The 144,179-nt window shown below is 37.8% G+C and overlaps 1 protein-coding gene across 1 annotated transcript; it reads left to right on the top strand.

Annotated features, from left to right (window-relative positions):
* The first annotated feature begins 39,301 nt into the window (after positions 1 to 39,301).
* Positions 39,302 to 117,294, top strand: HHIP (hedgehog interacting protein). Its single transcript, XM_065061959.1, has 13 exons — positions 39,302 to 40,119; positions 47,407 to 47,602; positions 54,825 to 54,981; positions 55,758 to 55,959; positions 90,193 to 90,344; positions 90,802 to 90,975; positions 92,415 to 92,558; positions 93,472 to 93,593; positions 95,651 to 95,774; positions 96,426 to 96,556; positions 97,154 to 97,235; positions 107,254 to 107,402; positions 109,765 to 117,294. The coding sequence occupies exons 1-13, from the start codon at positions 39,853 to 39,855 to the stop codon at positions 109,956 to 109,958; spliced, it is 2,094 nt and encodes a 697-aa protein (XP_064918031.1). The 5' UTR covers positions 39,302 to 39,852; the 3' UTR covers positions 109,959 to 117,294.
* The last annotated feature ends 26,885 nt before the right edge of the window (positions 117,295 to 144,179 follow it).

Here is a 144,179-nt window from a genome sequence, read left to right as displayed (position 1 = left end):
CAAGGGACACCCAGGAAATGCAAGGGCTAACTTGTACTTGTTCCTTGGAAGTTACCAAAAAGAGATGAGGCGAAAGCTATTTACATGAATTTTTCTGATACTGGCAGTCAAAGTCTGATTATTCATGAGACTGGTGAGACTCTCCAGGGACTTTCTGAAGAATACACCCTATCAGTTTTTGAGAAATGTCCAATATACTGCTCACGTAACACCAGGTCGCAATGTTCTACTCTTTCCAAGTAGTAACAGAAAAGACTGGGGACTGTAGCCCTAGACTACACATACAAATGTAGGAATAAATGTTCTCATTCAGAGGTTCTCTGGAACAAAAGAAACACTTCGACACACGTAATAAAGACAGCAAAAGCATTCCACAGTTTCAGTCCTTTCTTTCTCTCTCTCTCCTTCCCTCCATAGGTCTACATTTCAGGATATTTTTTAATTACCAACCTTTAAGGTCTTAATGTTTGTTGGGTCTCCTGCACTGGAGCTGTTCCACCTTGTGTTAACATTTATATATTTATCAAAGTGAGAAAAAATGCTTCTACAGTACTAGAGACTCAACAAGGCAACTCAACAAGGAAACAATTCCAGTTCTACCACGCCAATAACTGTGTCAGTTCTCTGGCCCTGCAGGCAGGACAGAGAGCACAATGCTCGTTTCACAAATCCTGATGGGATGTTAGCACGAGCAATGTAGCTATTTATCCAGGTCAGTCAACACTAAGGCGATCGTAGACTTGAATAGAGCACACACTCAGAAGATTGTAGAAGTGAAAATTCAACCACCTGTCGCCATTGCACACTCTCAGCAGTAGCAAAAGCTAAGAGTTTTGCTTATAGAAACTTCAGAACTTATAGAAACTTTAAGTTAACAAAAGTGAGCTGCCAACACCATACAACCATAACAAAATTAACGTGTTTCTGGGTCAGAGAATGGTCTACTGAGCCTGCTGCTCTGTTTTCAAAGTGGCAGTAGCAGATGCCATTTCGGTAGACTACTCAAGCCTGGCCCTTTTCTATGAGTACCTTTTTTTAAGGCCTTGTTTTAATGACATTCGCAATATTGCATGCTTTTTCTTCACATGCTTATTTATGAACTAAAAAGAAGCTTGAAAGAAACCATACATGAGTATAAAACACAAATCAATTTGCAATATAAAGCAAAAGGATTTCTCTAGGTGTTTCCATTGAAACCTAGTGTGAACAAAAATTAGCCTTCTAAATAGAAATATAACAAGTACAACCAAAGATTGATTTGATAACAGATATTTGAAAAGCAGCTATGTTAAGGCAGCTGCAATAGCTTAATAAAGTCTGGGTCCTAAAGGTATATTTAAGATATAAGTAAATAAATCAAAACATCAATTTAGATCAGCATTTATGAATACTGCTTATCAGCATTTTCATATGTTGCTTTCATTTTACAAATGCTGCTAAAATACAATGGAATTTCAGATGCTCTCCACATTGACTTAACTCATCTGTTATGGAAATCAATGGGGGATTCTCCTGAATGTCCCACTTACAAGAGAACAATTTCACCAGCTCATCCATGTCTCCAAAAGCCAGAGTTCCAGTGTAGTAGCTTGCTGTTACAATTCAAATATTTCCATAAAACCAAATGTCAGAAGATTTTCTGAATATGTAGTGAAAATTGAAAACATGTTATAAACAGACTGAACTACTGTATAATTAGGATTTCCAGGAATGCAGCTTGCAGGCTAGTCAGCATTTTAAAGATGCAGAAATAATAAATAATGGGATTGTTCATGTACTAACTTCCAAACAAATACAATGCAGATTCAACTGACATGGATCCAACATTTTACACCTTTTCTAAATCAGTATTTCTTAGTCTGTGATTCCATCCGCTTTATCAAAAAACAGTAGAGTATGAAAATAGTCTATCAAGATGAAGTTCTAAAATAGTATGAAATGAACAGAATACTGTGGAAATTTGTGCTGTACCATTAACAAGTGCAGGTGGCTGAACACAGATGTAAAGAACATTTTTCAACTAATTCTCATTATATATTAATATATACCACTTACTTCTATGTTCTACCTCTGTAAAATACAGATGTGCTCCTGGTCTGATCATACAAGTTTAAACTTGGTGAGCTCAGCTCAGTCAGAAATCTGGAGTTAAAGGATATTATATGCTATATGGTGTAATATGGAGATACATATCAGGCTCCTTCACTATTTTTTGAGCAGCATTCTCCTCTTGAGAATCTCTGTCTGCCTCAGTGGCAGTTTTCACTCAGCTGAACTGTAGCAAGACGATATTTTAGGATTTGTTTGATCTGACTAATCTCCTTGACTTGCTGTTGGCAATGAACCAGGATCATCCTTAAGAAGCTGTTAACAAATAGATTCATTAAATTGTTTTAAGTTTTATTTCTCAGTCTGCACTTCAATAAATTAAAATTATAGAGGAACTGTGGGAATGGAAAACAATAATTAAAGTTTACAAATATAAATTGACTTCCGATTTAACTTGGCTAAGGAATACAGTCCACCCTTTTGCTTGGTTTATCGGGACAATGGCTGTCAGTCAATGCAGTGCAACTATTTAAGAACTTAACTTATTGCTGATATAAACTACCAAATAATGCTTTGTCACTAGACTAAAAAGTGATACATGCAGGGTACTCCAGGGATAAGCTGACTGTAAATTCTAAAAACTAATGACTTCCTTGAAAATGCTCCTGTAATTTCAGTGGATGTAAACCTTGGAACGATTTTTAAATCACTCTAGTACAATTTATTTTTTTCTCCAAGCATAAATTTATACATAAGAATAAATAATTACCAGTTCTTGTGTTCTTTACACATTAAAAATAGACAAGGATTATGGTTATTATTTCATTGCACAGAATCTTAACTGTCAGGGCTGGTGTTGTTTGGGTCAGTAATTTGAATATAGTAATATGTGTAGCACTTTGCTTTTAAAATACAAAAAGAAATGAAAAGCATAGAAGAGCTTAATCCTGCCATTTTTTTAAGGCCATGAAATATCACAGATGTTAAAACTGCAAGGTGTCGCAAGAGTAGGCTGTAATACGCCCGTCATCTCACTATACTATTTACTACACATCTCGGGAGATGCATTGCACTCCCAATAACCTGTCCCTAGCAGTACAATCTCTGTATATCACATCTTCCTCCAGGGTGATGTCTCATCAAGTGCAATTGCTCTTTCTTTCTCTGAGGTGGTGATTGAAATTACATAGTCCTGTACTTAAATATGAAGCCACTAGAACAAATCGGAGTATTCACATCAAAAGGGTCAGGTACTGAATGTATTAATCCCAGAATTACAGGGATTTTTATAAATCAAGCTACTAAACCATGCCATGTATGTCTCTTAGGGACACTGTAAAGTTGGCCACTTTTGTCCATCTACCTGCCTCTGACATGTAAGCAGCAATTTGTCACTTTGTCAGCCTAGAACCTTATCTGTTATCATTCTTCACACCTGGGACCACTACCATACTGGCCCTTATTGCATCTGCTGAAGCAGCATGTTCCTATGACTATTCTTATTGTGTCTGACACTTCAGAAGGTATTTTGTCAAATAATATTTTAATGCACTTATATCAGTTATGTATGTAGCAGCCATGTAAATACAACTAATTTTCATAATTTCTTCCAATTTTGGTGCTTCTTACTTTTTAAGCTACTAAATCCCTTTAATAGTTTATAGGAGTAATCATGTACAGGATCTGGTTTTTACCTGGTAGCCATGTGGTCAATACATCAAAACTGCAAGCAAAACTTGCACTTTCCAAGCAAGCAAATGTGCAGGTACATATCGCTATTAAAAATAGCTTCATGTAAAACGATAAGTAACAAAGCACACAGTAGAAAAACGCAGCACCCAGCCAAAGATGAGAAACACCGAAAGTACTCTGAGATACCAAAAGTACTTTACATGAACCACCCCTTTAAATGTTTCACCTATGTTTTTGAAAAGGGATTGATGGTGAATCAAAGGAAAATTATTCTAACTATTAACTGTCAGATACCAGGAGCGAATGCTGCCATGAACAGCAATACACTTTTGAAAGGTGAGTGAGGAAAGGAAGAAGAAATGACAGTAAGTTCACGTTGAAAGCTAAAAGCAGCATTGCTACTAAGCAATGAAGAATAAGATAATGTCTGCATCTTGTGGACCTTTCTGAAGATCAGAACAAGATCAGAGAACCCGAGCTGACTGATTTTCCTCATTTGCATGTATTTGTTTAAATTACTTGTCACATTACTGCTTTGTGAGTAGTAAGGAGGGGGGAACCTTGCTTTATCTCTTTGACATGACAAAAGCCAAATACCAACGGCATATATGATCAGTAAAAGAAATTCAGATCTACCAAATTGGGCTAACACGAGGAAACAAAATGTGAAGTTTCATTTTAAAAATTGTTTTCCTACTAATGTTCAATGCCTGCACAACTTGCTTCTAAAAACAACACTATGTATCAGCAACAGCCAGAACCCTTTTTCTGCCATGGTCATCTGTTAGATAAACTGATACAAAAGTTGGAACGATTTATTACCAACACGATCTTGATATTTAGTCAGAGTGATATCATAGTTTTGACAACATTTTCCTTCAGTTCCAAATTCCAGTTATTCACTATAAAGGCACTTTGACAAAGATTAACCTCACACTCCATATCAATTGTTAATCTAAAGAGTGCCCAGCACTGACTGGCTCAGTATTTCAAAACTCTTCTTAGTAGTGGATACAACACATACTGAGGTCATAATTTTATTTTCCTACAGATAATTATTCAGAGAGCATCCCCTTTATCAACACAAGGAAATAGATGAAAAAAAAGAGTTATGCATGTTGGTAAATGTTAATGGATTTAGGCTTCTATTATATTTATGTTTCTCCAGAAGTGTTTCATTATTAAAAAATAACTAAAATATGGTGTAGTAAAGCCCTGCATCTCCTCGTCCCATGTACCCTGCTTAAGCCTCACAATTTTTCAGAACTATTTTTAAGCAATTTTCTATCTCCCCAAAGAATCAGTTGGCAGTGATGAATTCAATACCCAAAATTAAGTGTTTGTTTTAATGTAAAAGTCATTTAATCTCTAATTTGCATATTTTGTTATGTCTTTTTAGCTGCCAAATTTACAACAAAGTGAAAAATAGAGCCTCCTAAGGGATTTATTTCAATTAAGCTTGGCTTCATGGTGGTCCCTATTTCAGTCAAAACTAGAAAATTGATGCTTGATTTCCAAAGCTAAAAGCACACCAAGCTACACAAAAATAATTCATTCTAACATTTTCCAGAGTTTCACTGATGCGTGTTCATGGTATATTCCACGTTTTATTAATTGTTTACGCATTTCAGTACTGCATTTCTAACAATCTGTAAAAAAATCTTTAAATGTGGCTGTAAGAAATAGCACAGATGACATACCCTTTAATTTCTTTTTCTTCTAACTTGGATTATTTCAGTGAACCTTCGTCTAAGCTAACATAATGTGACTTTTTTTTGTTAAAGGCTATTACAGAGTACTAGAAAACATTCAAACAATTCATGAGACTAAACCATTAAAACTTTTTTTCAGTCAAATATCTCCAGGAAAAGAACAAGCATAAGGAATCAAACTAGAAAATTTAAGATATTAGAATACAGGAATTACGGTTTAGTGTTTAAATGCAAAAGAAAATCACAACATTTTTCCAGCTTATTTTAAATTGCAACATTACATTTCATGAAAATGTTTTTGAGCAAACGTGATGGGTTTCACATGAGTTGTGATGTTTCTAAACATCTTCATATTTGTCATAGAGTTAGACAACAACAGTTACCCTCCCACCTTGCTTCCAGTACAATATTTACAAATTTGTTGAATGTTTTCATCTGACCGGAAAACATCAACGCAGTAAAAACTACAATTGATTGGCCCCTCTATTCACAATTGCATTGCGAGTGTATTGATGACAGTTGAGGCATACTAACTTGTCCCTGGATTTCTTTCATGTTTTCATACATATAGCATATGTTTCTGAAGTCTACCCTTCATCTATTCTGGCATATCTGTGTGTACATTTTATTTGAATGTTTGAAGTTGCATGCATACTTCTCTCTCAGATCAGAGGTTGTCCATTCTTTTGGGCCAGGTTTTCTAACATGAATTAAAGATCTTTAGTACTTACAGAAAACTATCGCTAGCTCCTTCATAGATAGCTCCAAAATTCTGCAAGATACAAATGGGCTAAGACAATAGTATACAAAATTGTAATTTACCCAAAGAGCCATTCCTATGGCCATATATAGCTGCTTCATAGCTTTAGCAGATAATAGAAACTACTAAGCAGAGTTGCAGAAATATGAAGATATACACAGGCATATATTGCATATGTACATACTTATTTTGGACATAAAATATTTGCTTCTTGGCAGCTGTGTCTCTGGCCATCAATTCACAGTTCAATGTTACACTTACTGGTGCAATTACTATGCCTCCTGGGGGAGGAAGAAAACCATTTCAGTCTCCTGCATAACTACATCTCTACACATGTAGAGATGACTTTCAGAAGTACAGTGATTCCCATGTGGGTCACAGAACATAACAAAACAAAGTGGCCATTTCTGCTCCTGTGATGAGATCCCTCCATACTTTGTGACAAAGCAGTTTAACTCCAGAGCTTTAATATTCTGCTTCCTTTGAACAACAGTATTGGCTTCAGTAGGAGGCTTGACAACATGACCAAAGGTGATAAAAATCTTTCTTCTCTTTTATTAATGCTTTTAGATTAAATTTGTGGAAGTTAGCACCACCTTGCATACTGGAAACACCTGGGTACAAATGCTCCTATTTGGCCTAAACACTAAGACCATATGAGTATAATCAGATAATAAAGCTGCTGAATGTCATCAATCCACAGAAACAACTGATCTTACATCCAACTTGATATCCACAAAAGTACATGCTGTATTTTAAAGAAATCATGTCCTTTGGATCTAAATGCCAATGTTCTAGAAAGTAATGGTAAGTTTTCAGGGAGAGGACTAAAACAGAATTGTAGCATTTACTGATGTCAAAGACATGGTATTATCAGTTTATGTCTTGCCACAGTTTGTAGAGCAATACGCCCATTTGTTTATAATGTAGCCAAATAAATATTTATCTTAATTTTTGTCAATTGAAATAGTCTCTCCAACTATCTTAAATATTTTGGCTTACCCTGTAATACTCTTTCTAGAAGCAAGTATTAAAGATTTTAACATTCACATTAAAATGGCATTTTTAGTGAAATGAAACAGAAATTTTAAGTAATTTTCTGTTACTCCAATTTACTTAGAAGTCATAACATGAAGATTTAAAGATTAAAAACTCCTATATGTTGTAATGCTATTGCTTTAGCAAGTGTCTGGCTCAAAATAAACAAGTCTTCTAGTCATGATTAGAGAAACAGACTTCAAGAAGTATTACCTGACATGACTATACATCAAGATCCCAAACACTGTTTCATCACCTACACCAGTAATGAGTAACTGCACAACATTACAAACAGTAGTTTCCATCTGTTCGATTTCTGCCAGAAGACACAAGAATGACTTTTCCAGATAAAAATTGAAACAGTAGAAATATGTCCTGTGGTATAAACAGAGAAGCTCCAGGCACATGCCAAAGAATGAAGATGTTACATTCATCTCTCAAAACTAATTCTGAACAAAATAAGCCCTTTACACTTCTTAGTTCCCATCTCAGAGCTGAGCCCAATAGGACTGAAGTCAATTTTGCTAGTCATCAGCTTAGCTGGGAGAAGCATCATGCCCAAAACATGCCTTAAAATATTTTTCATGCCCGAGTTCCAAATAAACCATATGGGATGTTTGATTCTAGGATAAAAACATCAGGGGCAGAAAAAATGCTACAGATAACCACAAAGAAGGAGAGCAATATTATTTTGGTACTTTCAGTGAGTGTGCCAGAAACATTGGTCAAGCATATTCGCTTTTACTCTCCAAGTGTTTCTGTTCCAACATTTAATAGGGATGAGCCAGTCATGAATGGCTGCAGTGAGCTTTCTTCTTCCTGCAGTTCCCACCAGCATCACTGCTCTGTGTGTTATGAGATATTACGGGCTGGCAGAGTTACAAGGTCACCTCAACCAGCCCCCATCCATTCAAAATCTGTTTCTCCTGTTCACTTGCACTCTGTCCTGAGTAGACTGAAGCAACAGGACTTCTCCTGATTCCTACAGAAATTTATTCTTTAGGCTCCTAGGGAGCGTTTTATTTTCTCCTTGATATTTTCACCTTTCATGCATTCTGCTCTATCAGACATTGTCACATTAACTTTCTGTTCATTCTTTTTAAGACTCTGCTCATCATTATGGCATTGTGTGGTATGATTAACTTCTATGTTTAATTGTTGAAAGTGCTACAAAAAATTTTCTCTAAATATCTGTCCATGTTTTAAGATAGTTTCTCTGCATGACGTGCTGATTGTACTGAATGCAGCCACATTAGGAGTCTCTGCCTTGATGATCAGGGTGGGTGGGTAGGAACAACTCTCATTAAACTTTACATGCATCGCCTAGAAGAAGAGCATTGGCCTTACAAGCTCTAAGTAGCTGCCTAACCAACATCCCAGACTGTAACAATCCAGCTGCAACTGCTTGTATAGGAGGGGTAATGGGCTGTTCTGCATCTTAGGTCACTGTGCGTAAAATACCATAAAAGTATCCTGCATTCTAACTGCACAGTTTGGATCTGAGGATTCAAGAGGACTTGAATCAATAACTTGAACAGAATAGCCATTTATATACCGAGACAGCCTTTAAGATAAGACAGTAGGCCATTTCAAAATGGCCGAGTCCCTGTTTTCTCCACCCACAATTTATTACCCACTCTTCCATTTCCGAGATGAATCACCACCAGAGTGTGGTTCCCAGGCTGTTTCGCTGCTCAACTCAGAGAGTCATAGCCCACCACTACTTCTGAACAGAGCCATGGACACTCTTTTCTTCTCCCTAGCACTTCTTTATATTTGCACAATGCAGAGTTCTTACATATATCCTCGTCCTGCTCTGGTTGCTGCTGTTCATTCCCTGCAGCAATTCCATATGAACTAGGAGATTAGGCACTGAACTCTGAGATGAAACAGCAGATCTCTGGTGTACACGGAGCCCTTCTCCTAAGACACTTCTTGAAATAAACTTCCTAATACACAAACTCCTAAGAACATCCGCCACAGACAACACTGATAAGATGACCAAAATGAAGGCCTGTATAGGAGTCTGTCCAATAACAACGACAGCTAACTGAGATTAGTCACTTTATAGCCGAATATGCCACTTTGCTGATTATTTCAGGTCACAAAAGTCACGTAGGAGAGCCAAATGTTTAGGGTCAGCTGGTCCAGTTAATTACACATTGTATGGCAATCATCAGAAAGGTCAAGGACTTCAAAAAGTATCACAGGAACTTATGCTACTTGGCCAGGTGCCATAGGACGTAGTAAACTAAAAAGGAATAAATAGCATAGTCTGTCTGGAACGAAGTAACTGCCTTTGAACCAGAAATTTGCAGCACTGTGTAAAGCCCACTGTGGTGACTAGACTCCAGAAATGGCACTCTTCATACCATAGAACTGAAGACTGCATAGGAAAAAGATGGAGGATGTGCATCTGGGTTTTTTCCTGTTTGATATGCCTTCTCTCGCAGGTAACAAGAGAAATAACTACAAAACAACATGGGCATATGCAGCCAATAGTGTGGCCTACCTTATGTAATCCAAAGTTGACAAATAATGACAGCTTCCCCAACATAACCATTGTCTCCTCACATTCATTTCCGGGAAAGCAGCACCAGCTTATTGTGAAAGTTCTGGTACATGATCTGTTCAGATTATGTTCAGAATAAGCCACAGGAGATACTGTACAGTAAAATGTGCCTAAGAAACGATACCACTATGCATAACACATTTTCACGACCTGAGAGCAGATAAACAGGGTAGCAGAACAGTTGGAAATATCTGCTGCCTGGAGGGCACTAACAAAAATGTCAGCTTGGCTCAAGCATATCTCAAGGCTGGGCTGGAATCAGCTTGTACACAGATTCCAGAAAACTGACACAGGTATGTAAAATAGGGGTTGGTATCAGAGACAGTAATTATATTCATACCATATGTCCACTATCATCTGATGAGGCCACAGCTGGGATTAATGGAGTATTCTAATACTTATTCAGGTCCTGCTACGTGTCCATACTATCCCCAAATATTGTCTTTCCTGAAAATTCTTGTATGGTCAGTGTTCAGTTTTCCAAATGCCCAAGGAACTTGATTTGTTCCTCTCACTATTTACTAGTTTTTTAAATTCTCCAAGCATCTTACAGGCCATGGATTAATCAATGTGGACTGATAGGCTGTGCAGGGCAACACTCATCAAAGACTTTGATGGAGGTAGTCAAAGGCATCCCAGAACTGAGGGTGGGCCTGTTCCACAACTAAGCTCTGCATAGCCTCAGTTTGCTCAGTAATCCTATTCAATTCAAGCCTCCCCTGTGGGGCTGGGAAAGCCGGAGTAGGTGGCCTGCTTGTCCTCTGCCAAGCTTGTTTCCCCAGCTCCTCCAAATGACCCGACACAACTAAAGGAAAACATACTGGATAAGTCACCAAGTCTGCTTTCTCCTGCTCTTTCCACCCACTGACCCCCCCTGTCCCATACCTCTAACCTGAGTTTAGATGCTCTTGTATCCAGTCTCATAGTCAGTCTTACCACCCCACCTGTCTCTTACACAGTACACACCTTCCCCCCATATCCCTGATAGATCTGCTGCTATTTCCCAGTCTATTCCATCTCTCCTAACACATACCTTCTGTGTCTCTGCTCAAACAGTCTGCTAACCCAAAAGCCTGGATGAGCATGAGGGAATAATGGCTTTTATACTGGTGGGCAAGCCTTGTTCCCAGTTTGGGAGCCTTGGTTCTGATCTTCCTGGGTGGGCTAGTCATGACCCTGTCTTGACAAGAATTAAGGACTTTCCACATGGGTTGGGCAATATTTAAGCACGCGGCATGAGGGAAATGAATTAAAACAGGGATGGGTGGAGGACAGAAGGCTGAGTTAGCAGGGGAGAATCGTATGAATGTGAGAAAAGCAACTCAGAAGGCCAGAGAACTTTAAAAATCTCATTGTGGATGGCTATCTGACTTCGATGAGTAGTGCATCCTTGGGAGGTGAGGTTCAGCAAAAGAGGATATGGACAGCAAGACTTAGCTACTGACCTTCACCTAACTAGCTATACGAGAAACAGAATCCTAATATTAATGTCAAGAATCTTTGCCAGGAAAGCATATTACTCACCCAGTTATATTGAAAACATATAATCTTATCTTTTAAAACATTTCTGTAGCCTAGTCTCTTGACTGCATTTTCCAAGGTTTCTGGAAATATGATGCTTAGAAGTAAGCTGCAGTTTTCTAGGATAAACACTATAATCTCCCAACATCCATGAAGATACATGCAGTGTACAAATTAACTATTTATGTTAACATTCATATTGCATTCATTTCAGCAAGTACTGACCATTATGACCAACAAACTAATTTGAAACTTAGGTATCAGCGAAAAGCAAAATTAAAATGTGTCTGTTATAATAATTTGCATCAGAAATTAGAATTTAAGAGAATTACAGCATGTATTTGACCAGGACACAGTGGTAAAAGTGTATGCGTTTTCTGACCACTATTAGCCAAATAAAATAAACTTTAAAAATACTTTTTTTTCAAACAGCAAGCCATATTATACTCCATATTTATGAAATGATTTGTTAATAGCTTTAGTTTCAAAAAACTATACTTAAGATCATTTCACTCATTTATGGATATTCAGTGATGGTTTTTTTTCCTTGGCAAACTTCTCACTACTATTTTTCTTTTAGCTATTCAATTGGAATCGTGTTAGCATCAAACAGAAATTGATCCATCGTACACCGAAAACATGGTAGTTTTTCTGTGGACTCTGAAGAGAACTGGATTAGGCCCACAAAGAAGAAATATTTCCCCCTCACTCCATGATACAGTTTATAATCTTCAAAAGTGAATTTTCCGTTTCCTATGAGCACTTCCACTGATTATGCAGTACCCATTTACAACTTGTTAGTTCATTTTTTATTTCTCCATCCTCTCTAGAGCAAGCTGTTCATCACAATTCAGACACAGCTTCACAACTAGTTTATTTCACAATCCACGTCCAGGCTGCCACCAAAAGGGAAAGTTCTCCCTATGCTCTTAAGCTCTTGGCCCCTCCTTTGTGCCAGCACTGGATTGCTGGGATCAGATGGATTGACTCTATTCAGCTGAAAACTACCAAAATTCATTAATTAGTTTTCAGGCAGATCAGCTCGCTGATCCAACCAATTACACAGCTGCATGAATGTTGGTGCCAACAGAAGAAAGGCATTATAATGCATTGCCTCGAGCGGAAAAGTGGTGGGACAGTAGCAGAATAGACTTAAACTGGTTTACACCAATTGTGAAACTGCAGCCATGTAACCGGACTGAACATACTGATCACCATCTTCTTTAATTAAGGGGGTAATAAATAAAATGGGAGCTAACAAAACGAAAGATTCAAACGAAAGAGTACTTTGAATATTAAATAGTCAATTAAATAGTTGTTAATGTGACGGGGCCAATCTGTACAAACTAGATACTAACATGTGACTTTATGAAGCACTGTATCACTTCTTTATTAAAATGCATACTATTTTACATTCCTCTTTATTTTACAATTTCACTGAAAAAGGGACCTTTTAAATAAATTTTTGCTCCTCATCTATTTTTTCTGCTTCAGAAACATTAATATTTATACCTTCTTACTAATACTTACCTAACAAAAAAATGCCAGGATTGCCCTTTCATTACACAATGAAAATGTTAAATAAATTTTATCCTCATCTTACACCAAGTCAATTCCCTTAAAAACAATTGTTACTGTTACTATACATACAACAGCTCTATCTTTTAAAAAAATATTTGGAAACATATTGTTTTGATGAGTCCAATAATAATCCATATATTCATTAACAGGTTTCACTGTTCCTATGTTTTGCTTTATTTGTTTCCATAATTTTTGGCCCCATTGAAGATCCTAACAGGTAAACATAAAGGGATATTGCATATATGAAATAAGAAAGAGGTATCAAGTAATGTAATTGACCAGGATAGACAGCAGTAATTTTCTAGAAATGTACTACTCCTATATGTTGAAACTATTTTGCTTCTAAAAGAAAAAAAATGTTCAAACTCTCTTTTTTATCCCTTTCATCTCAATCATATGACACCTGGGATTCACTACTGGCTGTTGTTAATGTCCCTCAGCTCAGCTCTGGACCATCAGTTTCCACCAGGCCATACTTTAAGTGAGTACCTCAGAATATTACTGCAGTGCTCTGGTGAAAAGTCAAAGTGGGTTTTCTCAAGGAACATTGAAGACTATTGTCACCTATTACATACTACTAGGGGGAAGTTTGTCCCCCACATATACTGATGTGATTAACAAATCACTAGCTTCCTTTTCTCAAATATCAGATTCCCAGCTATTCTGGCAATAACTTTGTCTTGTTTAATTCCTCCTGTGGACCCCCTAGACCACCCTACCTAACATACTTAAAATCACAAAGCTACTTGACTGTAATTTATATCCTTCTACTCTACCTAATTCCTTTACAGACCTATAAGACTTGCACTGATATCAGCATATTGCAATCAGGAATTTTTTTAAAAGCCAAGAAAAAAAAATCTGAAAAGAGTAAGGGATTCTGGCTGTAGTTTTTCCATTTCACCTTAAAATGCCAGAAGTCATTTGTCACTCTTACTGAATTACCTCATATATGTTCAAAGTCCGCCAAGTCCTTTTCACTATTATTTCCATCAGCCATTTGATGTGATGACTAATCTGCTGCAGAACTACATGATGTAAGACAATGGTTAAAAATAGTAAGGAGTATCTTTGCTTTCTTTTATTGCCAGTCATTTCCAAAGTTCTTCATGCCCTCATATAACTTTCTGTCCTTATAAATTTTTAAGCAGCTTTATGTCCTTCAGTTACACTCATCAATTTGCATGCTCACACTATAATGTGTATACATGCATGCATATGTATAATTACATACATGAAAAATTAAAAAATAATATTAAGACCACAACATTAAGCACTGAAAAATTAGGAAATACTGGAGCTAGTCTTGTTGGTGCAAGCCTACTTAAAATGTTAGTGACAGAGGCCTTACAAAAATCTCTGAAAAAATGAATAATTCTGCCTTCAGATGAGGATTTGAAATGTCTGCAACAAGTAGGGCTTAGGGCCATACACATTATAAGGGCAAAGCAATATATTTAATAGCTGTTAATTAAGTGTATCCTGTGTGAAGTAGGAATTCTGTGGAAAAATTGTGTAATCTCACAATTAAGTAAACATACAAGGGACCAACTTTACTCCATCAAAACCTCCCAGGATTTTTCTCCTTCCTTTTCCCTATCTATTACTGTAGCTCTGTTATCACTACTGTCCATGCCTCTCTAGTTCTTCTCCCAGTTTATTCCTCACATTTATATGTGTTTCGCTTCCCCCTCTACATTCCACCAAGGTAACTCCTCCTCTATGTTTCCATGGAGGTATGTGCACAAAGAGCACGTGCAAAACAGATTCCCTGATCTGTTCAAGCGACTGGACCTAGATCCAACCCAGTTTAAAACAGGGCACGAATGAATGTATACAAAGCAGGAGTTCGGTTCAAGATTATTACATCTAAAGAAGAACGTAACTGAAAACTTGATTTTGTCACAGGTTGTACTGAACAACTTCAGTAATATGCAATACCACCAGCTCACCTTCAGCAGCAGAAGTCATATCTTTGTGTTTGTCTGTTCTAAGCACTGTCGAACAGAAGTCGTGAGGTCATGTAGTTAAACATGGTGCATACACAAAAGCTCAAATTGAGCTGTACAGGTCATGTTAATATATTAAGTCCTATTATTTTACTGCTGAACTTGGCAACACTAACAGTGTTCTTTAATGCAGATTGTGTATGTGCCTGCCTTTGTACGTGATTTGTTTTACAAAAAAAAAGATTTATGTCCTTGAGATGCAGGAGGCTTGATTCTCTTCTCACACTGCTTTACATTGCAAAACTACTTTGATTTCAGTGAAGTTATTTCTGTTGCATATTAATCTGACAGTAAATTACTGCTTTCTTTTCATACAGATAAATACCTGTACACGTACATCAGGTTTTATCCATGCAGTTGTATACGTACACACACCTGCATACTCAAATACGATAACAAAGAGAGTTAACAAAGCAATTTATGTCTGCTAAGTTTTGCATATTGCCATGTTTGACTACATTTGTTCTATTGTGTTTTCTGGATCATTATCTGGCTTGCTGCCAGAAAATTTCAGCTTAGCACTAAACCGAAAGCTAAACTAAGGCAATAAACTAAACTCACCTCTTACTCCTGGAGGGGGTCTAACAAAAAAAAAAGAACATAAAGGCTGCCTGTTCAGCTGTGTCACTCCTCTTTTAAAGCTATTGTATGACTGCCGTTATTTCAGTGATGCATGCTGCCTCTTGGAAGGTGATAGTCTGTCATATTAACTAAAAGCAGTTTTGGTACTAAACAGTCTTAAGCAGCTAACTAAAGACTGTGACATAAATAATGTATGACATTATAACACATGAAGAATGGTTTTCAAGGTAGTTGCCAACCAGTGACCCTATCATACAATATTTTTACAACACAAAATGGGCAGAAAAATATTGAAGTACAGGGCAGAAGCTTCAAAACTTCTGAATGTCAAAAGCCATCCTTCCCAGGAGTTGCATTTGATTTTGCCTCTCTTTGATAACTGAAAAGGTACACAATTTTGCAAGCTAGAAGCTTTCTATTAGCTATGCCCTTTGAGGGACTCATGATAATTGTTTTATCTAACAGCTTCTGCATCTGATTAACTGGTTTTTTAAGTGTTCCTAACTGCTGATCAAAACATGAAATAAATTATGCTTTGTTTTTGAAGTACTTATTTAGTATACCTTTTCGGGGGGTAATCTTCTAATGCATTATTTTTTACACAGCAATAAAATAAAGACACAAATACCACCACTAATTTAAATTACAAAAAAGTCTGTACGAAAGACTGGAGTGCAGAGATGCCCAGGCTCATTTTAAGCCAGCCACAAGAAGCCATTCTGCTGTATGGCTATGGAGGAACATACCAGCTTATTTCTTTCCAAAACTTCCATGCTTCCCCAGCAAGATTTCTTCCAGTAGTTAAACTTCCTTATTTATCCAGGTCTTTGAATACCTACACATTGTAGTGAATGTACAGGTTACATTTACACATCTCTGGCCCTCCCTAAATTTAACAAGACTTCTTGATTTGGCAGCAGCTGCCATGTTGCTGCTACTATAAACTTGTAAAGTTTCCCTTGGTGATCCCTAGTATGCGATCCTGATATTTGGTTCACATACACATTTTAAGTTCATAAACACATTAAGCATTATTTTTTCTTTGCTCTACCTAACAATGGTGCATTTACTGGGTTATCACCATTAAAAATGCAGCAGATTTCACATATCTTCCTTTGAACAGTAAAACACAGGACCACATATTTTATTTCGTAGTGTCCCTTTAACAGTATAATTCAGAATATTTTATGAGGCTAAATATTAAACATATTTGTGTTCATAAGAAAACCAAACAATTGCTTTGCAAAGAAAAGAAAAGTTGGTTTGGCTGCATAAGAAAACTGCAGGTGAAGAAGAAGCTCTATGGAAGTCCTCCTTACAATATTTACAGTAAAGCAAACCTGCAGCTCTATGGCTTGAGAGTATGGCAGAACAAAGAGACTTGATCGCTGCTTAGCTGAAGAAGAGTATGAAGAAAGTCAAGGGGGGCTGACAGTAGGAGCGCAGAGGTTGAAAGGAAGTCCTAAAACAAGCTGTTGCAGAACTTGAAAAGAATATAAACCATTGGAATTGAATGGCTGTGAGACACAGTGCTGCTTATTGCTCTCCGCAAAGAGATAGACAGCAATGTTTGACACTGATTGAAGTATAGAAATGGTAGGTCTTCAGATCATGCAGAAAGAAAATACAGAGGTCTGAGGAAAAAAAGAGATGAAAGCTTAACGTACTGTCTGTACTACGTAGCAGTTTTCACATTAAATTCTGTTTCTTGTTCCTAGAAACGCTATTATCATTAGACTAAATAGAACAATTTCTGTAAAGCAATCAAAAGCACTCTCATATTAATAACGCAAGTATTTTGTGGGTAACAACTTGGAATTTTAAACCTGGACAAGACACGACTTAGAATGACTGCTGCTGACAATTGTTTTGCTTCATCCTGCTTCTGGACATTGTAGCTGGGTGGTATATACTTCCTTTCCTGTGAAACTTTGAAATGTCAAAAAGATTTCTTCCCCACATTAGAATTAACCCTAGAAGTTTCAAAGTTTTTTCCACATAAAAGCCAGGAAGAGAGACTCCAGAACAGCAAAAAAGGCATTGTTGTCAGCGCCTTTATTTTAAAAGTCAGAGCAGGGATTTGAAGCTTAGCCTTCTGCAACCCAGTTACATTGCTCCCTGCATTTTTTGTATTTTTCATTCATTTTTTTCCTTCTTCACTCCTAGTAAAAGTGTTTATGAATTAGCATTTCCAGACAAAAAAAAAATCACTCCCTACAGCTTTCATAGAAACAAAGAGCAAAAATAGCCAGGCATTTTGCTTGCTCTTACTGCACCACACAAAAACAGGTATGTAAAGAAACATAACCATTTGCTTGGCAAAATACATTTATTTTAAGCAACTTGAGAATATTAATCTAGTCAGTTCTAAGCTGTGAGTAAGGATACAAAATATTCTGTTAAGTAAGATACTAAAATAAATCAACATGCTATTAACAACAATTTCAAATATTCTAAATTAAATTGAAGAAATCAGTCTAAGTATTAACCAGGGAATTTTCACCACTCGTATGAATTTAAATTATTTAAGCCAGTTTCAACATTTGAAGAACTTTCCTACTCTGAAGGGAGGTATTAAACGTATACATCAGTAATTCACAGATTTCTGCAGCTGCTATGCATCAGAATCTGGCTTTAATTCCATCCAGTTAAAATTTCTCTTCAAATCAAGAGTGCTTACCTCACTAAAAACATCTCAAAATCAAACAGTGAATAAATAATCTTACTAAAGGTAGACAGACTAAAATGATATCTTCCCTTTAGCACCTGAGAAAAGGAGGTGCCTGATTATCCAAACTATCTGGAGAGCAAACTGTAACTTAATTTACATAGCAGTAATGAGCACATAGCTTTCGTATGACTTCCTGAACCATTTGCACACTGAGCTGACTGAACCTGGAGTCTAGAGAGTAAGGAATAGGACACTACACAGAAAAGGAAAGAGTCTAAGCAGAAGGAGGCAATAATAAACATATGGATGCAATTTACATGGGTGTGAGGAAAAAAAAATGGGGTCGTGCTGTAGCAAAGAGTTCAGTGATCTTCATTTCACACCCTTCACACCGTCTAGGGCTACTGTAATGCTGTTCTGTTCCCAGAAGAAAGAGAAGATGAAGAGAAGGCAGGGGTCTTGCCATCTCGGCCTGTGCTAGGCAGGGCTCTTGGCTTTGTCGTCTCTTCTTGGACGACAGTTTGGTTTCAGAATGGCCAGCGGAAGATGTTAGATCATTAATTTGTCCGTTCATTCTCCTCAGCTGTTAATCAGGTAGGCAGGGGCTTGCTCTTTTTTTCTCTCTGAAATTCTTTCGTACCATTCCTCAATAAACCTTGCTATCAAAGACAGATTTCAGAACAGTCACCAACCATGGAAGGGACTAACAAATCATTTCAGTACTACACGGCTGTCTTGAGGAAAGGGGCTTTATACCCAAGATCTAATACATTTGCTGGAGATACTGAAGCTTACCACACTATGAAACACCACAGAGTTTTCAAGGAATGCATCGCTACGTAAGAACTAATTTACGGTTTTATTTATTGAACAGCAGGCTAAGTCACTCCTTTTTGATTTCTTTCTCAAAATGAGACCAAGTGTCAGCTAGTATTTAGTGGAACTATGTTACTCTTACACCAGATGGAGACCTTTATTTGACGCAGAGAGCCAGATACATGTTAAAAACTCCCACTCATATTTTGTTCCCAGAAAACAATTTTTTGTTTTCTAGAAACTCCTGTTCTATGAATGAATCTGGAACTTTCTATAATGTTAGGCAAATAATGCTGTCTCTAGGAGTCTTCTAAACCTGTGTGTGATTATACACTTTGATTTTATGGATTTAACCCCATTTCTGCAAAAGAACCAATAGAGAAGCTTAATTACACTCTTCTGCTCATGTTGAAAAATTCTTACAGCTGTTTCACTGAAAGGGTCTTCAACTTCCTTTCTTTGAAGAGAGGGCTTAAAATTTGGCAGGATGCTTTCTGCTGTCACTATGCAGTCACACCCTGTTTGGACAAGCTATGAACTTCTGACAAAAATCAAAGAGTTTGCACGTGCTCAATGGAAACTTGTTAGAGGGTATCAAGCAACATTCTTTATGGAGTCTGTTTTCACATTTTTGTCTTCCAGAACTGAACAGAGCTTTTCCTTGCAACAGCTCCTCATGGCTGCCAGAAACAATTATGGCACTGGGCACTGGAACAGAAAAGAGGCAAACAGTCTTCCTGTGTTCTCAGTGTTCCTCTTATTATACACACAGCTCAGAGAAAGACTCACTTGGGTTGGAAGACGCAGTGCTCATAAAAAAGTGAGTGAAAAGTGGATGGTAAGGTCTCACAGGAGAAAAAGGACTCCCAGAAAATATTGCTGGCTGTGTGAGATGTGCTAATGGACAAGACCAGAAGGAGCAAACTGGTGGGAAGACTGTGCAAAAAAATTAACTAGTACTGCTAATTACAACTTAGTACGACTAAGTACAACTACTTCCCACAAGAACCTGGAATATGACACACAGTTCTCAATTTTCAACATTACTCTGCTGTAGGTATATGGTTGGGAAAGTCACTGCTGAACTGTATGCATCTTCTCCGTGCTGGGGCCAACCCACAAAAGAGATGAGAGCTTATGGTTGTTGCCAAAGACTTCATTTGGAGACATGTAAGAGTCTGTGCTACAGGTCTGTAAATTCTCCATTTAATATCAATGTAGCAGTCTGTAGAGCTCCATCTAATGACAATTCCATCTTTCAGGAAGGTCTTATTTTGTTTACTGTACCCTACTTTGCAAGATAGGATGACACATTAAAACCTGTATAAAATACGATACATGCTGCAAAATCTTATTGAAAATTGAGAACATATCAGCATTAAGTTCACTTGTTTAATTGCTTCCTGCATGCATAATGATTGTAATTTTTTTTCCACAAATATATTTTCTCCCAGATCCCTACTTCATTCAATATGCAGGAACTATAGTGTTTAGGGAAAGTCAAAGATTTAGGCTTTCAGTAAGGATGTTGTCATTTGACATCTGCGTCATTTGTTCCAGAAGGCAGACAGTGTCCTGGAAGGACCAGGCGAAATCAAAGATTGGTCTTCTCTTCCAAATGTGAATTTTAAAAGTCTGTGTTGAGCTGAACAGGAGGAGATCCAGAGGGAAGGATGAGCCCTATAGCCACTGAGGAAGTAGACTCTGTCAAGAGAAAGGCAAGGGATGAGAAGCAAGGTTTCCCACTAATGCAATGGAAGGAACTGCATTCTGTCTCTGAAGTCTGCCAGAAGATCTGAATTCCTACAACAGCAGCATAAGTCAAGAAGAGCTCTGTTTTTCCCACTTCAAGCTCTATGAGCAGCTCCAAACCATATGAGCAATCAGGCCCAAAGTCTCCTGCATTCTGAGGATTAGACATTTCTGATAAAAAGGATTTGCTCTCTCAGTGTTTCAAGGACACAGATACTTCTGTGGGGGCATGGAAAGCAGCTTGTTTTACAAAATAAATTATTTCTTGCTTGCAGGGAACTCATTTAATATAGCACTAATTGCACAGAAAATCCCACATGGAAATTAGTTACTCAAAGTAGGGTTTGGCTAGAGGTCACAAACAAAGCAAAAGGGGAAAACATTGATTATGCAACCACAAAGCTATGCTGTGTTGTCAACTCAATTGAGGTATATTTAACTGGAGCAGCACAGTACCATATACGGATAGACAAGCTTGCTCTCCACAACAGACACTGCTCCCTCTGGGCCAAAACACCCTACTGCTCTATGGGGCTAAGGAAATAAAAGATGCCTAAACTGATTAAAACAAACTTATTGCCCAAATTTACTGATACTCCTATAAACAACAGGTGCATGCTAGGAAATAGGAGGTGGGGCTACAGGAATGCAACAGGACTAAAACATTCCCAGCTCCCACATCTGTTGCTGGGATTGTCAGCTCAGAAGGAGCTAAAATAATAGTGTCCTCAAATACTATTGCTTTTCTGCGCATTCAGTTTGGAAGCAGATGAACCCTTAAATCTCTGCCCTCCACTATAATCTGCTGCACCAGAACATAAAACTACAACGTGTGTTACTCACATCATGAATAACTTGGAGATAACATGGAGATACAGTATGGATTACAATTCTGTCTCTTTTGGAGAGTGGTAACTACATGTGATTTCCTCATATGAGTTACACTTGAAAAGCACAACCAGCAACTGATTTAGTAACCTGTGTTACTCGGACAGGAGTAAATTCTGCTTATTGCAAAGAGTCCTGAATTCACAGAACGTTAAACTTACAAAGGACTGTATTCATGTCTGAGGATCAGACTGTTAAGGTCCAGGCTGAGTAAAAGTTGCTTACATGTCTCTTGGCTCAACTGAGGGACCACAAACATTGTGTACGATGGAGCCACTCAACATAATCTGAAGAGAATATTTCCTTCAGCATAGCTGCAAAATACCATAAATAGGCATTTTCTCAGCTTCCCTTACAAAGAACAAAATCTCAGACTTGGCTCAGTAAAACATCTGCTTCACTTGGGGGAGAGAATCCCCTTAATTTCTTTCCTACAACTATTAGTATGCAATAAAAGCAATATTAAACAAAAAATATATATCTAAAAGATGAGTCTACATTTTGCTCATCATCTATCTTCATTTATATCTGTAAATAGATTACAACACCATACTGGAGTAATTTTCACTCCCTATATGCCCTCAAAGAATATTTAATGCACAGCAAGGAAGGGGACAGAGTAACATGGAGATCCAAGGGCTATTACGACCATTCTCTGTCCTACTTGCCCAAATCCTTTTATGGCTTGGAAGCTAAGGAAGGTTTTTTTCTGTCAAGTGGCTATTAACTTTGACAGATTAACTTGTCATGAAAATTGTTTAGGTATATACATTGTAGTAAGAAGGGACATACACGCATAGTTCAATCAGAAAATGAGACTATTTATGTTCCTTTGTTTTTCAATAAAGAAAATGTTTTCATCTATTTTATTTTTCTCTTCTTTGAGACAACAATTGAAAACAGTTAGCATTTAAAACATATCTTACTCTTCATTCTTTACGTGCAAACCACTTGAAGGACACCACTCGTTTCCATTCAGACACTGAGCCAGACTGTAATTCTCTGGCTGTGCCCAGTCAATTCCTTATCCATCTAACAGTCCATCCACCAAACCTGTATCTCTCCAATTTAGAGGTGTGAATGTTGTGAGGGACCATGTCAAAGGCCTTACAGATGTCCAGATAGATCACATCAATAGCTCTTCCTTTATCCACTTGTGAAATTACTTCACTGTCGAAGGCCTCAAGATTAGCCAGGCACACATTGCCCTGGGTGAAGATTTGCCCTTGGTGAAGCTATGTTTGCTGTCTCTTACCTAATTTCTGTAAAATGTTGCTTACCTTGTTGATGCTTTAGTTAAAGATATGCTTCCTTCACCTTAATTTAACAAAACTCACAGTACTTGTGTGTGTGACACCAATTCCTAGCACAATACTTCCAGAAAATGTGACTTTCAAGAAGAAAAATGTTCTGGCCACAAAGATTATGCTACTCAATTATTCACCATGCTGGGAAACGACAGAGGATTCATTGGTATTACTATCAGGTTTCCAGCAAGCAATACACTGTTAAAATACATAATCTTTGATAGCCAATGAGGAGTGACTAAGATTTTAGAAATGCTGGTGAAGCTGCTAAAATAATATTTTATTTTGGAAATCGAGTCTGTGCACATACTGCAATTGAAAAGCTTGTGACATTTTTATAGGACTGTTACTCCAGCTATGCCAGTGACTGGCTAGATTCTGCCTGGGGCTGTGATTTCACTAAATCAGGGTAACAACTCTGAGAATAAATTTCTGTTAGAAAACATAAGTAGCAAAATCTAGACAAAAACTGCGGATGTTCTCACCAATAAAATTTTAAAATATTGAGAAACCACTGTGCAATGGGTAACCATGACCTAAATTCCTCTAGTTGAGCACTTTCTGCCATCCAGACAAGGAAGAATTTAATCAGTATGAACCATATTCTCTTTCAAACCCATTGGCTTCCTAGAACTTCATTGTCTTACCCAGATAGTTCTGCATCCTGCCTGGAATTAGCTTAATGAATAGTGTGTGCCTGGTACCCTCAGTAAGCTAGTTCTGCTGCCATTTCCACTGCTCCTGTTTTTTCCATCTTGTGTAACAGAATAATCACTGCTTGTTTCAGCTCTGTGCTACTTCTGTTTTTTAATCTCCTCCAAATAATTGATGCAGGATTTTATTGCCTCTGATTCACCATCTTTTCATATTTCATGTACAGCTGCATAGTTTACTCATCTTATTTCTGTATTTATTTATTTCACTAGCCTCTCCTTATCCTTCAGTGCCATTTCTTTCTCCATGAACATTTCCAGAAACACACACTCTACAACTGTTTGATAAGCATATTTAATAACTATAACTATATCTTGCCATCTTCTTAACTTTTACCTATTTTTAATATGCTATCACATAGTCATTCTACAACATTGCTGCCTGTAGTTTTCAAGTAAAATTCAGTTTCACTAATGAACAATTAGCCATAAAAAAATCAGTCCTTTTTGTTGCTCTTCCTGTTTGATGCTTTCATTCAATTATTTATTCCTGAACAAACGTCTTATCTGAAAGTTAGGCTGTCTGAATTCCTTCAGCTGTTGTATTCCCTTCCTCTTTTCTGTCACCATCAGTCATCTCCGAGATATAAGACAATGTTAGGAAAGAAAAAGGAAAATAAAGAGGGGTGTAGAGTAGCGCAGCAAAGTGAACACGGCAGAAAAGGGAAAAGACAGACTGAAGAATATGAGGAAAAAAGTTGTGAGGAGAAGTGGAAGGAACACCAAAGGAAGACAGAGGTAAATCAGTATGAAAAGTGGAGCTGAGTATGAAAGGGGAAGAGAAGGAAAAGGAAAGAAAGACTTGGGGAAAACACGGTAGCTATAGATAGCATAAATAGACAATGAGAAGAACAGATGAAGAAGAGACAGAAAATAAAGGAGATTAATCAAGATCCAAAAAAAAAGCCCTGGGGAGATGATCTGTATCAGAAATAAGGGGTTTTCTTAACCAAAATTGGAGATGCAGAGTATAATGGGGAACAGTACAGAAGAGTGTAGAGGGCCTAGGACAATAAACAGAAGAAATATTTTAAAATAAATGAGCACAGAGTGAATAGAGCAGTTGTGCTGCTGTACACTCTAAATAGCAAAGAGGTTATAAGCTATGAACATTAATCTGGTGTTTCTCTACATCCTAAAAGGTAAGCAGGATGCTAAAAGGCATTAGCATAACACTAAGATGTTGTATTATGGTGTGTCATTTTTTTTTCCCTACTATATGCTCTTTGGCAACCCTGTGTGCTACAGTGTATTGAATATTGATACTAAAACTAGCAGGGCTCTGCTGTCATCACACAATGTCATATGGTAACAGTAAATGTACATTTGGGTATAATGCTCCTGATTGCTTATTTCAGCCTTTTGCCAAGCTGTAGTCTGTCCCATTCCTGCTAAACATTGTAAATATATTTAATGGAAATGGTGTACTTATTGAAATATGCAATATTATTGTTTCACGAGGCACTGGTTATACCTTACACTTAGTTGGGCTCATTTTACTACAGAAAAGTTACTAATGTACAATATAAAGGACTACATGGGATAAATTCAGCTTAAGAGATAATTTTTTATGAAGAATTGCATGTTGACAGATGCACTGATTTCAAGTGAGGCACCCATGTGCATCTGAAGGTAAAGATATTCTCCAACAAAAAAGTGCACAGTAGGCAAATGAAATCCTTTAAAATTATATTGTCAATTTGACAAAATATACTTGGTTCTCATGGTGCTTTCAACGCATTGTGCTCGGTTATTATTATGCTCATCTTGCATAAGGGAAAAAGACAGAGTGACTTGTCAGAGGGCACTTATGGAAGTCAGATGCAAAACCAGCAACAATACCATGGATTAATAACATCAACTTTGTTGAAGTTGATACTAAAATTCTAGTTAGCTCCAACTGTCCCGGGGCTTAAGAACAGTTTCCTGTCACTCTGTCTATTTATTTATCAGTCTAACCAGGAAAAAAAACAGTGACCCAGCTTTTTTAGGGACAGCTGCTAGTTCCCACTTGTAGCACCCTCTTTGAAGATTGTTTTGAAAGGACAAACCAGGAGTTGGACTTGATGATGCTTATGGGTCCCTTCCAACATGAAATGTCCTACGATACTATGGCAACTAGTCTCTCTAGACACCTGACTGCCCAGGAAAAGGGATGTCTAGTGCCAGTCTTTTTTTTCTGGGTGGAGATGGCACAACAGTTGGGATTTAAGCATGGTTATGCATCTGAGTGATAGGTAACATTTTCTTGTGAAGACAGTGCCTGCCCTTACAGGCATTTTCTAGCTCCTCCTTGGCAAATGCAGCAGGCCAGATGGAACTGTTCCTTGAGCTGCCAGTTGGACCACCCTGGTTTGTACCAAACAGGATTTTAAAAAACCCAGGGGGATGGAAAAAAGTCTGAAAATTAGCAACTAAAAATAAACAGGAAATGAAGGCAGAACTGTTTCACATGAAGTGCCGTAAGTACATGAAATAGAATTGTCCTGTTAAAATTACTGAAATGATGAATTTAAGTAAAAACACTGAGAACAGGGAAAATAATGCCACAGCAGAAGGGAAAAGAAGAGTTATATTTAAACAAAAAATCCTGAACAACCACAGCTACAACAACTAGCTATCACTAGAACCACACATGGATATCTGCAATTTTGAGATAAAGTAATGTCTATGGGATTTTGAAGGTCTGAAACATGTTAACTTTAACAAGGTTCTTGTAACCTCCTTTGGAATTCCTTATTTGTTGCAGCAGCTATGATCTGCAGCTTGATTTTTTTTTCCCTGTAAGTAATAGTTTTGAGATATTAAGACTCAGTCCAAGTAGATAAAGGAAGTTTGTATTCTATCACTTGTATGGCATAAGCATGAGCAGTTAGATAGGAGAAAGTTACTGCATCATAATAACAACCAAGACTTAATGAAGACTTTTTTTTCCAGATGGATATAAGATGCTGTTAGTCTTCGAGGACATGTTGTTTTCAATATACACTATTTAACGGAAACGTCAGGCCAAAGAGTAATAGCACCACCTACAATTTTATAGTACTATTTAGAGCTGGAAAAGTCAGAAGCTCTCAAAAAATACAGGGCCCAATTCTGTATTGCCAAGATAAAACCTAGATGATCTACACATGACCTTTTTCCTTCTTCAGGTTCTGTTACCACAAAGACCTATGAAACTGCCTTCTGACCATTCCATTTAACACTCATACCAACAAAATGTAATATAGAAAATAATGGTAAACTCACATTATTTATTGTGTACACTACTGTTGATATACTGAGTAAAATACTGCAATATGCTATTTCTTTCGGTATTTCACTCATCTGAGACCTCGAGACACTAAAGGCTGTGTTTTCTAATTTTGGAGTTTTACACAAATGTGGGCACTGGAGCACTTTTGTTATCTAAACAGTTCCCCAAACAATTTAAATACAGTGAAGCACAATCAAGTCTTATCAGATACATTATTAAGTAGGACTTGCCAGGATACTTGAACTGCTAACCAAAACAACATATGCAGCAAGTTTGTGCAGCCTACTAGGAGCCTAAAAACATCTTCCTGTCCTGCAAGGTGAATTCACTGAATAACACTTTGTTCTGGGGGAAAAACAACTCAATGGAGAGATATTCCTTTCCTGCAGGACATACAGAATGCAAACCATGCAGGACAGGAAACAGCAGAAGTATCACTTCAGAGTTCTTTCGCTTTTGTGAACTCTCCCAACAGCTAAGGCCAGCAATACAATCAGAATCTCAGGTATTTCCACAGCATCTTTAAGTAACCACTTTTTTGGGTGGCTGTCTCTGAAGTGCCATAGAAACAATTTCTCAGTGATTATGCTTGTACACTAAAGCTGTTAAGTTTGCAAGCAAAACAGCACTAGGTTTTTTGGTTTTGTTGTTGTTGTTGTTGTTTTAAGCCCCATAGCTACAAGTATAATCTGAAAATGATACTGTATTTGCCTGGTTTTCTCTGCCTTACTGGTAGTGACAGTATTTCTACGTTTGGAATTTAAGATAATGAGAAGACAGTAATTAATTATACAAGAGGTTGGTTAGTAAAGATGACAACGTCGGAGAATACAAGACTGTAGGTACCAACTGCATCCTGCTTTAGGTGGCAGGCCACCTTTGCTACTAAAATGTCACTACACTTTATACTCTGAAACAATAATGCACAATGTTGTTTCGTGGCTATGGATTTTTGCCTCTCAGAGGAAGTAACACTGAAGGGTCTTTTAGAGAAAGGCCTTGGGGCAGATTCTTAGCTAGTAGAAATCATCAGAACTGAAATCAAGAGAGACATGACAGTTTCAAACAGCTGACAAGCCTCCTCTTTTCTTTCAGGAGTGGGTCCTAAATGTGGCCAGAAGAGGGTCACAGAAAGTCCCATCACAGAATTTCCATGCCACAAACAAGGACACAAATCTGCCTCTGCTAGAGGTTCTAGAAAATGTGCTACTGGTTTTAATGAAACCCAATTATTTTTACTTCTCTGATTGCTGGACACTTCAAAAGATTAGAATTTTTCAACTTTTCTGTACTTTAAAAATTTTCAGTCTGTCAGAGAAGTAATGGGTTATGTTTCCCCTTCCCAAATTTAAAATGTACATTAAGACCTACATAACCAATAAGTTAATTAATCAACCTACCAATTTAACATTTCTTTTTTTTTTTTTTTCAATGACATGCAGTCTTTACTCATTTAGTTAAAATTATTCATAGGACAAAACCAAGAAATCACCATTATGAATATTATCTATAGGTCAGAGTTCACACCAGAGTTCAACAAGTCTCAATTACTACCTACAGGTATTCAATTTGATAGTAGAAGGAAATATGCATTTTCTCCATTTACGACACTATAATAATAAATGTTCCTTCTATAAGCTCTATACTTTCATTTCTAGAAAATTTACTCTAACATTTCTGTACAGGCTAATGTAATATGAATTAGATGACAAAATAAAATGTAGATTGCCACTGTGCAGGGCAACATATACATACAATTTAAATAATAAATTTTATTAAAACAATTGTACTCACCTTTCTGTTTCATTATGTGCCTCATTTCAGTATCATACTGTAGTCAATAAGTTTCAAAAGCTGTGTGATTCAGACACTGTTTCACCCATGCCACCAATAGAAAATAAAATTAATTTTGATGCACATTGTACCAGAAACTCTGTACAGGTCCTGTAAATAGTGTTCTGTAGCAATACTCATATATTTTAGTATCAACTAAAGTTTTTTAGTAAAAATTCATTACCCATTCTCAGTATGAAACATCGATGGAGTTGGCGTGGGAATCATGCTTGGGATGCAGCACTCCTCACCATCTCAGCCAAAATTCAAGCAGCCAAGAGCGTTGGCTACCTGTAAAACAGTGATATCATCATTTCCAATTGTCTCGTTTCTGAAGATATGTAAACAAAGACATCGTATCAACCATTAAGGCTCTTTGCAAAGCTGAATTTCCATGAGCAAAGTAAATTCAAGAAATTGCAATTCCAGGCTATTTTACATGTTTTGAAAATTTCACACTACAACTACAAAAAAGAATGAATTTTTATCATTCACTTGAACAGGAATATTTGAGTATTTACCTGCTTCTGACATACAATGAACCAAAAGAACCTCAGTTCTTTTCTGACAGGTTACTAGTATTATAAATATTCCCCAAAAGTTTATGAATGTGCAGACTCATAATGCATTAAACCTATATATCAAAGCATAAGATCCCTCAATTTTTGTTGCTTTATGTTAAAACAGTTATTCAGGGCACTTGACACCAATGAAAAAATGCATGTTTACCACATTTAATAATTTAATAATATAAACTGCAGTGCTACTGTTCTCTAGTTTGTGTATTGCCATACACAATGACTATATCTTACATGCCACATGAAGAAATGAAACATTATTCTCATTTAAACACTATAGAAAGCTCCAGCACAGCCTGGTTAAATAATTTACCAAGAAGATCTCAGGAAGTTTGGGAATGCAAGAAAAATTTCCTATTACAAACTGTACTTAGCACTTATGAAGTGCTTTGCATTTTCACAATACTCCTCAAACAAGCATGTGTCAACTAAAGTTGTGTGTATTGTACAAGTACACTCACTGAAATGGACAACTTTCTCTAAGATTTAAAAATAAATGTTTTCTCAAATAAGAATCAGAATATGTTGCAATGGTTTCTCTATCAGACCTCAATTGTCCAAAAGTTAAGTGGTAGGTGAATCAATTTTATTTATCAACGCATGACTGAAAATATTACATCTAATGTAATATTAATAACGTAAGTATCAAAATCAATGTAAATATGTAAATAAACAGTTATTGCATACATAGCTAGCTAACATCTTTGCACTCGTAATAAAGTGTCAAGGTGTTGTAATGCTGAAGTTCAGGCTCAGGCTAGAAGCACATAAACAGTAAGAGAACTGATAAATTTAAGGGAACCTGTTCAATGGGCTTTAAAGCAAGCCACAACTGAGACTATAAAGCGTATATAAAAGAACCTTGACTTCATTATTCACTCTTACTTTTCTACCTTGTCATTAATTGTTATCATTTCTTTTTTCTATTTTTCAGTGTTAGCCTCATTTTCCTTTTATTCATAAATTTTTGTTTTCTTCAGATACAGGGGTCATATCTTAGCTTGGCCCAACAATGGGTGAATTGCTGCCTAATTGGAGAAATGACATCAACATGCACAATTAACCCATTTAAATGTTATTTCTTTCCAGAATTTCGTCTCATTCTAATGGCTGTAGGAAGGTGGATCTCAAGATACAGTGTGGAATCCTATTTGAGAAATCTCTAAATTAAGGATCAGTAAGAAAGCAGCACAGGACTGTTTCCCCACCAAGTCCTTTTTCTAAAAGTGTCCTATTTGTGTCCTATACAACTTCCTCCGTGTAGGAAAACTGAAAGGTAACTAACTCATAGTTACTATGTCATCTGCTTGAAATTACATTTTTAACATCATGTTTAAAATTACTATTAAAACTTTTTAAAACTCCGTCTCATACCCAAAAATACTGGAAACTTTTGAATTATTATGTGTCCACCCAGCTCTGTCAAAAAAAAAAAAAAATTCTGCAAACTTCCAGACTAGTTCATTGATTTCTTGGTCCAACAGCACTCTCAGGGAACATACAGCTGTCACTTAGAAGTGTTTCGCAAAGTTTTGTCTGTACAGATTATCCGCTCCTGAGACATGCAAGTGCCCTTGATGTTAAAGTTCAAACCCTCTGGAAAGCCATGCTTGGTGGAGCGATATACAAGCCTCCCAGAAGAACTGAACATTCAGTGTGAGGTTATACAAAAAAACATAGGTCCAGAGAGAACAGCCCACACAGTCCCTCTGCTCCTTCAAGCTGCCAGAGGCACAAGCTTTGAATGTCCTCCGGGCCTCCCTCCATCACATATACCCGAATAAGTTTATCATAAAAAGTTCCACCGAAAGTACAGTGCTAGTATCTCAGACTTTATATTAGGAAAAAAAAAACAAATGCAAACAAACAAAATAATCCTAAACAAACAAAAAATCAACCAACAAACAAACACACACACCCCGAACCCCTACTAGAACAAAGTATTCCCTTGTGAACAACCAGCTGACCCTTGAGTTTCCATAAGAAATTGAATGGCAGCAGAAACTCATTTGACTCTCACCCATACTTGACTGATTTGCTAGCAGAATTCAACAAGTAGTCCATAACACGCACATTGTCGTGCAAATAATGTACTTCCATATTAAAAATCATTATATATCATTATTCCAGTGGATAGGTCTGAAAAAAATGATCCTGATTATCATCCTTTATGGAAGTCAACACTGAATCCATTGATTGCTTATATCATATCTAAGTGTTGACCTATATCTACTAACCTTGTCCCAGACGTAGAAAGTAGTCTGTCACTTTGTACCATCCCTGGAACACTGTGATTCCTGTTTCACATTGACCATTTAGGTTCTACTCTAAAAAATTATATCAGGAGTAGGAAAGGTTAAACTGCCAGAATCATGACTACTTTAAATCTTGTTTTTGCCAGAATAAGAACGGAACCTCTGAAGTAAGGGTTAAGTGCAGTCTGTTTACCTCATTCAAACAACATCTAGTCTGCAGTGACCATTCCTTGGGAAATTAGGGATTCCCTCACATCTGTAACAAATTACGTGGAGCAGTACAGCTCATCCTTAAAGTTCTTTTGATAGTGATTGTAATACATGCCTTAAGGTTAGGACGGACTGCTTAACTCAATCACTTGATTACACAAAGAATTTCAAATGCAGTAGAAGCCTGGCTGGATATAAAAGTTCTGGGAAAGAGGATGACTCACCTGGAGATCAGGGCCATTGATGTTGGTGTCTCACCACAGGCAGACCGCATTCATACAGAGAATACTACTTACTACCTAAGGGGGAAACATACAATAGACTAGAAGTTGTTTTCTATTAGAGCTGTCCAGGAACAGATGGTTCCAGCATCTGCTATTGTGTCTCCTTATCCTGGGTTCTTTATTTTTTAAAATATGGTTTGGCCTTAAGTTCAGTCAAAGTTCATCTGGCATCCACATCAGTGTACATCTTTATTCGAGGATCTTCTTTGTTCATACATCTTAACAGTCAAATGAAATAAATGATTCACACATTGCCACTGCTTGTGAACCTACCACCTACTTTGATTTATTTCTCACCAAAGTTAATGGACTCCTCATCTCAAGGTTTAGAAGAACATACACAGTCCAATCTACCTTTGAAAACCACATTCTTGGCAAAATAGTATCAGCCTGCACAACCAGGGAGTCCCAAAACCTGACAGTTTGACGGCGCTCCATACGGATAAAGCAGCTTTATGACCACATCCTAAACTCCCAGCCAAATGGGTGTCTACATTCCATTTTAATTACAGTGAAGCTGAGCATCGCTTTTTAGTTAAAGGTTGACTACAGTAAATAATCTCAGATCCACATGCTTGAAATTTGCTGTGCATTACAGAGTGTGGGGGAGGGCAAACAGGCCAAACTCAGTCACTTCAATGACAGGTTCCCATAAAAAAGCCCCTGTAAAAAATAGCTGTTTACGAAATCACCTGCTTCTTCCAGCTTTTTCTTTGCATTACTAGGACTCGGACTATAGTTTTAATCCTCTCCAGACTGACCTCATTCAGTCAGGACTTAGGCTGCTACCACAATGCTCCCAATGCCCCTTTAGAGAAGCAAGACAGAAGAAGTTACCAAGGGCAAAATTTGTAACTGCAGGTCAGTGCAGGCTAAAGGGACACTTCAGAAAGATGGTACTATGTCCACATTACAGTGGCACTGACAAGACAGCCTAGAAGTGCACACAAGCCTGCAGAAGCACGTGTGATGCCAGAAACATGAGGACGCCAGAAATGTGAGGTAGCTTTCAGCACCATTCTGGAGTCAACACAGGCCAAAATGACTGATTTTGAGCATGCTGTTAGCATGTGTCTGAGTATGACCAGTACACTAGTACTTTCTTCCACAAGCCAGAGGACTTGGTAGTTCTGAGAATGGTATGTCAGGAAGCCTACATATTTGGGATGAATTCCCTACTCTCTGAATGATAAATTATGCTACTGAATTAGATACACATTTCTATTGCACATATAAATTAGATACATAGTGTTCTAGGAAAATATATGACATCGGTTGCTGACTCCATTGTTATCTTCTACCTGCAGGGGAAAAGTTGTTTTACTGTTTAGTGTTCTACTGTTTTTTACTGTTTGAAAAGTAGAGTTAACGTAGTATACGGTGCCTTAGCATCTATGAGGAATTTGCCAAAGCTTCCATATCAAATATGAATTGACTCACACTGACTTGTGTAACAGAGTGAAATGCAGATGCACTGCATCGACACAGAGAAAACCTGTCTGACACCCCATATCATCGGGCAGCTCAGAGCAGAGCTTTGTAACTGCTTAGTTTGAACACTGCCAGGCTACAATTTCCATCCCCACACTTAGCAGGCAATAAAGAATACTAGGCACAAATATTTAGGCCCATTATCTAGTTCTGGCATGCACAATATCACTTATTCAGAAAGACCATTATTCCTTTGATAACCATTAGAAGTATTTCAGAGTTTCCTTGATGACATCTTGTACAAATTGTTCTTGCAGCAAGTCAAGGATACTTCAAACACTGGAGCAAGGGACAGCATCCATGTCATAGGAAAACTGCAGTAGGCAGTGGGATTACTACAGTCCTGGGTAAGAAAGAACTATTTTCCCACAGCAGCTTCCTTTGTCTCTTTGTAGCATGCATAAATAGAGACACGTTGTTGAGGTGAATTACAGCAGGTAGTGAAAGCATGCAGACCATTGGCAAGGGGGCCTCTTGAGTCTTCATTCCCTCACAAAATGGTTTGCTTTATCTGCCTTATAGTTAGCCTAGCCTATGTTACAAAATTGAACACACATAATTGAAAGTTTGTGTTAGCAGCTGACATGATGTGCTAAATTAATCTGTAGTTCATATTCCCTGATGGGCCAATCAAGTGGAGTTAACATCAGCCCAATACTGCTTTTGTGCCCAGACGGGACTCAGGGGTTTTTTTTAAGTCATGTTCAGAGAGTAGACGCATTAGTTTACAGTCTCAAATAGTCCAGGTGGCTTCAGCTGGTTTAGAGGATTTCTAAGAGCCATGGGGAACTCTGTGGTAAAGACATACCCTAAAAACCTGTCTGTGACTGTCTGGGCACCTATTTTCCCATAAAAAATATCCTAACAAGTCCTGTTCATTCATGTTATACCAGCTTTCACACCTCGTATTTGTGGTATGCAAAGACAAGCAACATGTTATTCTCAACCCCATGAAATGATGTGGGCTATAGCGTATGCTGAATAGAACCAACCAGAAATATTCTGACCAAGCTGAAAAATTCTGTTACATCACAAATAGCAATATAAGAAAAAAAAATATAATGCTTTTATATACTTCTGACTAACCACAAGATGCTTTAATGAAACCACGCCAGCAGTTTTCCTTCTTCATTACCAGAGGAGCTCCTACAGCAAATGGACTTGCAGAGTTCACAGCTGTGGGGAACTCCTGCCATAAAGACTGTCCCGGAGTCAGGGTTTCCTGATATTGCAGCTCTCTGCCTTGAAGCCACAGAAACCCCAGCCCCAGTGATGCAGCAGTGAGCCAGAAAAAACTCTCCACTTCTAATGGGACTCTCAGGACAGTCGGGCTTTCACCGAAAAAAAGCCAGAAGCACCAGGGCCCAGACTGCCAAACCCTGAGATTCCTGCCCAAGTCCTCATTCCAAATTTCCAGATTCTTGGGTCTCCGTCCATCAAGCTGATGGAAAACAGGGAGATGGGACCTGTACGTTTCAGGAGCAATGACTGAGGCAGAAGCCTCAGAGCTTGGACTCTCAAGCTTGGTTGTGTTGCAAAGTAATTTAAATGAACTGACTACTTCAGAAAGATATTTTTTTTTCTACTTTCCTTTCTAAATGAAACATACAAAATTCAAAATTTAAGGCTTTTTTTTTCAGAATTAAATCTGGAAATGGGACTCAAATTTTGAGCATCTACAGTGGAGAACCTATGACTGTTTCTTGCTGGCATATGATATAAAGTGACCCCCAACAAGAACATGAGTAAATAAGAAATAATGTACAATCACTGGCTTCAGAACACATCCCACAGTTTAGGTAGAGTGCTCTAAATAACAAGCATAATGTCATAATGGACTTGGTGAAAAGCGTAACGGTGATGAGATATGGAGTGATTCCACCCTCATTTAATCTGACAATGAAGTGATTCAGGGTGGGGGAAAGCTTTTTTTCTCTTAACAAAATAAATGGTAAGACAAAAGTGCATTTGAGAAGTTCAACTCAAATCCCAGCTAAAACAAAAGCAGAGCCACCCTCCGAGATCTGAAGTCCACCTGCTGCACCTAGTGAAGTGTCCCTGATACAGAGGGGTGATCCCCCTGTACCAGTATCTTAAATACCATAATTCCTCAGATGCAGACCAAGGTGAACATTGACTTGCCTCCTGGCCTGCTCCAACGTTGTAAAGTTCCTCCTCATGGCACAGCACATATTTGCTACCAGTGTGGAAAGACTGAATTTAGCTCTGATATCTCTGCTGAGAAGACATCTCATATTGCATGGGCATAGCTGTAAAAGTGAGGTGACCGCATGTGAAGTTCTTCTGTGAATCACAGGAACATGTAAAGGTGTGCTGTTATACAACACCTGTTGGGAGTTTAAGAATAATTTGATGCTACTGCTTCCTTCCATCAAGCCTGATGCCATGAGATCACTTTGCCCAGCTTCTGTTCCTATCTGCAAATTCATATGATAGCTATTAATTCCCAAAACTGACACTAGCTTCTACTCTTAACTACACATTTCCTCTTGTGCTCAAACAACTGAAGACTTCACTAACTCTAAATCTTGAAGCAGGTTTCTTGGTACAACTAGATTCCCTTGCGAAATATGCATGACTATCTGAGAACAAACATATAATAACCTGAAAAATAATAAGCTCAAGTGCATGCCACAATCAGTCTTATGCTCTTTGAAGGGACACATTTAATTCAGACAGTACAGGTGCCATTATGTATCACAATATAGATAGTAATATAGATAATTAATTTAATGGCATAAATAAGGAGTCTGCTTATCTCCTAGACAAAACAAACAAACAAACAATCTAGCTACATTAAAACACTATAGCAGTAATAGCTTCCTTTTTAAAAAAAACTTTCTAACCCTTTCACAGGCAATTGGAACTCAAAGATTCTCATCTACATCCTACACACTCTGAACAAATTACAGAATTTATTCATCTAATACTGCTACCATGTTTAACCATTTCCAGCAATGAGCTTCATATGACAGAATGCAGGTTGCCTTAAAAAACTGATGTGCTAATTAACTGTATTTCCTATGTATATGTTTTTACTTCATGAGTGCCACCTTATTTCTGTTCATCAGAGGCTGGAAGTTACCTGAGGTTGACACTCTGACATGACATACACTAATACTGACCTTAACTTTGCAAAAACTCTGCAAAAAAGTTTATGAATAAAATCCTGTATCAACTAGTTTTCTCACACAAAATGCCAAGAATCAGCCATTTCTATTCAGAGGTTTAAAAAAAAAATTCAAACTTCTTCAAATCTTGCTTATACATCTTTATATCACTCTATCACTACAGAGCTTGAGGCTTTGAGCACTTGATATTATACCAGGTCAACAGTACATTCCACAGAATTTCTGGGAAGCATCTCCATCACAGAACCCTGTAAAATTTTGATGTACAAATGGACCTTCACAAACTTAGTTTGGCAACCTGATCTAATTCCCATTTTGGGAAATCATTCTCTATTTAATTAATACACCTCAGACTCACCTCCTCTGAGAACTAGTACAGGTATACATAGAATTTGATGTTTATGCAGGCAGCACTTGAAGGAGGAAGAAAGGTTATTTACTAATAGCTGCATTACTTTGATCATACAGATTTATATTCCTCACTTCTTCTCGACTTCAGCAAGAGAGGAACTGTGAGGAATGGGCCACAACTGCTCAACAGAAATTTCCACTGAACATTCGATTTTTCAAGAGGGCATTTCCCCCACAGTCACTGCTTTCTACTGAGTTCCAGTTCCCTGCTCCAGTAAGGGAGATGTAGGGCAGAAGTACGCAATCTGCTTGAAAAGTATGAGCACCTGCCTGCACAGGGAGACATACAGACCTCCAGCTGTGTCCTTTTGCCATTACAACTCTGCCAGCATAACCCTCTGTAAGGAGTCTGCTTGGGAATAAAAGTGACTTTATTCCCATACCGTTATGCTGCTTTATACCAGGACCTTTTTATTTCAGGATAATCTCAGTAGTAATATAGAGTAATAAAAATGGCATAGCTGTTGTAGTATAACTACATTGCTACAGTTCTGCCAGGCAGGTTGCTCGTAGAACAAATTCACATATTGCAAAGCAGTACTTTCCTCTAAAACTAAAGAGCAAGAACACTGTATCCCCACTGCTGCTGAGCCCTAAGGGTGCCATCCTTATTTCACTCACCAGCATGCCTGCTGGGGCCCATGCTGCACCAAGAGGCCGCCCTCATTCATGTTCCCTTGGTTGGGAACATTTTCAGCCAAATGGGAGCCAGTGGTAAGACAAGTGGTGGTCATGAGTTTATGAACCACTAGCCTTCAAGAAATGCACTTAAAGGGAGAGGAAACAGTCTTTATGTCTACTCAGTGATTTATCTGATGTACTGTTTGTCCATGCCAAATTCCTATTTAGTTCAGTGCGGACTGTTTAAGAGTTCAAACGTAAATCTGAAGAGACTAATTTTCTTCAGTTAAAAATAAACACAAGGGGAACAGTAACAGGCCACAGTTGATTTAGAAACCTCACTACCGGACATCAGGAACTCCATGCTATACGTCTCCTTTCTCCCTCCGAAGGGGGCTCTTTGGATGGAAGCATTTTATTCCTCTATTTCAGGGATTGCCAGCAAGTCCCTGGTAAATACACCTCGGGGCTCTATTTGTCCAGCTGCCCTTTACCTCAAAGTCAGCAGCTGCACCCGCACTACAGCTGCCTCTGCAACCTCCCACTCCTTTCTCCTCTGGGGGGAAGATGCTAACACCCCCTTGCTCTGCCCTGGCTCCCTCCTCCCAGCTGCGGGGCTCTGTCCCACCTCCCTCCCGGGGACCCTGGCCTCTGCCCCCAAGGTTTGCAACTTTCTCTCTCCCAAAGTCACTTCACCTCCACTATACCGTTTCTCCTGGCCTTCCAGGTGCTTTCTTGTCACCCATTGCCAGATGCTCGGTTCACGCCAGTCTTCCTACATGCAGGTCTCCCATTCCCAGCACACCAGGAGGACGCTCACCCCTCTACACCCCGCTGCCTCCTACCATTAGCAGTGGTCACAGTTACCAACCGGCCACACTTTGGACTCGGTTGGGACGGTGAGCACAAAGGCGGGAGTGTTGTTCTATTGGCAGACACCTGCACCTTCGGTGACTGCAGCAATGCTGGAGATGGAGCTTGACTAAAAGCCACCGGGCGACCCCGGCAGGTCCCAGCCCTCTCCCCCGTGCGTCTGGAACCTTCTCTGGCACTTGGGGATGAGTCAGGGTTGCAAGACACGGTCACGGCCGAGCAGCCCCAGCGCAGCCCCTCTGCCAGGCTGCCCGAAGGGTGGCTGGGGCAGCCCCGGGCCGGGTACCTCGGCCGGCAGGGGAGCAGGACCCACCTACAGCGCTCGCCTCCCGCCGGGCACGGACGCGGCTCCACCGGTTCCCGCCAGGGCAGGGCCGGCTGAGATCGGGAAGGGGCCCGGCCGGGCACCCCTGCTGCCGTTTCGCCGGGGGGCGGGTGCGGGGCCGAGGTGACGACCCCCGGGCCGCCGCAAAGACACCCTGACAGGGCGGGGCGCCGCCGCGTGCCCCGCGCCCGTGGCAGCTCGCGGCGAGGCGCGCGGCCCCGCGCCGCTCCCGCCCGGCCGCTCGCGCGCGGGCGGGCTCGGGCGCGCGGCCGCTTCCCGCCGGGCCCCCGCGGCGGCGCGCGCGGCCGGTGCCGCCGGGTGACGTGCAGGGCGCGCGGTGGCAGCACCTCCCCGCGCGCGGCTTAAAAAGAAGAAGAAAAGAGGGAGCGAAACATGAGAGCCCTGGTGAGCTGCAGCCGCCGCCGGCAGCAGCGGAGGGGGCATCGCCCGGCCCGGCCGCCGCCGTCCCGCCGCGGGGACACCCTTCCTATGGGACGACAAGTGAAGGGCTGCTGCTGCTGCCGCCGCCGCCGCCGCCCGCTGCCCGGCCCGCCCCGAGCCTCGGCGCCTCGGCGCGGCAGCGGGAGCTGTTAAACCTGTGCCACTTGCACAACTTCGCCGGCTCCGAGCATCCTCCCGCCGCGCCGCCGAGCTGGGGGCTCGGGGGTTGTGCCCCCGGTCCTGCCTTTTCGCGTCCGCCTCTTCGGAAGCGGGGGTGACCGAAGTGCTTTTCCTCCTTAGGCTTTTTAATTGCTACTGTTATTACTCTCCTCCAGACTTTCCCCTTCTGGGAGAGGGAGGTGGTTTCCTGATCCGAAGTGCAAAGAAAAGTCAGTGGGATTCCCCTCCTTCTCCTCCCACCCCCCCCCTTTTTGGGTGCATTCACACGCTCCCTCAGGCATGATGCTCAAGATGCTGCCGTTTAAGCTGCTGCTGGTGGCCGTGGTTCTGTGCTTCTTCGAGGGGGATGCCAAGTTTGGGGAGAGCGGCGCCCGGAGGAGAAGGTGCCTCAACGGGACCCCGCCAAGGCGGCTGAAGAAGCGGGACCGGCGGGTGCTGTCCCCGGAGGCCCCGGGCGGCGGGGAGGCGATGTGCCGCGGCCTCTACCCCCGCCTGTCCTGCTGCTCCCGCACTGACGCGCAGGGGCTGCTGCACGCCGAGGCGAAGGTAGGCACCTCTGAGGCTGCTTGGGTGTTTGGGGGAGGTTTTTTGGTTTGGTTTGTTTTGTTTCCTCGCGGAGCCCGCGCACCAGCCGCTAACCTGCTGCGTTCCCGTGCGGTGGGATGCAGCGGCGGGGGGGGCGACCGTTTCTGCCTGGGAGGTGAGGGCGAAACAGAAACATGACACTGGTGCTGATTTATTTCCTCGGGAGTCGCGGGGAGCCCGGCTGCAGATCTGCTGCCCTGGAGGGGACGGGCGCTCGGCGGGGAGAGCGCTTTGCCAGCCGACAGCCGTGCGTGGAAGTTACTTTTTGTCCGCAGCGGCGGAGTTCCTGGCGGTGGCTGCGGTCCCGTCCCGGGGCGCCGCGGTGGGGCCGGTGCAGCGGGGCCGGGCCGCCCGCAGGTACCGCTGCCCGGGCGCGGCTCCGGGGAAAGGTGGAGGCGCTGGACGGGCTTTGGCTCCCGCCCCGGCACGGGCAGCAGGGCAGCTGGACCGTCCTCCGGCGGTGCTTTCCTGTTTATTTTTCTGGGGTGAGCTATCTTGTCCGGTTTGCTCCACGTGTTTAGTCAGGAAGGTTTTTGGAGAGCAGATGGTGCCGGTGTTGCAAAACTTTATGATCTCCACCCTCCTCGGGCCCTTGTGTTACTCACGAGTACGTCTATCAGCTGCAAAAGACCCACGAAGTTTCCATTTTCGGACCCTGGTCTAACAGTTCTGGCTAATGACCGATGTCTCACACAAGGTGCTCTGAGCTATTCCTCCTTTCAACGTTACCTGGCAGCGCCCCTGCCCAATTTCAAACTGCGGCCATGTGAAGCACCTCCTCTCCTCACCGGATTCTTAAAAACTGTCAGTCACTCTGCATCCTTTAGCAAGTTAAAGCCTGTTTATCAGCCCGTTGCTTAGATTTTCAAACGCGTTGGTACCTAACCCTGCAGGACCGTGTTTGATAAGCTCTGCTGTGATGACCAGCGTGGCATCCAGGGTACGCACAGGCAGGGAAGTTGCTGAATAATGTCATTAAGAATCACTGCACGTGAAATAAACAATCAGGTGTTTTTTGGTTTGGTCGGGTTTTTTTTGTTTTGTTTTGGGTTTTTTTTTCATCCTGGTTTAGGTTTAATTAAGAATTCCTCAGTTAAAACTCTGTAGTTGTCAAGGTCTGAGAGACTCTTGGAAAACTTGTGTTTCACTCTTGCTGGCCCAAGCATAATAAAAAAAAATACCCAGCCTGAATCGAATTTTTATGCTCAGTTCACGGTAGATTTCACTCCATTCTCATGTAAACAGCTTCTACGAATCAACATATGTGTCTGGGTGGTATCTCTCACTTTGTTTTGTAACAAAAAGCCATATTGCATCATTTAATTTGCTCAAGTCATGCAAATAGGAAAAAATCAATAGGACAAAAAGGGGTCGACTTATCCTCCTCCCCACTAAACTGCTGCCCACACACAGAGTCCTGTTGCTTATGGCAAAAGAATAACAACAACACCATTGTGTTTGTTAGTTGGTTCACTAATGGGTGAAACTGGAGAACATCATTCTCCTTCAGTCCCCAGCTCTGTCCAAATGTTCATGCCTTTTGAGGGAGCATTTGTCCTTCCCCCTCTATTCCCAGATGAGTGAGAACTGTCTTACTGCAGGTTTTCAGCTGCAGATCTCTCTTTATTCATACCATATGCAGCAGCAGTTTGAGATTCAAGGCAGATATATTTCTTCATGTTGTCTAGAGACAGTGTCATTAAGCTCCTGTGTAATAACTGAATTAAACTATAAACTAACCACACACACATAACCTGAAAGATCAAGCTGGGAAAAAAAAAAAAAAAAAGAAAAAAAAAAAAAGAATATGGACTGGAAAATATGTCCTTAATTCACCCTGTGTGCAATGGCTCAGTGGCATATATGGTACTGAGATTATTCAATGCTTGGAGATCCTTGTAGTAACTGGCTCAATGCAGTAAATTGGAAGTTGAATTTTGGTTAGTTTTCAATCTCCAGGCAACTGAAGAGTGTATTCTCTTCTTACTATTCCTTGAAAATATCTTTTAATTCCATTTGTTGTTGTTGTATGTTTTGTTTGTCTTTTCTTTCTAATGGTACTAAACACCTGATATAAATGTGAGATATTGACCATATATGCCACAGTAGCTATTTGTGAGCTGTTTAACCTGTTGTTTTTTGTTTAAATATATTCAGATAAAATACACTTTTTCAGGAATACCATTTACAAGGTTTTAAAATCAGACTATTTTTCACCAAAGATTAACATTTATGAGACTCACAAATCTGCTTTATCATATCAATATGTGTGTAGAAAAAAAAGACGAAATATATGTCATTTATACTTGACAGAATGAGGTGGTCATTCCGGAAAGTCAGGCAGCCTATTTGAACAGAATTTTTCAAAAAGGACATTTTTTAAAACTGTGTTCTACTACTGTTCCACAACCAGCTTTTTAGAGTGTTGTACTCCATCATATATCTACAGGATGGAGTGGCTATGACATTAACAGAAATCTGAGCACTAGCTTCTTGGGGGAAAAAAAAAAAAAAAAAAAAAAAAGAAAAAAAAAGAGTTGAGCATGCTCAGTAGACATTTGTATAACAGTTCAGCTAAGATGCTGGGTCTTTGAGAATTTTTGACCAAATTATTGATCTGTGTTTCTAATGAAATCACAACCATTGCCTGCAGTTTTGGGAAATGGAGCTACTATAATGAGCAGATTCAGCATTGCAGTAGCTCAAATCAGATTTTTGAATACTCTTGTTGACATTTAACTCTTTGTCTTCTACTTTTCCGCACCGTCCCCTTGTTTATGAAGGGCTACTACATCCCAGTCAAACATTGCAATATCAGGTTTTCTAAAAGTTTGATTACAACCTGACAGGCAAAGAAGTCCTCTCTACCTTGGATGGTTTCACAGCCAAGGCTGTCAAGGAATGGGTGAAAAGTAATTGTTTTCAAGTGTGCCCTTTTACAATCATTTGTTTGCTCTGGCTCTTTCACGAACAAAGGCTATTGTTGAACACATCCAACTAAACAAATAACTCATCTTGGGGTCCCTTTAACAGCTGCCTTAGTACAATGATCTATTTACATATTACCCTAAAATTGAAACTGAACTCTTTAATGACATAATCCAGCACTATAATACAGAAGAAGCATATGTTCAACCCAACAGCTGAACAATCTCATAAGCATATGATTTTTAGACATAAACGCCTGTATGTCAAATACAGCTTAAAGAAATAACTTATTTCACTGTGGTGTTTTTTTGTTTTGTTTTGTTTTTCTGTTGACATCAAATCTATACTGACTTTCTCAAAGTAGATATGAAAGGGTACACAAAATAGATGACAATATTCAATGTAAAGAATTGCTGTCCATTGTGTCTTCTGCTGTTGCTTGTTCTTTGCACTATTCTTTTTATTGATGAACCAATTTAGTATGCTATCCTTTCCTGTGCATTCCAGGATTTATTTTACCTTTAGTCTACGCATTTTACTTACATGTGGCTAGAGATTAAAGGATCATCTTACAGATGTTGTAAATTAGTCAGCAGAAGGCATGATCATTATTAGGCATGTTGCAATAAATGTTTGAAAGTTTTACATATTTTCCAGAGCACAGTTAGTTTAAACCACTGCAGTTTGATGGTTTCACATACGACTTCAAAAATTGAAGCAGGAAATTAGTTTACATTTGTCCAAAAGTCTAAAGCCATTGTCAACTTTAAGGTCATTCTCAAAGTAGAGATCCAACAGAAAAAGCTTAATTCAAATAAGTATTTCAGCTTTTCCTTAGAACTGGTTTGATATACTCCAGGATAAATACATTATCAATTTACTGAAATTTAGAACAGAACAGTTGTCCTATCTCCTAGCCAGGACAGAGTTACACATCAGACCTCACACAGAGCAAATGTTACCACCCTATTTTGCTTGAGCATTCTAAAAGTTAAATAACATTGTGCTTGATTTTCAGATAATTGATTGACTCTCATTCCTTAATCTTCCGATTAGCTATTATATGACCAAGATTCATTCCAGAAATGACATGAGGGGGTGAATTCCTGTGGTTAATTCCTGGATAGCAGCTGCTCAGGGGGATTAGGATCCTTTTGTCTTAACTTTGAGGACTGAAATGTTGGCAAGCATTGCTTCTCCTGTATCACCAGGCAATGTCAATTACATTTTCCACAAGAAACAGTAAATTAGCTTTTCTATCCTGTTTGGTGTGGGGTTTTTTTGTTTGGTTGTTTTTTTCCCCTGTTCACAATGCATTCTGGAGTCTTCCAGTAGAAGTGCAGTTTTCTATCTGCATCACTGTGTAGGTAATTCAATAAACACACTGAATATTTACCTAGTAATACCTAGTGTTTACTTGTACTTCCAAACACACCATCACACTGCTACCACAAGAAAGCCTACTGCCCGAGATCAGCTTCCTGATGGCAACATCTGAGACTTTTGCAAAGCAGGTGATACCACTGGATGCAGGCAAGCACTTTGCACAGTCTGTAGTCACGGTGCACTTTCCTTTGGTAGAAGCACCAAAAAAGGTAATTTCATCCCTACTTTAGGAGACCTCCCAGCTTCTTGGTGACATAATGTTCTTAATAAGTGGCACTTATGGATAGTGCTTTCAGTTATCCCCTACTGGCTTCAGACTTTGTTCTTTTTGGCAGACAATGACTTGACTGAATTATACAGGCCACTTCCCATCTGAGCCCTAGCAATGCAAGGTAGCAAGGTCAGGATGCCATCACCCCTTAAGAAAGTCCAGCTAATGCAGAAGGTTGCCTCAGCAGTGTGGATTACTGCAAGCATATAAAGCCTATTCTCTACTACCTGGATTGCAATCATAGAATAATTTGGGATGGAAGGGACCTTCAAAGGTCATCTAGTCCAACCCCCCTGCCATGAGCAGGGACATCTTCAACCAGATCAGGTTGCTCAGAGCCCTGTCCAGCCTGGCCTGGAATGTTTCCAAGGACAGGGCATCTACCAACTCCTGGGCAACCTGGGCCACTGTTTCACCACCCTCATTGTAAAAAAATTTCTTCCTCATGTCTATGCTACGCAGTCAAGTTCAAAGTTTTAGTTATTATGTATTTTGGTTATATTTTATTTCAGTTATCATTATATTTGTAGTTCTTGTCTTCAAGGCATTTTTTTTCCTAGATCTGAACCACATCTGAAGCTCAAGAAATGAGACTAAGGTTAACAGTTCTGCTCCTATGGCCCAAATGAGCAATCTAGCAAAAAGAATCTAAATGTTTTCAGGAGAGAAGGGACTGGTGCTGTGCAAAGAATTCCCCAGATAATTCAGGGCCAATGCAAACCTTTTGTCATACATTTAACATGCAATTAATTGATTACTGTCTTCGAGGTTTAAAAGGAAAAGAAGAAAAAAAAAGACAAACCCTTTCCAAAAAAAGATGTGAGACGAAGATGTGAGACAATCAGATTCCCAAGGAAGGTCTCAAGAGAGATAATAAACCATATGTGGCAGATGTTAGACACATTACTTAACTGCAGGTGCTATGAAGCCAAGGATAATCTGAGAATAGATAGTTTAAAGAACAGAACATTTAATGCGTTTAGCGATCCTGGCAAATCTGGAGAACCTCTTTTTGAAGGCAATGGCAGCTCTTCCAGAATATGAGTAGAGGCCAAATGGTGTTCTAATCAGTGGTCCAACTTACACCACTAAACTTCAGTACACATTTCAGATGGCTTTTTGACAATACGTAAGACTACATTTTCCTGGAAAGAGTTTGCCTTTTCAATTAAGGTTCCTTCAAATAGGATTTTGTGTAAGTGTGCAGGCCATATATTATGTAATATTTTGAATACATATCTGTTTAAAACAACAGGGAGTGCACTTCTCTGAAGTGTTGATGTTTATGTAATTATGATCTGTAAATAAAATGCTGAGTTCAGAACTGTATTCTCAGAGTACTGCATCCTAGAAGAGAATTGACCTATGAGACAGCATACCCAAACATATCAAGAGTCTTAATGCATTAAATAACTTATTTTATCAAAAGTAATTTCAATAATTCCCATCCATGTTACGTTGCAAGAGAATGACATTGGAAAGTCTTCTTACAAATCAACTCAGAGATATGAACTATAGCAAAACTGTGTCAGTATTATCAAATGTGCTATTTACAACTATTTACAAGTTTTACAGAATACAAATATTTACCACGTTAATATGTCTCAATATAAGTGCCTTATGGTCTTTGTTTATAACTGCATTAAACAAATAGCAGAAAGAACCTGAACTTTGTATTTGCTTTGGATCAGATTCAGTCCCTCTCAACTGAGAACACATTTCCCATTAGCCACCATTGGGATGAATGATCAAAAAACAATCCATGTGGTTAACAATAGATTAACAAAGTGCACTGCATTCAAAGACTAATAAAGACGACTATGCTGTTTTCCATTATTTTTCACGATTTGATGACATTGTGCTCCTTAGGCTCCTGCGTTTACTTAAACAGATCATCAATCGTGGTTTAGTGCTTCTTCAAGTACTATGCATAATATATGCTTTTTTTTTCAGGACAAAGTTACAGTTTCAATATTGAGACAAACAAGATGTTACGGGTGAATTCCACTTATAAAAAGAAGTGCCTGAAAACATACAACTTTTCCCACCTCCAAGTAGATTGCATTAGAGAGAGCAAAAAGCAGAGCAGCATTTCAAGCATGAAAAATCCAAGGCACCTGCTGAACCCCACAGCAGTCGTTTCAGTAGCCGGACTGTGGTATTGTTCAAGATAACATCTATTTAACAAATACCTAGATATATGGTTTTCCTGATGCATTTTTATGGAAGTATTTTTATTTTTAGTCTCTAAATACTTGAATAGGTCACCTTACAAGTTAGGTTTTTAAGTAGTTCATGTAAGAGAAGTGGGCAGAAGTCCCACTGCTGTAGTTCTTCCTTGTATAAATGACCCCTTGAGTTCAGAGGTTGGCTACGTGATTAAGAGATTGCAGGCTTGAGTCCATAAAATAACTTGAGTACCACGAATCTTATCTGAGAAAGAGAAGCAAGCACTTAAAATCTCACTGTACGAATGACATATTGCACATTTCATGCCAATAATTTTTGCACTTCCAGAATGATGATATGAAACATGATGCACTTATACTAACTGTATTGGTTCTGTTAGCGTTATTTATTACATTAGATCATGCAATCTTTTTTTTTGTATAAGATGGGGAAACAGGTTATATGTTTATTTGTCTCTGGTTTGTGGCTTGCAGATACTTTCTGTTACCAACAACACAGAATGTGCGAAGCTACTGGAGGAAATCAAATGTGCACACTGCTCACCTCACGCTCAGAATCTATTCCACTCACCTGAGAAAGGGGAAACACCTGAACGAGAACTAACTCTTCCCTACCTGTGCAGAGACTATTGTAAAGAATTCTATTATACTTGCAGAGGTCACATACCAGGTAAAACCTATAACAAAATACGGGTCTAAAGGATGTGTGGTTTGAACTGTTGATATTGCCTGAGCGGTCAGGAGATATCCCCATTGATATCCAGGGGATTTTGCCCATGCAAAGACAGCATACCTCAGCATCTTCACAGTGGATCTTACGTAGTGAGGCAAATATTTGCACTTTCTTGCCACCCTCCTATTAAACTCTCCATGAAAGATGGGATTGTTGCCAAAGGCACCTGAAACTATTACCTTTGCTAAAATATTAGCGTGTTCTTCAAATCATATAAACAAGTAGCTGGCCATCCAAAAGGCTATTCTAAACAATAGATAGCTTTAAAATGCAAGATGAAAAGGATGCTGGCTGTTTGTTGTAGATTGTTTTTTTCTGGTTTTGTTACCCTAGAAACTGATGTTTTTTCCACAGGGTTTAAAGCCCATTGAAATCAAAGGGAGCTATTTGATAGACTTCTGTGATCTTTGAATTGCTTCCAATATGCTGTTAACAACCAAATTCTTAACTAAACTAACACTTCCTCACTGTAGTCAGTAGAGTTAGTTGGACAAAACCAAAACCAGAATTTGACCTGTGTTGTCTAAGGCAGTCACCAAATGTGTGCTATCACTTGTAACTATATCAACAAAATAACCACAGATGATGGTTCTTCTAGAAATACGGTCTTAATACACTATTATGTTAAATAACATCTTTGGTATTCTCAATAGTAAATTATTTATATGTTTAAGACTGTCACTTTTAAACTATGCTTTTTTCTCTGTCCAAACACTACTTACAAATAATGCCACACAGGAGAAAATAATTAAACTGGTTAAGATTTTTTTTTCTTTTTGCTAGCAGCGGAGACTGGAAAAAGGAGTTGATAACGGATATGAAAAATGAATTTGTGAATAGTCATTTCTGACATATGAACACAGCTTTGTAATATAATATAAACATATTTGAGTCAACGGGATAGTTTAAGTGGATGAGATTTGGAGGAGGGTTTTTTAATTGCGTGTGTACAGTGTGTACTTGTTTTCTCTGAAATCCCAAGAGCACAGGGATTTCTTGCAGCATTCTTTTAGTGACTTGAGAAAACATTTTGTATTGACTTACTTTTTCCCTTTACTGTGGTTTTACATGTATCTCAACCCATTCAAATATGAAAATATTATTATTGTCTTTATAAACTAAGAGATGTTTCTAAGGCTTTCTTAAACCAGCTGTTTCTTGCTCTTTATCACATTCCCCAAAGCAAAGCAGAATACATCACAGTTGCCAAGACTGCCTGCTGAACAGCGATAACAGATTAGATATTCTAAATGTTTGGCCCATATAAGAAGTCAGCACAAAGGCTTTTTTTGACATGAGTTTGTAGCTAGTGCAAATGATTCGTTTATTCTGCAGAGCAAATCCCTCATAGCTGTTCTGTGAAATTCTGTGTGTTTCTGAGGAAACAATTTGTTTAATTGGGAAAAGTGAAAGAAGGAGAAGGGAGAAATAAGGAGGAGGCGGAGGGAGGGAGGGAGAGAGAATGAGAAAGGGCTGAGCAGCACAGGAGCTGTAGCCACAGGAACCTCACTCCTCAGATCAACATATGTGGTGACGAATGACAAATTTATTTTTCTACAAAGTTTGTGTATATGTAAAACTGCTGAAGTGCATCAAGATGTCAAGTGCTTTGTGTGACCACCCAGGTTGCCTTGAAAGATAACCAGATGAAAGCATAACTTAGCACTGGACAGAGCACTGTGCTTTGCAGGAAAAGAGCTTACATACTTCAGCCCCAGTTAAACTAGGATTTTTCCTACATCAATCAGATGCTAATAATCGTTCTAAATACTTGTTCTGAAAGTGGGTTGTACTAACAGAAAGTTGTTGTATACTTACATCCACCAACAGGGTTAATTTGGTGACTTGACTGGTACATATGTTTCTTGATACCTTATACTAGTATTTCCTGAAGGTTTCCATTAAGATTCAGGTTCCTCTTTTTGAGAAGATGGGCCATAGGACTGCAATATACTTTAATATTCTTACACACTCTAAAATATAAATAATTAAAATAACAACTTATTTGGGTTTTCTATTTTACTTGTGAGACCCATATATCCATAACATTTTTCCTGTAAAAGAAAGAAAAAAAATATAAAATTTGGAAGCTGTGTTTCTAGTTTAGCCTGGAGGATTAGAAAAAGAGCTGGAAATTAACAGCCCCCGGAACCCAAGGTCTCTGGCAATGATTCACTGTGCATTTGTTAAAAAGTCAAATAATTACTCATTCTCTATTAAGGAGCGCTAATTGTTTCTGAACACCAATACAAAGGAGTTTAAGGAAATTGCTGACTACAAAAATAATGTTATCCCTTAAGTCCTGCACAAATGAGAAATACTATTAGCCTTTTAAGATAGCAAGCATCTTTTCTGGAATTGAAATTTTAGCACTACTTATTAACCAAGACAACTGAGCAATTGTACATGAGTTTTTTTGATGAGTTAGCTCCAGAAATGCATTCATTGTTCTGTCTCATTTTGCAAAGATGAAAACTCCAGCAGATCCTTGCTTAACTCTTTTGAAGATAGCAGTTTGCCCACCAATTATGACTGTAGCCGAACTTCCTTTGACTTTTTTAGGAATATCCAAAGAAAAGGTGGACCCAATTCTTTATTCAAACAGAATAAGAACAACAGCTGTTAGGATAGTATGAATATGTTAATGCGGGAGGGTGTAATGTTTCACAAAGCCTATGAGGTTACAACTTCCTTGCTTCATCTCAGGTGACTGTTCTCATTAATTCTCATCTGATTTTTATTGTGAGCCTCAGTTGAAGTGATTACTGATGAGGACACTGGAGTCAAGTGGCTTAATGAAGTATCTTCTAACAATAAAAATTTTAAGTTTTCCAAGGTCATAAGAGAAGGCTGTCTAATATTTATTACGAATAGGGCTAGTAAAGAAAGGCACGGTTGGTTCTCCTTTTAGGCGTGAGCAGAAACTTGATCCATGCCAGTGAAAGTGACACATTCTAAGGAACAAACCTCTGCCTCAGCCACGGTGTGTTCTGCCATCCAAGGACATCTGACAAGTTTTGAACTATGTGCTCCTCATAATTTTCATTTGAAGAAATGGGTTCCAGATGATTGTGGGTGAATCAGATCCAGCCCCAGATCTGAATCCAGGCATTACCAGAACAGATGCCCGATACAGATTTTTTAACTCCAAACAAAGGCACCCCAGCCCAAAACACTGGAAGTCTAAGAAATTCGGCAATCCACGCAACACTTGCAGAAATGCTCATGTCATCAACTAATAGTAGCAGTCACAATAGTCAACCTGCAGAAAAATAGTAGTGGCTCACAACGTTGCTGCTGCTAACAAGAGCACCAAGGGGATTAACCCTGGAGTTGCTTGTGTGCAGGTACATGCAATACATGTAAGAGGGCTGCTAGTCACTCGAAAAACTGTAGCAAGTGATGTGAGCTACCACCAAACTTACTACGTTTTGACAAAGTCTGGAATCACCTCTTTGATTCAGTTTTCACTAATAGTTGAGAAAAGATAGGAGAATGTTGTTTTTGTGAACAAATTCACATCTAGCTGGCAAAAGTGCAAACCAGAAAAACAAACAAACAAGCAAACAAACCAACAACCAAAAAAAACCCAGGCACATGCTGTTCACACAATACTGAATAATAGTCAGTAATAGCAGGAATAAAACAGATGAGCCTGATCTCCAGACATTCTCTAAGGCCATGCAGATCTCCTCAGATGAGTGGATGATATTCCATCCTGTGTGAGGTGCAAACAAGGAAGGGAGTGAAGAGTAACTTGACATGCTGTACAGACCAGGACAAATGCTACCACAACATTTGAGCTGTATATCACAGAGAAGGGTGATGCATATGCAGGGAATCCAGTGAAGTGGAATATGGTGAATGTAGGTTAGGAAGCAAGATAGAGTGTGAGGAAGAACTGGAGTGGAGGAAGGAGCTGAGGATCAACTGAGAGCAGAAGCTTTCCTCTGAAAAGGCTTGAAATCCTGCAAATTATTCCCACAGTGTTTTAAAAAGGCAAACACAGAAAGCCTTCACTATAAATGCCTTAACTGAAAAGTCTGTAGTTTGATTCTTGTTAGGAAGACATGAAGTTTTAAAAGCATTGAAATGCAAGCCTGTACAAAATCGGACATGTATAACTCTTAATGTTTAATCTTCCTTTGTAATTTCAGTTTTCTTTGTTAACATGGGCACTGCTCTGCCAACACATACACAGTTGGGAAGAAATTTGTAATGATATGTATAAGTCTTTTAAAGTAAAGAAGGAAGGACACAAATTCACACAGGAGCAAATGTTGCAGTCCTTATTAGGCAGAGTTCTCATAAAGGACAGTGACAGAGCTGGATTTGAATAAATTCAGACTGCAAAAAATGATCTTTTCTTTTTTTTCTCCAAACAATTTCAGTGCTTAGGGCACTTGTCAGGGGCCATTCTTCTGGACACTGTGCAAACACTAAACAAAACGGCAAACTCTACACTAGCAGAGACCTTACAGTCTAAGCAGGATGAAGAAAACATTACATGGCTACGAGCAGTTAGGAGAGTAGAGGCAAAACGTTTTTCTAATTGCCTTTGGTGAAGCTGTTAGTATGTTGAATTTAGCATTTATAACACAAGCAGATTTTATTTTTTTTTGTGTAAATTACTATGGTTTTTATAGGACAAAATTCCATTCTTAATACACAGGTGAAACTGTATTTACAGAGGTTACATTCCTTCCAATAATGCAACATTTTAGCAATTTAATGATGCATTTTCATAGTTTAATTCAAACTCCACTTTTTAAGAGCATTTCTAAGGAAAACGGAACAGAAGTCTTATCCTTTGTTGGAACGTGCTGATGTATTTCCTCAGTAGCAAAAGGCAACTCCAGTATAACACATACTGCTGAAGCGCATGATAAAACATTTCGTAAGAAAAAGGGATTAGACTTACACATAAGAAAAGGCATTGCATAAAGCATTAGTCAATTGAGTTTGCATCTGATTGTTATTTGAAATGAACATGTACCAAGTAAACAATATGATCATAATATGCTCTCAGTTTTTCTGACTAAAGACAACATTCAAGCCAAGGGTAGCTTGTCTTCAGTAAATAGTAGATGGTATGCTTGGAAAATTATAGAAATTCTTAGAAATTGTACGCCTCTGATTTGCTATTTTATTTTTTTTTAAAGTTCCCCTGTGCCTAGAGAAATAAATTAGTAATAGCAAAACTGTGTATTCTTAAGTCAAATAATTAAACACTAAGATTTTAGATTACCTTTGATTTTGGCATTATTTCTACAAGCCTTGGAATACCAGTCTGTGATTATGTCAGAGTTCCTCCTCAGTTGTTCCACTTGAAATTATATCTCCCTTTTTCTCCAAATAACTACTATAAATTAAAACCAGCTCTTCAGAAATTATATTTACTGAAGCTTCGAATCATGGTAATTAAACTTTTACACCACAACACACTACCATGTGTTTCCAGATATTATTTTGTAGAAACCAAAGGCAGGCTTTGTCATGTTATTTTTCCAATATTTTTAAAGGAAGATGCATATGAAAAGAAGTATAGTTGGGTGGGAAAGGTTTTCCACTCCACAAAAATTCTGGGATCTAAAAAATTTTCCTATTCCACATAAGGAAGAAATTGAACTCTTTTGAAATTTTCCATGAAGAAAGCCACAGAGAGACCACCCCAGGATAGCTAATAAAGTGGTTGTTAGGACATTTACTTGGGAAATGGGAGACTTGGGGTCAAACTCTTGCCTGACAGATGAGGGGCATTGACCTGAATATTCCTCTTCCTAATGAAACACCCTAATTACAAGACATTGCAGTATAGTGATATGAGGTTTACTGTCTGTTTCGCTGATTTTCATTTAGATGAGAAGTTTTAGTTTGGACCAGAAACGTCATGTTAACTAAAATTTTGTCAAAACTGATAATGTTTCTGAAGAAGCTTTGGTTTTAAGAAATTGGCATTTTCCAATGAAACACAGCTGTCCCTGATCAGCTCTTATTGTAAGTTGTAAGCCAGAGGCTTTATAGCCAAGATCTATGGATTACTGCATTATTCACAAGTGATAAAGCCATGCATAAATTAGGCCTCTCATTCCAATTAAGTGCTAATTCGGTGTATCCTATGAGTTATGTATGTCCTGGACCATAGTGCATCCTAACACAGTATGCCAATAATGCAAAGAGGAATGAAGGTAACTGAAGACATATTATCTTAACATCTGTTTTAGTAAAATAGTACATATATAACTAGCCAATTCTGTCTTATATTTAATATTAATGATTAAAAACTGGATAGAAATGACTTTGTGGATAGAAATAGATATTTTTCCTGTCATTAAATATAGTGTAATATCAGTAGTGCTGGAAATTTTCCTCAAAGGCTCTCATTTTACCAACTTTTTGTTTCCCTGGGTCTTCAAACTCCTTCCCATCTTAACCTACAACCTAAAGACTACCTTTCATCCAAGCCAGCTTAAAGCCGGCTCCAGTGCAGCATGTGACATATCCCTGTTGTCAGGGGGTGGGGACTGAGGACATAGACCTCCCAACGGGACACTGTGTTCACCCACTGGAACATCGGGAGTCAACCAGAGGCCAACTGCACGTCACTACGGGGCAGGTTTCAGCAGCGCTTCTCGCTTTCTGAGACAACTCATTATTCACCTCTCCCATCGATGTCCTGTGCTGCCAGCATCCACAAAGTCTTCACTGCATGTCTTTTACCAAAGCCTGCACTGAAATTTTTAGTACAACAAACCACTTAGAAAAAGAAAAGTTAAACGGAAGCTGCTCAAGCTATTTTACAGCAGATACTACACTTGATTAATAGGGTTAAAATCAAGGAAAAGTGTCTCACAGCCTCAGCTCTGAACTTTATCTCTTAATTTTTTAATGAGCAAACTGTAGCGTCATTTTGAATGCATTGGGTTTCTTATTTAAGCCCACTGAAATGAAGGTTTAATACAAATACAGATGACTGAATTATAAAAGGTAACACTTGGTTTGTATTTATTCAGAGCAGGCCTTTTTTGCAAGTAGTGCTTTGTTTAAAATTACTCCTTTTTCCACTCAATATATCATCTATTTAAAAACTGGTTTGGCAGCATGAAACTGCGGACATGACAACACACTAAATATTTGTATGCTCTTTTGCATTTTTAAGGTTTTCTCCAAACTACAGCTGATGAGTTTTGCTTTTACTATGCAAGAAAAGACGGTGGTGTATGCTTTCCAGACTTTCCAAGAAAACAAGTGCGAGGGCCAGCTTCTAACTCTCTGGACCACATGGAAGAATATGACAAAGAGGAAGAGATCAGCAGGTTCATAAAGATAAATGCTGTTTAATCTGAAAAAAAACCTTAGCAAAGCCTGTGGTTTTCACAGTGAACCAGCTCAGTGTGTGCTTATGCTCAGCAGCTGTGTTTTCCAGATGTTACTTTCTTTTGCCGCTGCTGGTGTACGTCAAAAAAGAAAGTTACTTTAGCTTCAATATTTCAGTACCATTTGACATTTGCCTTGCTGAAAAGGTGTTAGAATCCTGGTTTGATCCACCCTCTGGATCTTACATAGTTCTAAGAAGTCATTTCTTCCTGAATTTAATATTCCTAAATGACTACAATAAGTTTAATAGTATAATACTTATTTCATTATTTTTAATTTATTTTTCATGTATTCTTCATTGTAAAAATAATCACATTAGGTTGTCCCATCATAAGCTGTTATTTTTAAATGGGTTCTGGAAGCCAAATTTTTTCAAATTCCTGGAATTTACTGTGCTTATTACACAGTAGAAATTTTGTGTTTATAAATTCTTTTGTGTTTTTTACCAATTTTTTCCCTCATATTCCTCTATATTTCAGATCTAAGATAAATTAATTTTCTCTTTCTTGTATACAAACCAAATTTTGCTCTAGTGAAGTTCAAACTGATTTTCAGTATTATCTGCTTGCTTACATTCAAAGAAATCATTTATTCTGCATTATATAAGTGTGTTTTTAATATCACTGCAGAATGATAATTTTATCTTCTAGGGACATTGTTGTGTCATGGTTACAAGAAAGAAGAAATTTCTCACTATTTTTTTAAATCTTTCCAGAAAACACAAGCACAACTGCTTCTGTATTCAGGAGGTTGTGAGTGGACTAAGGCAGCCTGTTGGAGCAGTACATTGTGGGGATGGATCCCATCGCCTCTTCATTCTTGAGAAAGAAGGATATGTGAAGATCTTCAGTCCTGAAGGAGACATATTCAAGGAACCTTTTTTGGATATACACAAGCTTGTTCAAAGTGGAATAAAGGTTGGGTTTTTTACTTATCTCTATCTGTTTATATTTTAGCCTGTATATGGGGGAAAAGGGAAGAAACTTTTTTTCAGAAATTAAAGAGTAATGGCAACAGACCCTACAGGTCAATCTAGCAAAGAAGTGAAAACTTTCTTGTTTTGGAAAGGGAAACCATAGTGTCTTGTAACTGTCATCACATTTTTCTCTTTCCCTTCATTTATTCCTCACTTTAAATTCAGAAGAAACTATCTAACATCAGCATCCCACAGCATTATCTTTTCATCCTTTGGGCTCATTTCCATCCCACTCAATTCAGCTGAGTTTTGCTGTGATTCTCATGGGAGCAAGTTTGGTTCAGGGCCTCCCCTGACCTGCAGGTGCTGGGTGATGCCCTTGGAGGTTTAAGAGACTCCCAGGAGAGGGGCAGTGGTGTCCACTCCCCCTTGGCTCAACCTTCCATGTGGCACAAGCTGCCCTGGTTGGGAGGCTGCTTTAAATCAGCATGTAAGAAGTGACTGACCCTCCAGATTCAGATCTATGGGTGGGTCAGTGCAACAGCTTTCATCATGTTTAATGGGGAGACTTTCATGGTCGGGGGAGGGAATGGTGAACGGGCAATGATGGGAATACGTTGGGGGGTGGAGGTAAGAAATTACGTCTAGGTATGGGGTAAGTACTTAAGTACTACTGGAAAACTTATAAGTCTGTTGGGGGATATTTTACTTCGGAAATGTTGTAAGTGTTGTTCCATGTTGATTTCTTGTCACATTTTAGAGCGGTAATGCAAATAAAATCAAGATACATAAAGCATATTTTAAATTGTAATCTAGTTTTGCCTAGAACAGGCAGGACTGTACATCATAGAGCCTCCACGGATGAAAGATATATTGACATACTGTATTGATTTAAAATGCATAATCACTTTGTGTTTCAGCTATAAGGTCAGTAAGACTATTTAGGATAGTCTTTTCTGATAGGTGTTGGGTTGTGCTGAAAGAGAGAGAAAAATGAAATATATGACAACTTTTTCAGGAAAAGAACTGATCTGTGAGATTCTGTGATTTCTTGAACACTTCCCTTTCAGCCTCTGTAGGTAACCATTATGTTCAAGATATTATAACAGCAGGGACTTATCGGGGGTATTTTTTAACATCAGTCTAAAGCTGTTCTGTATTTCTTAACGGAAAATTCTGATTGTACTTGTGAAAAACTGACACTGAAACTTTCCACAGAACTGATACAAGTACCAAACAAGCTTTCCTCAAGGCAACTTATATAGCTAGAGGCAAGGCTAAATCAAAAACTGATTTTCCTTGTTCTGAATAGGCAATAGCCTGGTTGATAAGACTCTCAAGAGCTACTCTCAGATTCAGATTCAACTTTTAGTTCTGTTTTAAATCAGGGCCCTGGTCTTTTTAGTCTTTAGTACCCTAACTATCATTTAATACTCCAAGCTGGATCTGTTTCAACTATAACATTTTGTGTAAATAATTTGATGCTCTCTAAGCTAGAAAGTCTAATTTAATTCCCTGAGATAACAGTCCAGTGACTGAGGATAATTGTATTGCAGTGTTTAATGCAGGCTGGCAAGAACGAAGGCTTTGTGTACTTCACAGGTAAGGAGAAAGGGAATGTGCCCAGAAGCAACACTCCAGCTTTCAAATGCAAAGGGGAAAGTACAAGAATTTGAGGAATTAGTACATTATATAAAATAATAAATAAACAGAATAAAACAAAACCCACATAATGCAAATGGTAGTTTTAAACCAAAGGTTCTAAAACATTTCCATGTTTATCCCCTGCAGTCTGATTTCTATAATTATTGTCCACGGTCCTTTACCTACAAGGATGCAAGATCACTGTGACAACAGTAGTAATTATTCTATCAAAATAGACTACTTGAGGGTACTCGATTTTACTTACCTGTTATACACTTTAAAACTAGGAATCAGTAATGGAGAATACTGTGTGGATAGACGATTTTCCAGAAGGCGATGCAGATTGTCTACAGCCAGCAATTAAACAAAAAATTACCTAAACCACTGCATCCATATGCAAAGTGTGAGAATTACTGAATGTGTCTCTGTGCCTACTCAAGAAATGCTTGTAGTGTAAGGTAGATGGATTTGCCTGTATACATTTTACTTGACGTTCTTCTTGTTTAGTGGTGTAGGTGAAAGAGTAAAATGAAATCAATGAATTTTCAGTTGGACCTGATCAAACTTAGGCCTGTATGTTCCAGTGAAGTGTTTTGCCACGGTAACAAGCTGCCTTTTTTTGAGTTCTCTGTTCATTTACACAGATTCATAGATGTTGAATCAAATATCTAGTCAATTCCTGTATCACATCATCCATATAATGTTATTCTTGAATTAGCATGGAGACTCTTCATTGAAGTAAAAAAAACCTCTTCACCTTTTTTTTCCAACACTGGAGCAATGGTAGCAAGAAGTGGCAAATGATTCTTTTCCCCTAAAAAGAGTGGGTTAGGACTTTAAGTGTGAAAATTTTCTCCCTTATATCCAAGTGTCTGAAAATAGCAGTTTCTGTTCATTTTGTGTCAGTATCTGAAATACTAACAAATGCTTAACTCTAGTGACAATAATAAAAATTTTTTTTCAAACTTGTATAGATATATGTTGTACTCAGTAAATAATAATAATTATGCAGCTGTGGTAGAATAAAAGGTAATTTAAATTGATATTCTGAAAAGCATTTTGGACAGCTATCACAAGAAGACATTTTTAATGTTGATAGATGGAGTAAAATAGTGGTAGTTGATTTTCTCTTCTTTTTCTAATGTAAAGAGGAGATTTAGGAGTGATAAAATTGTCATATTGTCACAAAGCAGCAAATCTGTTGCCTGATGATTTTCCAATGAATATACTTAAAACTATCTTAAGGCTGGTATAACCGAGAAACAGAAATGATATGTTTCCTTCATAAAAATAATCGTGGACTTTAGTTCTGATCTCACATGATTTCACTCATCACAGCACTGGCGGTCACATAAGGAGGAAAACACTATGCAAAAACAGAGGATGAGGGGTGACAGCATTGTATAGCAATCAGCCAGGATACCCTCCTAAAATGACGCTGTTTCGTTCCTCTAATGGAACTAATGGTCCCTGTGTTGATGAAATTCATGTGGGGCCCCTGACATTGCTGTGAGCAAGCTTGTAAGGGTTCTTCATTGGTCCTGCTAACCCAAGCACAAACCTAGGATTATCTCGAGTTGCTTCTTGTTGGTCACTTCTGTGAAGGTCTGTGGATATAAGTAGAAATGAAGTAAGAAGAATGGTACAACCTGATGCATATGTTTTATTGGTCCATTGGCTTTTAATGTTCATTAAAGTCATGGGGGTCTCTGCTTAAAACTTGTTGCTTCAGTAAAATCTACTAACAGTTATGTGATTTAGTTTTAAGGAGTTTAAATGAAACAGAAGTGATAATGTTATATGCTGCCAGTGTCTCAGAAGGAATTAGCACGAGTATGTGGAAGTATTTCATAACACGGAGATATGCTTGTGCTTCTTGGAGGCCCGACTCAAGAGAAAATTAGATGCAGGATTGCTGAAGAGTTAAGAAAAAAAAAGCTCTAAAGAGCTTAAGAAACAATTTTTCTCTGCACATCTTCCAGTTTCTAATCCTCTTTGGCAGCACAGTTAGCAGGAATGCTCTTTTGATCTTTTATTTTTCAACTTAGTTATTGGAAGCCATGGATGGATCTTAACGAAGAAGCTGGTAATCCAAAATCTGTGGCCCTTTCCAATGTACTTTATGTCACACTGGCTGCGTAAGTATTGTAGTAGGTGTGGATGGACTGGGTACTTGGTCAAGTCCCTCCTGGCACGCTTAGCCTTTTCTTCACTACCTCAAGTATGTGGAGAAAAGAAGGCAGCTGTGCACCTCAGCCTTGCCCCAAAATTGAGTAAGGACAGGAGTGAGACATGCACCTGTAACTCAAATCTAGCACATGCACCTGGGCTCAACTATTTAGGAATACATGGCCCAGTGTAGCAGAGAAAATACCAATTCCATCCATCATCTGGGCCCATTAATATTACAACGTACCCAGAGTAAGTGGCATGTATGTAGAAGAAAAGAATTAAGCATTTGCCAGAAAAAAAACAAAACAAAACAAAACATACCCTATGAGTCTGCTTCCCTGTTCTAGTGAATTACTGCTCCATTACGTTGTGGTAAAGAGAGTTGTTAGTTACGGAGCAACATTTTACAGTTGTTCCTTCAAAGTTATGTAGCAAAGACAATTTTTATATGAAAATATTATTACTTGTTTTTTTTTTCTTTGGGACTGCTTTTCACTACCATTTTTTTCTTTTTGTTTTAACCTGTTGCCAAGTGGAAGTGAGATGGAAAGTCTGAATGAGAAGCTATTGAACTAATAATGGTAATGCTTTGATTTCACTGGTGCTTACTTGCATTTAATGATTTATTGAGACGTAGCAGTGCTGCATATGTAATTATTACAAGATCAGTCACCTTGTAGTCAAGATTCTATCCAACTTACAGAAAATGCTGAATGCTCCAGCAGTTCTCTAAATGTCCTTACTCCTGTGGCTCTATTTCATCTTATTAACTGTATTATTTCCTAAGATTTGGAAACCTTTAGATCAGTAGCAGCCACCATAAAGTGCAGCACAACCTATTACATTCATTTTCACTCAGTCTTGTGTCATGAGCCCAATAACATATATTGGTCTAAAATGTATTTTTTTTTAATTATTTGGCAACAACAAAAAAAGGGAGAGCCTACCACTTCTCCTGGGAGTTAGAGCTATAATCACCTTTCAAAATACTTTCTGAAAAATAAGTAGCTTGAGGGCTGCCACACTAGAGAAGTTCCCCTAGTCATTAAACCATTTTTGCTGTTCTTCCCTACAATCATTCAACTTTTCCAGCATCCTTTTAAAATGAAGGACTTCAGACCTGGACAAACTAGCCAAGTCTCCATCTTACTACTGCCAGTGGTAAAATCAAGCTCTGTAGTTACAAGGTACTTTCCTACTGATAAATCCACTGACTGAAGTAGCTGGAATTGCATGGGTTTCATGCTCAGTTGCTTGTCATCTCTGTTCCTTAAGCTGTTTTCAGATTATTGCCACTTTCTTTGATTGTGACCAAGCTCTGGTGTGTATCTGCTGACTACAGGGTCATAAATCACGCACCCAGCGAGAACGGCTGCATTCTCTTGCACTTTGCTTCACAAGGTGCCTGGAGTAGAAAGTGCTGCAAAATGGGTGTCCTTAACACTGCCATTATGGTATTACCATTTGTACTTGTGTAAAGATGGTTTTTTTGAGCTAGTGATGAAATATGTGTCGTAGATCTCACGGGAATATTGTGATAAAGGGCAAAGCCTCTGAGGAAGGAAGGGGCAGAGCAGGAGAGGGAAGGGAAAAAGGACAGAAAAATATGTTGAAGGTCACTGTTAAGAATATCTGAGTTAGACTCCTTGATCTCAGTCACTTTCTTCTTTACTCTAAGACTGTGGTTTTACTTGTCAGAAACAAAATTTAACAGAAACTGCCCTTAAATCCTAAGCCATAATCACCTTTTGATTTCACGTTACTTTCAAATTAATCAGTAAGATTAGCTTTATATGTTTTTTTAATTCCCAAAGGTTTATATTGCTATAATATAATATTGCTAAAATATAATATTGCTGTAATGCTATATTCCTATGTAATTCCTTGTAAGTATTTTAAAAACCAAGAAAGATACAGAAATATCTAACAATTATTTTCAGTCTATGCTCAGCAAATTTCAAAGTATTATTCTTAAGAAGAGTTAAAAGTTAGATATATTCCTCACTGTATGTTAGTTGGTTTTTATATCAGAGCAGAAGTACTTTCAGTCCTGCAAAGTCTAATTGATGAGTGATTTAGGTAGGACTCTTCTGTGAGTAGGAGTACAGAGAAGGGTTTTCAGAGTGATGCCATGAAAAGGGGTGGGACCCCTCAATGGGTTTACATATACAGTAGACCCATTTTCCACGCGTAACAATTAATATATCCAGCATAACACTATGAAAGTAGACTTTCAGGTACTAAATATGCTAACTATGATGCTACAAGACAATTATTCCAGAGCTTCTCAGGGTCAAATGAGCACCCTGTCACCAGAGGCAGGTTTTTGCAGGAATGCAGGGTTAGTACTGAAACTCCTACTATGCCTTCATGTTTGTATCACAACATAACATTTAATCACATGAATACATATTAGTCAGATAATTCAATATACAATACAAGTAAAAAAACTACAGAAAGTACCACAATGTCCAGCACTAGCACAGCATGTTTCAGGGCACTTATAATAGGTCATGCAGCCTTTGCAGTGAAGAGTGCTGCTACAGAAAACGACAATAAACCAGTGATAAAATCTATTGAAAACTTACAACCAGATTGTGAATAGTGTTATTTTCTGAATTGTATGCTCAGTTTTATCACTGATAAAACTTTTCACATATTCCTCTTGACAGTGGATATGTCCATTTGTTTTTGCATCATGTTAATGTACACACCTAAGTTAATGCAAACACTTTCTATTGATACCCACGGTATTTATGTTACTGACAAAAGACCCACAATTCACATGGTTCATGCTAATCCTTCCAGGCAAGCCCTGTAATTTCAATCAATTTATTTTCCTTTCAGATCTTAAGTAGATGAGGATGAAATCAATGAACCTTTTTTGAACAACTTCTTTGCCTTAACATCACAGAGCGAGCTGGGCTCTCCTCCTCTAAACACCTGGTTATGCTCCCGGCACAGGTGATCTCTGCTCCCTAGAAAGCCAAATTTATGGTGACTACTAAATTTGTGACCAATTGCTCCCAAACAGGAGTTTCTTTTGACGCGTGGTGAGAAACGGGAGCAGTGGAAAGGTGTACTTGGTTCCAAGCTTTAGGAATGGAAAGAGTATTGGGAGATTCTATCTAAATTTCTTCCATCTTCAGCTTAACAAGCCAGCAGCTCTTCAGAGTTACTCAGAAACATCGTCTACAAAAACTCTGGAAAGCAAACCTTCTTTGTTCTACCAGACCAAGCTCCCATATGTCTGTGAAGAATAGGGATAGTGCTCTAAAATAATAACAGTAGAGTGTAGAATATAAATATGACATACATCCTGTTACGAACAGTGTAAGATTTCATTTTCCTTTCATTGTACAATTGATTCCATGACGCTAAGTGCAAATTCTATTTACTGTCTTGCTCCCATACTTCTAACAAAGACTAAGATACATGCGTAGGCTCAGGCAGAGTGGCAAGGGAAATAAAATTTTTGGTATATACCAGTGATACATTTTGGGGTGTTCTTCGGTGTCCTGAACTCCTCTTTCAGAGTGTGAAAGGGAAGCCTCTAGGATGTCTTTGGTGAGAAGCTGAAATGCGATGTTCACGTTGTTGCAAAAATGACAAGGAAAGAAATGTAGACGTGAACTTTGCACTGGAGACTGCAGAGAGGGACGTGGGGAAGACTGTTCTTCAGCACAGGCTTACATGTGAAGCCATGTGGGGTCACAGGACATGAGGGTTTCTCACCCATTCAAGAGGTCAGAAGAGATGCAATCAGACTTGTAGCACAACAGATGTCGTTTCTGAGGCCATACTTCACCTGTGACCTGCCCACTAGGAATCACAATTAATTGGTTCTAAATACCTTGCCATAAATGAAGCAGGAAATCAGGAAAGTAAAGATAAACCAAGGAGAATGTCCTTGCTTGTAATGACCTTAAACGTTCATAAAATAGACACAATGCACACAGCACAACGGCCTGCATGGCAGTTCAGTCGTCTGTATAAAAGGAAGATTTTTTCTTTATTAGTGATAAGTTCTGTATAATTATGTGATTTTTGAGAGGGTGATAATGCTTCTGTGAGGACTTAATATACTTCAACTATATTCAGAAACTGTAAAATACAATCAGTGTTCTAGCCAAGGACTACATAATGACAGTGAAATGTGCCTGGATTTCCCATTAACCATTTGCAGATTTTGGTTCTAATCCTAGAAGTCACACAATAGTCCTTTGAAAGAGGCTGTACCCTACCACCATATAGCTCTGTTGCTTGCACAGAAAAGACAGATTCTTACAATTCCGAAAAGCATGTGCCAAAAGCTCTAGAGACCTCTATTTCTGTGTGAGAGACTGCACTAGATAACCATATCCAAGCTAGCAATTGTGGAACAGTGCAGTGACGCTCAGGTTGTAAGCTGACCAGATGAAGAATTGCCAGTTTATTCTAAGGAAATTTGAATCAACAAAACATAGTCGTTTCTGTTGATTTTGGGTAGCGTGTCTTAGATTTGAGGAGCTGAGAGGGGAATGAAGATAATACTTTATCATTTTACATGCACATGTGTAGATTTTAATGTTCTGTGTTTCCTTGAGAGGAATCCCATGGTGCCAATTAACCTAACTTATTCCAAAACAATTCTCTGTTTGGAAAGAATAATTTTCATTGTGGGTGTTCCATGAAATTGTATGCCTCATACCCTGTTATTACTGAGATGTGTGCAGTGCAATTGAGAATGCCAGTTTCTTTTCCATGCACTGTATAGATTATAGCTGTATCCCACACACAGTGCTAGATAATCCCTACTTTAATTTTGTTATGTGTACAAATCCTTTTTGAACATTTAGCGGTTTTAAAAATGTAAAAATCCATCATCTTCTGAAAGTGCATTTGTTAAAACCAAAAGCTGAATTTAGAAGTGTTTAAAACCAATGAATAACATGGTAATTATCTAATTAAAAGGAAATTATTGAGTCTGCTGAAATATAACAGGCAGATCATGATATCCAACACAAAATGGCAAAGAAGGAATACAGTTACGCAGAAAATTCCATGGGTTTTAGCCAACACGGTTTCAACCACATGTTTTTCTTTAATGGGAGGAGGTTTAACAGTCCACTAAGGCTCCAAGATTCATCATCCCTTCAAGCTCTTGGACACCCCAAAATCTGTAATGAGGTCCTAGAATGCTTCAGGGAGCCCATGAAGTGCTGGAGCTCTCGAAAACAGCACTCAGTGTCCTTGAGACTTCTCCTATATGTCCATCATAGCGATACGATTTCCTCAGGCGTTATACCCCGTGTACTATGTCATAGCGTAAATGGGTCACATGTATGTCTTGAAAGAGATCCGAAATTGAATAACACATATACTTTCATAGTTAATACAGCCCAACTGCTATTCCTGCATGTGCTTTCCCCAGATGCCACAGAACAATTTTCCTCTATATCCTCTTACACACATTTTCTCACAAGCTCTTAAGTCCTACTCAGGATTGAGGGAGGAACACTTCCTCTGATGGAGCACTGGTATATTATCATGTTTTCCACCTACTTTATCCCCTTTGCAGTTAAAATTGGACAAATGATCTGTCCCTAATTTAACGGCTTATATATAATTCTAGTTTTAAAAAACAGTCAGAACTAATTTTTCCCATTACTGAAAAAAAAATCTCCAAAAGATGAAACCACTTAGTAGCTGACACTTGTTTTTGTTCACTGTCAGGGTCTGCCTGCATTCTCATATTGCTGGAATTTTTAAAGAAATTATTCCATAAATCTCAATAAAGTAATATTCTCTCTTAGATTTAATTTGGAAAATGGAATATACAATCTGTGGGAGAGAGGTCTGCAAAATACTTTCAGCCATTTGTTTTTAATTTACAGCAGATACTTTTTAAAACCTTGATCTAGCTTCACAATCCCTACAGCTGAATTGCAACAACTTTAATTTATGTAATAATCATTATTTTTATGCTAACTGAATGCCCCGAAAATAAATGAAAGGGGAGTAAATCACCAAAAACTTTTATGTTTTTGACATTCCTAAACATTCTGTGAATCTCTGTTAGCTAGATTCTCAATCACTGCAACAGCTCAGAGACAACATAACAGAAGTGCTAGTAGATGAATGGATCTGAGTCACACTGTAGCGTGAAGAAGAAAATTTTCTAATGCAAAACTACATAAGAAAAGTACTTACTTAGACTTGAAGTATCCATGTAATTTTCTGAAAGCGCGATCAGTTTTCATGAGGAACCACATTAGAAGGAAGTTGGCTCCAATCAGGACATCATTACAAGCTCCTCCTTAAAAATAACACATACATTTGCATTACAAATTGAATGCTTAATTGTGACTAATGAACATAAAATAGTATTGTACACTTTACAGGAGCCTAGTTGGAGATGTGACTAAGCGCTATTGACTCTCCTCATCAAACATCAGCCAGTGCTTAGGTATGTTAATGTATGCGCTAAACCTTGAACACTTTAAAGACCTAGTCAAATAAATGGAATTTCAGATTCGAAGAAAGGCAATGCAAAATGTTGGCAGCTTCCATTACTGCTATTTTCTTCCCCCATAATTCCCTTGCAGGATATGACAGGACAATATTATCAGGACACTATCACTACAGTGACTTTCTGAGGGAAAAAGCAATATGGCAGTGGTTTCAACTAAAAAGCACGTGTGTGTGTAAATAATTCAGTAAGAACACATAAAACTTAACAAGCCACCTATGAGATGACACAGATTTGCCCCCACAGTTACTTAACAGATGCCCGAAACAACACACTGTTCCGAATGTCGTGTCTGAAGTTTGAAGGAACAGACAAATCCAAGAGCAGAGGATAGTAGGGAACCGCCTAATAGAAACTGGCCTCTGTGGGTTTTTACCCCCTGTGCTAGATTGCCCCTCACTGGGACAAATCCAAACTGTTTCACAGCCAGTATCCATGTGTCCCCAAAGGTCTGTGGCGCTGGGAAGGCCACACATAAAATTGGATCAAGCCCTTTATTTACAAATGCTTGGTAAAAAAATGTGTAATCAATTACTTAATTTAAAAGTAATTTCAGTTCTTGAAGCAGAAGCATTCAAAACTGTGTTTTTGCTGTAGTTTAATGAGTCAGTGTTTTGCAACTTGCAACATTTTGCACTTCTTGTAAAGATACATTATCATTACACATTACATATATCCTTTAGTATTTTTGCTTTTGAAATAGTATGTTAAATATGTATCTGGCACACCTGAAAGAACAAAAGGAACATAGTTCAATACAATTCATATAATCTATTTTGTATAAAATGTGTATCTATTTCATGAATGTATATAAATTCTGTGATATTTAACTATCTGCATAAATATTTTCAACTTCCGGGACTAAATATTCTAAGGAAAAAACAGTAGCACTTGACTAAGGGAAATTATCTTAATTAGTTACTAACTAGTAACTTTTGAAATCACCTTATATGGATGGTCAAAAAAATCACAAACAAAAGGCATGAAAGAAACTACTACTCTACTTTAGCACTGCTAAAATTATCTTTTCATAAGGCCTGAGAATTCCCACATTTGTTCAATAAAACAAAAATGTACCTTCAAAAATCAGTGAACAGCTTAGAAGGTGAAATGAAACAAAATGAACTAGCATCCTTAGTACTGAATTTGATTCCTCTGATTTTTTTAGGTGCTATAATTCAACAAAAGGCCCATTACAGATGTTTTCACAGAAAATGAGGAGAATATATTAATGTTTGAGGTAGTAGATATACAGTGAAGGAGAGGGTTTTGGGGAAAACAAAACAAAACAAAAACAAACAAACAAAAAGAAAACAGTTTCAAAAATGAAGCACTGGCTTTCAAAACAGAGTCTGCAGTGTGCCAATTTGGTTAGCAAATATGGATTACCCCTTAGCAGTAACCAGTGATATAATAGAAAGTGCAGAGTGTTGCTTGTATTACAGTATCACTCTGTCTGGAGTATTTAAAGAAGCTCCCGAGGCTGTACTGCACAAAACTTAGACTTTGCCCACTGTGTTTCCTTGTTTTCTGTGTTAATTGTTCTGCCCATTTGCCAAAAGGTATTATAGAAAAGTGTTTTCTTAATGCTGTCCTCAACTACACAACTCTTAATTTGCTCAAAAACTAGCGGAATTGGGATTGGTGTTGAACTGATGAAAGGTCCGAGTCCGTGACACCCGGTGTTTCAGTTCTAGCTGTTTGAAACTTCGTCTTAATTTTGAGACTGAACATACACTGTGTTGTTCTAATTGCACTGGCTTTTTGAAAAGAACTTTGTACTGAATTCAGCCAAGTTAAAGGGTTTCCAAGATCATGATCTTGGCTCAGGATAAATGGAGCCAACGAGCTAAACAAATTCTTGCTTTCTTGGTTCCTATAGTATGAGAAAAATAGAAAGAGCAGAATACTTTTACTGCTTTATACAAGTGAAACACTCCTGGAAACTGCAAAAATATAAGTTAACCATGTTTATGTCAGCAAGACACGCAATTTCAGAAACTATTTTTAGCTCTCTTTCAAAATCTGAACCACAAATTATAACATTAATGAAGCAAACATTTCTCACTTGGCAAATTTAAGAAGTTAGTTTTAAGAGTAATCCCTTTGGGATTTAAAACAATAAAGAAATTTAGTCTAGTACAGACAAATATTAGTGTTCTTATAACATGTAATAGTAATAGCTGCCTTGCACTGTGTTGAGTGAGGATACATGGCTATATTTGTTTCCACTTCTGTTACTGAGAATGCTTTTCTAATGAGCTATATTTTAAAATTGGGATTGAAATAAATGAGTAATGGAAAAAAAAGAAAAGGAACTTCTAATCAGGAAAACAGTGTACATTCTTTCAAAGTCGTGTTTATAAGTTCAGAGAAGCAGTGGATCTAGTTCAAAGATAAACCATGTTTCAATCTGCTTTTCAAAACTATCATATAGTTCATTACTAAAGTTTGTTTTCAGTTGAATCTTAGCGTAACGACAACGGGTTACTTGAGATACATTACTGTGCATCATAATGTGCTTTCAGTTGTAAGGTGTCACAATTTCTGTTTAGTACAGGTCACAAAATCATTGATTTACAGTTTGGGTTTCAGGTTTACACAGATCTAAATTAATAACGTACAGAGGCAACTGCTATTTCAATCAGCTTATGTTGTCAAGCAATAAGAGAACCAGTAACTTGCATTTGCTGATGTGAAATAACTGTAGGATATTTAACCTGCAAGAATTCACGCTGCACAAACGTGAATTTCAGCACAGGCAGAGTTAGATGTGTAACTGCCCTCCTGAACATACAGTTTGATTCATGCACACAGGAAAATATTTGAATTTACAAAACTCTGTGTGGTTTCATTGACAATTAAGCCCTTTAGACTTTAGGCACTCTTAAAAGTGCATTGAATAAACAAGTATTTCCTGGTGACTTTCTCATGTATATTGCAGGCATGTATTTTTAAGCCTTCTCAGTATTATACTGGAATAGTGTGTGTAGACACCAAAGAGAATCATTTGTTTACAAGAATTCTAGAATACCGAAAGGGCAAATCTAGTCTTGACGAAGGTCTTGAATGAAACATATGAGTTGATTCAGTAAGTTAACGTGGTTGGGCCACTAAATAAAAGTGACCATAATATAATTAAGTTCGACATCCTCCCGTGGGATCCTACCATGAGGTAATAATATTACAGTACTTTTCAAAAAAGGAAGATTTTTATATTGAGGAAGTTAGAAATAGCCTGAAGGGGAAAGTTAGGAAATTAAAATCCATAGAAGCAGCATGGAGGTTCTTTAAAAGTACCTTATTAGACTCAGAGAATGTATGTATATACTGGAACAATTAGGAATCAAGAAGGTGAGAAATATAGCAAGGTACAAGGAAATGTTCAGGCCCCCAAAAAATAATAATCCTATAATAAAATGGAAATCCAACTCAAGTGACACTAACAGAACAGAATATAAATTGAGAACAGAGTAAGGGTTATATCCTGCCATTGTTTCCCTGGCAAAGTAAGTAGGAGTTTCCATAAACATTCTGAGGTTTGAGAGGAAATTTAAAGAACAAATAGGGAAAATAGAGAAAGTTTTAATAGGTTGTGATAAAAGAATTTCCTCAAGCTAGGTGATGGTCTTTGGCACAGGCTGGTTAGCCAGACCAGTAGAGTATAAAAGCAAAAGACACAGCTTGATCTCTTTGCATAAGAGAGACTGGAAAAGACACATCTATAGTTGGTGTTTAACCTTTTCTGTTTCTCCACGTGTAGGCTGAGAAAAAAAAAGAGCGAGAGAAGAGAAATTATAGTAAGCACCAGCATAAATTGCTCTAAAAATAAGTGCTCGAAAGGAACTGAAAATTGGAGTAGTTGAGATAATGAAGTTGTACTATTTATTTTTACAAAAGTTAACTGTTATCTGTGAGGCTGGCTGTGAAAGGGCTGTGAAAGGGCTCTGGAGGTCATCCTGCAAATTACAGAGAAGTGATAGCCTAGAAAAACCCTAGGTGGGAAAAATTAAGGGAATTGTAAAAGCAGGTCAAAAAAGCATCTTGGGTCAATGTTAATTTGCTGCCATAACCAGAATTCTGTCAAAGAATTGGGTAAGATAATGAATAAAAATAGTTTACATTTCTAGAAGTTTTTACAGTATATCTTGAGAAAGCAGTATGAGACATTCCTAGTCAGAAAATCATTTCTAAAAAATGGTTGTGGTTCAGACTGGACTTGGGGAAGAACTGCTCTATACTGGTGCCTCTGGACATACCTCCAGTATACTGCTAAATTAGAGGTGAAAAAAAATAGAAGAAATAAATAACCAATATCTTTAAAATAATTTTAAAATGTTTAATCTAGTAGTTCTTCTAGAAAATCAGCTGTTACTTTGAAGAGTTCATGATTAAGTGGCAGAATTTGCCAGCAGCATCCTCAGGAGTTCAGCAAGACACAATTGAAGTAAATAGTGTTGAAAAGGGTTTTTGTTTGGTAGCATCTAAAAATATATTTAATTTGGAAAAGATAAGATCTAGCAGAAATAGGTGAAGTAATACATTTCAGAAAAGGCAACATTGCCTTTTCATTCTCGTTCTTCTTTGATGAAAATGTTTAACAAATTGAATTGTCACACATAAAAGGAATGACATTTGAACAACATAATCACTTGTCTGTTACATGCTGCTGCTTTGATAGTTTTGATTCAACACCAATTAATGAAGGATTTGCCTGTAGTTTTCCTGCTACTATAATTTATTATGCAATTGTTTACAAAAATTACAGCAGCCATGTAGCTTTCCTGATAGGGCATTGGGTCATATGTCAATAAAATTGGGTGCAGGTAGGTCCTAGCTCTGCTGGTGTTGTAGTCTACACAACTATCACCTGGAATCTTTCCTTCAGATTCCTTGTCCAGAAACATCCTAGTGTTAACGTCCTTCTTTTTGGCGTGGAGCAGAACCAAGACATCTCAAAATTATCTTTTTTGAGAAACTGAATATGCTGCAAAGCTAGGTGACTTGGGAACTCAGGCTGGCAGACTTGCATGTAAAAGTCTGCTTTATATTAGGGCTGAATGCAATAATAAGCATTTCCAAGGCTATCAACAGTAACTAAAGGGTTGTCAAGATACATTCCAGGGATAGTTATAAAATTGTAAAATATTGGACACAATATACAATAAGATAGATGAAGTTCAGAGAGGCAACTCCAAAGGCACATATAAAGTCAATGTTACTTGCTCATAAAGAGACCTGCTGTGCTACTGTAAATAATTAAATATTGTTTGGTAAAAGAGACTCATTGCTCTGTATTGATGATCAGGGAAGTTATTCAGGATATGCAAGTTACAGACTGCAGTCCCTGCTGTGACTTAAGTGCAGAATTCCTCTTCTGATTTTAAGGAAACTGTTGTTTGGGAACCTTCTCAGGTCAAAGCTAGAAATTCTAGTAAAAAACAGAAAAAATGAAAGTCCATAACAACAAATACAATAGCTTGATAGGTTAAAACTTTACAAGGGATGTGCAAACTGCAAGTATAGCCCTCTAGCTGGAATCAGGCATATTAACTATTCACATGTCTTCTGCTTTGAGAGCACAGATGTCCACTACAACGGGGGGACACAGTTGCAAACAATAGTCTTGTCAGAATCAAAAACTTCTTTTTACTGATTAGGATTTTCCAGCAATAACTGCCACAGAAATGTTTTGCCAAAAATTCTAGATTAGCATTAGTAACATAATTCTCTGTTGCCCCACTCGCTGAAGAAGCTCCCGAAGCCTTCTCTTCTCCAGGCTGAACGAGACCTACTGTCTTGGTCTCTCCACAGAGGTCAAACGCTCCAGTCCCCAACCATCCTTCACTGCACTCCCTCTGGTCTACCAATATCATTCTGATACAGAGTGGCCTATAAACCAGATGCAGTATTTTAGCTGCAGCCTGGTGAGTGCAGAGTAAAGGGAGGATGCTCCTGTGCTCTGCTGGCTGTGCTTGTGTTCACACAGCCCAGGACACTGCTGGCTCACCTGCAGTTTGCCATCTCCCGAGACCCCAAAGTCCCTTTCAGCAGAGCTGTCCCCAGCCAGTTGGTCCCCTGCCTGTACTGCTGAAATAGGGTTTGAAAAAGTCTGCAGTAATCTGTGTCTGTAGTTCTAATTCATTCCTTCTGACTGTGGCTATCCAGTCAGAGGTAGTTGTTCCCCAATGCAGTGAGGATCAAGTTTTCTCTTTAAAACTTTCACTAGACATAGTCTCCCCCTGAGATATCTTCCTTATCCTTCTGTCACTTGTCACACCACAAAAGCCATCCAGTTGCTTTAAGCACTGTAAGGCAGAGAGCTTCGTATCAGGCTGGCTCCTCTCTCAAGAACTTTTCAAATTTCTCAAAAACCAATATTCAAATGAGATTTGCAACTATACAGACGTGCACAGCACTTCAGAAATAACAGATGCTGTCACGCTGTTGACTTAATGGCTGTGAACTGCACATGTACATAGAAGGGTGTGAAAGAAACCTCACCACCAAGAGCATTTCCACTGAAGAGCGTCTTTTAAGGGGTTGATTTTCAGAACTCTTAATCACTGCTGTAACCAGATACTTAGACTTGAATATTTATTATATACATAAGGCATTAAATACTTATGGTTGATTTATAGCTTGGGTTAGGATGTTATTTTTAAATAAGCCATATAAAGTACCTTCAATCCTGTCCATTCAGACACCCATGAGGCAGACTCCAAAATCATGGAATTGGCTTAAATGTCATGTGCTTAAAAAAATCCATTTGGAAACAGAGGGAGTAGAAATTCACTGCCTCCTTACTTTTTAGCTTGATCTGTATTCTCAGAGTTTCCCCTGCAATTATGAAGTCCAAAGGTTTCAAATTAAAAAGCTGAAAACCTACTGCAATGTTTTATTCTACTAATTTCAGCTTTCAATAAACTTCTCATACTTTGCAAGACTTGTAAAATAATTGCAAGCATTGACTATACTACCTACTAAGATGTGCACACACATCTGTGTAGCTGAAAATTCCACAACATACTGAAATATTAGTTGTAATTAACAAGAGACTGGATTGCTGAGGTTTTGTGGCATGCCTTTAAATGTTTGAGCTCACATTCCTTCCAGTCAGCTCTAATGAATTTTGTAACTCCTTCATGCAGTGAGACTGGAGGAAGAGCCCTTATGAGCAGAGAACAGGGGAACCTGCTGGTTTTCCACAGAATATTTGGGTTTTCATCTTCATAAGAGAAAGGGCAATTTTCATATTACACATAACATTTTGTGTGTCCCTGGATGGTTTTCCTCTATTAGTTCCAAGAACAATTGCAAGGAAACATTTGTGAGTCAATGAATTTGTAGAGAAAGTGAATTTACCACTTTTTAAATATGCTTAAGCAGTCATATTTGTATTCTTCAGACATAACAAATTGTGTATAGCTTGTCACTTTTTTCAGTGGTTATTGTTCTTTTACTCCTAAGGGAATATTGTTTTTGTAGCTCAGTGAGGCTTTGCTAATTATTACATACCTTGTATTTCTAAAGATAAATTATGCTTATGTTAGCTATTTTTCTTTCAGGAAATGTTCCATTCAATACTTAAGTATAGATTGTAAATAGGTGAATTCCTTATTCCTTTTTTGGGGAAGGAGTGTAACAGAACATTTTGGCATTTATCAAGGAATAATGGATGAGTATATCACAACATTCTGACAATCTAGTAAATTTTTCTACCCTGAATTTGAATAACTGTCACATTTAGCTAACGTATATTCAAATACAGGAGTCACCATGTGTAAACAATTTAACATTTACCACAGATGCCCAAGTCTTACAACAACAACAAAATCAGGAATAATGAGTAGTATTTACTTAACTTGCAAGTCTATATTAAGTAACGTGATGTATTGTCTGAAAAAGTTATCAGAGGTTTTGGGATTAAATTGGTCCAAATCTTTGGTGTACTGCATATCTTTGAAAGGTGACTGGAATGGAAAGATGTACTTCCAGTTGATCGTTTCATTAAAAATCAACCCATTTGGTATATATTATATTTGTCTAAACCAAAAGTGTGTTAAGGACAAAGATGCTAAGGAGCCAGTTGTGCGATGGAGCGGAAGAGCACAGGTGGTTTGGGGAAGGCAATGGGGATCAGATCTCCCCACCAGCTCTCCTGCTCCTTTGCTCCTTCCCAGGAGTGGAGCGATGGCACAGACATCATTGAAAGGACACCGTGGGCAAGAGACAGAAAAAGCAAGACTTTGTATTCCACAAGTGGAACAAGTCTTGTTTCATGTGCAGTACAACTTTCTCATCTTCTGCATATGTTATTAGCAAATGCTAATAAGAGAGCAATAATGTTATGAAACAACCATGTAAAAATGTAGACAACTTTAGAACTGAAAGAAAAAGGAAGATGAAAGGCATTGGCTGGCCATTCTACATCTATAAATTATCACTTAATAGACAGTATTCTTATTAATGTAAATATAAGACAAAGATTTACAAATATGAGTTTAGTGCTTGTGGTAAACCTGAGACTAGCTTTGAGGAAATACTGATCACTCTGTGATTTTTGTGTATTCACTTTTTAGCTGTTTTAAGTTAAACCTTAAAAACAAGGAATTCTTTTTAGAAATGTCCTTTAATGCTCGACATCTCAAAGCAGAAGCAACAAAAAAAAGAATCCATGTCTATTCAGAAAGATTTTTTAAAGACTGAGAGATTCAAAGAAGCCTTTGCAGGTCAAACTATGATAAATGGGCATATATGACATGGCAGGGAATACTGTTTCCTAAGTAGAACAATTCTGATGATGCTTATTTCTTTTTAAAGAGAGCATCATTTGACAAGCATGGTTCCCTTTTTCAAGTGAGGACTCAGACTCAGGACTGAAATTCTGATTGTTACAGATGATCACATATTTGACAAATTGCAACTGCTGTACTTGTCTCATTCCTGGCCTGTTTTGGGGTAGGTTTGTTTTGTTTTAAGCAAGTTACAAAGATGGCTTAACTTCAGAGAGATTTTCTTAATGGAATCCATTCCACCCAGAAGGTGTTCTCTCTAACAAATGCGAAACATCACTAAATTTAACCCAAAGTCTGAGCAATGGAAAGCTACATAGATGATGTCAGACATTACAAATATTATTTGTACTTGCTAGTTTACTTGAAGGGAAATTATGAGAATGACATCATAATGATGACTAATTTTTATTAGTGTTTTCTCTCTGAAACTCTAGACTTACAGTTATAAAGAAAAACAACTTTTAAAATGCTGAACCTGTTATTCTTTTCTAACACTTTGTGATTTTCTTATTTGTAAAAGATAGTAATATTTTAAAATACAATAGATACTATCAGCTCTTATTCTAGTCATTTGACGTGTCAAATATTTTTTGTCCAAAGAAAAGAAAATATTTAATGCTCATAAAAGATAGGAAGTGATCACATCTTTTAAATTAATCGCTGCTTGGGTCGGCCTATAAACTCTGCTGGAACAGTTGTAGCCAAATTTCTTTACAACAGTTTCATACTATGGAAATGAATTATGCTGATGAAGGGGTGATGACCAGCTTAGGAACAACACTATGTTTCTTCAGTCAGCAAAAGCAAATCATAGGGTGCCACAGCTCTAGAAACATCCAAAATCCGCAGAACCAGTATAACTGTATTTTACAGCAAAACCTGCAGTAATTTGGGGTTGCAAAAGGACTTGGTGCAAAAGTCTGTTGGGTACTTGTGCTTACCAAGAAGTTCTGTATGAGCTCCAGCTCCAAAGGGCATTGGATGTGATCTTCAGAGCTGGAGATAGCAGTAGCCAAGGAGACCAAGAGAAGAGTATCTCCCACAGCAAGGCAAGAAACATTTTTCAAGCCCAGATGAAGGGCATCCCTACAGGAATACTGAGAGGGTCATCAAGGGACTAGATATGCCCATTCAAGTCAGTAGAGCCTCCATAGCTAAAAGCTGGTGGGTGGCATAGCAACTCAAATGCTGCCTCTGGTGGAGAATTCCCCTCCCTGTTTTTAGGAGCTCACCACCATCAGACTGCATTCTCAGGTTCTTTACTAAGGACAAGATTAGGCCACAATACCAGGTAGAGACACATCTCCATGACTATATTAATATCTTTCTCCAAATGCTGATGTCCAATTCAGCACCTCAAAGGCAACGGAATTACCCAAGTGTGGATGGCTGACATTCTAATAGGTGTTTTGTGTACCAGGAGCTTTGTTTATCTATGAAGAATTGTTTTAATGAGAAATGAATATTCATGGAGTCAAAGTGCTTACACACATAAAGGAACTTAAATATTGTGCCCTAATGCAGCCTTCATATTAATGCATTATTTTAATATGCAAAATTCAGGGATTAATTTAGCATCAATAATAACTGCCAGCCCTGCATATATGACTCTGACTCCTGACATAAAGTGATGCATTTGCAGGCTCAGCTCTCACGTAAATAAGAATATGGGTTAAGTGTGCAAAGGCAGGGCTGCAAATGTCCCTCCTATGGCTGAGTTCAAACCCTACTGGTAGAGCAGCTCCAGTGATTTGAGAAATTTCCCCCTTCCAGTCTGCTTTGTTATTCCCTCACCTCAGACAAGGCTGAGTAACTGGATAACTGCTCCCACTTCATTTCAGTGCAAAGCAAATGAAGTTCAGCACATAACTAAGGGGTGATACCTTCACATAGTGCTAGAATTTTTACCTCCAGGGAACCACACAACATCTTGGGTGAATGATACGTATTTGTGTTCAAAGATACCTCAAAATGAGAGGTCTAGGTAGCATCAATGGCATCGTTCATCTCAACACTGAAAGAAAGTTAGTTCTGCGACAGTTTTCAGAGCTCTTGTAAAGAGTTACACCACCAGGTAATGGGCCTATGCAACAAAGAATGCTCCCCTAATCAACCCCATTTGCAAAGGATTTTCAGGATAAAAATGAACAAATGATCTGTAATAGATAATAAACAGCTAATCATTATATCACACATACCACATCAATTAATACAGATACATTTATTCAACTTCTTTTATATATTACTTATATTAAAGCATTCTATTTTATCAAGGATTCAAAGGGATTAGGCTTTAATTTGTTATTTTAGTATACTATACCTTTAAATTGTTGACATATAAGTTGTATAAATAGAAACACTATAAATCTCTTAAAAAATGTACCATAAATTTTTTATGTATGACCTTTAAGTAACAGCAGTCTGTTGCATAACTCTGCAGGGGAAGTCACGTGGTGGAAACCTCATATTTCCTTAAATTTATGGTTGTTTCATGGTGGTCTAAAAGACTTTTTTTTTTAAGTTCCCTTTCAAAGTCGTAATCTTAGTAAATTGTTTAATGTTTGGTCTAATGCAGGTCAATGTAAGTTCTTATCTAGATTTATAATAGGAAATATATAACGTCAGATACCAATGAAGCCTGGCTAATAAAGTCAAGGATACCAGTGTTATGTTTCATTATAATGATGTGAAGATAATGCCTTTAGCCGCATAACCACCACATTAGCTACAGACCATAAAGAAATCTTTATGAAATCTCAGGGTCAGATTCATTAAAAGTCTCCATTTTTTCCAACAATTTTTTTTCCTCAATCAGAAGTATTTTTGATGGATAAATCCCCCCACTACCACTGTATCAGATCTCATTTTCTGACACCAAAAGTCATGTAACTCTGGAGAGAATCAGCTGCCTTGGGATATTCTGGTTTGCACTAGAAAGAAAATCGGTGGAGTTTGTGCACATGCTTAAATACCTGCTGAATTAGGGCCTTATGAAACAAAATTTTATATTAAGGTAATTATCATTTCCATTAGCTGGAAGAAATTTCACTCTTTCCTACTCCAAAGGAGTTTGGTTTATACTCAGAACAGTGTTATCAGCATCAACAGAAAAGGTCTGCTTCAAGTTAAAACATGCAAGTGAATACAAGTTGCGTGAACAAGAAGAAATTATTAGTGGTTTTCCACCTTCACCAAAATCCTCAGGATCCAAAACAGGAATTTACAACGCTTGGCAGAATAAAAATTAAACCCCACTCAGAAATGTCAATATTTAAAATACGTACTATGACCATAATTTAATGAGTTCTTTAAAAAACACAGGCATATACATGAAATGCATATTTTTCAAGACCCTTTTCCCCCAACATTGTGGGCATAACAATATTAACTTATTAAATACTATAAAATAAATTATTTCAGGTAGTTCGAACACCATTTATTTAAGCCTTAATATATGCAAATCAAGCATGAGTGCACTGTTTATTTCCACTCATGTTCTGCTTTTGGAATTACAAAAAAGAATTAAATTTGATGAGAATTTAAACTACAGGGACAAGGAAATCTGTGTTCACCTAAATGCTGGATGCATGGCTATGTTTATATGTGTATGTAGTGAGTATATACATAACACATAAGTGTAAACAGATTGGACAATTCAAGCCTTGCAGAGTTATAAATTCTCACCCGAAAGGCAGATGTGCACGTTCCACAGTAGATGCAAATGAAAGCAATACTCTGCGTATAGCCTTGCAAAGCGTGAACTAATACGGCACAATTCTATAATGGCACTGAAAGAGGTACTAATAATTCATTTTCAAAGAACAAGGAATCCCTCTCGCCTGCCCGCTTCTTCGGATAGCCTGTGTCAACCTGAACATAATCCGTCAATTAAAGACAGGCGATGGTGTGCCGTTAGTGTATTAATAACATTTTATTCAATAGACTTCGAGCATCCTGTCCAGAGATCACAGGTGCATACTAAGAAAGAATGGAAAATAAAAGAATCAAAGTGGACACTTATTTTCCAACTTCTTTTACATTGTGCCTTCTTGGTAAGCACTAAACCAATGAATACATGTTAAATAAATATCTCCAGCAGTGTTTAGTGGTGATAAGAATAATCCTGTTCAGGTATGTCAGAAATCTGCTGAAAAACAAATGAAGAGCAAGATACAATAACAGACAGTTTACTGGCATCATATGAGCATTGCTTAGCTGAGGAACAGGTAATTTGTGTGAGTGTCCTTGAACCTGGAACAGGGTTAATCCAGGATCTTGACAGACATGAAAGACTAACAAACCTTTTTTCTTCTCAATAATTTTATTTTAATAGAGCATTTAGAGCCTGAACTTAGAGAAAGGACGATTGTACTAAAGGCTAGTCTGGAGAAGAAGTCAAATGTGCACCAAAAAGAGAGCATGGAACTTTTTCCTGTACATGCAAGGCATTCATTAGCCTCACAAAAAACAGAAAAATCAGCACTGCTGGGGCTTTCACAAGTAGATGAGGGTGTCAAGGGAGAGGCAAAAATCCACCCCGCAGGCAGCGAGTCTCAGGAACCTCAGAATGCTGGCAATGGCTTCGTTAGAAACCAGAGAGCCTTCCCATGCCAAGAACAGACACTAAAATCTCAGACAGTTAATGCAAGAACGGGATAGAGAGGAGAATATTCTGAGATTTTGAAAACATACTCTCACCAAGTGTGGACTGAAAGGTTCTCAGGAAGGGCCAAATGAAATATTCCATTTCAGTGTTGACATTCTTTTAACTAGAACTAATTTCCAAGCTGAAAACAACTCACTGAAATAATCCAAATTCCCAGTTTTACAAATATTAGAACTGGATGTTTCGTCAATTTCAAAACTATGTTTTTTCCCAAAACACAACATGTATCGCAAGCAAACCTCCCTTTCTATCAGGGATCGCAGTGGCTTAGACAAATCTGCATTTTCAAATACTGTCTTTATTCAGAAAGCTCCTGGCCATTTATACTGAAGACAGTTTTCATAGTAATTTACTGGTTGTCTTAGGACAAATGAATTCTGAAGTTTTAAGTCTGCATCAGCTATTGATGCACACAAACATATTCCTCTAATTATTCCATATGCATGCAATGCCTCACCCTATTTCATTTTTGTAAGTGTGCATGCTTAACACATTCCTTCTTTGCAATGTCCAAAACTATCTTTGCATTCTCAACAAGAAACATATTTCTCATTCACACATCTTGGGCCAAACCCAGATGGTATTAGTTTCCTACAAGGGTATTTCCTGCATGTCTGAATTGTCAACACGGCTGTGGATTGCCATCATTCTCCTCCTATATACAGATTCTAGTCAGGAAGAGCAAACCATATATCCTCCACCACCCTGGTTTTTCCACTTGGCACGTTTCACAAAAATATTCATGTCTCTCTTCAAATTATTAATATTTTTTCGCTACTTTAGTTGAGCGGTAAAGAGGAGATCTATATAAGCGATCCATAAAAATGCTTGATTATTTTAGCTTCCTCTGGTATTGACAAAATGTCTGTGGAAAAATCTGGATTTCTCTGGATTTATTTACTCCTTGTTTTCAGGTAGCTGGCACATTACATATATTTTTTAAGACTTACCGAAAGAACTCAAATTCTACGATTACTGGAGTCAGTATTTGAAATCCAAGCTGTTGCATAACTAAGCAGTCAATAGGTTGCACGCCAGCCTTTCTCACCCAGCCCCTGGGGCACCGTGAGGCTGACAGCAATGGCAAAGCACCCGGGAGGAAAACACTGAGGCACTATCAGACAATTCAAATGCTTTTTTCTTCCCAGCTCCCATTCAGTGCTTTTTCAGAAATGGGAGGGTGCTGGTGCTTGAAAGTGTTTCTGACCCAGGTACAAAACATGATGCACATGCATGGTTTTTGTTGAAAAAAAAAAAAAAGCAATAATAGCATTTTCTCTTTTTTTCTAGCTGCCTTTCTATCAGGATTCCAACAAGTGCAATCTTTATATTCCAAACAGTTTGATTTTGGATAACAAATACACTTCCAATGGTCATGCTCGCATGTGGGAGCTTAAAACTCAGTAGCAGATGCTGGAGCTCTAAATTGATTTTCTGTTTGCATTTGTGTCAATAACGGAAGACTGCTTACTGTTTGAAACAATTGAATGGACAGAGAACATAGGTATAAACAACTTTAAAATTGGAGTAAATAGACATAACATGGTTGTCTAACCTTCATCCAGTAGCTCTGTTGAATGTCTACTGGTAAAACATTGAAGAATACTTGCAGAGCTTCTAGGAATGCAAATTCTGATTTTGCCTATCACGTTTAGCATAGTCATCTACTGAGCAAACCAGCAACATATGCAACCAGCATTTGCTTTGAAGATATGACACATCATTATCAAAACTATGCTGAATGCTGATGCTAAATATAGGCTGAAATATGCCCCTCCATGCATCCAGATTTCAGAGGCCGAAAGTTCCTTGGATATTAGGGAACAGAATAGCATTTGCTTTATCTTTAGAATTTGCACACCCGTTCTTTGGCAACTGAAAACCGGTGACGTGTTCCCACGTTTCGGTGCCTGCAGGCAAGCCCCACACTCTACATAGTGGCTCTGCCTTCAGGAGAGAATCCTAGACAAGATAATGGGTAGAAGAGAAGCATCAATTGCAGTGAACTTTCACATGCTTCCTGACTCTGTCCTGTGTTTTTCTGTCACCCAAACTTCTATGCTGCTAATTGTCTCCTACTCCCCTACCAAAAACCATTCAGATAACGTGATTTTCCAGTTTCTAAAAATAAGAAAAAAAGGCAACATAAAATATCTTGCAGAAAACACTTTACAACCTTTGCTTAGTACCTTTGCAGCCTTAATGACTATAGCTAGAAATCTGTTAAGGAAATCAACTTCAGTGAAGAAGAAAATCTGTATATTTTACAGTGAAGATCAATATCAGTGTGATAAGCCACTGAACTCATTCTTCTCTTAGAGCCTGGCCCACAGTTTAATCTAGGTTATGTTGCAAATATGAATTACTACCATAGTAATGACTGGGAAAAACACAGTGTAGACTGAATGAAGCGCCTCTAGTCTGTCGATACCATCTGGCAAAGGTATCCTGTTTACAGTGGTTTTTGGGGGTTTTTTTGTTTATTTTTTGCAAGAGGGAGACTGCTAGCAACTTAACGTTTATCACTTGCTGAGTAAATTTTAGTATCTATTAACATAGACAACAACAAAGACATGGGGACACAATATTAAAATACATAGCTCATGTGAATGTTACATTCCCCTTGCAAGCAGAAAAAGCCAGTACCTGCTTTAATAGAGAACACTTCAGTGCCGAGAGGCATAGGAGAAAGGCCAGATTGTTTGTAAGAGAGAGTAATGTCATCGGGGCATCTTTCCATTTCCATCTCTCTTTTTTGAAACTAGTTATTTTTTAATGCCTACAATTAGACAGATCAACATTTCTGGTTTTAATTTAATGCAGAGAGTATGATAATTACTGTTATTCTGTTCTGAATTATATCCCTAAATTTCCATATAAAGTGGTCATGGTAAAACAGCATGAATTTGTTTTCAATTATCGGAGTATAGAATTTGTTGTAGGTTGGTTCATTTTACATAAGCACTGTCAAATTTGCTATGTGTCACTATACATCCTCTTTTTTGCCTCTCTCAGCATAAAAAAAAAATAGTCTTACAGCTCATTTGAAAGTACTGTAGACTTTTTTGTGGACACTTACGAAAAGTCTTAATTTAGCAGCCCAGGGAGATCTTTGCACCATAGTAAGGGTTTTATTTTTCCATAGCATATTTTTATCTTTAGCAATGACAAAAGCAGCAGTGATTGGCTGAAATGTCATGCCACGTAAAACCAACTTATCTATGGAATCATAATTCTTGAACTCTTTTGACACCTCTCTGCCATTAGACCTGTATTTTAACCACAAAGAAAGACTTTATGAAATACGTTACTGAAAAATGAAGATAAGGTTTATATACATGGTCAAGGAATGAGAGCATGAGAAGACCAGGGTAGATGCCTGGGTGGACCACCGTCAAATTACAGTGTTGGTAGAACAGTAAATCACTAATAAGATTAATTTGTCTTGTTTTACAGAAAAATAATGTTAGCATTAGAATATGGTCTAGAAAAATCATTCTGATTTGAAGAGGTAAAGACACAGTTTTGATGAATGAAAAAGGAATTATTAGTCTCTTGTTGTCATGTATTTGTGAATGTTGATGTAACGTAGCCTGCTCTCTTTGGAGTCTCATCTGAGATGACTTTATCGGACTGCCCACTGAAAGAGAGTTGTAAAAATTACCTTTATCACAAAAGTGGCATGGAAAGGTGGGTAAAGCTTTAAAGCAACAGAAAGAAGGAGGAAAAAATACTACAGTCATCAAGTCTATTCTCCCTATTAATGAAGGATTTTCATGATCAGTAAATTTCTTAACACTTACTGCATTCTCATTCACTTGGAAGGAAACTTTCTTGCTTTCCTAGAAGGCTAATTCTACAACACAATAGACCTCAAACCAATGCAGCTGAAAAGCTGTCAGGTGAAGACAGTCAAGAGTGGAAGAATGCTGAAGAAGAAGAGTATAGGAGAGCAGAAATGCCAAAGAAAGAAAAAAGAAAGAAAGACCAGAAAGTGGAAGTGTGCCAGGGCAATAACAAGGAGCACGCTTATTTTTTACCTTCCCTCAGTGGCCTCCGCTGGTGAACCACTCACTGAATTGCTGGTGGAATGTAAAGCTTCCTTGAAAATAAATCCAGCTGGGGACAGAGGTGGAATCACCACCTGTGTTCCCAGAGGATGAATGTTGCTTACAGCTCAAGAGGCCTCTATGGTGCAGGAAAGTGTGTAATTCACACCTTCTTGAGCCAGCTTTACTGAATGCAATAATCATCTGGTCTTTATTTGAATCTCCCTCTTCCGGGACTGATTTCCACTGTCTTCTGTTATTCCAATTCTCCTAAAGCAGTGCAGTACATAAAGTTTTGCAGTCCAGATGCAGACCTCACATGGGCTCACGGCCACCTCCTTGCAAGCACGCTCACAGTCCTGTGTCACTTTGCCCAAAACCTCCCAATTATTGGCTGGCTTTTGGCAGTCTCGGAGCTTTTAGCGGCTTCTAACCAATAATTGGGAGAGTTGTCAAAGCAGGATTCCTGTCTTACTAGAAGAGTGTGAAGGAGGCAAGCTGTGGGTTTATGTTGGGTTGGTATCTGCATTTATAAGTTTCACATACTTTCTTTAGGAGGACGGGAGGAATTGTATTATCAGGGAACGAGGATTGTCATTTGAATTAAACTAAAGATTGCCCAGCAGAAGAGCAAAAGCTGGAGTTGTGGAATTAAAAATATAAGTACAGAGGACTAGGACTAGGACTAGAAATGAAAGGGCCTGCATTTAGTAACTGATATCTTCAAAGTCTGTGAAGATAAGGAAAAGAAAACATGATCAAGGCCATGTCAAAATTTTGGTTTTGCTGCAACAGAAGAATGAGAATAGAATTAGGTTTTCAGTTCCAGTGCTACCTTTAGGTCTCAAACCATTTTTATCTCTTTCTGTTCAAGTTATGGTTACTCTAGCGTCCTTCTTTTGCTGGAAAACTATGCTGCATAATAAAAGTGTGTGCGTAATTAATTCCTGTGGATCAGTACTCTGACTTTTTCCCAAGCGCAGAGAAGCCCGATTCAAATCCATGCAGAACTGTTCTTATGAATCGTGTTACTACCTTTTGACAGGTCTAACGTGTGGACCCACTGAGTTCTAAAGGAGCAGGATGTCATTACTTTATAGTGAGTTCAGTTGTCCTGTAAAAAATAAGCATTTAAATATCCCTGCAAACATCAGAGCAGACAGCTTTGTGATGGATGCACTTTGGCCATCAATGATTTGCAGCCAAATCCTGCCCTGCACCTAACTGAACAAAAACCAACTCTAACTTCAGTAGGATTTGTGCTCACATTCCAAGTAAGAGTATGGCCCTCTAAGTATTTTTTCCTGCATAAATTTAATTGTAAAGCATTCCTCTATCTAAAGGTATTTTTAAGTGAAGTATAAAAATAGTGCATTTGTTAAAATAAGTAGAAAATATTGAAAATGTTTTAAAAAATCCTTAGGTAACTGCAAAGTCCTTTATAAATGAGAGAGAAAGAAAAAAGAAAAAAAAAAAGCAGCTTTGCAGCACAACAGGAAAAAGGAAATGCTTTGGAGATAGGGTCTACTATGTATACTATACTGAGCCATGACATCAGTGCAATTATTTTTCCCTAAGGTAAATGTCTTGTGTTACCAGTTCTTCCCTTGCCAGAGGCCTCAGGCCCCACAGATGTTCAGATAGCAAAGCACTTGAATTTTCAACACCCAAGAGGTCTATAGGAGCTCTATTCCTATGCCATACCTACCGCCCAATTAGTGTCTGGTTTTCTCATTCGCTATGCGTTGTCCTCTTTCACCTGTCAGGGGAACCTCTCCTTGTGTTTCTCAGAGCAGTCGAGGCAGCTTGGAAAGGCGAGGTGGACCCTTGCAGCAGAGCTTTTGCTGGTTTCTGCCACTGCTGTAGTCAGGTTTCCGTCCTGTGCTGGGGCCAGATTCCAAAAACGTTAATTCGGCAAACACATCCCTCTGAGAAAAATACCTGACATGGATATTCAGCTCTACAGTAAGATCTGGTAAAGGAAGGTTCAGACAAGCAGAGATTCTTTTGGGATCTCCTAATTAGAAATCCCTTTCTGATGAGTTCATGTGGTACTGCCTGATAAGAAATTTTACATGTTCCATGACCCCCTTACCCATGTGTTTTACAAATAAAACTCCTTAAGATCCAACACATGGTAGTGAGTATTAGTTATGGTATAAATTACATAGGAAATAAACTAAGTTAAGGGTGATCATACTATGTGAACAAGTTATGTAGCATTTGCTCTATAATAAATGAAAACAAACTATATAAAGACATTACATTAGAGCTAATATTTAAGTCACAAACAACCATTGAATAGAAATATTTTAGGCACAACCCCTTTTAAAAAATTTGCTACTCATTTCCAACATGAGGGTGGGACTGTTGAGATGAAAAAGCTGTTAAGTATAAATGCCACTATTTTATATGAATGAATGAAAATGAATTTTAAAGGAAAACTCAGATTCTGCTACCTATATTGTTTATTATTAAGCCACACAGAGTAATGAAAATAAATGGTCATACCTGGTTTTGCTTACTAAAATTAATTACTATTAAGGTTACATAATTAAGGGTCATGCTCACAATAAATGAAATAGTTAACAATACCAGTTAAGGCATTCCCATGTATTTCTATATATATACTACAGGAAATAAAACATGCATTGATATAATGAAATGGCAGCATGTGTAAAAAATAACTGTGGCATATGTTTCTGTATTATAGAAAAAGTATAATACCTTAATAATATAATAATACTTCCGTATATAATATCAGAGATATACCAGAGTACATTTGGAAACACATAGATGGAAAGTAGAGGCTGGTTCTAAGGAGTGCTTCCGTGAAAATAGCACCTTTCCATAAAAATCCAATATTCACGTGCAACAATTAAATCCTCTTTGTCTTATTCAAAATGCAAAATGGATAGCGTTGTGCAGACACTTCAGATTTTTACAAGTGTAAATACTACAACAGAAACTACAATGCAAGAATAAATATTAAAAATAGACTTCAGTGGAGAACACTTACTGTAGTAATATAGTTTTAGGACTGACATAATGTACCTAATCAACCATTTTAAAATTAAAATTAAAGAAACACTTTAATGCATACAATTAATCTTTACTTGCCTTAGAACTGCCTTAATATAATTCTAATTAAATTATTTTCATGCTTGTAGTCCTAAACTCAAGCAATCTGTTTTTGAAGGAATGTTCTTCCTTTCACAGAACTCTTTAGCTGAAGCTTATAACCCAGCCCAAGGAAAATCAGTTCTGAAACAAACATAGTATTGGCGCAAAACACAGTTACTGTGAGTGGAAGACAGGAGTGTTCAAGCTCAAGAGCTGCACAGACAGACACTGGAAGTGGGAGCTTCCAGGTTTAGTTACAATAGAGATTTCACACTGGCCCCAGTCCACAGCATGTTTAGGTAATTAACACTCATTTCAGACAACCATCATTCTTTTGTCTTCAACAGACATCCCAATGGAATACAAAGATTTGTCTCATTCTCCTTGCCCTTCCTTATACAACTGACTAATGTTAGTGGTTATTCCATCAAATAGTGTAGTGCAGGATCTTATACCAGCTACTCTCCCATCTACAGTTTGTTGGTGCTGGTGTCACCTAAGGGGAAACTTAAAAAGAAAAGGATGCCAAGAAGTTATTAAGCTGCTGAGAGAAGGATATGGATATTTGACAGATGGTGTCTACAAGACAAGACTCTAAAACCTGGGATGCTAGTTTCACAGTAGACACCAGAAGTTGACGAAAAATAAGTGTGGATTATTCTATAGGGAAAAATCTGACGTTTTGAAATTTTGTATGTAATTATTCAGTTTGACAGTACCAAAATGAATGCTTGTAAGGGATTTTGCTGGGTATCTCAATTTACACTGCAACATAAGAGACATAACACTACAGAAAACTATATACTTTCTGGCACCACAGAGATGCTTTCAGAAGCTATGCAAGTTGTGGCAGTGATTTAATTGGAAACAACAGGTTTGCCAGTTAGTGATAAAGCTAAAAGTACACAGGAAGTATTGCTTTCCAAAACCAAAAGAAATAAGTATGGACAAAATCAGATGGATTTCTAATTGGCTGTAAGACAATTAACATCTTGATGCTGCACTGATTTCAGTATCTTAGAGGAATTATTCCAAAGTTTTTATTGAATGCAACAGTAAATAGACTTTTTAGAACATAGTGTGTCCAGCTCACTTTGAAAAACAGAAAGCAGCATGACTCTTCAGGAAGCAATAGACACATTCTACAAACAAAGTAAGTAATATATTGCAGTCTAAGGGAATCACGCAAGACAGCAATTAGTAGAAATACTGGCCTGATCCTATGAATGCAACTTGCCATACTTATTACCTCGCAGGTCCCGTGTTTCATTCATTTGTCAAATTCTTGCTTCATGTGTGCTTCATTAAAAGCTCTTAATTTAATTTTCACCTGTTTATGCTTTCAACAGCTTCACTTTCACACTGAGATTGCTTCCATGGTATCAAGTGCTAAATAAAAGCTTCAGCTTAGTAACAGAAAGATCTTTTCTTACTAATACTTTCAATAACTCACCTTGAATGGCAGGCCTAGTGTGACTCATTGACATTCCTGGGCTCTTAAATGAGTTGAACTCATCTCTCAGGAGAAGAAATGGGACTGGCTTTGTCTGGCACAACAGATAGAATCATTCATCAGGAATCTTTGAAATATGCCTTACTCTTCCCAAAGCAACTGATTCGCCTCCCTTTGCTTCAGACTTTATCAGAGCAACTTGGTCAAGACTCTTAGAAACTCATACAATAATATCTACAATCAGTTCAGACTCAGCTGCAGAATTATTCTTGGCTCATAAAGGAGCAGGAGCTTGATTACCAGTCCCTTCATCCATGATGACTGCAACTGATTTGGCAGCTCTAACTAGACCTTCAAAACTAACCCCTGTGATAGCCCGCCGAAACCCAATTTTTCTAGCAAACAAACTGGCAAATTTAGGCTGCCTCTAGATTAGCAGGATCCAGATTTCATTGTACAAATCTCTTTCTGTGGAAATCTCTTGACCAATTTACATTCTGACTCAGGTTTCTCTTTGGTGGTTGTGATTAAAAAGGAAGTATGGCAATCACGTTGAATTAAACTAAATTAAAGCTGTGCACTTTCCCAGTTAGGGCTTTTGTGGGATGCCTTTCAACAGGAAGACAGGCCCATCCATCACTTTGAATTGCAAATACATTTTAAAAGCTTCATTCTCTCTAACAATTTAAAATTTCATAATTAGTTATCATGGGTGTGGTTAGAGTTGCAAAATGGTGTCTCCTTATGTGTGCAGCTGGAGCACTTGAAGCTACAACAGAGTCACTAGTTTTGAAAGGCTGGCAAACCCTGAGTTAAATTCCCAAACAACTATCAGCCTGTGAATAATCACATATATTAATAGAATTTGAATTGTTAATTATGTATTCTGATTCTTTCTATGCCTCAGCTTCTCTCCCCTGCATTACCTCAAGAGCAACTACTGAATCCGAGTTTTATTCTTCATTTATACAAATACAATTTTAGGCATAGCAATATTACATACATTTTTAGAAGCCAAAGAGAAAATTGCCTTCTCTTTAAGTATACAGGGTATTTGCAGTGTCGCAGTACATTACATAGTTATGATGCTTAACATATAACTGTACTAACCTTCGTGGCAAACATAATAACAAAAGAAAGTTGTTCGGAGATTTTTCTATTTTTATTTTAAAAAATAACAAAACCCTCTCCATTGAAGGACCACATGTAAAACTATGGTTTCTCTGCACTGAGACCAAGGCTGCTTATTACCTACAGTACACTAGCTATGATGAACAGACCACCATAGTTGTGACAACTGATGTTGCTGCCTCCAGGGTAAAACAAAGGTTTACATATTACACAAGCAATTTAACTGTTTTCTAAACATATTGCCAAGACAGTGGGAGTTGGCAGCCAGCACTGTGTTTTAGGTTTTGGATACTTGGATTAGAAGTGACTGCTGATTATAGACCTTTTTATTTGTCCTCGACGAATTACAAGCAACCTAGTAACCCGGCAAAGAATCCTTCACAGCACTTAAACTTGTCTTCATGGCTTCCCAAAGATTGCATACACAAATCACTCCACAAAAGTGGCGTAAGAGACTTGTGCATAGATAACTACGTAAGACAATTGTCTTGTTCCGACTCTTAAAGAGTTCCCCAAAGTGAAACGTTTTATAATCCTTTTTTGTGCAGTAGTCAGGAAAGAAAGAAAAGAGTTTGGGCAAAGATTATCCACAAGAAAGAAACTTTTTTTTTTTTTTGGATTCCAGCTGAAACACAATAAAGAACATAATTAACTTCACAATTCTTTGTGTTTTTCATTTGACTGCAGGGAGGAGATGAAAGAGGACTGTTAAGCCTTGCATTCCATCCCAATTACAAGAAAAATGGAAAGCTGTATGTGTCTTATACCACCAACCAAGAACGGTGGGCTATTGGACCTCATGACCACATCCTGCGGGTTGTAGAATACACAGTATCCAGGTATCAGTAAAAGTCTAAAATTCACAAATTCTGTATTTCTCAGCAACCTTTTCATTTCAGTATTTCCCATCAGATTTCCCATCAGATTTACTATCAGATTTACAGTGTGTATGCTTGGACACTTACAGAGAAGTTATTGCTGCTTTTATTTCAAAGGGTAGTTTTGGAATGCCAGTAAGTACACTAGTTTATTCTTTTTAAGACTTTAAAAAATTATTCTGTATTTTAAAAAATTGTTCTGTCATTTTTATATTATAGCTATTTCCTACTTCTTGTGTATAGGCAGCAAAATAATTTTTGTGAATGATGGAAAATTGAAATTCCTCAGAAATAATTGTTTGACATTTTTCTACCAAGTTACATCTTCAAGTATAACTTGAATGACTCGAGTTTACTTTTAGAATAAAAAACAACGATAATGAGCTGTGAAAACTGTCTTCTTATCTTTATATTGCAGGAAAAATCCACACCAAGTTGATATGAGAACAGCAAGAGTGTTTTTAGAAGTAGCAGAACTACATCGAAAACACCTGGGAGGACAACTTCTCTTTGGCCCAGATGGTTTCCTATACATTTTTCTTGGAGATGGCATGATCACTCTGGATGATATGGAGGAGATGGATGGTTTAAGGTAAAAAAACTACCAATGGGTAGACTTCTAGTATTATCTTCTGGTTTCGCATGGTGGAGTCAGAATCAAAAATGATCTGCAGTTGTCAGGACAAATCTTACTCCCCCTTCTTGTACTACATAATCCCACTATTTTCAGTGTCTAGGTTCAGAAAACTGCCAATTTTCAGAACAGTCTTACTGCTTACATACATCGTCTTGTAGCTGTGTGCTTCAAACCATGTAAATATTGGAGCCGTCACCAGTAGATGCAATTGTATTTAAGCACAGGTTAGACTTCTTTTTTCCAATCCATTATTCTATGAACAAGATAGCTTTATCGAGCAAACACTCTAGAAGAGTGTCTACAAACACATACTAGAGTCAAAACCAACACTTTATCACTGAGGAAAATGCCTAGAGAACATATAAAGCATACTTTGGTCTACCTATACAGTTTTCTCAGCCTGCCTTTTCCCTCTGTTTCATTGTGCTGTTAGAGTTGCAACATTTGCCTTAATTTAGACAAAGTGGGGTACTGAGCTTTTAGAGACCTAAAAGGAGTTGCTGTGTGCAAAGGTATCTTTGGCTCAGCAGAACCGCAGGTGTTCCTGCCCTTTGCAGTGAGGATACACCTAAAGCCAAGGCCAGGGAGCAGTTCTAATACTTGATTTTAAATTCATATAAACCAAGGAGAGACTGAAAGAGATTCATGATGAAGAAAGACAGAAAGGAATCAATTTAAATATGACATCTCTTCATGTTTGTAAAAAGTTTTGATGCCCTTCTGTCCCTTCCACATTCTTGTCCTTCTCCCTTTCTCCATCAAAGCCATGAATGGCAACACATTTTACTCTGTCCTCCTTCATGTAAAAGGAAGTTCTGATTCTTTAGCAAGAATGGGGGGTTGGACTAAATGAGCTTTAAAGGTGCCTTCTAACCCAAATTATTCTATGATTCTATGATATCAACATCTCAATTCAACCAATACAATTTTTTGTGTGTCTTAATGTATAATTAATCTTTGGATGATACTAGGGCTAAAACTCATTGAATTCAAGAGCAGCATTCAAAGTGTTAGCAAAAAAGCGTGTAACTACATAGTGATTATAAACATAGTTACTCTAGACAAGACCCAGCATAAAAGAGTTGACAGCCTTATGTTTGAAGCCATAAAAAAAATGTTGTATGGAAAGTTGCTCTTATTATCAAGTTGCTTCCCAACAGAATGGTCAGAGGCATTCAAGTACACTCCTAACAAGTGAGCGTATTGGCCAAACTGAATCTTTGATAGGTTCTGCTGCTGTTCTTTGGACTTGTATGTACCATAAAACCAATCTAGATGTGATTATTCAGTAAAGTGCATGCTTTATTTTGCAGTTTCACTGTAGTATTATATGGATTCAATTTACCAGTAAAATACATCTAAAACCCCAATATTTTATCCTCCAATTTTCTCAGTGATTTTACAGGTTCTGTATTGCGCCTCGATGTAAATACTGACCTGTGCAATGTCCCTTATTCCATACCACGGAGCAACCCACATTTTAATAGCACAAACCAACCTCCTGAGATTTTTGCACATGGACTCCACAATCCAGGCCGGTAAGTAAGTTAAAATTTAATTGAAGTATTCTGGAGCAGATACTGTTTTCAACCCAAAATTTTTATACAGTCAGGTAGCAAAATTTTAATAATAAAGACACTAATGAACTTTTTAAAACTTCCATGGCTCCATCTCCACACTTATGTCACAGATAGAAATAAATGTACATTGGCAAAGGGGATGGAGAAGAGAATACACAACTATTACAAATCAAGACTGAAATGACAGAAACAAAGTACAGGATTTTTTGTTTTAATGAATAATAAAATTATTACCTTTGTGAAAGAAAAAAACGTAAAGCAGAGAGCTGGTAAAGTACAGCTGAGATGGGAATCTGAAAAATTAGAGCAGTAGAATCTTGATTGAGAAAAAAAGGCACATGGAAAACAAAAGAGAACATCTGGTGATATCTAAACAATAACACGGAGGAGAACAACGCTTTAACTAAACAACGCATAATTCAGCAAAGTAGGTGGGTGGTAGTACTGAAGTGACATTTAAAGTCATGGTTTGAAAAAATTTAGAAAGTCAAGTTGTTCCGATAAGGGGTTGATTCTTGGACTTTTTAACAGTCCAAAATTCCCACACCATGTGAGTCAATTCATTGAGCGTGCTTAAAGCACTATTCATTTCAGGTGCTATTCAGCAGACATTTTATCACTAGGAGAAAATGGGTTTACTTCACATTGTATAAGAAATGATGCAGGGACAGGAAAGGTATATTATCTTTTGTATACAAATCTGACACACTTCTCAGATATTTTGGCTCAGTATGAAACAGGTCCCTCAAATGAGTAGGCAGCACAAAGAAACAATAATCTTTCAAAATGTGATGCTTCATACTATTGATAGACAATTGGACATTGTAAGCTCATCTGTCTCACGGATTTCCTCGTATTTTTTGTTTCACAGATGTGCTGTGGATCGCCACCCAACAGATGTAAACATCAATTTAACTATACTTTGCTCAGATTCAAATGGAAAGAACAGATCTTCAGCAAGAATCTTACAAATAATAAAGGGCAAAGACTATGGTAAGTTCCATCCAGGGTAAAGCTACTGAGAACAATGTTTCTGCACTCATAGAATCATAAATAGAAAGCAGAAAAAAGTAGATGAAGTACTGTAGAGCCATGATGCGTAACTTCTTGCATAGAGAGGCCAGGTTACCTACAAAAGACAGAACTTACGAAAAGTGGTACAAGCAGACAAAAGATGCAAGACAAAAGAAAACGTAAGTGACTGAACTTTGTTCTTGGTGTAGAATATCATGTAAATAACATTTAAGAAATATGCCAGTTGATAGTCTGTCAAAGGTCTCACTGTTGCTGCATATGATGGCTCATAAAGAAAAGATTTTTGAATATCAGGAAGTGATGAAAATGTATTCTTAGCCATTCACAAATAGCCTTCTGAGATACAGAATTGAAACCTCATGAAATGTGCCTCCTATAATAGAAAAAATGAGATAGAAAACAGACCAAAACCAAACAGGGTAAAGACTGAGCTCTGTTTAAGTGTTACTAAAAATGAAAAACTTAGAAAAATGCACTATGCTGCTACTTCCTTATAAAAGACTTGTTTAGATTAGATTGCAATGAGATAAACATTCTCAGTTAGGGACTTAAAGTTTTAAAGTGTTTCATGTGCTTTCTGAATCAGTATGATTACCAGCCACAATGTTAGTTTAATCTTTAACTCTGACACTCACTAAGACTGCTTGCTAGTTTAGGCAAGCCAGGTGACAGTTTCTCGAAGCTATCATCTGTCTCGGTTGTCCATTGAACAGCTTCTGCCTTCACAGTGGTAAAAGATTATAAATGCCAAAGGGGTGTAAAGGCATCAAGAACTGGTCTGTCTCCAGTACACAGCACTTGCTGGATTTATTCACATCCCTAGTTCTCCCACCTGTACTTTACTTAAAAGCAAAGAAGCTGTGCTGGCTAGCACAGTAGTACACAATAGTGTAATCCAATTGTTCTGTGTTAGTCGTCATTGCATGTATTTTCTGTTTTCATTTTATAAAAGTCAAACCAAAAATAATAGTTGGTAAACCACTGCTCCAATGGAATTATGACTGCATCTTTAATGCAGAGTAAACTAAGCAATATTGTGTCTATCCAGAACAGCTTGCCAATATTAATAGTAGGCTGTGAGTCAATTGCTTCAATAAAAAAGAGCTCATCATGATCTCCCATGTAAAATTTCAGCTCTTAATCTTGTAAAATAATCTGGGAAATTCATTTGTCAAAGATTAACAGATAGCACTCCGATCAAATAAAACAAAGCTCCTATAAACCAAAAAGGTCTGTTGGCTGTGGCTTTAAAATCATGCAGTTAGCATGTCAAGTTCAGCCTGCTTTTACCCTAAGCAGTATTCGATTGCATGAATATGAACATTTACACTGAAGCTTCCCAGAAGATATTATTTGATGTGACTAAACTTTGCAGTTTTGTAAAACAAACAAACAAACAAAAAACCACCATGTAGGAACTGAGCCTACAACAGCAGCATAAAATAAATGACCACAAAAAGCTATGGCCAGCAATACTAGTGTTTTCTAGTGTTTTATGGGACCTAACACACATACCACGTTTAAAAGTGTGATTTTGAAAGAATTTCTCAAACCGTTGAATGGCTTTGAAAACTAGTTCTGCTGAAAATCACTGGAATTTCAGCTTTTAGATACTGGAAGAACTTCAAAGTGAAGTGGGTTTAATTGTATTCCTGAAGTTTAAGAGATCCATTTTGCAGACTGTATTGACATGTAAAAGTTAGTAGCAGCAACCACATCACCTTCAATGAAAGTCCAGCCTAATCCTTGCATAGTTTTATTCTCCCAGCCTGCGCACATGGAAGGAAGCAATTCTAGCCTCTCCTATCTAAATCCCTAACCGATTGTTTTCACAAACAGCCCTGGTTGGAATTTTCTAATTTTTTTTTTAATGTTTCATTTCCAGCAACACATCTTGAATTTTGAGGACTGTTTAAACGGAATTAACCTCTTTTCTTGAAGTAATAACATTCTCATAAATGTGAATCACAATATGAAACTGCATATGATCTAATGCTATGGTAGTTCCTTTTTAGAAAGTGAGCCTTCACTTTTAGAATTCAAACCATTCAGCAGTGGATCCTTGGTTGGTGGATTTGTCTATCGAGGCTGCCAGTCTGAAAGACTCTATGGAAGTTACGTATTTGGAGACCGCAATGGGTAGGTTTCTTATAACTCAGTATTAAACAAAAATGCATGTTTAGTTATTGAGCTTCCTCTATAAAGGAACACCAACAATCTTGTATATTGTGTCACTTTGCCAATTCAGCAGTGTGACAATGCAAATTAAAGTCTAGATTTACAAATGAAATAGCACAGCGTTCTAATGAATGGCAAGTGGTACATATCTGATCCTTGGAAAAAAGTACAAAGACACGTCACAGTGCTGTTAAGATTTTTATTTTACCAACACGTGTCATTTACATCATAATGGAAATAGATGTTAATCATGGAACTGTTTCCTAAAGAGTCTAACTGGTAAGATATTGAAAACTTTTGGTGTTTTATGGAAACATCACTGATGGAGTAAAATGAATGCTTTTTTAATGAATGGGCTTAGATTTCCCATGCCTAATAGCTCAGTATTCACAAATGGCTGTATATTTTAGCTTGGACTCAATTTTGCAATGTTTCAATGACAGGCAGGGAAATGCTGTGCTTTTTAAGCATCTGAAAAATGACAGGCAGGAAATCATAAGATCATGAACTACACAGATGTATCTATGGAGTTACTTGCAGCAAGTGTTTACAGTGAAAAATCTCTATTCAAAATGTAATATAACAATTTGCTTTATGTGTTTTTGAATATAGAAATTTTTTAACACTGCAACAGAGTCCTGCAACCAAACAGTGGCAAGAGAAACCCCTCTGTCTTGGCAACACTGGTTCATGTAGAGGTTTCTTTTCAGGCCCTGTCTTGGGATTTGGTGAAGACGAATTAGGTAAATAGACAAAAAAAAACGTTATTAAATCATAACCCTTATCGATAATATCTGCTGAACTATTCAGAGTTATAGTAAATGTTTAAAAAGAAGGAATCTAAAGGCTAATTTTGCTCTGCCAAAGCTGTCTACGCTGCTCTCAGCTACACTGTAGCAGCTGTGTAAGAAGAACTGAGAATGGGTTGTTGGAAGGGGCAAAGGTCCTTATTGTCTCTCGCATTCTGTGAACTGTGTCACTCACTGTGACACGATGTGTCATATACCGGCTTTTATTCCCAACATTACAGACTTAAGGGGCAAAGATATTGCATAAGCAGATCAATTCCCCTATTCTTGCTTCCTTCCCAAGTTTATTTTTTCAACCAATTCTACACAAAATGAAACAAAAAACATTCATGATAAAGTATCTTTCACATTTTAGCATCAATTTGGGCAAAGTGCTTATTTAAATTTTCAAATAGAAATTATTCTGTTTTATATTTCGAGATGAGATTAAGTTTTTTTTTTAATCTCACCCTACAAATACAGCTAGATCAAAAAATCACGCATTTGACATCGTAGGAAAGAACTAATTTCTTGCACTGGTTTCTCTAACAGGTGAGGTTTACATATTATCAAGCAGTAAAAGTATGACACAGCCTCACAGTGGAAAACTCTACAAAATCATTGACCCAAAAAGGTGAGCACCACATTTCTCACTAAGATCACCCTTCCCTTCGACAGGTTTAAAACCAAAAGGTAAACACAGTTTGTTCCATGTAGCTGTATTGTGCAATACTGACATCCAATAAGAAGGGAAATTCTTAGTGCAAGGGGTTTCCTAAAAGCACCATCAGCAGCAAGAAGAACAGATTTAGTCAAAGTAATCATCGTCTCATAGAAACTGTCACAACAGCAGTGGGAAACTTCAGGAAATTTTTGTTCTTTGACAATATGCTAAATGCTGCCCACTTTCCCACCTAGATTCACATTGTTTGCATTTTTTCATAGAATTTTAGACATATTTAATATGGGACCATGTGGACCAGTACAGGTAAAAGATGCCCCTGGTAGTTCTGAAGTCGAATGGGTTGTAGGTACCACAGAGGCTACGCAGCATCAATGGAAGGCAGGCACTAGAACTGCCCCCAGCGCTACTGCTGCCTCACCTGCCACTGCCGTGGGACAGTGGGACCTGGCACCGAGGTTCGTACTGGCTGACAATACCTACTCGGTACACTGAAAAGCTACTACAAAAAATAATTTGAAAGTACTAGCTAGCGGACAAGCCTTCCCTGGGCAGTTCCCGTCTTACTTCCTCAATTTCAGTTTTGCCACAAGCTCTGAGAGACAAATTATGTCTTTCCCAAACATCTCTTCTGTTGTATAGGAGATACCACCAGCAGAGAAGAAAACAGGACTGAAACCTCAGTGGTTGTCACTGCTTACTAGTTTTCAACATCCTTCCATACCCCTGCATTTACCTGTCTCTCCGTGGGAAGGTTTGGAACACTAAGAGAGAATCCAAGGGTGGAAACCTTCTGTCCTTGGACTGTGTGCCAAAAATACACTAAATTATTTAACAGTCCTTAAAGTATTGTTTCCAAAAGGCTTATAAATCCCACTGAAATTATCTATAAAATACAAAATTCATATGATTGTTTTAATTATTTGGACTGATTTACCACTTGTAAAATCAGGACAAATGAAAATTATTAAACCAGAGTCTCTTGAGATGTGATCACCTTCAGGTTCTTCGCAGAGCAGCTAGAGCTATGAAAATATTAAGAAGTCTGAAAAGACTGCAAAAAGCCAGTCCCTAACGTGACCCAGGGGCCCCAGCAGCAATAAGATGACTAGCAGATACTCACTTTAGCTGGAGAAATAGCATTTTCTTCATGATGGATCTTGCTGCTCTATCCGACCACGTCTGTGGCAAGGAAAGGTACCACCTCCATCCTGAAAATGAATCAGAAATGAACACCAAATGAAAGAGCCAAGAGAAATTAAGTTTGTCATTTTAATTACTTTGACCCCATCATACCCTGCAAAAGGAACTGCCTATTTGTTGAGTATCTGCTTCTGCATGTTTCCCTGTTAGCAGCATCACATGCAGCTAGGCTTGCATTTTTGGTTTTGCCATTGACTGTTTAAGAGAGGAACTTATTTACATATCGGAATTTAAATTCTAAAATTGTTATTGGGACAAGTGAATTCGATAATAACTTCATGAAATGGGACACGCACTGTACTATTAAGTTACAGCAGAGTTTCAGTGTTTTATAATCACACTATCCCAAACCTGTAGCAAATAATTTGGAAGCAGATGTTACTGCACGTTAGCACAGTCTGTCAATCAGGGTTACTATGTATGTTTTATTTATGCTTTCTGGTTTTAAAAACATTTTTTAGAACAAAACTTGCCATTCTTACCGGGATTGTTTAGTCTGTTGGTGTATGGTTTTAAGTGAATTTTACACCCTAAATCCACTATTAGTATCTAATTACATGGGGCTGCCTTGTTTGACCTCAGCTTTTTGTTCTTGTTACCTCTTCCAGTAGGGTGGTCTTCAGCTGACATACCTGAAAGGCCAGACCTCCCATTGCTGCGCTCACGGTTGGCGGTTTTCATGTATGGACAAGGGTCAAGACTGTGCTTGGTTACTGGTGAAAGTAACCAGAAAACTATAAAATACTTTTGCAAATTGGCACACAGTTGAAATTAAACAGGCTGTAGCAAAGGGTTGTAGTTTTTGGTAACAATTTTTAGAAATATGGGATAATTTGCATTCAGGCAAAGTTTTGAGTTTTGTTGTTATTCAGTCTGACACCACTGCAGGCTTTTAAGTGAAAGATAATGAGTTACTTCCACAAAAGAGCATTGCAGCTCTATTTACCATTTAATGCTAATTTCATATTACACATGTAAACAATTTAAAAACTCCATGGCTTCGGCAAATGTTCATGTACAGCTTTATTAACAAAATATGCTGGGTTTTATTTTTCCATGTGAATATTTTGTTGCTCCTTTTAATGTCTTCCCCATGGTATGCATCATACAAATACATCTAATATAGCTGCAAACTCTAACGCAGTAGGCTTTCTAGAACACAAATAAAGATGCAACAGGTAGGCTGTGAGCATCAGGTATAAAAACGTCATCAAAGTATTGATTTGTCACGGCTTGGAAATTTATGTCTTCCTAACAAAACCCTGTGATGGGTGGCCCCTGGCAGACTAATCAATTTGCAGGGTGAGCCTTCCATGCATGAAAGAACAAAATTATCATGCCTTACGGTAGCCTCTGCTAGTGGTTATTCATAAGCTGTTGCAAGCTTAGGAAATTCTTCTTCTAAATAATAAATGTTGTGTGAAGATGCATGATTTTGTTTCTTTTGGTCTTTGTAGGAAACTATGGCATAATCAAAGTTGTTCTCAAACATAATCATGATTCTGCTTTCCTTGTCTAAACTGTAGCTTAAGAAAGAAACCTACTACCTGGATATTGCTAGCAGTAGAATTCAAAAGAAGTGGGCAGGTTAAACCATTAGAAGATCAGAGGATGAGGGTAATCCAGAGAATCCTTTGCATTAGTCTTTGCATCAGCAAAGGGAAGGTCCTTTCCTAAAACAATCCTTCACATATAACAAAAATGAAGTGTTAAACTGAGGTGATATGTGACAAATTGATACGATCAACACAGAGGTTCTGAATCCCTCCACCATCAAGGCTGTTTGAAACATAGAATTCAAGGTACCACAGCAAACTCTTGTTCAGTTTCTCCAGATACTTCATGTCAACAACTAAATAGCTTCCATCAAAAGCACAGAATGAAATAATCCTTGTCTTTATAACAAGGTTGTTATAGTGATAAAGAAAGGTTAAAAATGAATGTAAAAACCAAGTATGTGAGGTGCTGCAAAATACACATATATTAATACTACCTGTTACCAACTTAGACTAAAGTGAAGAGTACAGGTAATAGCATGTTTAGCTTTGAGATTGGAGGAGAGGTGGGAAACTGTAAAAATTACAAACACAGAAAACCAGCACTGGGTAAATTAGTTAAAATAGCAGACAAAGGAAGAAGTTCTTAAGTTAAAGCTGTGACCCTAAAAAATACAGGCATTCTTTGATGGTTATCAAAAGAATGTTATCGTAAGCAAACTACTTTTGAGGGTTAGGAACTAATGAGAAAATATAAGGAAAAAGACTTAGATACTTCTCAACTAAAGAGTAGGGTTAGTCAGCTGTCCTGAAGAGCAGTGCAAATCCTAGCATTTTAGAAACAGTCTGTGACCAAAACAGAAAAACTTTTTAGTTCTGTTTTTCTACTTTCTGTTTGGTAATTTTTCTGTCTCTCTTTCTGTTTATACAATTACATACTAAGACCAATTATAAAAACATTGATGAATGCATAGGAAAACTAGGTAAACAATGAAATAGAAAATGTATATAGGCCCAAATGTTCCTGTTATTCAATAACAGAGAAAATAGGAGACAAGCCCATTAGGAAAGAAAAAGCAATCATTTTTTAGCATGATGAGAGTAGAAAACCAGCTGTAAGCAGTATTAAAAATGCATATTTAAATAAGAAATATCTGTCGATACGTTTATATCAGCTGTAATTTAAACATTATTACCAGCTGTTCTTTGAAAACCATAGACAGGGACAGATGAAGAAGTACAAAAATAAACTTTGGAAGGTGGCAGAAGAGCCATATTGTGGCTTTGTAAGTCTTCTTTTAGAGTACTTACATTATGATCGCTTTTATCTCTGAGCAAGTCATAGATAAAATGTAAGAGATTCAGAGAAGAGTACTCAAACTGACGGGCGATGCAAAATATTTCAATTTAAAAGATGAGAAGACCATAGAAGTTTATGGGGCATTCACACAGCACTGTATCCCCTGTGAAGTTAAAGTGATTGCCGCTGTTGATACGGCTATTCCAAAGGGGATGAATAATTCTTTTGACCAGGATGGCTCTCTGGAGCCAGCAGGTGATTTTTACAAAAGAGGGCAGGGCTTAAGCATGTGTCCCTGCACAAGTCAGAAGACTCCCTCTTCCGCTCCCTCTACCACCCTCTAGGGCTGGATTTCAATATGTTTCTTATCAACAGCTGGAATTGCTGCTTTCTGTTGGATTGAAACTTGAACTTGATTCAAACCATCTCACTCCTCTTTCATGCCCCTCCAGAATTTGTAATTCCGCTTATCATCCTTTCCATCATCACCTTCTGGGATTTCTGCGATCAGGGAACATTTCCAAACAGACCGGTTTCAGACACTAAGGGACAATATCTAGGTCATACCTCATTCTGACATTGTTCAGGCTCTTTACAAAAACATTGGTGATTTTATTTTTTAGTATGAGTCAAGAGTGTTTGATGATGTGATAGAAAAATAGCATTTATGAAAGTGTAGCCCTGTTGAAGACTTGAATTGGTATGGAAATGGAAACTCAGAAACATGGATTATTAGACTAATCTGCATCTAGTTCTGATGGTTTACAGATACACTCTGAAGCTACTGCTGTAAACTGTCTGTAGAATGAGCCAGTTTGGTTGGTGAATGCTCTCACCAACTCAGGTGGGCCATATGATTTCTTTCTGTTCAAAAGTTACTATCCTTTAAGTAATTTGAGGGAATGGAAAGCCAGAATTAACGTCTAATTGTGTTTAGTTTAGCTGTAGCATGCAAAATTCTTATCTCATTTACCTACCCACATGCCGTTACTATTCCCATAAGAGACACTAAAGAGAAATTAGAGATTTTTGCAAATACCAGTCTAGAGAGTTTCACTTTACAGAAGTACTTCACAAAAACTCCTTTGTAACCACGATGGAAAAACCTAAGGATTTTTTTCAATCACATCACAGCTCACTAACTGTAAAAGTTTTTGGTTTGGGATCTTTTTTTTCCTTTTTTTTTTTAGTCTTTCTAACCTTGGCTATTACGGAGTTCTCTCTTTTTATCACTTTATAAGGAAAAAACAGCTCAGTTTATCTTTTGCTTATTTTCTGGAGCCTGCAGGAAGCCTCTGCCGTCCTAAAGAAAGTCATACATAATAGAGCAGCTTTAGCCCAGTAAGCCAGTCTTTCCCAATTCATCAGTCAAAGTGTTATGCAAGTGGCCCCCTAAATTGATAAATTCCCACAGTGCCTGTTGACCCAGCTGCCAAGTGCTCATGCAGCAGGTGTTGTTTTCATGACCACCCTGACAGTAATACAAACTGTTTAGCAGTTGCATTGACCTCTTAGCTATTAACATTGATACAGGCTTCACTAGGGACTAGTTTTCAAACATGACAGAATTTCTTCAGACTAGAGGTCATGAACAAGTATACCATATAAGAATAAATTTGATATGCTGCTGAGTTTAAATCTTAAAAGCCATGAGTTTTTTCCACATTATTCCCATGTAGTAAATCTGGAGACAAGTAACGAGCTTTTGGCATCTCTCCCAGGACTAAAGGTATACTTTTTTAATTTTAGAAGCTGTACCTGAAGGGATGCTCTATTTATTCCATGACAAGTAGTAAATTTAGTCTATGACAAGCAGTGAAACAAAATTATTTTTTCTTGACATTTTCCCTTGTAAAGTGAAAAAAATAAACTAGTGCACAAATTTTGGTGATGCATTTAAACATCATTCGAATACCTAATATCTTGAGTGCGGTTAACTGAAGCATAACATTCTTTCCATGTATTTTGTACCAAGGTCAGGATTTCTACAGCCATGTCTCTTATTCAAATTTGAACATCCAAGAATTTTGTCTGTTTTTTTTTTCTCACTTTAGTGGCAAAGTAGATATTTTTAATACTGTCAAAGGCACGACAGGGGAATTGTTTTCTGTTCAGTACCATTGTATTACGGCTGAATTTGACCCTCCATTTGCATTGATTTATGTGTGTCTGAGTTACAGGCTAGCACATATAGCAACTCAGTCACTCTGTATGTTTAGTGGAACTGTGAAGAGAAGCCCTAAAGAAAGCATGAAATCCTAAGCAGTTCCAGGAAGTGTTTTAACCATTTTGTATGCCGGTAAACTATTAGTAAAGGCTACTTTCTTATACCAGCTACAATAATGCAGCAAAAATTATCTTACCATACAGTGAAGGGGCATAGCAAGGGCCCCCACTCCCAGTACCACTTTTCGTCCATGCTCCATACATTTAGAGTTGTTACACAGTTCCATGAAAGCATGTTTTAACAAGCAAGATATACTGTACTATACTGTATATATGAACAGCTCTTTAAGATAACTAGAATTGTACAGTCCATATAAATAGTCATTATCAGCCACATTTTTGGCTGACTTTCTGCGGACCAAATAGTGCTTACTGTAAGAGTAATCAAGCTGTACCCTTTAGAGTTTTATAGATTGAGGGAGACAAGTAAAAAAAATTCTCTCCAGCCCATGGTGTGGCTCCATCTATTCCCCTCCATTTTCCACGTCAAGAGACACAGCGAAGCACTAGCTATATAAACAAAATCCTAGGTTTGTCTAAGTGCTGGAAAGATCAAGACACAACAGTGAGTTCCAAGACTTATGTTACCTTTGTGAGATTCAGTTCAACTTGCACTCAGCCTGAAAATTTCCACCCCTTTAAAGCCTTAAGAATGCAACGTGTAAGTATTGTGGGGCAGAGACTTTCTCTTGATGCGGGTTGGTACCATAGCGGCATTCGAATACTGAGGAAGATGTGTCGCTTCTCCCATAGCACAGCTAAGGAAAACCTGTAATTCTTCTCACACACAAGAAGGATTCTGCTGCAGCTGCATTTGTATTCCTCTTCTCCTGGGGCACTCTGCCAACCAGAATTTTTTCCATCTTTGCTTCTACTCCACCCCACCATTAATAAATATTATCCGAGGCTGATGAGTGCAAGTTATTGATTGATGGTAGAATAAAAGGCAAGGTTATATTTACAAGTACCAAGAGTGCTAGAAAACTTTAAATCATAAAAGTGACCAGCCATGCTTGGCTGGATACAAAAAAGTATGATTTCTGCCTCCTACATTAAATACAAATTTTAAAAGAGCCATATATTCCAGCACTATCAGACTTTGCAGCTATTAATAAAATAAATCATTATATTCACAAATGAAATATCTCTGTGACTTATGAGGTCATTCTTTGCTAAAGGTACGCCTCTGGAGCTCTTTTTCAAGAGATGCTCCAGGAGCCTGAGGTTATGTGTCTTGCTAAACACAGTATTGCACTTGTGTGTTAGCAAGGAAATAGGAGACTCCTATTTAAAGTAACTTGAAAGAAATGACCTTAACAGAGACATATGAAGAAAGAACGTTGTCTCCTATGCAGTTGACTACAAAGAAATCAACTCAAATTTATTTTTTTTTCCCGAGGTAGGAGTTGGAACACAGATCCTTTTACTTTAAATCTGAACAAGTCTCCACTGAAAATAGTATGATTTTGTACAACTGTTTCCAAAACAGCATTGCCTGGGAATCTCACATATAATGTCAAGTGTAGGAACTTTCTTAATCAGATCATACATGTAATGCACTCATTACTGCAGAACTACAATTCCTTAGAGGTCAAAAAATGCATTATATTTCAAAGGCAGCTGTGGAAATACGGTAACACAAAAACGGAAAGGATTTCAAATTTGCTGCACAAAAGGTGTCAAAACATGTCTCAAAATACTAATAATTATTATACAGGACCCAAAGTCTGATTCTTGGAGGTATTTTTGAAATCTGAACTTGGTACTACACTAAATGATGCATCTACACATTCTGTCTGTCCTGAACATGTTTGGGGAAACAGTTCTTCTCCATAGATGTTTAAATAATCGTGGTAGCAATTAAGACTGAGAAGAGGAAATGCTTCAGTGAAACAAAGCAGCCAGCCTGTGCTCTATTACTCTTTCAAAGAGAAATGCAAGAAAATCAGTAATGTACCATTAACAAGCTGCATGCCAAAATGAGGGGGAAAATGTAAGCCCAGTCAACTAGTGAGAGACTTCTACAACATTAGGTATGAGTGCTTATTTTTATTATAAATAATTTTTACCCTATTACTTTGAATGGCCCTATTATGCATAGGAATATCTTTTAAAAATCCTATTAGAACATGGGCTTCATTGATATCTTAGAAGCCATGAGTTCAACCAGTTAATTTTATTTTCTTTAGCTTATTTTTTCTCTCAATATTTCTTATGATGTTGAAAAGAGATATAAACAAGAATGCCCAGTTTTCCTCGCCTTTTTTTCTGCACCTCTATCATACCCCCGCTCTTTCAGAATCCACACAGGAGTATCAATGTAGGATTTTAATATTTGGTAGGGCAGTCAGTGCACAAGTTGCTATTCCAGCTATTTGTGTATAATTGGAGATTCAATACGGATGTCACTATAACCAATAATGTTCTATTCTATTCTATTCTATTCTATTCTATTCTATTCTATTCTATTCTATTCTATCTCATACAATTTTGTTTTGTTTGGATTCTAGCTGGACAGTAAGCCAAGGTTTCACCGAGCTCTCCACAAAACTATTAAAATCGTTGTAATGCAAATGTCAAGTTTAGGAATGCATGGCAGTAGTTAAAATTATTTCCTTGAGAATGAATAATTTTTTATTTATCATTAATTAACTTAATTCTTCATTCTGCTCCCAGCATTCAGTTACTCGATTAGATCTCTTGGGAGATCCTGACGTTCTTTGCCTAACTTATCCCTGTGCAATCAAACTCACAGCAGAGACAAAACACAATACCTGTACTGGGAACCTGTAGCCTTGGGATGATCCTATCAGTCTCTAGCTGCTGAACTCAGCAAATAAAATAAGTGGTCAGCATGATGACATAAAGCTAAATTTAAAAAAGTTTAAAAGTCTAAAAAAGCTTTGGAAGTTGTATCAACAGTTAGGGCAAGCTTAGGTTAAAACACTTAGGTGTTTTACATACTTAACACTACAGAAGGAACACTACAGTGCCTTCTTTGTTAAGGAAAATAATGCTGTGCTTTTGTAAATAAAAAAGGCTGCTGGACATCCAAAATATTTTGCAGACTGACAGAAAAACTGCACTGTGTAACAAGCAGGGCCACCTAGAGCCAGTTGCCCTGGACTGTGTCCAGACAGGTTATGAACATCTCCAAGGCTGGAAACTCCACAACCTCTCTGGGCAGCCTGTGCCCATGCTTGGTCACCTTCACAGTGAAAAAGTATTAAATAAGCATGTGGAATACCTAATCCAAATATCATTTCACAAAAATACGGAAATAAAAAATAGGCAATGTCTAGAAAAGCAAAGGACACCATCAGATTCTGAGCTGAATTATGTGACTATTTGTGCTCTCTGAAGAAAAGCCAGACTATCAGTACAGTTTAGCACATCTAATAGTGAAATTATTATATCTAGAGATACACGCTGCCTGTGATAAGCTCCTCAGCAAGCTGGTTTTGCCAGGTTCAAGCCTCAACAATTCTCAAGGACTATTATTTAAGCTTGTAAAAGACTCCTGAAGGCAGTTGTATGAAAGAATAGCAAATCACACTGTATTTTTCTGTAATGTAACATATCAAGTCTATTTTTACTGGTGTTTTTGAGAAAAAAACCAGTCCCCTTAGAACACATATCACTCCCACTGAGAATACCATAAAAGAGAATCAGGACTTAAAAAAGCAAAGTTTTTATCCCTGACTCCATCTCTTAACTATCTGCTTGGCTTGTATATTTTTTACAGGCCTTTGGTCCCTGAAGAATGCAAAAGAACAGCTCAGCCTGCACAGGTACTGACATCTGAATGCTCAAGGCACTGTCGGAACGGGCACTGCACTCCTACAGGAAAATGCTGCTGTAATCAAGGCTGGGAAGGAGAGTTCTGCAGAACTGGTTTGTATATAGATTCATAGCAACAAGTGAAAAAAAACAGTGATATGTCATAATTTGCTTTTAATTATTTGCTGAGAGAAAATGTCAATATATGTCATTGACCATTAGTTCTAAGACACCATTGAAGAAATACTCATCTCATGAGTTGTAGGAGCACAGTAAGTCTTTAGATGAGTGCAGTGGTTAAACATCTAATGCAATGTGAACCATTACAGAATGCAATTAACAGCATAAATAAGACAGACAACAGTCTTATTTATGAAAGCAAATATAATCAACACATGTTCCATGTTTGGACATTCAGCTTCCACCTGCAGTATTGTCGTTGTCAGTGTCAAATAGGAGTATCATTGTCAGGAAAGATGATAAGTCAGACCTGCAGGTCACAATTGTGTATTTTGCACTTCACTAATTTAATCCAAATACCTTAGTTTCATTACGTTGTTACTTTCGATCCTCCCAAATAAAATGGCTCCAGTTTTTTAAAGAGAATTCCATGTACAACTTATCACAAAGCAGCTAATAACCAGAACATTACTGTAATCCATTATTAATCACGGTGCTTTTATTAAGTCTTATCTAGTTGCCGTAACATAACTTTTAAAAGTCACTTGAAAAAGTGACTGTGAGCAAACTAGATGCTGTATATGCCACCAAAGGGGTGACATGAATGAACATGGGATGCCACAGCTGTGCTGTCACTGTCATACAGAGACTGTGGTTATGTCTGAGCTCTGTAACTCTGGTCTATGCAGATCTCCCAGAGCAAGCCTGGGTACCAGACACTGTTACTAGAGCATCACTGCTGACTGAGCTTATTTGCTCAGCAAGTTTGACCAGGTGGCTGTACAAAGAGAGAAGGTTCCATTATGGCAGTAGAACTCTAAAGAGGAATAGAATCACTGGGTAAGACACAGCAAGGACCACGTGATGGACCAGGGATAACTCGGGTTGAAGGGCATTCGGGAGGACCATTCTGAAGCAGAGGCAGCTACAGGGTCCTCATAGCCTGGAGTGTAAAATTCCAGTAACCTCAGGGTTTGTAGGCATGAGTAGGAGTGACTTTGTTCAGAATGAAATGACACGAATGACATTGCTAAAGACATCTCTTACTGGCAAGATCCATGAGCTGACCATCATCCAGCCATGCAACAAAAGCAAGGTAGAGAAATGGATGAGGTAATCTGGCCAAATAGCCCAACTTCAATCATCCTCACCTGTCAGTCAGGGATTTCCTACATTTAGAGAACAAGGCCAATTCTATAGCCCTTATCCAAGTTCCACTTGGACAAGTACAAAACATCTCCAGTGTGAATATAAACGGGTCTTGAATAATCTGTGATATATAATTTGGTAGGTGCAATGTACAAGAAAGCTACAGAAAATATGTAGACTAAGGATCTTTCCTCCCTGTATTCCACAGACGTTCCAGATTTGACCTCAAGCTCACATTATAAATAAAACAAGAAAAATTACTTTTTGAGGCATCAGTTTCCTCCTAGGGTAATTAAGAAATAAATGAATAAAACCAAGAAAGCTGTTTTTATACAGTGTATCGTAAATCTCTGTAAATCAATATTTTAGTTTTGTCATAGATAACATTAAACAGGAAAACATCTGCAAAAAGAAAGATACATTATATTTATCACAGTGCTGTGACTCTACCCCAGAAGAAAATACTTCCACAACTAAAGTTATTGATTATTAGTTTTGCTAACACTGGCTACAATTTAAAATAGCATTTACATTTGAAAAAATTTAGTAAGTTGATTAACCAAGAACTCTCTAGGGAATTGTCAGGCATCTGCTAAAAAGAGAGGGAAAAACTCTGAAACTTATAATAACTCATAAAAGCTGTCAAAAATACTATGGTTCTTTATTCAGTACTTGCTGGCTTGAAGATGGCCAGGTCCTAAAACATCTCACCAACTTCAAGACTTTTTTGGCTTGCCAGCATAAGGAATGGGACGAGGCAGAGCACCACTGTTTAAAGATCTAGATGTGCTCTGTATCTTGCTTTCAAATGATATGACATTTAGAGCCTAAACTCTTTTGAGACAGGTTTTCTGTGCACTCCAGAATCAAGCATGAATATGGGAATGGGACACTTTAAAAAATGTGCTATTGGAGTTTCATAGTCTGTCCTGGGTGACGTCCTCTCAGACATACAAAATTACTTCCTCCCTTAATGTTTTAAAACTTAAAAAAATAGTTTCAAAACTTCTAATATTTCACCCTTTCTATTTTGTTTTTAATTTATGCGCTTTATAAGTTTCAAAAAGTTGTTGATGAATGTGTACTGTATCTTTTCGCTTTGTGATGTTCTAAATAAATTAGAAACTCACTGTTTTTTTCCCCACAGCAAAATGTGACCCAGCCTGTCGCCATGGAGGTGTCTGTGTAAGGCCTAATAAATGCTTATGTAAAAAAGGCTATCTCGGCCCCCAGTGTGAACAAGTGGATAGAAACATCCGAAGAGTGACAAGGGCAGGTATTCTCGATCAGATCCTAGACATGACATCCTATTTGCTGGATCTAACCAGCTATATTGTATAGTTTCTGGGACTGTTTGGAAACTACACTTTCAACGGGCATTTGTTTTGAGTCCTGTCATTTTTAAAAGACTGTTATCCTGCAACAAATACCGGTGATTTGATTTACTTTATTAATTTAAGTATAATATCCACAAATGTGCAGATAAATTCTTTGTATGTGTGTAAATAATTCTGTATGTCTCCACAGACATGCCCATATCCAATACTTGCACACATACACATGCACGCACTATCACAAATATGGTTTTACAGCTAGTGGATTTTTTTTTAATATTTATTTCTTCATGAGCAATCGTTTACAAATTCCACTGTAAACCACATTTTCATCAAAGTACTTTTGTGATGTCTTAATGGATTCTTTAACATCCCAGAAATCTCGTGGCTGTACCTATCTGATTATAGCAATAAGAGAGCAGTTTTCGAATATCACTGTATAAACTGCTAGACTTCATAAAATCCAGTTGTAACGGTTTCTAAGGTGAACTGAACTACATAATGAGACAATATTTCAGAACTCCTTAATGCATTCCTATCTAGGCAATTCATTGTAAGACTGTAACCTTCACCTTCATCAATGTAAGTCTATTACAGAATATTACGCATTTCTTTATCTAGCATAGATGCAAAGATCTGGTTATCGCAGCTTAATATCAAGATTGTTTTGAGTGTTTAATTATTAAATTATACTGCATACTTCAAAAACAGTCATCCTAGAAGGTCTGCTTTTTATCATATATTTTATTTAACGATGGGCACTGGGTTCATGTTACATATTTATATTATTTTATTTTATTTTATTTTTATAATATAGACATCACCTAGATGAGACAGCTTTACCATGTCCTGTAAAATCCTAAAGTTACATTTTTCACCAACTTAATTGGAAAGACGGGGAAAGAGAGAGCAAACACACTCTTTAATGTGTTGTGGATCTAATCTAGAAATGTATCCTTATGTCAACTTGTATTCATTTACAACGGATGAAAAAAACAACCGCCAAACAATCATAATAAAATTCCAGCATATGTTGTAAGTGTACATAAAGCGATTTTCACTGTAACAGGACAGGCCGGACTGAACACAATTTCACACTGAACGGAATGTCACTGGAGGAGAGCTCACATGAGCATGTGCTGGCTGTGTAAGATGTCACTTGTACAAAACATGTCACAGTTCTCGCCAAATGCGGTTCTAAATGTAAATGTTCCTTGAAGAGCTAACGTAAAATTGAGTGTTTGTAAATGTATCAATAAATATGGTGTACATGCTATGGTCAGGTTTTCTAAAGTATTCGTAGTCTAATTAGATGTATCTTCAGAACTGGTGCCCTCTTATCTCCAGCTCTAGGGCATTTCTTTGCTCATTATATACTGACTATCAGATTTCCTTTGCACTACCTGGCTTTTATAAAATCTTGCCTCAGAAATGAAAGCAGAGTAGCCACAGTGTGCACATCCTATGGTTCTTATAAGCAGCTGCTCATGCATCAACAGTTATACAAAACTTGAGGTAACAGATCTAAAAGACTTCAGCAATATTACTCTCCAGTAGCAAAATTACCTCACTGGGGCGGTGACATGCAACGAATTTTCTTTTATAGAGAGTTGTCAGTCTTCATTCAGTAAGTATTAAATCTGAAAGTACAGCATGACTGCTACTTGCATTTTGCTGTTTTAAGCATTTCAGCTTGGAGAAATAGAAAATGACATTTGCCTTCCGTATACGTTTGCCGGGGTTTCGAGTGACCTCATGCCAAATGGAAATCGGTTGAGAAATCTTGGTTAAAGTGCTCAGCGAACAATGGTCTGCATTAAAAAGTGCATGCATAATTTTGCACAATGTAGATTCACTGACAGTCCATTGAAAGATGTCTCGGGATTAAATGAGCATGAAGACCAAATTGCCCTCTCACCCCAGAAAAGGGTGGTCCCTTCTAGTCACACGAATACTCCATTGGCTCAGCAGTGTGACCAATCTTAAAATGAACCCTGCGGTAGCATCTGTAGGTTAATAGCAGCTCTTTGTCTCTGCTGCTTTCTGCCTTTAGTCTTTTCCCCGAATTCCATCACAAAAAGTTTTACAATTAAAAAATGTCCTGACAACCATTTTTGTAAATTGACCTTAGCATCTAATCTTTCCTTATTCAACGTGGGTGACAAAACTGTGAACTTCTCATGAATGAACCAGCTGTCTAAATCTGTCAGATAGCACAGTTTTATTACACTCTCCATAATCAGCAAAGCAATAAAGTCACTGATGTATTTTAGCAACATTTAAATATCTGACAGAGATAACATCTTTAACACTTTCTTTAAAGAAATGTATATGCCATAGTCATGTAGAGAAGGGATAAAAATGATCTTAGAGTTTTGATCTCAATAATAAGGACAGTTTAGTTTACTAGCGAAATCAGAAAATAAAACTCCAGTCAAGGCTAAGAATTAAATGCAGGCCTCATGCAAATCAATGGCAAAAAACTCTCATCAGCTGTGCTGCATCCAGAAAATGGCTTTTAAAATTTAAGCAAAATACTTCAGTTTATTTTACTAAAAAAAAAAAAAAAAGTCTGTTTGAGTGATTCCAATCAAAACTTCAAAAGTAATAAGTAATGTAAGTAAAGATTAGAAAAGGAGGGGAGGTAGTTTGTGGAAAGTGTTTTGCTTTATTTCAAAATCATGTTTTATATCATGTGAAAGCAAGCTTCTGCATTAAGTCCACATAGGTACATAGGAAGTGCCAGTGGAAAAGAAGTATTCTCAAAAAAAAAAAGACACAAAAAATCCTAGCTGCTTATTTATCAAAAGAAATTATACTGTTAAAAAGAGTGAGTAAAGCCCAGGTCTAGCCACCCAAGATGCTCATATAAAAAGGGCAACTGCAGTAATTGCCCTGAGAATTGGCATACAACAACAACAAAAAAAGGGGTCTGTAGAAAGCCCATTGCCAGTTAGGTCATTCTGCAGCCATTCTCACACAACCTCCGAGAATGTCCCAGAATAAAACTGAGCTTATAAATGAAACTAGATAAATGAGGCAATTAGATAAGGGCCTCCAGAAGGGATTTTATGTATGTGTTCAAGTTGTCTCTGTCTCTCTCTCCTAATCTTTTATTCCATTCATTTCTTCCTTTATTCAGAGATACTGCCTCTCTGTTCCCAACACATGGTACATTTCAGGCATTTTTGGAGTCTTTTTGCTGTCAAAAGAGAACAAACATACCTGTTGCAAGAAGCGGAACTCTGCTCCTGATGTCTGCTAGTTTTCAACCTCCATTTTATTTTTTTAGGACAGAAAACCTTCATATTTTTCTGTTTAAATGCCACTGATCAGAAAGAAGGCTTATTATTGGAATACAAGAAGAAACGTTTTACTCCATAGATAAGTAGGGAGACAAAAAGATGTTATGTAAAACCAGCTCCAAATCGTTTTACTCCATTTCAGAAAAACAATAAACTCATTTTTCTAATGTGTCCAATAACAAATATTAGCTCAAACCCTCACTGTCAAGGAAATAAACTTCTTTTTTAACAGTCAGAGCCACAGATGAAAAACCTTTATACCTTTAAATCCTTACAGGTTATTCTACTTTACACAAAGTGTGAGTTAGGTAAAATGTATAGTGTAACTACTCCTACATTTATACAGTCCTAAAATTACATTCAGCCCTTTGAAGGCAACCGCGAGGCTGATGTGGCACCCAGTGAAAATGGTTTGACACCCCTGGTGTACAGTAACTGTGGTAATCCAAAAGTTTCCCAATTCAATCCAATAATCAGATGCCTCAAGTAAAAAGCTGAATGATATTATGACATTCCTGGGATGATGAAATGTTGCTTTTCAGTATACACTTCCTCTAATTTGGGTTTAGAAACTAAGACCTTTTCATGTACAAATACACAAAGTAAATAGGCACTTGTAAGATCAGGCCTACATGAAAAAAGCAACTGTGAGGACAGACTGCTGCACTTATTTTTCCTTAAAAATGTAAATTCTTTAAAATACATTAATGCATTTTAATTTATTATCCATTAGTTTAACTGTGTATCAATTTAATTAGGAATGATAGCATTTTGATCTTCTGTCCAACTGAAAATGTGATCTTTGTCTCAGAAAAAAAGGGAAGGGAGTCATGAAGTAAATAAAAACTATTTTTTCCCATTTTACAATATTAAAAATTGACCAATATTTTCGTCACTTAAAAAATATAACTAAGAATCTTGCCAAAAAGGCAACCAACCCTTTACTTTTTTTCTAATCCAAATTTGCAGAAAAAATGTACCAAATAATCTGAGTTCCAGCTACAAAAACCTGATAAATATTTCCATGAGGAGTTTCAGGGCAAAATGTTGTAGAAAAAAAGAAAAATTTTAAGAGCTATTTGCTAAAATGCTAATTGTTTTCAACAGCAGAGTAATTCAGTGAAATAAGAGGTGTGTACTTTTTAGGATATAGGTGTGAAACAGCATAAGCCACCTGAAAGCTTAGTCCAGGATTACTTGTCCAGGATTACTTTAATCTTTGAGGGCCTGACTCATTGATGTCAATGGAAAATCTTCTATTGACTTCACTAGTTATAGGATTAAGTCCTTAAAAGATATCCACTTAGCTGGCAGAAGATCTGAACTTCAGACATCAGTGCACGCATGATCTCTCCATGTCTGCATCTGCAGTCATTAGGCTCACTGAGGTTTTCTGAAACCAGACTGCAGATTCAGCCCCGCGTAAAGACGTATGGAGCATGGCCAGCCCTCCTGGCTTTCCTGATAGGTATCGCCAACAGTTACACAAGGGGTCTGTTAAATTGGCCAGACTGCTCGATACTTCTTTAAAAACCTGGAGCAATTAGCTCACATTTGTTTCTCTTTCAGAAGTATATATGCTTGTTTCAAATATTTAAGCATAGGGAAGTAAAAAATACCAAGTCAGTGGCCGCATTTTGTGAAATAGCCACAGTAAGACAGGGCCCAAAGTTGCACCCACAGATGCTCCTGAACATCAACAGATGAGTTCCCGCAGTGTCTGGAGTGCAGCATTACAAGGCTGAATTCAGCAGCACTAGGCAAATTTTCAAACCTATATTTAATAGGAATGGTGTAGTAGTTCAATCAAGACTATACCCTAAATCCAAAACTGTTGCTGTCACCCTTCCTAATACGACTGAAAGTGATGAGACTGCTCCATGCTGAGCTAACAGGCATAAGCGATGACGGGGTGGGACATGACAGGTATTCTATAGACACGTGCAAGGCAAAGAGACGGCCGTGAGCCTTTGTACTCACCCATTTCAATTACAATTCTGCACACAGAATGTATCGTGCTATAAAATGCACAATGTCCAAACAATCTTAGCACAGCAATTAATTCTGCATAGATTCACATTCATCAGGCGGACTAATCAGACAGTATTACTAATGCCTTCTCTGGGAAAAGAAAAGCATTATTATTCTGTAGCACCGTAGAAGTGGTTCAGTTGACGCATCAACCTTTTTCCTTCAGTTCACTCATGAGTTATTAATAAATACTAATTTTGTCTGTGTATTGGCAAAGGATTATAATGTTGTACCATAACCTAAAGAAAATTCCCATAGGCTTCTTCACATGTACAGTTTGCTTTGAAAGCCAAGTGACACACCTGCTTACCAGAGCTCTCATTACTGAAAATATGTCATTCTAGTGACCATTTCATGCTATAGGAATTCAGAAAAAACAATTTTCTCTGTTATATATATATTTAATGTGTCTTTACTTATTGTCTACTGTAGACATACTGGCTTCCATAATCAAAAATGTCAGAAATTGTTACTAAGAATGTGCACAAACAGCAAGTTGCAGTTTGAAGAGTTTTATTTCTACTGATAAAAAGCAACTTTCCATCTGTTGTAAGTGGTCAATAGGGTCCCGTGCATCACATCGTTCCTTTTACAGTCTATGAGATTTTCCCATTTATTTTCATCTTGCAGTGAAAATGAAAGTGGAAAAAAAAATTCAATGAAAAATTGCATAAATTCCCACAAAATTTCAGAAAGAAGGCGCCAGCTAAAGCATGTGAATATACGCAGGGGCTGTGTTCACAATATTCTTGGGTGGGAAGAAGGCAGAGAGACGTGGCTGTTTGAGGCTTTTGTTATTTTTATGTGGGATGCATTTTGCTGTAGGACTGAAAGGTGGTTTGCGTCACAAGGCAGTAACAAACAAATCCCATTTCTGAATGTTCCTAGGAGGAACCACGAAAAGGAAAACATTCTGGGCAGAGTCAAAACTGGTGTGCAGAATTAACTTAATTCATACCAAGATATACTGAGATCAGAACCATCTGGTATTATGTCACCAGATGTATGATCTCCATTAATACCAGAAGCAGCAACCTTATCCTGTGAATTACCCAGAAATGCTATTAGCTGTCCCACACACAACACACTGCAGCATTAAAACTTCAGTTCCTTTTTAAGAACAATTAGATTCTAATGGGAGCCAAGCAGAAAAGGAAATAATATTCTGTCACTTGAGACCATTACTGTTGTGATATTCCTCTGTTTAATTAGTTTTATTTTATAGTAGCCATCAGGTACTGTATGTACATTTGAAATGTGGGAAAATAGCTTAGAAAATATCATTCAAACTATGTTTAAGTATCTTCTATATACTGTATTATACCACTAAGCACACACAGGCACCAATCTAGCAGAGCACTGGAGCAGACAAGTAATTTTAAGCACATGAATCTCACTGAAGTCATGCACTTAGTGTTATTAATATAATTAAGTGCTTTCTTGGTTTGAGACCTTACAAGTCTTTGAAAGTCTACCTACAGAGACTACACATGCTATATGTGTATTTCTTTTTAGGTAGACAGCATGGCTGAAGTTCACAAGAGAATTCAGTTACTGTCTGTCACACATTCTGTATAACCTGAAACAATTGCATCTTTGTGCCTCCACTTTCCATCTGAAAATTAGTGAAATCAACTCTTGTAAAGCGCTTGGAGCTCTTCAAATGAAAAGTGCTATAAAAAGTACAAATTATTATTATATTATTGAACACCATGTATGTATACACATTATTATGTAATATATAATATATGTATAATGCATATAAATTCTAACAAATGTATTTGTGTAATATCTGAGAAATGGAACAGTTGTATCTGGAAGTGATAAATGCATAGAGTTGGATTTATTGTTAATCTGTGGATTTAATGATTTTCTAGACAAAAGGATGTTTAAGTGTATAATTGCTTTTCTTAATTTAATATATTTATGTAAATGCATGCCTGAAGTTCTGGATAGATAGTTATTCTGTGTCCCTTAAGCTAATAAAATATATTAAGCTTTATCTTACTATATGAGGTACATGTGCTGCTTTTTTTTTTTTAGTATATGTTATGACTAAATACATAATTTAAAATTAATGAAATGATAATTTTAATCAGCTCTTTGACCTTTGCAGTAAAAGCAAACGCCAGCATTTTATATACTCTTTGAAATGTATACTAGTTTTATTTATATAAATTCTAAGATGCTTTCATAAAATTTGACTGCACACCGCTATTATTTTTGGAATGGGTGCTTTGGAATGGGGTTTCCTGCTTGCTTCTTGATAAATGAGAGCAAAAATTAAGACCCCCATATTGAAAAGATTTCATTGCAAGCAATATGTGAATGTAGCTTGAAGAAGGAGATTTTATATACAGGCTTTTCACATATAGATATCTTGGAGAATTAGTTCAGCAATGATGGGAGAATCGTTGGGGGTAATTTCTATGTTTTATCTAATCTCTTCAGAGAAGCACATCATCAAATCAACCTATGTTAAATTCAGATGCACCATTTCCAGTGACTTAAATAAGGGCCATAAAATTGGATGCAATCTTAAGTAAAAGGTTCTGTTCCATTGAAACCAACACCTAAGCATGTAGGTGAGATCAGGGCCAACTCAATATATCAACTCACTATATCTTTTTGATACAAAAGAACATTTAATAATGACACTTAAAGGTAAACTATGCTTGCAGCTTCCATCTGTGAGAGTTAAAAACCAGTTTGGACAGGGAGCACTAAAGACCCAAGGGCTTCTTCACACCCCAAGTTTACCTTAGTGGTTTTGAAACACTGTTGAATTAGTCTTACACTTTTAACTCACCTCAAGTATTTAGCCCATCCTGCATTTATTTTTCAGACTAAAGAATGAAGCATTACTGACACTATGATACTGATGCTATCTCTACACTTCAGATCTAAGCCAAATAATCTTGAAATTTTCATGAAATTGTTTTTCCATTTTTCAGCTAGTTATACCATTAGTGATATGGGCTGGTGGCCAGCCAGAGAACTAGGATCCAAGGAAAATTTGAACTTCACCCAAATTTAAGGATATTTGAAAACTGTATTTTATTTCAGCTTTTCAGTGAATAAATGCAGTTGCAGCAATCTGCTTTTAAATATATTTTCTTTAAAAATTTCTTCATTTGAAGAAGAGTTCAGAACAAGAAACCAGTGGAAACATAGCAAATAAAAATGAATGGAGAAATCAATGAGGATTGTTTTGATTTTTAAGTTGGACCTATATATTCATGTAGAAAGTAAAATAATTCTGTGAGGCATAGCACATAATTACAATAAATACAGTGCAGCCTGTAGTTCTGGTGACATCATGAGTCATTGAGTTTGTTCTTGTAATTTATTAAGACATTATGAAAACCCACTGACATATTTATAAGCCTTGGAATTAACAGCTACCTTTCATTTCTTTTACAACACCTAAGACACAAATTTTACTTCAAGAATTATATACGCTCAGCTGTGTACAGCAAGACTGTAATTCTCTCTAAACCTTCTGATGGCATCCTAAACCTGAGGGGCCAAATTCTGCTGCGCCTTGAGATGAATCAAAGGGGGTGTCCTTGGTCTCTTGATTGAGGCTTGCGTGGTTTGTCAATGTCATCAGAACTTCGAAATGGAATTCAACTCCTAAATGCACAATTCTGGAGCATTTCATTTTTGTAATGTAGTTACTAATATCTTTGCTTCAGTATTTAATCACTATTCCCAAAATATATACTTAGAATAAACTTCTGTCCTCTTATTGCCTTTTCTTTACTTCCACTTTTCTTCAAGTCTCTTTTTGTTCATTTGTTTTTCTACAGAGGTGCTGCTTCTCCATTCTGTTACATGAAATTAAAAGTTTTTAATAAGATCAATTATGACACAAGTGCTTTTTTACTGTTTTGTTTTAACAAAAACACTAAGTAAGGGATCAATCCCTGGTTTAATTCTAAATTAAAAACACACCACAAGTAGGGTAGAATCTTCAAAATGCCTAAGAATCATTTCAGTCTATGTGGTTGCATCTATTTTGGGGGAAGGGTTGGTTTGAGTCACATTTGATGACATGTCTACAGATGACATACATCTCCAGCAGAACTGGGCAAAGTGGGACATAGCTTTGGTTTCGAAAAACCTCACTGAACAGTGACTTTCTTGTTTGCTCCAGTTACACATGCAGTTCTACATGTTGCATCTTTCACTATGTGTGTTTGATTACAAAGAGATGGATTGACTGAGGGAGTGTAGTAGTTGTATGCTAGTCCTCCATTAGATCAAGAGGAATGTTCTCCCTTCAATATTAGAAAAATGAAATTTGGTGACATATAAGCAAGATGGTTCCATTTCAGGGAAGGGGAACATACACGTGAATCAAAGAAGGAGTGCATTTGCTTCAGAAGATTTATAAAGAAGAGATCCAAACTCTACAAACTCTCATGCAGTGGAATTAGTGCTTTCCTGTTCAGATGAATAGAACAGGTGCACATTGAGCCTTCAGGTCTTTAAACTACACCAGCCCAAATAAATTACAGCTATGGAGTGTGTTTAGCAATTTCAAGTGAGCCTTAAAAATGCAATGCCCACGGTGCAGATAAAGTGCTTATGAAAAAGGTGGACACAACATCTGTACTGGCACGGAACGCCTGTTCTAAAGTAATAGCTGCAAAATGCCTCCTATGAAGCATAAGTCTGTTAGTACAGCTGCAGCTTTTAATAGCTATTGAATTTCTTGATCAGGGAGGCAGTTCCAGAGCAAGGGAAATGGACAAGTGAAACTATAAACTGCTATTTTACACCTATGAATGTAATATCAAATAAATGTGGTCAAACTCACTTTTATTTTTTTAAGAAATTCATCCCTAGAGAGCCTTGTGCTAGATCTTACCTCGCAAGCCATCAGAAAGCACTTACGTCAGCTTAACCCTGAGCTTTCCAAGACGTATAACTGTACACTCCGCATATACCTATTGCTTGTTATATCTGTAACAGAAACCTGCAGCTACACACACATGTGTAATACCTCATGCATCATTTGTGCACTTATCCAAAGCTATTTCGTTCTAGATCAACGCAAACAAGGAATGAAAAGGTACACAACAGATTAGATAGCTTTTAAGATGGTTACACAAGAAAAAAAACATCAGAGTGAAGTGACTGAGTTGCAGAGACTTGCATATAGCCAACAGAATGCAACTAGTAAACCCATTACCATGTTAGCTTATTAAAATTATTCCAAAGAATACAGCTGTCTCACATTTTCTGGGTTTTCTTATTTAAATACCTTAGTAGTAAGATGAATTTGTGTCTAAGAGGTCCCCTGTGAATTACTAGAAACATATTATTTACATTGCCTGTATAATTACAGCTTTTTGTTTATGATGGAATTTTTATGGGATTATCAGATCTCCAGTATGCAGGTAAACTGTCATTTTAATATTTTCTAAACTTACTGTCTTGCAAATTCTTCATTTCTCTTATTAGCCTTGAAATAAAATATACCACATAATACTCAGGTAGCAGTGAGTGCTGAGACTGCAGATTGACCTGGTATGGAACTTACCCAAAATTACACCAGATGGAACACTCTTAATATCTTACTTTTCATGTCTTTTCAATTAAACTTATAAGTCATACTCTGACTTGTTTTGGTTTGGAACACTTTTTCTTCCGAGAAGATGGCAGGTTTTAGACTATGCGCTGTTAATATCTACTAAAAGTGTGTCCCGGGCACACAAACCCTTCTGAATCTCAAACAACAAACCAGTCTACCCAATTTCCAGTACTAGTTAAACTTCCTGGCACATGAACTCACTATGTACCTTTTAATCTGGCTAGAAATTTTTCTTGCTGGCATGTATCATCAGAAGTAACCTAACAATGTGAAGACAGATATTTATCTCCTTCTAAAAGCAATCCAGGATAAGACATACAATTGCAAAAGCTTGCTTGAGACCTTGGAGAATCCTGAAAAGTTAGTCATAGACAGCACCTCAATTAGCTTCATGGGTGGTGGTGCCAGTTTAATGATAATAACACTAATACAACTCAGAAAGAGGTGGATCTAACTCCTCTGGTTACTTCCCAAGAAATTGCTCTGACTGCAGTCCTGGTTGAATCCAAGCTATGATGCCACCAGAAATGATAAAAAGCAGTGGGTCAAAAGAAGGGAGAGAAGAACAGAGTCAGAATCTTCTGGCTTAGAAAGTTTATTTGAAAGTGGAAAGGCCCACTAAGAAGAACTAAACTAGTTCTACTTAAAAAGTCAGTACTGTCACCCCAGAAAGCAGGACCCAGTGCCATAGTTCTTCCCCTTCCAGGTGAGAGTAAATTCCCTTTTCTGCCTCTACACTCTGCTTTTCTGACTGGTTCATTTTCAGCAGGCAGCCCTGAGAATGCCTGTTCTTCGCACTTCTTCCTTACTCCTCCCTGTGGCAGAACATCTCTGAAATCTTCAAGAAGCTTTGTAAAAGAATTTAGGGGACAAGACCCAAAGCGTTTGTTCATAGGGAATAATCAGTGCTTTTTAATTATTACTATTCTACAGATGATAGAAGGCCCAGTTCACATCACAAGCATAGATTTACAAGGAAGAGAAGTCTACACAGGAAAAGAAAAAGTCATCACAAGAACTGCTATGAAAACAGCCCTGACATAAAAATTACCACCTGAGAGCTGGAAGTTATTTGTTTTTCAACATCCACCTGCCAAAAAAGATCACAGTGTGAATCCAGATGTCTTGATGTCCATAGGAGCTCTGCCTATGATTTCAATGGTGCCAGTGTACCAACCCACAGAGAGAATAAAATCTGATGAAGTTTAACAGAGCCTTTAGGAAGGCAAGTTGATACAGCAATGGGCTTCAGTGGAGCACATGGCTATCATTTTGAGTTTCAGTCTTCAGCTCCCTGACAAATGAATACCCCTACAAAAAGTTCAAAATGGAAGTTTTATCAGACTATGGCACTGAGACATTAAAAAAAATGATTAAATGAATCCTTCCATGCATCTTATGGACATGTAACTAACTGCTGAAGTGTCTTCTATCATAAAATGTGAAGACAAGCTTTTGCTGAAGGTTTCAATGACTACTGAGTTGTACAGAGATGTGGGAGATTGCTTTCAGTCAGCTTAGACAGGAGCAGCAGTCTAGTAGTGGCATCAGGACATCTAGAGAAGCAGCAAAACATCTCAGCTGAGCCTGTGAAGCTCTACACAACTATTTTTAACTGTAATCATCCTCCTGAAGCACTACTGACACCTCACACAGACCTTTATGCTATATGCTGCGGTCACTATTAACTACAGTACAGGCAAGACCAGAGACTCATCTTTGGTATCATTACTGACTTAAGTAAAGCCTCCCTCAGATCAAAAAATGAACACTCAAATTAACAGGGATTAATAAACAATTAATGTCAACCCTGTTATAGAGAGTAAACCCAGGTAAAGCAGATTCCTTTGCCTATTTTGAAAGCTACCTGCTCAAGAGAGAGATTTCTGTCAATTATCTGTCATGGGAAGGGCACATTTTCCCCAGTAAACTCCTCCTCAGAAACAGGTAATGCTGATAAACTTTGCACAAGAACTACAAGAGAGAAAAAATGTTAAACAACAGAAGAGTCACTGGATTGCAAATATTCAGATTAACATAATCAGAGTAGCAATTAGCACTCCTACAAAATCACAGTGCAATATATAATAATGCTTAAAGTAAATAAACTGGATTTTGTCTATGTAAAATATTTTCACTGATTTCAATCAAACATAAAATTCTCCTGCATTTTCTGTCTTAACAACTATTCTATCTTTTCTACTACTATAAAACAACTGCTACATTGCACTTCAACCACATAGATAGGTTAGCTATTATTAATTGCCTCCTGCTTTTTAATGTGGTCATAAAAGCATGAGGTTTGGCCTTCTCTCTGTTGATTCATGGTGACCAAATATTTCAAATATTATTCTGGCTACAGTGCAGTTTTGCTCACACAGCATCTAAACTGCTTAGCACAAAGAAGAAAAGGGATTTGCAGGTCCATTTCTTGCCATTAACAAGTGAAAAGAAACAAAGTTGAATCTGAAAAACCAAAGAATTAACTGAATTGTAGCAGATGTGCACAATTATGTAGACAAGTGTAATTAACTCTTAACATTTTGCATGCATAAAAATTGCGCTTATTTGTAATCTCAAAAATCCTTCAGCATTAGCTACATATGTATAAAACATACATTTATTAAAATAAAGTGATGCCTCACTTGAATGCAGCCGGAACAATGTATTAAAGCTAAGAATGTATCTGCAAAGGGTAGTCACATCTATCAAAAATTCTTTAAATAAACAGAGATGGAAACATCTAGAAGGTGCTATCCAAAATGAAAAACTACACAACACACTACAGAAGATGCTGCCTACAATACCCCATCCTTAAGATCAAGTGGCCGTTACATCACAGATGAAATGAAAGAACATGTCTCATGGGTTTTATTGCATCATAAGAAAATTAAGGATCAAACTAATTATTTTCAATTTGCTTCTGTCAAGGAATGATCATAAGAATTTCCAAGCAACGTGCAGGGGAATATTGTAATAACAGGAATGGAATAAAACTATGAGAAAAGGAATTAGAACATGATTTTTAAAATCATTTGCATGGAAAATTGGTGTCTGAACAACCTTGAAAGTCTGGCTTTTATTTCCTGATCCTTCAAATTGCCCTGCTTGCCATCTTTAGAAGTATAAGCAGTTGGAATGAACACAGAGAATCTGCTTATGGATTTAAAAGTTTCACATACGTATCATTTTCAGAATCATATCTTGACAATAAAATGCTTATTTTAACTTGTGATTTCCTAGTGATACCTGATAATCTCTCCAGTGTTCAAGACATAAGATGTAACTTTAAAAGTTAGACAGTGCAAAATGTGTTTACATTTTTTTTAGACATATTCGTCACTTACAGTATTTTTTTCTTCCTTTCTCTTGATGAGTATGTATCCAAATGCCTAAGGAGCCCAAGTATGAATGTAAAGAGATAAGCTCAAACCTGAGAATTTCAGGAGTGCTGAAGTGCATGCTTTCACCTCTCCCCCTTTTAAAAGTGTCAAATGCTTCCTGACACGCTTAGGTCCATGGAAATGGAACATATTTTCTCATTACATTAATTAATGGTCTGCTTTGGTGGCATAATTCAGTATAAATTTCCTTTAGTATTCTGTCATACCTAAAAAGGATCTTATTTTTGTGATGTCTTTAAATTTTTATGACTTCTACTCTGTTTAGTCTGTGTGTAATCCTTCTTTTGAAACCTAATGTCCTAGAAAATCTGCAGGTTTTTCTCAAAACTGGCACACTTTGTAGTTCATAGTGATTCCTTTCTCTTGCCTTCTGAGAACTCTGTGCGAGTCCTGAAGGTGCAGTTCCCAGCTCAGGGAATTTATGATTCCACCGTCAATGTAAACTAAAGCACGATGATATATTAAAAATGACAAGATGCTGTTCATTAATCTCTGAAATGTGGCCAGGTGTGATGTCATGAAGAGAGGTTCCAAGTTGGAGAAGACGAACCCAGCTCAGCTCGATGGTGGCTTCCTTACCTCATCCTGGAGAAGGACTGTCTGGGTGGGGACTCTCCCTGGAAGCGTCATTTCAGAAAAATGTGGTTTGGGGAAAATGAGACAGGGTAATCCCTTGCCGTGCCAATGTTTCTCAAAGAGCTCAGCTTCTGCTCTCCTCTCATTTCCAGGTTAGAATGCTCACTTGGTTGTGCTGTAGCGAACCGCAACTTCCCAAGGAAATAGCTTGATGGGCTGGAGGTACATTTTTATGTATGAAAAAGAGGAGCGTTTTAAGTACTGGAGCCTCGACTAGCGAGGACCAACGGCAGGCTCGGAACACAGAACAGCAAGCGGTGCAGTTTACACTTGCATTACACCTCGATCAAAACAAGCCTTTAATTTGGTTGTGACAGTTTAAGTCTTTTTTTTTTTTTTATGAATAATTTTACCGTTTCAACACAAAAAAGGGCAAAATCAGAAGAGACCAAATATAGGGAAAAGCTCAACATTTCCACATGATTAATTCAAATCTCAAATGAACTTGATAAATGTTATTGTCTAATTCTACTTCATTAACAGTGTATGTGGAATATGTATTAAATAAAAATAAGACTTTGAAACTCATCCCTGCCACAATAACAGAAGAGACTTTGTGAACAAAACTCATTCCTGAGTTGAAAAAGAAACAGACGTTTTTCCAAATCTAGAAATAAAATGTGAAAATAAGTTTTTATACACTCCATAATTTAGCATTTTGTGTCCATGCAGCATTGAGGTCTACACACCAAAACAAGTTATGGCCACGATTTGCTCTCTGCAAATCATAACCAAGCCAGCTATTGCAACGGTGCAAAACTGGTTGATTTTCAGAGTTTACTTGATTTTCAGAGTTTACTTGATTTGATCAATTTTATCCAGCTACAAATGATAGCTTTTGAGTACAATGAACCTAGTTCCTACACCTGGGAACAAAACACAGCTCTTCTCAGAAAAATAAGGTTTGCATAAACTTTGTACTACCTTTCAAAATTTCTAGGAAAGAATGCAGAACAAGACCAGCCTTTCCATTTTCTTCTGACTATGGAGAAGTTACAAAAAGAAGGCTCCTCTTGTTAACTTCTCTTTCTACTCCTTGTTCTTGCTATTATTATTATTAAATTAAAATCTCTCCTGTTGATTCCAGAGTAGAGTATCACAAGCTCCTCATCCATGGGCAAAGTGAAAAAGACAGGACAGAATAACAAAAAGACCGTGGAACTGGAAGCAGAAAGACTGATGGGAAAAGATAAGGGGTCTGAAAAAATAGAGTGAAAAGGAAGGAAAGATTATAAAGAAAGAAAGAATGACAGGATAGTGAGCCCTGAAGAGAAAGTTAGGCATATGAACAATAACATTCTTCTGTATATTTCATTGCTGTGAAATATTTGTGAATATGATAAATTTAAATACTTTTTAATACCTATCTCTATCCAGGCATCTTAAAGACTTTTTTGCTGATGTCACTATGGGACATGACATGTACTTATTGAAGCCATTTTGTACACTACTGTGTCGTAGTGATTGTGAATCCCTTCTCTGGTTTGCGCAGAGCTCTCCAGGCCCTTAGAGAAGCAGACCTATTCCCTTTTATCAGAATCCAAATCTTACTAAAATATGACTCTCCTACATCAATTATTAGCAGGCACGCCTTCCTCTCTCAGCTGTTTCTACCCTACCACGCATGTCCCCATCACTGACCACTATCTTTAAAAGAGAAATTGCATAAGTAAATAAATATGAATACACTGGAACTAGTCTGCAGAATAATAATATATGTTAGAATCTTAAATGTCTAATGGATTTACTGTATCTTCGCTTAGGAATGTGAACTATTTTTTGTAAATATTCTGGCATTTTATTTGCATAAGTGATTTAAAGAAAAAAAAAAACCCAAGCAGATATTGATGAACATTCCCAGAAAGTGAATTGTGTATTTAATAAGAAACAAGATTCTCAGAATTGTATTCATCTATTAGATTAGAAATTTCTCTTACTGACTGTTATCTATCAGAACTAAGTTTGAATATTGTCCTGGTTTTGTTGAAAACAAGTTTCTCTTTCAGTGATTTTTGCCTGTCAGCTAAAGCCTTCATATTAACTGCATTTTCCTGGAGAACCAGACACGTGTTTTGGTAAAACTAGCAATGGAATGCAAACTTATTGGTAAGCACGGATGGACATCTCGCCAGAGGGACAACGAGAAACAAGTGACCAAGAAACTGACCAACTGTGTATAACATTCCATTCACGTGAATACTTCATATAAAAGTGGGAGATCACGAGGATCTCGTCCCTTTGTCTTTTCTCTTTTCCTCATGGCCAACATTAGGAGAGGACCTTGCTAGTCGTTCCTGTGAACTGAGGCCTAGTGAGAGACTGAATCCAGCTCCGATTGGCTGCAGAGTCCAATCCAGGACTTTGGTTGCCGGCTCTGCAGTTGCTGAGACTTTCAAGATTGGTTTTGTATATTTTGTATTATTTTCTCTATTCTTATTAGTAGCATTAGTAAAACGTTGGTAATTTTTTCAACTCTCTTCTCTCTGTCCTTCTTTCCCTCCTGATCGCCTCTCCTTAGTGGGAAGGGGGGAGGGGGAGGGGCAAAAGGGGGAAGTGGGATGGAGAGGAGGTTAACAATACATCTGCCAGGGTTTTATTGTCACCCCACAATCTAAACCCTTGACAAATATGATATCAAATAACTACTACACTAATTTGTTGGTTGATTAATTTAACTATCTCTTTTTTATGTATTTAATTCCATTAATGTAGTTAAGTAATCTGAAATTACTTACATCAACCACTAAGCTTGAGAATATCTATAATCTTGAGAATTATTTTAAACTCAGTTCAGATACAGACAAAAAGGTGATGTATAGCAAATTAAATATCCTCTAATAAGATTCCCTCAGCAATGATGAAGGTATCGTTGCAGCTTCCTGAGTTAACATTGTACCCATTCTGGAGCAATTTCTGCCGTGTAAGATCATTTGGCACAGAAATGTTGTTTTTGCTAGAGGTGTACCAATTGCGAGCCCTTAGCCCACAATCCTCCAATCAGAGCCATCCTAGTCTTTTAGCGAAGTGTGTTCTACTACAGAAAAGGCATTTGGCAAAGAAAGAAATATTTCATGTTAGTTCAAAATTTGAGAAAGGGGTAGTTGTGTAACAAAAGTAGTCCAAAACTGACACAGTACTGGCCATATTTTGACACCTTGCTTTTTGCAGCATTAGCCAGATGTAACACACTTCAAGACTAAGGATGAAATTTAAAGTCTCTTGATGCCTCGCCAACAATCTTCATCAAACTACTGAACCTTGTAGGCCTTTGGCTATACTATTGCTACTTTCATTAAAAAATTCATTAGATCAAAGCATAATGATAAACATGTGGTCAACAATTTCAGGTAAAGGTGGACCCCAACCCATGAGTGGATTAGTTAATTAATCCCAAATTCTGTAGAAACTTGAATACAGTATGAAAATAACTGGTAGAACAAATCTTTAGATTGAGAGACACATACTCATACCCTCCACCAGGAAAATATTAAACTGAAAATTTTGTCCATGAGAACGAAAATTACAGAAACTAGCTGTAAGTTCAGCTGCAATAATCAGGAACCATTTATTCCATTTCATTAGGTTTTATTTGATAGTCTGTAGACTTTTTTGAGATAAAATGAATCTATTATCCTTCAAATATTAACCTGATTTCCAACCAAATTGTAAAAAGGGGTCTATTAAGTTCATGTTAATTGCATACAAGGGATTTTTTGATTGTTCATAGATGTTCATATCTATTAGAAGGAATTTAATACAATTCCTTTTACTTTAAATTGCCATTATTAAATGATACTGTAGGAATTTCAAAGCTTAGATATTACTATTTAAAGGCTTTTTAATATTTTTTAAATGTTAAGATTTATTTGGGGTTTTTTTTAATACACTAATTGAATATCAAATTACACACATAAGAAACAATGCAAGAGTTATTCTGAGCCAGGCTTTACATTGAAAAGTTCGCTGATTTGCGGTAAATGAAATGTACCTCTTGTATTCTTGTATTATTTATGTATTTCCACAGTCTTTAAGCTTTCCCTGCAGCAAAATGGTGTTCTGATGATTGTGTATTTAACATCAACTATCTACAAATGAAGCATTAGACAACAACTCAAAATACAACAGATTACTGTAATAATTTATGCCTGTAGTCAGGAAAGGGATTGACTCCTTATGGTCTCAGAGACTGTCAGAAATAGCCTCTGTCTCTTAAAAATGTGACTGCTGCCCCAGATCCCAGATGGAAAAACCAAAACCTCTATGAATTCCAAGTGTCTTGCAACCATGAGTGACAGAGCTCTGTCAAAATCTTTTCAAGGCTACAGCATCATTGGCCAACAACTCCAAATCTCAGCAACAGACAGAAATGAAGATTTAAATAATTACCTCTCACTAGCTACTACAGTTATTGTGCACGTGCTTTACTGAGATAAATTAATAGCAAGTCAATACTGCCTCCTGCACGTAAAACCTACTGTTAATACCAGAAATAAACTATATTCCTCAGGACAATGGCCATTAAGACTAGACTGTCTCACTTCTCTTTCTCCTTCGCACTTGGCTACCAAAAAAGTCCTGAGCCACTTTTTATATTCTAAAATTAAATAGTCACAGTCATAATTTGTATCTCTGTATCGCCTTCCACCCAAAGTTTCAGGTAACTTTGAAAGGGCTAATTAATTCCCTAAATATATAATAAATTTTGGTCACATCTTATAGAAAAGGAACAAAAAGAAAGCTGGCATAACAAATACAGACTTGATTTTCCATGTTGACTCTTCAAACTTCTGAAAACATACCACATCTTTTACTGGGAGAATATGAATACAGGTACTGAATAACAACCTCTGTGTTTGAAAAATATACACTAAAATGGTGCTTGATAGATCAAGAAAAAGCAGGATTGGCATCATCCAGTAACTTTTCTTTTCTCTGTGTTATCTGAATCGTTACTCTATACTCAGTTCTGTATAAGCTTCCACCATTCACAGAGATTTTGTGGAACAACCTCTCTATCTGAAAATAACCCATTTTCCCTGCAGACATCTGCCCCAGTCCCCTCCACAGGTTCTCCAGAGCACAGCTGCAGGATTTACGGATAAAGGCTTGAGATGTTTATTCATTTGAGCTTGCACAGCTCACTACTCTTCACAGTAAGTTTAATCTGAAACCTCAGATGAACCAGAAGGCTTTTCTAAACCTCTGTGGAAGTTTGTCAGACCTGTGCCCACAAACTATTTGCCTGTTGAGATATCCAAAAGCTGTCATGGTCTTAAAAAAAGTTAACTTCTACTGAAACAGGATCCTTCTCTAAACAGAGTGGGAGGTTAACCAGTTTCATTGTATCTGCTTCTATTCTTTGATTTTATCTTTTAATATTAATATTCTTGAGACCACCCATCAGGTAACCTGTTTAACAAAACTTACTCCCCAGTTATCTGATCAACAATTGGAATGAGGTATAACTTCCTAAAAAGACGCATACATTTTTAGGTAATTATTTAATTAAATTCTTATATCATGGATCATGATATTTGACTTTTAAATGCAAATACTCAAAACAATGGTGTGGATATAAGTTCATGTTTAAGATGATGTGGCACTTCAGCACTGAGACTTGGTTCAACAAGTTATCTAATTTGCAATCAGTAATCCTCAAATTTTTTACCTTTAGAACTAATTTTTTTTTTTTAAATCATCCTTAAATTTTAAAACTTAACTTGATGTGACTAAAAAACTAATTCCTATGTAATATACAAGACTTACTGAATTATCCAGAGCCAAAGGGGCGCAAGAGGACTGTTTTTAAAACTATTGTGGGGAAAAAACAAAGACAATACAAGTGTTGTATCTCTTTATCTTATGCTGCAAGTGCTATTTGTTTCAAACAAATTCCAAAGGAAAGAAAGCAAAAATGGAGCATTCGTGAAGTTCTATGGAGCCTCAGACGATTGTAAGGAAAAGGGGATGCACATTTAAGATCAGATATTAAAAAGCTGACAGTTTACTTTGGACAGCATACTACAGTCTAAAGCAGATGAGCACATTCTGAATGTATTACTGGTCTGAAAACATAGCCTACATTGCACTGAAGGAAATATGGGTTTAATAATGTTAACTCCCAGAGCAAAATTTAGACTTGTGAAAGCATGCAACACATGCTGCACACATTGATTGAAGAAAACAATCTCCATACAAATTTTATTGATGTATTGACATCACCACATCACCAAGTCTCTTAAAACGTGCCACCTAGTGGAAGACACGAATTTCCTCTACACCAGCAAAGCAGCCAGCTCTGTGCCAGCGCAGGTTTGGCCGTCCAGTAAAGCCTCTCCTGCCTTTCCAGCCCTCGTTTGGAAGAACAGCTTTGCATCTACCACTGCTCACACTGCACATTGTTCATCCTCCTCAGCTCACCCTGCAAACTTTGCTCTGCTTGGAAGCAGAATTCAACTGCAACACTCCTAGAATACCTAGTACTCATCACTGAAAATACGCACCCTAAACCAAGAGCAAAATTAGTTGAGCAGAGAAAATGTGTGAACAGGTCAAATGAAATGCAGCGCTTTCTCTGCTGGCTAGCAAACTATGGAATCTGCAGGAGATATTATTCTGACAGAGGTATCTCTGATTTTTTTCCCCCTTGTCTGCAGAAGTATACAGTTGAGAAGATGAGAAAAGAGCTGTGCACTGCTACGCAGGACAGACACATGCATAACTCATACACCTTAGGAAACAGCTGTGAAAAATGATCTGGAGATTGAAGAGAGATGAGACCAAATAACATCCAACTTCAGCTATCTAGAAAAGAGTAACTTCTGAGTCTAAAGGCTACTTTAACATGCCGTTTTCTCAAAGGATGACTTCATTTTTCCAAAAACCAGCACTTCAGATAGCAGTATTAGCTAACCGCTCCTATCATCACAATAGCCTTCACTTTCCATCAAAAACTATTTGAGTCTTTTTTTCTCTAATTTCAATACCAAAATATATGGATTCTTTCAATCTTACATTATAATTTCAGACTGGCTTATATGTATAAAGTGTAATTGTATTAGGTTATACAAATAAGTTCAGCATAGAGGGCACTACAGAAACAAACAAAAGTAATTTCAAAAAAATGCAAGTTACGAGTTGTATGCAATATTCAGGTAAAAATATGAAGTTTTCCTTGGTGAATGTCTCTTAGAAGCACAGCATATAAGGCATGTTCATAGATCCTAAAGGACTCTGAAAGTTGCTATGTACCCTTACCTGTTTTCAAACTGCAACAGAACTTGAGGGTGCTAAAACTCCTGATGGTGAGGTGTAATTTCACCTACACTTTCCCATAAAATTTTCTGAGTTTAAGTATCTTTATTTTGTGTAGTGGAAGGTACAGTACACATTAAACCTAAGAAATTTCAACAGAAGGAGGAAAAAAATTCCAGAGAAATAGCTGCATGTTGACATTCTCTGACACCTGTACCACTGTGCATTTGTAACAAGACCCATATAGACCTTGAAAACATCACTTATAGACCATTTTCCCTCTCTTCTTCAAAATTAGTTGTAAGTAAAAGTAACAGCGAAGAAGCAAAGGAAACCTTCACAAAGCACTGCATGAAATCACTTGGGACTCTAGTCCAACACCACTGTTACAACTGTGTCTTTTCAGAAGATGCGTGAGGATGTATATATAGGAGTGTGTGGATGTGCACTCTCACGTGCATGTTTACATTCACATAATTCTAAGCATTTCCTTTACCAGTCCAAGATTCATGGCAGTGCACAGGTTTTTAACGCAGATCCAAGCCAGGCCCCATCAGTGACCTGTTAAACTCTGTTTATGCTTCAAGAAGGAACAGTTTGTCCAGAGGAAACAGGCTGGGTTTGATGAGAATGGGGAAAACCAGGCATCTGAGAAAACACCATTGTGTTGGGCTCATAGGGATGGATATTAATCATCTGCTGAGGAAAATTAACATAAATTAGATTTTTATCATCATGCCATCTATACTATGGCAGTGCTCAAACACTCCATTTGATTTGCAGCCACATTATTCCAAACAAACAGTAAAAAAAAAAATTCTTGCCATGCAGCTGGATAGTATAACAGGCTCCACTGACTGAAAAGCTGAGGAATGCTTTCACACTCTGAAGTAAAAAGAAAACCTCTGCAAGAGGAGCTTGGGTTTTTTTGGTGTGTCCCCCCAAGACACAGCTGTTCTGGTGAACAAAAATAGGCTATTTTTGTCATTCCTTGTAAAAAATAAATTCGGATGGTTATTTTTTTCCCTGTCTTCAAAAGCCTATGCACATTTGTTGCCAGCACCCTAACTCCTACATCGGAAAGGTAAATGCTTTCACCTTAGGCAGCTGCAAACATGAATAAGATACTCTACGACATCACGGCAGCTGCAAAATCACCCATCTAATCTCATGAAGACTAATTTCCTTCACTTCTAGTTTTTAAAATCAGGATTTCCTCTTCTTATAAGAATATCAGTGTTTCAATAACTATAAGCCGATGCACAGTATTTTAGAACTTCATGCATCTCAATATGCTCCCACAAGGAGTGATATATTCCTCAAGTTTGTGTGAGCTGGAAAAAAACTTCTAATCTAAAATGAAGAGGCAACTTTAATGAGAATCACCAAATGAATCATCACATCTCTAATGGTTTCCCCATGCACACTTGCCCCACATTGCCCAGTACTGTCAGTCCCCACAGTGAGCATGTGCTGTGAATGTCACATGCATGTACATTGCAGTAAACACGGACCAGAGCATCCATTAGTAATTAATGAGGGACGAGCAAAGCAACTGGTAACAGTTAAAGCAAGCATTCGCAGACCATTTTGAATGGGTTGCTCCACATTCTTTTGCAATGAACAGGGAAAGCTGTGATTGGCTCCATATGACTGGCAAAGGTGATGATAACATGACTTATGAGCAACCTGCCAAAAAAAGTATTTATCTAGCAATATATTATGTGTACACAACCAAAGATGCTCCTCTAGAGGAACATCACACGGTAGTTAAACACATAGTTTAGTAGGGTGATTATAAAATCACCTCAATGCTCACACAAGGAAAGAACTTTAACAGCCACGAGGCAATCACAGACAGCAGAACTGCAAAGAAAGTTGTGGAGTTTACTCACTTCCCACCTTTGAAAACAAGTTTCTATAATCTCAGACCTTACAACCAGTGCAACACACTGAAGTAATTATGCAGATATCATACTTTAAGATAAGGGATAGGACTTTGCAAGTCAAAAGGAGCAACTGTGTTTCTGTCCTGCTGCATGCCACATTACCACAAAGTTCTCCTCTGGGCTACTTCTGATCTTTTCTAATCTGTCGTGGTCTGGATTCTCTCTTACTAGTTGCACTTTTGGTTATTTCCTCTTTCAGGTTAGTTTCCAGATGTTGTTGCTTACCCATTTTTTCCCTGCCACACTGCATCCTTCGCCTGAACTTCTACACCGTTCCCTTCTGTGCTTCCCCCCGCTATTCAACTCACAATGTAAGTCAGGATTTTGAAACCTGTTGTAAATTACATTAATTGGCAGTTCTTTCCTGCAGCTGTGTGCATTTCTTAAGACCACATACTTGCAGGGCTTGAGGGGGTGTGTCTTTTTTACCTTCTTTGGACAAATTTTATACTGAACCAAACTGCATTTGGTTCCAACACCAGCTGAAGAGTCATGCTGGTACCTTCCAGGGTTCCTAGCAGGGTTAGGTTTATAATTACTTTGTACAGTATTCAAGTGACACAGAGATTCATTAGAAACTTATAAGGAAAATTGGTTTGTGCATAACACAACTGAATACTTCATGCTATCATGGGGAGCTCACCAGTTACTCCCTACTTGCTAAATGCAAAATTACATTAACTAATAAAGACCTTTAAACAATGTGAGTCATGAAGGTGTCTGGAAGAAAAGTGAGGCTGCGTGAGAATGGGCAAAAAGTTTTACTAGACCTGCCGTTTCTCTTTTTATTTAGAACCAACTCAACCTACATAGTTTAAAAAATAATTATTTAGAAAATAATTTAGGTTACCTTAAAATTACCATATTAATTTCCACAGTTCCCTTTTTAATATGGCCCTATAAATTAAAACCAAGATCCTGAAAATATTCAAAGAAAATATGATTAAATCCTAAAAATCAGACCACAGCACTGTAGCAGGCCAAAATAAAATCTTGAATCTGTCAAACATCTTTGAGTTCTAGCAAAATCATTCAAGATGATTCTTTCTTTAAATTTTGCCTACAAGATCAGTAAGAAAGTAATTGGGAATTGGAAATTAGAGGATAATTTTCAGCTTAGATTGTTAACATATCATAGTGAATTTTTCCATTTAAAACTAGGAAAAAAAAAAAAAAACAAAAACAAACTAGCTTTGTTGGAAAATGATAAAAAGTGCCATCAAAAGGATTTCATTTATACGTACACCTGAACCAGAAAGCTCAAAACCACTGTGACAGAAGGTAACTAGTAAGGTTGACTGTAGAAGGTGGTTTACTCTGACCTCTAATTCATTTTGCCCATTGAAGTTGACCAATCCAAAATCTAGATTGCAGGTCCAAGAGACACCTGTGCGGTCAAACTACAATTGCCTCCACCTGCCCTTCTTTGTGCCCCACATATTTTCCATTAATATCTCCTCTGACTAAAAACAGTTGCAGCCTTCTCCTGCCTATTTCCCCAAAGCTGAAACAGCTGAGCACAAAGAAGTAAAAGAGATGGAGAAGCCAAGGGTCATATAGAGAGAAGCAGAGAATAAACCCAGTGACAGATGTATCTGCAGCCCCAGCCCCCATGTAGCCGACTGTACTTAGTGAAATGAAGCCTTGCTCATTGCAATACCTGTGTCCCCTTTCCCCCCACCCTGTAGCACCCTGGGTTTCTCCTATACCCTTTCTCCCCTTTGATTCATCACTTGCCCTTTTCTGATCTCTTTCCTGAAATTCTTACTCTCCTAAACCTGTCAGAACTTTTTTCACAGCATCTTCAAAATTTTCTCCCCCATCCCTCTCACACACAGAACCAGAGATGTGTCACGCAGTCATGCCAAATTTCATTAGCAGCTGCTTGAACAGCAGCACGTGCTATGGCTGGTCTGGAGGTACAGATGTGTTGCCTGGCCGGTCAGTACATGTTTCCTGACTGATCAGCTGCTGGAACAAATAATACAAACGACTGTCAAGCTCTAGTAAATGCTTTTTCTTCAATGAGAACACTAGTGGTGGTCTTCATCTGGTTACCAATTTTCACAAAGATTGTAGGAACACAATAACCTTCAAATCTCTATCCTTCTGCCAAATGTATTTCAAATTATTTTCTTTTAAAAATCACATTTATTGAATTGTGGAAATAGTGAAAAAACATAGTATGTACAAATGCTATTTGGCTGTGTTTCACATTCTGTTGGCTTTAGTATGCATTTGAAGGTGTACAGGCTGACAAGTAGCTTTCTTTTCATATCTGGTAGAAGTATGATGCCAGTTACTCCAACTCTTACAGCTTTGAGCTGTGAGACTATTGGCAACCTTTTCACGTTGTTTAGATGAGAGTATACCCATCAATTTATAGTCAAGTACTAAAATGCATCCAAAATAAAAATAAGTTAATCTCCATTGGTTTTATCTGTTTTAATAATAACTTCTATTCACATTTCTTGGATTATAAAGTAAGGCCAATCAATACACTATCAATGGGGTGTATTAGAAGGGGGGTGATTAGTAGGTCAAGAGAGGTTCTCCTGCCCCTCTACTCTGCCCTGGTGAGACCACATCTGGAATATTGTGTCCAGTTCTGGGCCCCTCAGTTCAAGAAGGACAGGGAACTGCTGGAGAGAGTCCAGCGCAGGGCAACAAAGATGATTAAGGGAGTGGAGCATCTCCTGTGTGAGGAAAAGCTGAGGGAGCTGGGTCTTATTAGCTTGGAGGAGACTGTGGGGTGACGTCATTCATGTTTATAAATATGTAAAGGGTGAGTGTCACAAGGATGGAGCCAGGCTCTTCTCGGTGACAACCAATAACAGGACAAGGGGTAATGGGTGCAAACTGGAACACAAGAGGTTCCACTTAAATTTGAGAAGAAACTTCTTCACAGTGAGGGTGACAGAGCACTGGAACAGGCTGCCCAGGGGGACTGTGGAGTCTCCTTCTCTGGAAACATTCAAACCCACCTGGATGCCTTCCTGTGTGACCTCATCTAAGTGTTCCTGCTCTGGCAGGGGCATTGGACTAGATGATCTTTTGAGGTCCCTTCCAATCCCTGACATTCTGTGATTCTGTGAAAATGAGTACATATGTCATCAATTTAAATTTTCCTACACATTTTTTTCTTTCACTTGCTGTGTTACCGACTTTCTAAGACAAAGTTCCTGAGAACAAGGAGGTTGGACAGGGTCTTCAGTTTAAATTGACAAACGTTTAAACGCAACGAACCTCCATCATTTTGCTGCAGCGAATCTAAGAGACGCTGTGCACAAAATATTGTGCTTTAAAAAGTAACGTTGTCACAAATAAATTAATTTGTAATAGTATAGAAATTGTATGTATTTTTTAGGATTGCATACAAAACCCTGATAAGTGCAACTTATCTGAGGCGTGTCGTTGCCCCAACATGGCTTTACAGTGGTTCACCACCCTGCTAGCCAATCTATAACAAATTAGAGAGCTTCAGTTGCACTTCAAAAACACTTGGGTTCAATTATCATCAGATCGACTAATATAAAAAATAAATATTTTTAATTTTTAAAAGAACGTGCATTATCAATTAGACTATGTGGTTTAAATCAGCTCTGGAATCTGGACAAACAAATAAGAAGTGTTTTACATAGCCAGCTGCACATCAAAAGTAATTTTGCAACACAAAAATTTTCTGGCCAGACCTGCCTTTTAGACAGTTATAGATCCCAGTGGAGGCATGGGAAGACCAGAGTTCAAATTCAGTTTACTATGGCAGTTCTCCCAGCTCTGAATCGTAGCCATGTGACTGGCAATGCTTACTGTCACCACAGGGGAGTCTTAAAAGAGAAAAGTGGTAGCTCTGACATTCAAAGAAAAAGCAAATACTACCATACATAACTCATAAAAGAGCAGAATGTTTTTCAGTAGAATTTCAAGCGTTTTCTTAGCATTGTGCAGGTATCTCATGGCTGTTTGAGAATTATAGCAGACACAGAATAAATATTATCGCACAGGAAAGTGCCTTTGTCAGCTTATCTGCCTCAATCTGCCTCACTGAGCAGACCCTGAACAAACTAGATGCACCTTGAGGAAAAGGTAAGAGACATTACAGCTACATCTGCATTAGCAAGCAGTGTGGTCAGACAGAACTGGGTCTCCTGAAGCCACTAACACTGACCCATTTATTGAAGGGGCAGTTACTATACTGCCAGCAATGAGGACCTGATGGGCCTGCATATATCTGCCTTTGGAGGGTTTCTGTTTCAGAACTGCTCTAGTTTGGGGCTGTGGATAGAACACCAGTAGGGTCTGCAGTGGTTTAGGTGCCCTCCTGGTACACAGGTTTGAAAGAAATCCAGTTTTTGTCCTTTGGGACTTCACTGCAATACAAACTGAAAATGCAGCAAGTGGAGACCACTGTGAGGTTTGTCTCAAAAGCATACTCATCATCTGAACTGTAATATACACATACCTGAGGTTGAAAAGCATGAAAAAGTGCTCCAAGGTAACAAACCAGCGACTGTTATGATAATACTCAAATCATGGATGTATGCCATCATAGCAATGTATCCATGCAATGGGTTGAATACTTCTGTGCCTATCTTAATGACAAAGCAACATTCAGCGTTTGCTTGAATAAGTGGCATTTTAAATTTTTTGATGAACTTTTCAAGTCCTTTTTTTCCCCAGTCCGACATTATTCAATCAGTTCTACCAATTGCTGTTCTTTTGTGGTTTTTACATTAACTATAACTCAGGAAGACTTCTTTCTTCTGTTAGCTTCTTTCCGTGAATTATTTATACTCTATTCAGTGTCATGAACTTAAACATACAGACTACTTGTTTATATCAATATAACTTGAATATTGTTAAACAATCTGGGGTCAAATAAGGAAAGGGAGCACTGGCATTGCAGCCTACTATTGGTCAGATTTACCCCTATAACATATTTCTGATATACTGTTAGCTATAGGGAATTTTAAGGGACCTGGCAAAGAAGTAGCACCTCTTCATAACTGGGGAGTATCAACAGATGAGGGGTGACAATAAATCTAAATTCGGGATACTGCCATTATACTGTACTGGCTGTTGGTGTGATCAGACAGTCAACACTAAATAAAGCAAGAGTGTCTAAATCTGGCCAGTGCTCAATAAAAGCCAAGATGAGCATAAATGCTATTGTCAGAGAAGCTGCTTGAGAAATCAAAATACAGCATAATAATGCAAATGGGGCCATCTGATTTGTGAGGAAAAACTGCACAATACCCTAGTTGATTTCTGTTTAAATTTTCGAGAGAGTGTTTGGCCTTCCATGCCGAAACCATGCCAAATAGAAGCAGATTGACAAGATACTTATTTTGTAGCAGTTTTTTGGAGCAGTCACCAGTACTGGTCCAAACAACCTCTACTTCGATTTATTGGCTTTACTCATTCATACAACTGAAAATAATCACCTCTTCTCAGCTCTAGCATAATGGTGGTTAAGCAATTAAGTAGCTGGAAAGCTAGTAAGCACAGCTAATCACAACTTGGAGGAACTGATGTATTCACAGTCTGACTCTGCAATAAGAAGCATCATATACTACCTCTTTTGTCACTTTTGAAACTTTACAGACTCAGAAGTGCAAAATCATAAACTATAATAGAAGATATCTGTTAGTGAACAGGACAGATACTTTCCATCCAACAAATTAGGGAGATTTTGTACAGCTCTTTTCATAGCCAAATTTATCTAGACACTTTAAAAACAAATGGAAATGATGTCATCATATGGCAGCCAATTTGTACAGCATACAAATAGACTTGGAAAACTCTCCCTGCAAGAACCTTCAGCTGCACAATTTTTTAATAATTCAGCATCCTTATGAACATCGATACAAAGGCTATTGACATGTCTCCTTGTAAAAAGGTGTCTTCAACTCTATATTGTAGAGTCAGTGGCAGCTATGACAATATGTCTTTGGTATTCAATGGTCTTTTCGTTGTTAAGAGGAAAAGTGTTAAGCAGAACAGAATGTCTCAAGAGTTTCAGAAAATACAGGAATTTTTCATCTTTAGGTCACTTTTCACCTCCAGCCAGGCTTTTGCTAGTTGGTGTGACAGTGAATCCTATAGAATAGATTGGTGTTTAAATGGTAACTAGCAGATAATTCACAATATCAATACAATTATTGCTATAGTTGTCATCACTTGTGAAAAAGCCCATGAAGAGTTTGAAGACTGCATGGGCATAAAAAAATCCCCAGACACTATATTGCTTCAAATGGCTTTTATAATATATTTAAATCTACACTGCTGATGTCACTACAGTTTAAATATAAGAACATTTAAACTTGTTTCAACAAGCTAACTCCAGGATGGGAAACAATTCTGCTGAGGTATCGGCAAGCATAGTATTTGGTTAATTATCCTGCCAAAAAGCAAGGCGATTAACCTAGCTAAGTGCCAAATATGGGGAACAGAGTACAAACGCTGCCACATGTATTGAACCTGTTCTATATAATCACCAGATTACAGGGTTGTCAGTCTGCTATGGGCAGAGCCTAAATTCATATGCAAAACAATGGAAAAGCTGGTCTACTCAGCGTACGTGCACAGAACAAAATAATGCATGTTATCAGGACATAACTGTAATGTCTGAGACAAAACTGTAGTCATATTTCTTAAAACTATTTAAGAGACATATTTCTGACATGTAACTTATACATAAAATCATAATTAGGCTATTGGTCCCTATGCGCTACTGTCGGTTATTTTTAAAGCCATCGCAAAATTTATTTTCCGAGAGAAAAGTAGTGTGTAATTTTTACCCCCCAGATCAAGAAGTTTCACGAGTCCTGAAGTTCTGAAAAAATATTACAAACATTTCCAATGGTTTCTTTGCATGTTTTTCATCTAATTGAAATTTTTAGCATTCCCAAACTGACAAAGTTAGAAGGCAGTAGGGTCAAAAGCAAGGTTACGCCAAATTTTTATTTGTGGTGAGATTACATTCCAACGATGCAGCTTGGCAATTGCACTAGAAAAAAGCTATAAAGGTGAGAAGGCATGTCATGGGAACATAGTCCTTAGAAAGAATAGGACTATTACCTTACCAATCTGATGGCAAAATAAAGCGTTTCTATAATTTTTAACAAATAAAAAATATGCCGTGAAGGAAAAGGCAACTGATTTGGTTTATTTTCCTATTAAGGTATTTTATGTGAAGAAACATTACTGATAGAGAAACCAAATCGTCATTCAAAAGACATAAAAAGAATAGTATGTCATTCTCCACCTATTTTAATTTCTATTTTCAGTGGGCAAAATATAGCTTACATATAGTGTATTTAATATTCTTTCAGATTAGAAAAATCCCTGCTTGGAATCAGCCCTTCATAGTTCAACGGCAACAGTCAAACTGAGTCTCCATGTGAGCAAACAGGCTCACAGAGGTATTCACAAAGGAAGGAAAGACAAACTTGTTAAAACGTTAACCAAGTTAAAAGAAGGAGAACATATTTTGATTAATACCCTGGTTGCGCCACAGCCAAAGGGACTGCTGTCCTCATGGGGCAAGTGAAAAGACACACTTTTATAAAAGCCCAGAGGGCTAGAAATGGATAACAACGAAAAGTAATGGCTTGAAGCCATCAGTACATTTCCTTCATTTACAAAAAAAAAGAACTGCAATATGTGCTTGAAATGCTTTGTTTTAATTTGTTAGCTGTTCTGCAAAGATCTCTTGATAATACAGAATGTTTCCACAATAAATGTTGGCCAGAACAAGTTTACTCTAGAGTTTTACTCTATCATTGAGCGTTTACAAAATAAAATAAATTTCAATAAGTAAGGTTGGCCAAATTCAAACCACAAATCAGAAAACCACCAAGTAGGACCATCCTCCCTGCCAAAGCTTAATGTGACCTAATGGGAGAGCTGTAAGAGGTTAGAGTTGGTTTTTATGTAGCTTCATGTAATATTTGGCAAACCGAAAGGGCTAGGCCAGGACTCCTGATCCTTAAACAAACATTTGATGTAATTTTTTTTCACTTTTTCATCATAATAATACTCTGCATTCTGCCCTCCTATGACCTCAGCCCCTCTTCCCCAGGGTGGCTCAGATTTAGACCCTCCTTCTTCACTTACGAGTGCCATTTGAATCAAGCCCCTTCCAGATGTGTTTTACCTCCACCCACCACGGGCCCTGCAGGTCCCTCGAAGTGCGGAGAGGGGAAGGACCGCCGGGAGAAGGAGCCGTGCCCTGGCAGCACATCAGTTGGCTTGCAGCTCCTTGCTGAGTTTATTATTCATAGCACTGGTGGGAGGGCAGGGGGCAGGGTGACTCACACAACATCTTGTCTAAATTGAAAACCAATACGGATCCACACCCCCGCAAGCCGGCAGCAGAGCTGCGGTGGGTCACTGTGGTCAGTTTTGCTTCCAGGGGATGTCTGGGCCCTGGGGACTTGCTGCTCCAGGCTAAGCAGGTCACTCACTATCGTGAAAATGAGAGAGAATGGCAAGTTTGTCTTTCCCTCCAACCCCTTCAAAGAAGTGATCTCCACCGCCTGCTCTCTCTGAAAGAAGCTATATTAATGTTTGTGACAAAAGTGAGAGTCAACGTGAGATCTCTTAAATTATCTTTTAATTGGTATGAAACATAAACAGAGCTGTACCAAACTCCTCGCATTCCAATTTTATGCTAACTCTAAAACCATGTAAAATTAAATAACCACCTTACCAGCATTGATCCGACTAGGAAAAGGAAGGTTATTTAGCCTGAACTCCACAATATTTCAAATGCAAGCAAATGAGAAAATTATGGTACTAACTACACATTGAAAGACTAATGCAGTAAGGCAGAAATAAGGTGGCACTTTCAGGTATTGCTATAGAAAAAAATAATACATTAATGCTATTCAATCCGTTTGCCTAAAAAAAAAAAATAATAATTAACACACTGTTCCAATCACATTTTAAACCAAAAACTCCAGTGGTCAGTTTTGCTTCCAGGGGATGTCTGGGCCCTGGGGACTCCACAACCAGAAGATACATGTGTATCTTCAGTAGTGACTATATGACTTTTTAAACTTGCCCAGCTGTCCTGGGTTTCTCTCATTGTTTCACAGTTTTGTATAATCTTGTCTTCAGTTTGCCCCACAGTGTAATTTTTGATCACCAAATCCCTAATTCTGCTGTCAGCACACCCTACCCTGAAGACAGGTAAGGGCAAAGTGGAGAGCTACACAACCTCAGCACCAGGAATAGGTGCTCCTGGCTGGCTGGGGATCTGTCAGCGCTAGTCCAGGGCTGTCAGCGAACCTGCTTAGTTGAGGAGTGATAGGAAGTTCCCGGGATGCTCGAGGTTGTTTCAGTCACCTGGAGCAAGGCAAAGCCAATGAGGACAACAGGAAATTGTGCTGCTTTTGTGCGGCTGCAACTTCTGCCTCTCAAGAACTCCTTCCTGCCCGGGATCCAACAGGGAGGAGATGCTCCACGTTTCCTGCTCAAGAGAGCCACAGTGGCCCCAAGTGGTAAGTAAGGAAAACTTCAAGCAGAAACCTGCAAGTCTTCCTGTGGCAGAGCCAAATCCTAAATGAAAGGAATGTGTGACAAACTGCCAAAAGTGTGACACTTGTCAGCTCTCTCAGCTGCCTTCTACTACTTCCCTTCTAGCCCCAAAAGTATCTGCAATGTGAGGGGCACTCTTAAGTAGCTGCTGGTGCTTTCCCACTGGAACTGCTTGGAAGAAGTCTCTTGGCTTCCTCAGGCACCACTGGGTTAAGGTGGAGAATGTGGCTCCCGGGCCCTCTGCCCAATTCCTATTCAGATGGTGGAAAGCAGCATAGGAGATGGCTGGCTCTTTCTGAATTGAGGAAAGCCTCTAACAAAATTAGGTTCCTTTCTCCACAATGCTACACAGAAGAAAATAAAGCATCAGCCAAAAATCTCTGCCCTTGCTTTCTCCCAACCCTTATGTCAATGGGAATTAACTCCCACTGAACAGTACGCCAGCTGAGGACTGGGATGTCTCACTCCCTTCACGCTGTTTCACAAACCAGTGTCCAACCCCAA

This window comes from Columba livia, chromosome 4 (genome assembly GCF_036013475.1).
Source record: "Columba livia isolate bColLiv1 breed racing homer chromosome 4, bColLiv1.pat.W.v2, whole genome shotgun sequence".
Lineage (NCBI taxonomy): Eukaryota > Metazoa > Chordata > Aves > Columbiformes > Columbidae > Columba > Columba livia.
This window is presented reverse-complemented; position numbering and strand designations above follow the sequence as displayed.

Excerpts from the sequence above, each read along its gene's own strand:
- HHIP (XM_065061959.1), top strand. The coding sequence starts at position 39,853 with ATGATGCTCAAGATGCTGCCGTTTAAGCTGCTGCTGGTGGCCGTGGTT. Across the intron at positions 55,960-90,192 it reads TTGTTCAAAGTGGAATAAAG|GGAGGAGATGAAAGAGGACT; the intron begins GTTGGGTTTTTT and ends ATTTGACTGCAG. Across the intron at positions 107,403-109,764 it reads AGGAGAGTTCTGCAGAACTG|CAAAATGTGACCCAGCCTGT; the intron begins GTTTGTATATAG and ends TTTTCCCCACAG.